At 39.3% G+C, this 121,896-nt stretch overlaps 2 protein-coding genes, 1 long non-coding RNA gene and 1 other non-coding gene across 9 annotated transcripts in view; 2 read left to right on the forward strand and 2 right to left on the reverse strand.

Annotated features, from left to right (window-relative positions):
- The window catches only part of CLCN3 (chloride voltage-gated channel 3), a 74,405-nt gene extending 52,087 nt beyond the window's left edge, over nucleotides 1-22,318 (forward strand). For 3 of the 6 annotated variants that reach the window (XM_037526429.2, XM_037526427.2, XM_037526426.2), the window contains 7 exons: nucleotides 111-191; nucleotides 1,976-2,521; nucleotides 5,416-5,602; nucleotides 8,538-8,936; nucleotides 14,877-15,093; nucleotides 19,471-19,546; nucleotides 21,244-22,318. In XM_037526429.2, coding sequence (XP_037382326.1) covers nucleotides 111-191; nucleotides 1,976-2,521; nucleotides 5,416-5,602; nucleotides 8,538-8,936; nucleotides 14,877-15,093; nucleotides 19,471-19,546; nucleotides 21,244-21,402 — 1,665 coding nt within the window. In that variant the 3' untranslated portion in view covers nucleotides 21,403-22,318. Of the gene's footprint in view, nucleotides 1-110; nucleotides 192-1,975; nucleotides 2,522-5,415; nucleotides 5,603-8,537; nucleotides 8,937-14,876; nucleotides 15,094-19,470; nucleotides 19,740-21,243 lie in introns of all 6 variants that reach the window. The other 3 variants (XR_008554026.1, XM_054701043.1, XM_037526428.2) reach the window with 3 other exon arrangements.
- A 6,524-nt stretch (nucleotides 22,319-28,842) lies between these two features.
- On the reverse strand, nucleotides 28,843-44,050 carry LOC119257969 (histone PARylation factor 1). Its single transcript, XM_037526431.2, has 8 exons — nucleotides 43,936-44,050; nucleotides 40,441-40,600; nucleotides 38,251-38,440; nucleotides 36,726-36,824; nucleotides 33,989-34,139; nucleotides 31,810-31,897; nucleotides 30,354-30,526; nucleotides 28,843-29,091 (listed from the first exon to the last, which is right to left on the reverse strand). The coding sequence occupies exons 1-8, from the start codon at nucleotides 43,981-43,983 to the stop codon at nucleotides 28,960-28,962; spliced, it is 1,041 nt and encodes a 346-aa protein (XP_037382328.1). The 5' UTR covers nucleotides 43,984-44,050; the 3' UTR covers nucleotides 28,843-28,959.
- An 8,907-nt stretch (nucleotides 44,051-52,957) lies between these two features.
- On the forward strand, nucleotides 52,958-105,804 carry LOC119257970 (uncharacterized). Its single transcript, XR_008554028.1, has 3 exons — nucleotides 52,958-53,010; nucleotides 64,483-64,572; nucleotides 105,467-105,804. It is a non-coding gene; the product is annotated as an uncharacterized LOC119257970 (long non-coding RNA).
- Nucleotides 105,805-107,028: 1,224 nt separating this feature from the next.
- Nucleotides 107,029-107,160, reverse strand: LOC119258346 (small nucleolar RNA SNORA72). The gene has a single exon (XR_005128210.1). It is a non-coding gene; the product is annotated as a small nucleolar RNA SNORA72 (small nucleolar RNA).
- Between the last annotated feature and the right edge of the window lie 14,736 nt (nucleotides 107,161-121,896).

The following is a 121,896-nucleotide window of genomic DNA, read 5'->3' on the forward strand; positions in this document are numbered from 1 at the left end:
GTGAATTAACTTTGGAAGAGATGTTTGGAAAATCTGAGTAACCTGAAGAATTTTTATTTGGTATAGTTGAGTTTTTAAGAAAATATAAATATGCCATATCCTCTTTTTAGGTGCTATCAGCTGCCTCGGCTGCAGGGGTTTCTGTAGCCTTTGGTGCACCAATTGGAGGAGTTCTTTTTAGCCTGGAGGAGGTACGTTAAAGAAAACACAGCAGTTAAAATTCTTTATAATTACCATTACAAATATATTTTGTCATACTTCTTAGTTTTATATCTAGTAAAATCGATGTAGAGTGTGTTTTTTAAGTTTTCAGTTTTATTTTCATACTTTTTACTCTTAATAAAAAAGTGACATAAACATATGAAATTATAGATGTCCCTTGTGTCTACACCTGGAGGGAAAACTTTTTTTTTTTAAAATAATAAATTTTATTTTTATATTCCCCATACAATTGCAACTCCCCCATTTTGACCCCAATCCCTCCCCTTCCCCCCCCCCAAAAAAAAGTGTCTCTGGTTCATAGTTTTTTGTTGATTTTGATGATTTTTTTGATTTTCACTTTCTTATAGTTATTCATTTTCCTGGTCCCTTATTTAAGTTTTCTAGATTCCTGCTATGAGTGAGACCATCTGGTATTTTTCTTTTTCTTTCTGGCTTATTTCGCTGAGCATGATCCCTTCCAGCGCCACTTTTTTAAGTCTATAGTGTACAGATATTAGTGATTATTTAAAATATAACTTTGTTCACATTTAAAAGTAAGCAGATATGAATTTGACTAAATAGAAAGTGTAACAATCTATTCTAGCTGGTTAAATTGCAGCCTGTATTAAAAAAAAAACAAACTTTTAACTGATCCCATTTTTGAATAATTTTTCTTGTGTGATTATTTCTGTTGCAGTTTTTGATGTTTAAGGAAATAATTTTAGTCACTTCAGTGGGGTTATTTTGTTTTTGTTTCTTTTTGGTGGTTAAACATTTTTTTCCTTTCTGAGCCTCCCCTGTGGCAGAGCAGGTCAAGCGCAGTGCTTTGAGGCTGTCTGCAGCCTCTGTAGTGCTGGTTCAATTCCCGGCTGGCCAGGGAGATACCCACATGGCGCAGCAGACCTCTCTTGTCTCACCTGCTGCACCCCTCAGCAGTGCTTTTGGTGCTCTGCCTGTTCTGCTCCCCGCTCTGTCTCTGGTTAATTCTTGCACCCTCCCGTGTTTCTGGCCTCTACCCCAGTTCTTGTATAAATAAAGAAATCTTAAAAAAAAAAAAATTGGGCCTCCCCTGATGGTGCAGGCAGTTGAGCGCAGCTCTGTGAAGCTGTCCGCAGCCTCTGCAGTGTGGGTTCCATCCCGGCTGGCCGGCGAGGGTCTCAGATGGCGAGCACACCTCTCCTGTCAATGCCCGTTGCTCCCCTCAGCAGTGTATTTCATCAGTCTGCCTGTTCTGTTCCCTGCTCTGTCTCTGGTGAATCCTCTCACCCTCCTGCACATCTGGCCTGTGCCCCAGTTCTTGTATAAATAAATACGTAAAAATCTTTTAAAAAAAATTAAAATTTTTTTTCCTTTTTTTTTACACATTTACACAAAAATGTGACTAGGAATATTTAATTTTTTTTCTTCCACTTGTTTGTGTTCTTTTTTCTTAACATACAACAGGCAAATTAAATACTTTATGAATTAACAGAAGTTAGTGATGGTATATTTATTCTTAACTACTGTGAATGAATTGGAGGTGGAATTCATTTTGAAAATAAAATAATGCTAGGCATTTAAAATAATTACTAAGCACTTACAGTCAGCTATTACTGTGAATTTGTAATGACATGATAACCAAAGTGGTTAAAACATTTTTTTGTCACAATAAAAGCTATGCATGTAAATTTTAGTTGCAGCAAAAAAATAGAGCTATGAAATTTACTACTCAAATTATATCAGCAACAACTTGTAAATTGTAACATTAATTTTTCCTTTTTTTCTTTTTTTTTAGGTTAGCTATTATTTTCCTCTTAAAACTTTATGGAGGTCATTTTTTGCTGCTTTAGTGGCTGCATTTGTTTTGAGATCCATCAATCCATTTGGTAATAGCCGTCTGGTTCTTTTTTATGTGGAGTATCATACTCCATGGTACCTTTTTGAACTGTTTCCTTTTATTCTCCTCGGGGTATTTGGAGGGCTTTGGGGAGCCTTTTTCATTAGGGCAAATATTGCCTGGTGTCGTCGACGCAAATCCACCAAATTTGGAAAGTATCCTGTTCTTGAAGTCATTATTGTTGCAGCCATTACTGCTGTGATAGCCTTCCCTAATCCATATACGAGGCTCAACACCAGTGAACTGATTAAAGAGCTTTTTACAGACTGTGGTCCCCTGGAGTCCTCTTCTCTTTGTGACTACAGAAATGACATGAACGCCAGTAAAATTGTTGATGATATTCCCGATCGTCCAGCAGGTCTTGGAGTATATTCAGCTATATGGCAGTTATGCTTAGCACTCATATTTAAAATCATAATGACAGTATTCACTTTTGGTATCAAGGTAAGTACTAAGTACCAAGATACTGAAGTCATCTTGGCATTTTCAAAACTTGTATGTGGAATAAGAAATGAAATTTTTATCTAAACTTGTTTGTCTCAAACATAGGACAAAAAAGTTACTATATTTTGTGTTTAGTTTTAAGTAATGACAAAAAGAATTCCTGACAATATATTGTTGAACATGATGTTACTATGTAACAAATTACCCCCAAATTTAGCCAGCTTATTTTGCTTTGGATATTAAGTCAGCAATTTGGGAAGACTCAGGTGAGACCACTTTGCTTGTGGTCTCTCACACAGTTGCCTTTAGACATGCCCATGGCTGGACATCACAGAGATACATTTTTGTCTAGCACCTGGGCTGAGAAGATGCAAACAACTGGAGATGGAACACCTGAGTTCCTAAAATCTTTTATTATGTGCAGTTTTTCTCAGCATGGTGGACCAAGAGTAGTTCTTTCTTAAGAGGTGACTCAGGCTTCCAAAAGCAAGTGTCCCATAAGAACTTTTCTAACCAGCTAGAGAAGTCATGCAGTATGATTTCTGTTACATTCTGTTGTCTCGGCAGTCATAAAACCCGCTCAGGTACAGGGGGAGGGACATACACTCTGCCTGTTGCTGGGAATGATGTTTTAAAACCACTTGTATTAGTTTCCTATTATTGCTGTAATAAATTACCACAAGCCTAGTGTTAAGGTTTAAAAAACACAAATATATTAGCATATTTTAATATTATATATTATATATTCTGATATGTATTTTATGTTTATATTTATATATTAAAATATATGTATAATATTATACTTCTGGAATCAGAAGTTTAAAATGAATCTCATTGGGTTAAATAAAGGTGTCAACAGGGATTTATGGAAGGTTTGAGGGAAGAGTTTTTGCCTTTTCCAGCCTTCTAGAGGCTGCCTGCATTCCTTTGCTTATGGCTGCATTGTTCTTTTTTTTTTTTTTTTTTAAATTTTGTTTATTTTTGTGCAGAAGAGCTGTGGTGTAGGCCAGAGTTGTGGGGGGTGAGAGGTTTCACCAGAGACTGAGTAGGGAGTAGAACAGGCAGATCCACTGAAATATACTGCTAAGATAGGCAGCAGGCAAAACAGGAGAGGTCTGCTGCACTATAAGTGGGTTAGCTCCCTGGGCAGGTATCGAACTCCGGCCTTGGCAGTGACAGCACTGAGCTTAACAAGTTGACCCCCAGCGAGTCCCCATTCTTCCTTTTTTAAAGTCAGTAATGAATGACTGGTCAAGTTTTTCTTTAATCTCATCATTTTTACTAATTCTTTTAAATTCTTTTTATGTTTATAAGACGGTTGTGATTACTTTGAGACCATCTAGATCAGGCTAATCTTCTATATTAAGGTCAGCTTATTAACAACCTTAATTCTGTCCATCACCATAACTCCTCCTTGCTGTGTAACATAACAAATTCACAGGTTCTAGGAATTAGGATATGAATATCTTTGGGGAGCCATTATTCTGCCTGTTCTCACTGTAAGTTTTAGTTTAAAAGGACACTGCAGATTCAGAGTTAAATTACTAGGCCTATGAATACTGCATTTTTACATCAAGGATTTTACTAGGTCTATGAACAGCATACCTTTTTTCATCAAGGATTAAAGGCAGCTATGTCTTATGCCCTAGGACATTACTTCTCTTGAATTTATAAAGGCAAGAATAACATTACTTAATGATCTTCCAGCAAATATTTTTTTATATGACTGTTAGTGATTTATATTATGAAGTGATATCAGCAAATCTTTGATCTTTAAATTATCACTCTAGTTCATATAATGTTGAATAGTAATTTATATTCGTGAATGATTGTGTGATTTTACAGATGTAAATTGGACTGATAGTTTTGTTTCTATGAAATTGAAGTGTTGGTAGTTTTTGAAATATGTTCCGTGTTCAGTCCACTAGATATCAGTAGTTAAAGTCTTGGAGTTTTACTGTTTTTTTTTCCTTACCAAATCGAGTTTAAGGAATTGTTAAAGCTCCTGTTTCTACAGTAAGTTGGTTTTCTGTAAATTCCCAACTTTTTTACCCTCAGTTGAGCTACAGGAAGCTGGAGGCAGTTGGCAGGCCTTTAATTCCCATGATACCCTCATCTCTGGCTGAAGGATCCTCACTGGCAGGAGAATGTAAAACATATTTTGATTTCTTCTATTTTAATATCCTTTTACTGATTCCCGTCCCACTCTACAACATGCTGTCATTTTGCTTTCTGCTTGTTTTAAATTCAAAGCAGTTTAGAGCTATTAGTTTTCAGCATTTTGTAAGTGATCTTGCTTACTTTGTTTATTATTACTATTATCCTCTTTACATTTAATTAATAATTTTCTTATTTTGGTCAACTCATGTCACTAAAAGTATACTGGACTTTTGCATTTTGCATTGTACCACTTAAAAGGAATGGAATCTCATATTTGTCATTTGATAAACAACAAATATGTAGAAAGTATATAATCTTGGTTTCAGTGATAGTACTGAATTTAGTTTTAGGAAAAAATATATTTTGCTTTCTTATTTTAAGGGACTGACGAGTATAATGGTGTTGTATACATTGTTTTGTTTAAAAAATATTTTATATTGTCCTTTTTTTCCTATTTCATCATGGACTAATGAAAATTTTGTTAGGGACTGGCATTAAGGAACCCCTAAAATAAAGAATTAATAATCCTTGAGTTTTCTCTTTGGTCTAGAGAATGTGTTTTGTTATTTTGTAACTGAATTCATGGAATGGTTAATAACAAGATGTTGCTGTAGTTTTATTTGTTCTCGAATTTTGCCATATAAATGCAAAAGTATTAGGAAGAAATTCATAGTATGTAAATTTCAAACAGGTAATGGAGCTTCTCCACCTCCTTAAGAATTCTTTTCTTATAGGTTCCTTCAGGCTTGTTCATCCCCAGCATGGCCATAGGAGCGATCGCCGGAAGGATTGTGGGGATTGCCGTGGAACAGCTTGCATATTATCACCACGACTGGTTTATCTTTAAGGAGTGGTGTGAGGTTGGGGCTGATTGCATTACACCAGGCCTTTATGCTATGGTTGGTGCTGCTGCATGCCTAGGTAATGTAACCACATGTCTGTCTGTTTATGTATGTTTGTGAATCTGAGGAAAGAACAAGTGAGAACCCGCCTGCTCACAAGGGGGTGAGGAGAAGGGTGGGTCATGTTTTAATGGAAATGAAGCAGTAGTGCTATTTATAATATATTTATGATATTGTAGTACTTGCTTTCATTTTACCTGTCTCTGAACATTTAATGCAGAAATTTAATAGTAGTATCTTTTTAATAGTAGTATCTATTTAATGCCTTAGAAAAGCATGTTAGAAAAGCTTTAGAAAACATGTTAGTATGACATAGGCTTAAAGTTTGAATCCTGTCTGTGGAGATTTTTAGTTTTTTCATTGTGATCTTGGTTTACCGTAGAGTGATTCCTAAGAGCAGCATTCTAGAGAAGCTTAAGAATAGCTTTACTTTGGTCTCTGCTGCCGTGATTAGCTAGTCCCAGTACGAGATCACAAGCCCTTCTCCATCTATAGGGCATTTATAATGGAATGAGAAAAAGTAACTACTTCAGAATAACAAAATATGTGCATTGGATACTTAAGATTCCATTTATTGTCTCACATAAAATTAGTTCTTTTTGTATTTAAATGTCAGCTAAACTTTGGTTAATAATTATTTGGTTTAATAATTATTTAGTTAATAATTATTTGGCTTAATAATTATTTGTATTTTGACAAAATGATTAAAAGTAATAACTGATCAACAAAAGTATAATATCAAATGAAAGTGAAGGACAGAATCATTTTCCTCAGTGTAGCAGGTATTTCTTAAGTATCACTTCCTATTTTAACACTGTGCTAGGAACAGTGAGTAATACAGAAGGAGGTATAAAACATGGACTCAGCCTCAACTATGATCAAGTTGGGGAGACAAAACCAACACTGCAAAAATAATAGTGAGCAATATATAATGATTATATACAGTACTGATTAAGTTTATAAAATCTAAAGGAAGAAAGAACTGAAGTAATTCAGGAAGGCTAGAACATGAACTTTATTTTAAAAGACTGGTAGAGGGCCTCCCTGGTGGCGCAGCGGTTGAGCGTTGGGTTGCGAAGCTGCCCGCGGCCTCTGCGGTGCCGGTTCGATCCCCGGCTGCTCCCCTACCACCGGAGGAGGGTCCCACATGGCGCGCAGACCTCTCCTGCCGCCCGCTGCTCCCCTCAGCAGTGTACTTCGGTCCTTCTGCCTGCTCTGCTTCCCGCTCTGGCTCTGGTGAATTCTCTCACCCTCCCGTGCTTCTGACTGTACCCAGTGCATGTATAAACAAAACAAACAAACAAATAAATAAAACATGCCTCTATAAAAAAAAAAAAAATCTTAAAAAAAAAAAATAAAAGACTGGTAGAAATTAACGAAGACTACTTTGTTGAAGATTATAATAATACAAAGACAAAAGAGTTAGGGTAGGAATAAGTTTAGTATTCATGAGGCTTTGAAGAAGCTATTGAAGTTAAGTGTGCATTTTGGATACTTTTGGGAAACAAAGTTGAGTTGCTGAGGAGGAGGCAGGTTAAGGAAAGGAATGATTTGTATCAGAATGAATTTGTATTTGGAATTGGTTGGATCTGTGGAGAGTTATGACTTTGCCATTCTAGCTTGATGACTTGATGTTTTGATTTTTCAATATCTTTTCTATAAAGTGGAAATACTAAGTACTTATCTACTATAGTTGTTTTGAGGATTATATGAGATAAAATGCACAGTGCTAGTAAAATAAGTGCTTAGCTTAAAAAACAAAGAAAAAGCCTTTGTTAACTGACTAGAACATGACTGGCATAGAGTAGATATGTAATATATAGTAGGTTCTTTCTCCCTTCTATTTTTAGGTTAAAAAACAAAAAGGAAGAGTTAAGCTTAACACAGTATGAACTGGCAAGCCCTGGTAGGTTTTTGAGCAAAGGATCAACATGGTGAAAGTAGTACTTAGGAAAGATTAACCTGGGAACATGACTTATAAAGTGGATTGAAGGTAATGGGGCCTGGAGTCAAGGAGGTAAGATAAAATAGTGTTAATTTAAGGAACAAAGTCTTAAGGACCTAGATTAGGTTGGTAACAGTGAGAATGTTAAGACAGGGAATCACAGACATACTTTGCAGAACAAATTAAATATACTAGGTGAGTCTAGATCCTGGAATAAAGTGATGAACCAAGGTGACTGTCTATCAAGAAGAATGATGTCCAGTGTTGTAGTTAGGGCTGTTGGACTGGGAGCTCATTGGGGGAGAAAAGAAGTTTGCTTTTAAGTGTGTGTTGTTTTCTGTGACACTGGGCCATCCAGCCTATTTACAGTTTGAAAACAAGACAAGATAGGGTGTGCATAGTTGGAGACATGGGACAAAAGCTACAGTTGAGGTGGACATATGTGGATAGGAAGGCATCAGGGCATAGAGATGGTGACTTGAGTAAGTGAATAGATGAGTGTTCTAAGGGAGGGTATATTCCTTACATGGTTAATGTAAGTTGCAAGGTATCAAAGTATTTTACTCCTTTTGAAAAGATTTAAAGGAGAGAAGTGAATTAAAATAATATTTTACCCGCGAGTTTAATTTGTAAATTGGTAGTAAACAAGATAGCTCTGAAGAATTAATAATAAGCTTTTATAAGGGTGAAATTATGTCTCTGCTATTGCAATAAACCAAAATGGAAAACTTGCTTTAATTGATTAATCATGATATTTTTATATGAGGCAAAGGGGTTTTAAAATATTTATTAAATTTTCATCTGTGTTATAAGCAAAGCAGATTGGTATTTTTTTTCTAGACCTTATTAAAATAGTGATACTTGTGCTAAGAGTAGTAGTTTTTGATGATAATGCTTTTCACTATGTTCTGTTTACATTTTTTGTATGATTACTTTGTACATAAATTATATTAACATTTATTAATGAAGATCCAGTCCTTCCTGACCTGTGGTGTTTACTTTTTTTCAGGTGGTGTGACAAGAATGACCGTATCACTGGTGGTTATTGTTTTTGAGCTTACTGGAGGCTTGGAATATATTGTCCCCCTTATGGCTGCAGTAATGACCAGTAAATGGGTTGGAGATGCCTTTGGTAGAGAAGGCATTTATGAAGCGCACATCCGCTTAAATGGATACCCTTTCTTGGATGCAAAAGAAGAATTCACTCATACAACCCTGGCTGCTGATGTCATGAGACCTCGAAGGAACGATCCTCCCTTAGCTGTCCTCACACAGGACAATATGACAGTTGATGATATAGAAAACATGATTAATGAAACCAGCTACAATGGCTTCCCTGTCATAATGTCAAAGGAATCTCAGAGATTAGTGGGATTTGCCCTCAGAAGAGACCTGACAATTGCAATAGGTACCCTTTCTAAAAAAATAAACACTTGTAAACATCTAAATTTATTGATAAATATTACCTAGGTAGCTAGATAATAAATACAGATTTCTAGAAGGAAAGGAATAAAACTTAATTGGTTGGATTTATGGGAGCATGATATGTATTTTAATGTCCTTTGGAGTCTTCTTTAGTAAAGGAAATTAATGCTGCTTTGGTTTGTTTTCTGCTGAATATAGTTTTATTTTCTGATTTGGCATTGTTACCAGAGATTGGAGTCAGATTCTTTCTTATCCCACTCATAAAAGCATTATTAACTTGATATTATTTATAATAGCATGTAATAGAAGGACTAAGCAAGGGCCTCCCCTGGTGGCTCAGCGGTTGAGCGCTGGGCTGCGAAGCTGCCTGCAGCCTCTGCAGCGCCGGTTTGATCCCCGGCCGCTGGCGAGGTTCCCACATGGCACACAGACTTCCCCTGCCGCCCGATGCTCCCCTCAGCAGTGTACTTCGTCAGTCTGGCTATTCTGCTCTCCACTGTGGCTCTGGTGAATTCTCTCAACCTCCTGCGCTTCTGACTGTACCCAGGGCTTGTATAAATAGAATAAATCTTAAAACAAACAAACAAACAAAAAAAAACAAGGACTAAGCCAGTGCCAGGGCATTCAGCTAAACACAACTTTTATTTAATAAAATAGTAGATTTGTATGCAAGTTTTGAAAATTTCATCTTCCTTAGTCTTTTTCTTGCCAGATTCTTTGGATTTAAATTTATAATATTAACTTGTACTGTCTAAAGTGAAAAAATCAGTGAGATTTTATTTTTGGTCAATGCCAGGTTGAAAAAGTCAGTCTTATTTTATGCCAATATTCGTGAAAATGTAGTTCAAAGGCATTAACCATACTATATTATTTCTTGGAGATAAACTTTTTCTGAGGAAAAAGCAACCAGGTGTTCCTCTGAAATCCATTTTCTCCCTATGTTATAGTCTTAGACTGTTCATGAGGCCCAAGAAGGCTCTAACTTTTTATATATAATCTGAATCCTTTCCTCCCAGCCCTCAGAGATGATAGTGATATCTTCATTGAGTCATTGCTTTGTTGTGCTTCAGTTTTTAGTAGTGTATCCTGAATTGAAAATGTCCAGCTTTTGACCTGCCTCGAATGTCATTCCTGTGACCCCATGGTCTCCCTTCCAGCTCATCTCTGTGGTCACTGCAAAAGGATTGAGAAATATTTCAATTCTTCTGCCATTTGATAGGGGAGGTTAGGCTGTATAAATGAGGATGGGGAATATTTCTCAAACTGGAAAATTTCCACTTAAAAGAGCTATTAAAGCAAAAGAAAAGAAAAAAAGTCTCGAGAATGACCTGTTCCATTTAGGGTGAGGGTCCAATTTTAGATTAGCTGTCTCATCATTCCACGTTTTGCTTTAGGGAATAGAATAATACTTGTCCAAGAAGGAAAAATGTGTAGTTAGACTTGGCTGTGCCCAAACTAATAAGCTATTACCGTTTGCTAAACCTACAGTCAGAGGAATTCCATTGTTTAGATTCACCGTCTTTTGGTTTTCATAGTAGCCCATCAGTAAAAAGAAAATGATCAGAATTTTTGGAATTTGCATAGAATTTTAAAGAAATAGGCCAATTTTTAAGAGATAAAGGAGAAAGTGGTAGAGAATTATATTCTCACTGATTCTATAGATTTATTTAAAAAATTTTTGTTACTGTCTTAAGAAATAGAATATTTGGGTAACAATAATTTTAGGTTAAGGGAATTGGGGTATTTCAGATATGTGAAATATGTCATAAGGAATGTTAGTTATATGATCACTTTTTTTTTTTTTTAGATTTTTTTTTTTTTTTTTAATACAAGTGCTGGGGTACAGGCCAGATGCGCGGGAGGGTGAGAGGATTCACCAGAGACAGAGCAGGGAACAGAATAGGCAGATTGACTGAAACACACTGCTGAGGGGAGTAGTGGGCAAGACAGGAGAGGTCTGCTTCACCATGTGGGATTCTCGCCAGCCAGACAGGATCGAACCCGCGCTGCAGAGGCTGTTCGCAGCCTCTGCAGCGCGGCCCTCAACCACCTGCGCCACCAGGGAGACCCCATATGATCACTCTTTGGACACACTTGGAATATTTATTAACATATTTGTAAAGTTTGTTTTTAAATGGAAAATATGGACCCTGTGCACTAGTATTGCCTGTGTCTATACTAAATACAATATATAATTTATATTTATATAAAATACTTTATTTAAGGACAAAAAATATATTAGATACTGTATCCTAGGATGGGAAAACTCAAGATTTTAAGAAAGTTTTCTACAATGTTATTTATAAACTGCATTTTTGTTACTTTTTAAAAATTGTTTTTTAATTTAAGTGTAGATTTATACAGTTGAAAGTCAAGGTTGTAAGAAATATGTTACAGTAAGAAACATATCTACCTCGTGACCTCATAGTCACAAGTTCAATTCTATTTAGGCAGCCAACTCCTTGGTTTCTTATGTAGTTTGTAGATATTATTTTATAGTTATGTAAGTACATCTGTAGATTATTTTTCCTCTTTTAAGCATTATGTTGTCAAGTTATGTTGTTTTTTTCACTAAACAATGTTTTCTTGAATGTCTTCCCATGTCAGTGTGTAGTTTCCTTCATTCTGTGTTCTTGCAGTTACACAGTATTCCATTTAGCAGATGTGCCATGGGATATGTCATGATTTTTTTTAAATAATTAAAAAAAATTTTAATGAAGTACTAATTTTTTACATCCTTCTTAATTTTTTTTGGCAGCATAGAATTTCTCCCCTCATGTGTGGTCAGATGAGCTCTGGCACTACAAAAGCATACCCATGGTTTCTTGTGCTTCCCTCCTTTATCACCCCCCCCATTTTCAGCCCTCCCTACATCATGAATCTTGAAATTACTTCTCCATCCTTGGACATTTAGTTCCAGTCTTTTGATGTTATTAAAGTTGTGGCCTCCTATATTTGATAATATAAATTACAGAAGTGAACTTATTTGATCAGAGAAAGCATTTATATTTTCAGATAGCACTATGTAGAGGTGTACTATTTACTCCCACTAGCAGTGAATTCTGTCCCATCAATGGTTTACTATGTTAAAGTGTAGTCTTACTTTAGAGACATTTCCTCCGCATTTTAGGTGGGGCAGAATGTTTTATAGATTTATTTAAAGTGAACCAACCATATTTAATAGTGAGTGTAATCATCTTTCCTATTTTGTACCTTAAAGTATAAAAATATACTTTTCCATTTCTGTTTATTTAATAAGAGCTGTAAGTTGCACAAGGGACTCTTAAGGTATGAAAACCTGAATATCATCAACATATTGAACACAATCAGAAAGATATGTGGTGCAGTGACAAGTTTCCCTCATTGTGTTTTTCTCCTGCTCCTTTAAGATCTTTTGTTCATAATAAAGCTTTAGCTTGTATACCTAAGAGAACTAAATTGCTGATGGTTTCCCCTCTCAAAGGAATATTATCAATCCTAGATCTTAAAATAGAGTTTACTTAATTATATGGCCAGCATGTAAATGAACCAATCTTTTGTTAATTTATTTGTAGTAAAACTTCATGCCTGCTCAGGTAGTTGATAACCATTTTATGAATTTAGATACATATTTGCTTTCTAAAATTACTACAGGTGAATAAGTTTTAGATCCCGGAGGAATGTTTTTGGAATGTATTACTACCAGATTTCATGGAATCAAAATGAAAGATGATAGATAGCCTTACTGCCTTTTCTTTCTTAGTTCCTGTGGGCACAGCCACATTTTGAAGCTTGTGTCTAGGGCCCTCAATTGAACTCCTCTGGCTCATCAGACCCAGGTTAATTTATCCAAAACAAAACTGAAAGTTCCTATTTGATGTTGTCTTGGAAAGCCTCATTTCACTTACAGTGTGTGCTAATTTTTCTAAGTATTTTGCATCTGCTATGTAAATGGCCAGTATTTGTCTTTGTTTTTCTCATCTGCTTTACTGCACATAATTCCCTCATATTTCTTTCATTTTGCTGTAAAAGACAACATTTTGTCTTCCATATGATTGAGTAATATTCCATTATGTGGAATACCTTTTTAAATGAATTTTGAGACGTTAAGCCCTTGAGAGTATATTAACAAGATTTTTCTTTAAAAATAATAACAATGCAAAAATCATACCAAAATAAAAAATATAGGGGAAAAATAAGACATAAATTTGTATAAAGAGAGGTAAAATTCATATTTACTTTGGAAATTTTGTGTTAGATGAGAGCCATTCCCTTTCTCCTGGAAATGTCTCCTGCATAGACACGCAAAATGTCTGAGTCATATTAGAAAATGAAAACTGTGACATTTTCTGCTTCAAAAACCTTTTTGAATGAATGGCATCAAAACAATTTTAAAAGACCAGAAAACCAAAACTTGCAGATGTCCTGGCACTTAGTAAGTGTTGCATAAATCATGCTTGTTAAAATAGTTACTGTATTCATGTAAATTAAGTGTTATTCTTCAAATGACAGAATGAAGCCAGGGAGGCTGGATGTTCATTAGCCTCGTGCCTAGGACCGCCATTCCAGTAAATCAACTTTTTAAAAACAATTGAAAATTTTTTGGTCATTGTTTTGTCATATTAAATATTTATTTAGATAATCTCAGTATATTTCCCTTGATGACATAATGGTTTTTATTTTATGGGCTATTTAAGATTGATTGCTATTAGTTTTAACTCAGAATGTCTGTCATGTATGCTATCAGTATGTACACTCCTCCATTCCATTGTCCAACATAAGTCATTAGCTAGATGCTTCTATGGACTTGAAGCAATTTACTGAGCATTTTTCAAGTCACTTATGTCATATGTTAATGGACTTTCTTCTTTTTCATGTGTTTATCATGCTTTTAAGGTGGTTAAGTAAGAACTAACCACTAGGATGTGGTTATTGAATGTGTTACAGCACAGTTAAATAAGGCTTTAGTGGTCAGGAGTAAAAAGCATTGCAATATCTGTTTATGAGCAGTAATATCTGCTTAATTTAACACTGGTATTTATTATTTTGACTTGAATTTTTGTTGCAAAGTAGATGTTCAGTATAAGAAATAACTATATTTGTGTATACAGTTTTGAATACACTCAACTCAAAATAGAAACTAAGCTGAATGACTTTTATTTTTATATTCTTTCCATTTCATGGTTTCCTTCTCCTTCTTGTGGTTGCTCTTCTTCCTCTTCATGAAGTTTTATGTGTCTTTGCCACTTCTTGTCGTAACAAAGTGGGTGTGAAGATAGGCAAGAGGACAGAAGCACTTGAAACACAGCACAACTGGAGAGAAGGAGAAATTAAAGGATTGTTTATAATTAAAACATAAAAAATCAGTCTGTGTCCATTATGTGCATTATTACAGTTTGAACTGTAATGCTCATGACTCTGTAGAAAATTAAACTGTAACATTAGAGAAGAGAAAGATGTAGCGCAGAAGCAGAGTTCACAACCTAGTCAAAGCTGGGATGAACTTTCTTTAGTCCCACTTCCAGGTTAGGATAAGTGACATTTAGCTCTATTCAGTGGCAAGCAGGCTCCATGCAGTGAAGGATTCCTATAATAAACTGTGCGCTCAACAATTTGTACAGGTTTTAAAATTCCTTATTCCACATATGCTTTCTTGTTCCCCTGACTTAGGAAACAACTTCCACCTCAATAAAGAAAATTGTACCATGTTTTAATTATATAAAAAATATTTTATTTAGATGAAAGTGATTTGTAACTGGTAGATTATAATTCTATCAAATAGAAGAAATTGCTATGGGACTTTTCAACTACTCCTTTTTGGTTAAAATGAGGGAAAATATGAAGGGATGAAAAATCATAAGTATTTTTTCAAATCTCTGAGTAAGCAGGTTCCCTTAAAACAAAATCTGTCTTTTAAAGCAAATTCTTCTTTATCTCTTTTCAGAAAGTGCCAGAAAAAAGCAGGAAGGTATCGTGGGCAGTTCTCGTGTATGTTTTGCACAACATACCCCGTCTCTTCCGGCAGAAAGTCCTCGGCCATTGAAACTTCGAAGCATTCTTGACATGAGCCCTTTTACAGTGACAGATCATACCCCAATGGAGATTGTAGTGGATATTTTCCGTAAACTGGGTCTGAGGCAGTGCCTTGTAACTCACAACGGGTAAGTTTGGTTAAAGAAATCAGTTCACTTATATCAGAATTGATGATCCTTTTTAGTGAAATCCATATGCAATGTTAGGGGAGAGTGTAAGTCAGCACTCCAGTGGGAAGTCTCTTTTAGTATGATTGTAAATTCGGGGTCTGTCACTCAGATTCACACTTAACAAAGTAAAAGAAAAATGTCAACAGTCAGCTCTTTGCCACAACATGAATTGACATTTGTCAAGAGCACTTCAGCATTGGCAGGGAGGTGCTAGAACCTCCCTCATGTGTATGCTCAGCATTTTCTTTCTTGGAGGGATAGTACTCATGCTTACTGCACAAACTTGTTTTGGTTTTTTGGTATTTCACTTGTAGAATATAATAATTCAATAATAGCTTTATATATTTTTGCTTTTTACTTACTGTTTCAACCATTATTTGGTTTATCATGTAATAAAGGAAATAATATATAGTTAAGTGAAATTTGTGAAATAGCTAAAAACCTCCTTTGCCAAATGCCTTGTTTCCTTTTTCTTTACCCACAAAACTCTTCTATAAACTTCTCATGACAAACACCCATGTGTTTAAAATGTATAAATTAATTTTTCTGTTTTTTTTATATAAGCTGTGTGTTTCTCCAGAATAGGAATATCGAAAAGTATTGTTTGGCAATGTCAAAGGGAATGTGGAGACAGTGCATAGTACGCCTAGCATCCTTGGTTGGATTCTATTTCCACTGCTCCCCTCTCTTCCTGTGCCAGGGGTCTGTTGCCCAATCCACTCTCTTTAGTGCTCTTTATTTCCTTATATTGCTGCTTCCAGTTGAAATGATTAAGAATGTCATTTTATCTGAAGGTGGATAACAAAGGCTAGAGACGAGAAGCGGGGATTTTGGATTATGCATGAATTGCATGGTAGCCCTGCAAAGTGTGAAGCAGGTTGAAATGCTAGACTCTTAGAGAATCACAACAGGTGTTCTGTTTTTTTTTTTTTTTAAGTCTGTGCAAAACATATGGGTGACAGAACACATGACCCTGTAGAGAAAGGAAGAAGAAGCAAAAGGAAGGAAATTTGTTTATAGCAATTCCTCTTCATGTTTCTCCTTTAACTTTGCCAACACTTCTGGGAAATATCTCTGCAAATGGACTATTGCAGCTGAAACAAGTGTAATAATTTACCCAGTCACATGTAGCAAGTCATAGAATCCACTGTCTTTGCAATTTGAAAACTTTGATGTCTTGCTTCTGTCTACACTGTTGCTGACTGATAGGATATAGTTTATTTCTTTGTGATTTCTTAAACCAATACTATTTTCTTGGACAATATATTAGGCTGTTTTGGGCTAGGAATAGAAATATAAAGCCTAGAGCATTGGATCCTTGTTTAGAGTTTTCACTGTGCTAGCCTATTAAAATAACTAGATGTTATGAAATAAATCATTAAAGGATAAAGCTCTTGAGGGCAGGGAAATTTTGAAATTGAGAAATATCAGTGATTGGCTAAGAGGTGTATATAGTAAAATAACTTCTGTTTAATTTTTTTAATTAAGTAAATAATACCAGACTTAACTATTTGAAAACTTAGTAAGTGCTTTAAGTGGAGTGACTTTTCCTAAAGCTTTACTGGTTCTGGGGCCCTTCTGTTATAAATAGGTGAATTGGAAACTAGCCTGAGTTGTTACCAACTTTTACTTGCTTTGAGTTGTTTTCTGTGTCTGGCAAGGTTTGACCTTCTGTGTACCAATAAATGTCATTCTCTAGTCATGAATAACTGATTACGAAGCTTTGTGGATTAATCGCCATATTTCACTTTGTTGATTAGCTCTCAGGTTTTTGGGACCAGAGATATTAGAAAGGGAAATATTTAAAAGAAAATGTAAAAGTGAGTAGCTGAAGTCTTACCTGATGCTGCCTGCTTGTAAAGACAGCTTGGGGAGGGAGTGACTTTTTTCTTAAGTAATCTGTTTAATTGCCTTGATTATATTTTTCTTGTTTCTCTCCTCCAAGGAAAATAGATCGATATTTTTATAAAGAAAAGAAATCATATGGGGTGGTGGCTCTTGATACTGTATTTTCATTGAAGTATGTAAGGAAATAAAGTGCCTTATTCTAACTTAAATTTAAATGAAGTCCTATCTTCAGGTTCTTAGTGGAAAGTATAAAGTACTAGATAAATATTAACATTTTTAGTTTATACTGAACCCTTTAGAGGTGGAATAGAACTCATTGGGGGAAGACACACAACAAATCCAGTAACCATAGATGCTTGAAGAAAAGAATAGCGAGATGAGGGGTGTTGCTGTAAATTTTAAAGATGTCAATTAGTTATAGCTTTCCTACATTTTTGTTAGCCAGGAGAATTTCCGAATCTTTTAGTCTTGGCGAAACTAACAGGATGTTAATTGGCATTGTTCAAAAAAAGTTTTGTGACCATGTAAGTTTTAAGTTTGCAAAATATTGAATTGAGTACAATTGAGGTTTCTTTGCTGTGGAACTTCTCAGAACTTAGAAAGTGTTGATGTTATTTGAATCTCAGAGGGGTAAAAGGAAGCATAACTTTCCAAACTTATTTGAACATATATTCCTTTTTCTGATGGAGCCCGAAAAGGGGCAGAAAAACTCTGATGGAGAAAAGGGACCGATGTTTCTTAGGACATACTTGGGGAAAATGCTGGGTTCTGCATTTTAACTCTTGCATCATTACTTTAGTTCAAATGGAAACAATACGTTATTCTAGATGTGGGTCACATTTTGCAGTGATTTTCCTTGCATTTCTTGAAATTAGTAAAAGCCGAGCTGAACGTTACCTTCATTTTTCTCAAATCACTCTTCATTAACTAATGAGTGCAAGTACCTATGTTTCCTCCTTTTTATTGCTATTGCATTGTGAATATAGAGATTACTTTGTAAATCTCTAAATTTGCTACTTGATCCTTAATAAATTTTCAACTTTTCTCATTGTCCTCCTGTAGCTTTACTAATAGAGATGTTAACCAGGATTAATCATCATATATAGTTAGCTAGAAAAATATGAGTAAGAAATAAAATGCAGTTATTTTATGTATTTAGTTGCCAAGGTTTTCACATATCCTGACACCAAGCATAAATTCAAGAATATTGATGATTTTTCACAAACCTTAAATGTTTTTGTCAGATAAGAACATCTATTAAATGACTACTTTATGGAGTACAATTTCTGAGCTATTTTTGAGGGGTAACTTACTTCCATGCTCTGAGAACTTTTCATCTTTATTCTTAAGGATTCCGTGTTTTTAAAATAAGAAAATATTAGCAGAGAGGCTGTTTCTGCTTCTCCACCCACCCATAGGCATCACTTATGTTTTTGCCACATCTGTATAACCAGATTACTTTGAGTAAGTGAAGTCCCCTGGTGACAGTGGCATTCTTCGAGCAGCCAGAATGTTCAAGTGAAGTTTAATAGTTATGTTGGCTTTAACCAAATCACCAGGGAAATGCCAGTTACCCTGACAAGCATTCTGGATTGATTTCTTTTTCTAGTTTATTTAAAACTTTTTATGGTTTTTTACACTCACTGTCTATATTGCCTATTGCCACAGATTGCAGTTGAGTTTATTGACTTTCATTATAAAAACCAGTAACTAGAATGTTATTTTAATAATTTCAAGCAGTCCAGTTATCTTCAGTGTCATGAGAATTTATGTCCATCATTTTGTTTGAAGTGATAATGATGATTTCACTGAGAAGTAATCATTATTTAGAGATAAAGCATAAAGTAAAAGTAACTTTGGTCCCCTATATAAATATACCTTATTATCTTCTTTTAAAAGTTGAAATGCATCACTTCCTGAAAGTTAGGAGGTGTTTCTATTGGTCAGCATTATTTTGTGCACGTTACCTTTAATTTTAATTCCAAAGAATGATAAAATCTAAGGGATTTCTTAAGTCTCCTGATAGATAATAAAGGGTATGCCATCTTCCACTTTTCTATCACTGAGATGTATCCAAATCATAGGTGCTGCATTGTGAGATTTTAGAAATTAGAAAAATATTTCTCTTTAAGAAAAGAACACTGGAAATGAAACTAAATTTCCAAAGGTCTATAGCTATGTATTAAGTTCCTTTTGTATTTTGTATTCATCTTCATTGTGAACTTTTGCAGTTTTCATTTTTAATTTGAAAAGGAAAACAACCCACCAATGTTTTAAAATAGTATGTCTCTTTTTAAAGTTGGTAGAATTTATTATGCAAATGGATGTGGGGTTTTAAATCATTTCTGTTTTTGTTGTTTTAAAGATCATTAAAAGCATTCTTATGTTCATGTTTTTATTTTTTTCTCTCATTCTTTATCATTATGATTGGAACCTCTTTTAATTTAATTTCTCACACAGTTATTAGCATAACATGATCTGTTTCAGGATTGTCTTGGGGATCATCACAAAGAAGAACATATTAGAACATCTCGAGCAACTAAAGCAGCACGTCGAACCTTTGGTGATTAGATATATCAGATCTCCTCATTAGACACCTTAGAAGTCAGGAAGCATGAAACTTGTGAACTGTTCAGTTCTCTCTTGCCCAGATATCTGCTGAACAACAAAAAAAATACTACATGCTGCCAATTACATTTGTATCATAAAATGTCTCTAAGATAAATTTAGATATGTATAAATTCTATTTATAGAAAGTAAGTAAAATTTAACATCTCTCAAAAAAAATCATTAGTTGCAATATAAGACCTGTAAACATTTTGGTAGTTGAATGAATAAATGTTGGCATTCACACAACAGTGTCTATCTTGGTGGATACACTAGTCTCAGGAGACACCAGCTTTACTGGTTATAAATGCCTGCTCCCACCCCAAGCCCTTTCTATTTCTTATGTTTCCTAATTTTGTGGTAGTCTTGTGGTAAATCTAAACTCAAAGATGATTTTAATCAAGCTTAGCAATGTTAGAATTGCTGACAGTTGGATGGATTTTTTTTATGGGCACACTAACTATAGCGTAATGTGTATATATATACTTGTGATCATATAGCATTTGTTCTTTTTCTGCTATACCCTGTGTACCTTCAAAGTCAAGAATATGTGTCCTGCCATTTCATTAGTGAATTGTACCTAGATTGTATGTGTAGCCCTTTCACATGATGTTTCTAGAATGCTATAAACAGCTTTTAGTGTCAAATGCATTTCTTTTTAACTGGCTTTATGTCCCAGTGGTTTCATGAATAAAGATAAATTTTGAATTATCTTACCGTATAACCTAAAATTGTCTGACTTTAGCAATTAATACCTGAAGTTAATTTGCCCTGCAATTGCCACACTAGATAAAACCTGTCCCAGTTTGCTTAAGTACACAACTAAGTATGTAATCCTGTTATTTGCTAATATTTCACAAGTGTTTCATGCATCCTTTTTTAAAAAAAACAAACTACTAACAGAATAATAAGTAACTACTCATTCATTCTGCTTCCTGCTTACCTATAATAATCTTTTAGGACTGCTTTTTTGATTTTTCACTTATCTTTCAATGTCAGCATTAACCACTAAGACTTTCATGAAAGCACCGTATCTTAACTTTTTTGGCCAAAATCAAAAAAGAAAACGATGTGTGTAGTAGAAACTTGGGTTGTCTTACAGATTTTTCCTTTGGGTTCTGAAGTTTGGGATTGAAGTTTTGTGTTGAGCATTTTAATATGCATCTTACCTCAATTGTATGTGCCTTGCTGAAGATTCTACATACAACTGGGCAATTCTTAAATTATTTTTTTAAAGCTTATTTTGGTTTAAAAAAGGGAACTATTCAGGGAATTTAGTCATCAGACATCTTACTGCTTTTTTGATGTGATGGGAATGAACTGCTCAGATGGAATTGGTATCATTTCTTATTCATACATTCATTTTTTGGTTACCTTTTTGTTGGCATACATTAATCAATATAGCTCTACTTCAATGAGGCATGCCCTCAGAATCGCAACAGAAAGGATATTGTACCATTAGTGACCATAGTACTTTTTATATCAAAGGATGGTTGCTGGATAATTTAATTATCTTTACCAATAAAATATTTTTGAAACTAAAAATGAGACTACTTGCTTTGCTCTACTCCTGTCAACAAAAAGAATTTAGTGATAGATCTAGCCTCTTTTTCTTTTCCTTTTTAATAGCAATCTTCTGTTTATCCCTTTCAGACGCCTCCTTGGCATTATAACAAAAAAAGATATCCTCCGTCATATGGCCCAGACGGCAAACCAAGACCCCGCTTCAATAATGTTCAACTGAATCTCATAGATGAGGAGAGAGAGGAAACAGAAGAGGAAGTTCATTTGTTGAATAGCACAACTCTTTAACCTGAGGGAGTGAGTCGTCTACATTTTTTTCTCCTTAAAAAAAAAAAGGAATTACAAAAGCCGGGCTTTTGCATCATGGTTTGCAAATAATGCTGGTGGAGTGGAGTTGTTTGGGAGGGAAAGGAGAGAGAAAAGGAAATGAGTGAGGGATTTTCCCCATCTAACTGAGAGCAGCAAATCAACTCCTGTTCTGCACTGGATGCATTCAGCTGAGGATGTGCCGTGATAGTGCAGGCTTGAGCCGCAAGAGGGGACAGCAGCGCCCACCCACCCGCCTGCCTGGGAGCACCTGGCCTGTTATTCCAACTTCGCATAGAGGCACTATCAGTCCCCATTTCTGGAGGGATTACTTTGAATTGAGCCATCTTTAAGACTGCAAGGTCTTGCCCTTTTTTTTAATCAAAACTGTTCTGTTTAATTCATAAATTGTAGAGTTAAGCATTACCTTTCTACATTCCAGAAGAGCTTTTATTTCTCTCTCTCTTTCTCTCTTGAGCTGTAACAAAGCCTCTTTAAATTGGTGTACCCTTTTGAAGCAGTCCTTTCTCATATTGAGATGTACTGTGATTTTACTGAGGTTCCATCACAAGAAGGGAGTGTTTCTTGTGCCATTAACCATGTAGTTTGTTCCATCACCAAATGCTTGGAGCAGTCACATGCAACGCAACAAAGGCTGAGCAAACAGGTAAAATCCTGAACGCAAGCGTCAGCGAAATCTCTCAGCGTGTGTGCTATGTGTTTCAGAATCAACAATGAAACTTGACTTGTAAGGATAAACAATTTTCTTTTTGTTGTTTTTTTTCCCTCTCAGACTTTATGGATAATGTGACCTTGTCTTATGCAAATTCTGTATTTCTAAAACTACTGATATATAAGTGCTGTTCAGCATAAGGAAACAAAAATGCTGCTTTGACAGGAAAGAGAAGGAAGTATTCTGTTTAGCTGTATCTGGTATTAATTGCATGTTTAAACACTGGAATTTTTTTTCTTGACGTTAGATCAGTCATTTTTTTCTTTCTTCAAGATACTTCACTGCTGACACTGAAGAAGAAATGTAATTCATAACTTGCACTAAATGTATATTTCTTTTCTTAAAAATTTACCATTCTTATTTATATTTTTATGGATTAAAATTTATAAAATACAGATCAGTTAATATCGCACAAATAATTTTACCTTTTTAATGTGATTTTTTATAGACTAATTCAAACTTACAAATATGGAGATATGAACAAAGTTTACAATGGGAACAAGGGTTTAAATGGAGGTCGTGGTTATTTCTCTATGATCCAATGTGTACATAGGCATTTTTCAAATCTTTCACTGCCATCCCTTGGATTATGTCTTCTGACCTGTCCATTTTGACTCATTTACTGGAAAGTTAAAAATACTGTTACTTTGCAGATTAAAACCAAAAGCTAGTGTTTTTAAAAAACACTTAAAAAAAAAAATCAAGCAATTGCAAAGGTAGCAATTATAATTTTAATCTAAACATAACCTTTAATCTTTGGGTAGTCACATCCATAACTGTTCAATGATGTTTTGAATATCCATGGTGTACATTTTGCAGGATGAATTGAAATAACTGAGGTATGTTTGGAAGTTTTGATTTTGGGAATGTCTGTCATAATTAATCATGGTCTTAATTCATAGTTGGCAAAGGCAATTTTCTTGAAGGACTGGCCTAATATTCTGTGATTCTGCATTTTTGGTAGGAACATGAATTTTTGCAGACAGACATATTCTGAAACATTACAGGCAATGAACCATTTTTACATTTTGGAAGTGACTTCTTAATTCTTAATGATAATATATCTGTAAAATCTTTAAGATCACGTAAGATCTGTAAGATCATGAAGCCATATTAGAATGACAATTGAAAGTTGATTAAAAGTTTAGGAGTTTTGTTGGATATTCTTAGTTGTTCTGCTTAAGATTAGTATTTTTTCCTAGTTACTTCCTCCCTTTGGCAGACTTCAAATTTTCTTAATGACTCATTCAAAGTTCATTTGGCCATTTAGAATGAAATTATTTCTAAGTGCTAGCTTTGCATAGCTTACTTCTGACATGTCCTGAGTGTATTTGCAGCATGAAAGGCAATGCTAGAGCATGAGCTTCTCGGCATTGGCAGTTGAATAACTTAATTGCTTGTCCTGAGTTACAAGCCTTCAAAGAAGAAATTGGTTTCTTTGCAGATAGTGTCATATTTTCAACTTCACATAGATTTTATTTTCCACGTTTCCTTTTGATTTCAGGTCCTCTGTTCATTGCCCATCCTGCTACAGATACTGACAATACAGGGTGGATATCAAGGTGGATATTAATTTTCTTGTATATTTCTTTCCCTGATTTGTTTTACTGCTGAAATACAGGAAAAGTGCCGTCTTTCTAATGTGTTCAGTAGTTTTCTTTGGTAATACTCTGGTAATACTTTTCTTTTTGATATGTTGAGGTGTGTCTGCTTTTCAACTGAATGAAATGGTAGAGACCATGAAATATACATGCCTGATTGGCAAATTAATTGAGCAGTATAAGTGGAGCACCTTATTGAAGTACCCTTTTTGAGAAAGTTTGATAAGAATGGGCAAGGGTGTCAGCATCTCTTCTTATTCATTATTGTTTTCAATTTTGGTTCATGAAGAATGCTTAGTTTGTTAATCTGTGATGTTGCCTAGAGCTGTATTTATCTGTTTTTATTTATACCAGTGTAGTAAAGCTGCATATCATTACAGTAAAGATGATTACTGTGATGAGTTAATCAGAAAATCTATTAAAATCTATATGACAATGTGTGGTTTGGCCTTTAATTATATCTGTAATAGTACTCCATTTTTACTGCTGCTCTATGCAGTGTGGGCCAATATGCCTGGCGTGCAACCTTGAAGGGGGTGATATATGTAATGGTTCTCTCATGTTAAAAAGCCGTATCTGTCCTTTGTGAGCAAGGATAGATGCTGGATTGAACAGCAGGGTAGATTTTTTTTAAAAAAGATTTATTTATTTATACAAGAGCTGGGGTACAGGCCAGAGGTGCAGGGGGCGAGAGGATTCACCAGAGAGAGAGCGGGGGCAGAACAGGCAGATGGCCCTAAAGCACTGCTGAGGGGAGAAGTGGGCAAGACAGGAGAGGTCTGCTCCGCCATGTGGGTATCTCCCTGGCTGGCCAGGAATCGAACCCGTGCTGCAGAGGCTGCGGACAGCTTCACAGCACTGTGCTCAACCCGCTGCACCACCGGAGAGGCCCTGAACAGCAGGGTAGATATAAAACTTGCAATATACGGTTTTGCAGGAAGTTTGCAGATTTGCAGGAAGATTTCATTTCAGTGTATGTTCAAAAACATAATTTCTTTAAAGAGAAAAATTATATTTGCATGAAGAGAAAACTTGTATTTAAAAATTACATATTTTTGGGCCTCCCTGGTGGTGCAAGGGGTTTAGCACTGCGCTATGAAGCAATCTGCAGCCTCTGCAGCATGAGTTTGATCCCTGGCCAGCCAGGGAGCTACTCATATGGCGCAGCAGACCTCTCCTGACTCGCCCGCTGCTCCCCTCAGCAGTGTATTTCAGTCAGTGTGCCTGTTCTGTTCCCCACTCTGTCACTGGTAAATCCTCTCACCCCCTGCATCTCTGGTCTGTACCCCAACTTTTGTATGCATAAATAAATAATTCTTAAAAAAATTATGTATTTTTTAAAAATTACCTTGGAAATTTGCTACTTTACATTGCCTAAAAGGAGGCGGTAACGTGGTCTTCTGATATCAAATTCTTGGTAAAGAGAAAAACACTTTACTAGAATGGCCAGGGTAGATCTTTTATCATTGGTTTCATTTGAATGAAATAGTCATTGAATATGTACTGTGTGTCAGACACTATTCCTTATGTCCTTGAAGCTTACATTCCAGTCGGGAAAAAGACAGATGTATAGTTAATGTCAGATGATGATAAATATCAAAAACTAATTAGTTCAGGAAAAAAGGTTTTGGGTGATTCCCTTGCCACATAAATCAGGCAAAAATTCCCAGGCCAATGGAGAAAAATAAATAACTTAATGGAGAGGATGCTGTTTTTTATAGAGGTTAATCAGAGAAAGCCTCCAGATGAGGTGACATTTGAGCAAACTTGTAAAGGAAATGAGGGCATGATAAGGTTATTTGTGAAAAAAATTTTCCAAAAAGAGAAAACACTATATGCTGGCATCCTGAGGTAAAATATGCCCAACTGGTTCCAGGAACAACAAGTGGGTCATTGTGGCGGGAGGGGGAAAAAGTATGAGGGAAGAGGTTGGGGGTGTGGGTTTGGCTTTGCTTCTGAATAAAAGGGGAAGCCAGTGGAGCCAAGTGACATGATCTGACTTAACACGCTCTCTGCTCCTACCACGACTACAGAAGGGGAGAAGCAGAAGGCTGCTGGGATGATCCAGTCTAGATATGATAGACCCTTGACATTGACTGAAGCTGGGGCAAGTGTTTAAAGTGGTTGGATTGTAGACATTTTGAAGGTAGATAGACAGGATTTGCTAATGGATTCAAAGGTTTTGGCCAGAATCACTACAGAATAAGAGAACAGCCAGTCAATTGGGAAAGACTTTAGGATGAATAGGAGTGTGAATACAGGAACTTTGATTTTAAATACGTTAAATGCCTGTTAGACTTCTAAGAGGGGAAGCCAAGCTGGCAGTTGTATATCTGAGACGAGTACAGGAGAAAGGTCCAGCCTGAGAGTTGTAAATATGGAAGGCATTCTGGGACAGGATGAGGCACCGGGGGACGAACTGACAGAAAAGAATGAAGCATATATAAGCTGTTATTTGGGGAGATGAAGTTCAGCAAAAGAGGAAGTATTGACATGGAGCGTCAACCCCTAAGTCAAATGAATAATTTCAAGAAGGCTCAATTGTCAAGTTTGCTGCTAGATAAGCAAAGTGAGGACTGAAAATTGGCCACGTGATAATTGTCCAAAGAGGGATCAGGCAAAAGCCTGGAGATGGGAAGGAGACGAAGGCAGCTATTGCAGTTTCTACCTAGAAGCTTTTAGAAAAGGGGTGTTGTAAGACCTAGGAGAGCATTTTGTTGTTGTTGATGGGAAATGTCCAACGGGAGAAACTGATGATGCGAGGGGCAAGGTCCCAGGGGAGGGGGGCTCTTGGGCACATACTGGGCCATTAAGCAACATGCCCAGGAGAAAATGCAGTACTGGGCGGTAGCGTGGTGGGATTTTGTGGAAGTTATTTTTCTAGTTTTTTTTTTTAAGATCGATTTATTTATACAAGAACTGGGGTACTGGCCAGATGTGCGGGAGGGTGAGAGAATTCACCAGAGACAGAGTGGGGAGCAGAACAGGCAGACTGATGAAATACACTGCTGAGGGGAGCAGCGGGTGAGGCAGGAAAGGTCCGCTGCGCCATGTGGGACCCTCACAGGCTGGCCAGGATCGGACCCGTGCTGCAGAGGCTGCGGGCAGCTTCACAATGCGGCGCTCACCGCCTGCACCACCAGGGGAGGCCCTATTTTTGTAGTTCCTTGGTGAACAAATGGGGTAGGGAGTGGAGGGGCAGTGGCTTGTCTGAGGAAAGATGTGGAAGTAGAACTGATGGAAAACAGCACAGCCAACTTGAGGTTTAAATGAAACCAGCTGTCATAGTTGTATTTTTTTCTCCAGCCCCCTGGGAGCAGTAGCAGGAGTAGGCAGCTTTGTATCAGGCTTAGGTTCTAACATAAGTACAGGTAACGGGTGAGCAATGGAATGGAGGCTGTGTAGTAATACCGGGGGTGTAGGGGGTGGGATGAATGGGCTAGGTGACGAGGGAAGCAAGACAAAGTGTTTAGAAGCGTGAAAAAAAGGTGGTTGTCAGAGTAGCGATTTATAGGGCATGATGGAATCGAAAAGTTGTTAAAAGCTAGGGTATTAGGGGGAGAGAAGTGAAAAGATGAGTGATGTTGGGTAACAGGATACTTGAGATTGGGAGGATTTCATTCTTGGTGCTGACAGTTTCTCGGGTATAACTTTGGAGTTTGTGGCTGAAATGTGGCACTGTTCAGATCAAGGGGCAACAAATTGTTTCTGATTAAGTGCCAGACAGTAAGTATTTTAGGTTTTGTGGGCCAATCTTTCCAGTTACTCACTTTTGCCTTTGTAGCCACATATAATACATAAACAAACAGGTGTGTTTTACAAAAACAAGGGGCGGGCCAGATTTGGCCCTAGTTTGTCACCCTCTAGTCTATGTCATTGAGTAAACCGCGAAGTTCAGGGTCTTGGAAAGCTCTGTAGGTACTGAAATTAAGAATTATGACAGGAGTATTTAGACAGAATGATGTTAAGCTGTAAGGTTGGAGCTAGTGCAAAGGTAGCTATCACTGCAGACATACAGTTTATAGCAATATCTTATTTTGTTGGGTATAGCATTCTGTGATTCAGAGGTTCTACAGACAGGCATTAAGGCCCTGAAAGTGAGCTTAGCTCAATATGAATTGGGTAATGGATTTCTGTTATGTCCCTGATTGGGTCAAAATGCCACATTCATGAAAGAGTCTCAGGGACTTAAACGGTGTTCTCAGAGAACAGAAGTAGACTGGAACTGCCTTTAGCCAGAGTGGCCAGGCCCTAGTTAGATGTACTTATAAACTAGGTTTCAATTGACTGCTTTTCATGAAGGAAACAGGAAAGAAAGGAAGGCTTGGCATCCTGTAAAAAGTTTGGTCTTTAGTGAAGTGTTCAGTTGTTGGAAGATCAGTACTTCCTGAAACAAATTACTGTTTGACACAACTGGTTGGGTTTGGGGCTAGAAATCCACGTTTGTTATCTCCTGATAGTATCAAATTATAACTGCCATATTCTTGGCAGCATTGGTATCCAAATTGTCTTGGTTCTGATATGCCCAGCATTTTAAAGATACACATTCATGTTATGTTTATGTAAGGAGTGGATGAAAAGCCAGTCCTTTTTTCGTTCCCTTTAATTTGTTCCTTGATAAGAAATCCTATTGGAATCCTTACTACTGATCATAGGAAAGCACTGAAAAAAATCTTACAAATGTACCATACATTTGAGACAGCTGGATCAAGTGAGCTGCTTGTAGGAGTACATGAGTCATCTAAAGACACTGTCAAAATGCAGTTCAGTAGATCTGGGGTCAGCCGCTGGGGAGAGTGCTAGGCACTATCATGTCTAAGTTTAATTCCCTCTGTCCTCCCACCCAGAAAGCCAATCCTTAAAGTTACAGTTTTTATCAATTGAAGTTTCAGAAGAATTCTTTGTTGCCTTATTGAACTAGGACTCCTGGGAGCTATCACAGGTGTTAGGCAGTGACTGCCTATAGCAAATTAAGAGGATGACTTTGGTTGTCTTCCAGAATGTGATTAGGATCACATCATTTGGATGTTTTGACTGTCATTTTACTGCATTTGGAAAAAAAGAAAACTAGGCCAGAAGAGCCTTATGGAAGTTTTTAGTAAATGTTTCCAATTTATTTTTTGTATTCTTTAAAAACAAAACAAAAATCACAAGTTCAACACTAATGCTTTAAGATATTGTATATCAAAGAAAGCCAGTTCTCACTCAGGCTGCAAGTTGGTCTATGTTCTCTTTACTTCTATTTGCCAGATGATCTTGAATAATTTCTGCAAAGAGATTCCTTTTCAACAGATTATATGCAAGAGGTAAAAGCTGGCCAGCAACTTTATGAAAGTACTGAAAAATAAAAACACAACATTAAGCAGAGAATATAAGGTACCTTAGTAAAGTATATTGAAAAAGCATTTGCTTAGCAAAATGTGTCTTCAAATCACTTTAATGACTATCTCAATTGATTTAGAAACAGTTAATTTTGAGAGAGGCACCTGGCATTCTAAGAGGCGGTCTTGTAGCTCTAAAAGACGAATGACATATCTTGAAGAAAATTCAGAAGAGATTAAAACTTAAGCTTCCCTATTTCTTTAGATAAGGTTTATCAACTTTTGCCCCAAATTATACACTCAAATGCTTCTTCCTACTTTTCAGTGTATCCACACCAGTTAAAGATTTTGATATTTTAAGAGTAAGTATGCTGAATGTGATGAAATTCCCCTTTATTTTCATTTTCAAATTCCTTCTCTTCCCCCCACCCACCATGTAACCCCTCCATCCATCAAGTTGCTACCTTGGGTATATCAAATGATTTCAAGACTATTGCCATTACATATACATGAGCAGAAAAACTGGCAGTGCTTTCGTTGCTGATAAATATTGAGTAGCACTTACTCGGTGGTAAGCACTGTGCTGAGTCTTTTCATTTATTCTTATATATTACTTGGTTCTCACAAACATCACATTTCCTATTAAGCTAGTTCACATTTTATGGCTCTATTTACAACTGGGTCCCTTCTGGCAGGCCAAGTGCTATTGTGGTTGGTCAGTGACTCATCTGGCTATTACACATCTTGATTATTTTTGCTGGTAACCGTATATGAGGTAGACAGAGAAAGGCAGTGATACAGTTTAGAGCAGAGTTCACAGAATATACTCCTTGGACCAGTGGCACCAGCCAGACCTGGCAACTTGTCGGAAATGCAAATTCCCATTTTGAAAATAGTATTTATTCTTCATCCAGAAATTTAAGCACAAGAACAAAGACCTCCAGCCACAACAGACAAATGGAGCCCTAGAAAAGGTATATGTTCCTTTCTACCCACATGCCAACTACAAGGCACATCCTTTATGTCTATTAAGTAAATTCATTTTCATATAAACCTGATAAATAATCTTGGCTTTTCACCTTTGCCAGAATACAAGGACAACTGATAAAAAAATCACTCCAAGAAGTTCATTTTGAAACACAAGCTGAATGTAAATCCTATCCATGCTAGAACTTGGGGGCATAAATGTGCAGACAAACCTGGGGGGGGGGGAGGGGGGAAGGGCTGCAAGGGGGTGAGGGAGGTTTGATGTCTGGGAGGTGGGGTTTTTTTACTCACGTGTGAGCCATAACAGAAGAGGTCCATTCCCAACTCCAGCCCCATGCCGTAATCACATTCATCGTTAGCAAACTGCACAAAAGTCATCATTTCCTGAATGGGAGCAAAAGCTTTCAGTCTCTCCTCATCACTTGGTGCCTCAGCAATAGTCTTGCAGATTCTCTTGAGGTCAGCTGAAAGAAAGCAATTACTTACAACCATCTTCAAGGATAAAAAGACTGTATGCCAGTTTTCCTCAGGTAACTTTTATACTCATAACTAATGCCACGTTGGTTGGCACTATAATTTATAATAATCTCAATTATATATTTTCCTCCTTAAAATCTAAACATAAAGATGGCTTACCAAAAATTTCCTATATTAGCAAAATATGACTGACATAGTGAGTAGATGTGATTTTTATATAAGCATTCAAATATTTTCAGGGATCTGTGACCTATGGTCAAAGTAGACCCACTCCCTGCTTTTAACTACCCTCACACAGTGTTTTTAAATGGTTGGAAAGAAAAAACAATGTGACAACAAAGACCTCTGTGGTCCATCCCTGGGCTAGTCATTGCACTGTATTTGGAGCTGGACTACATAAAAATAAATGAAAAATATAGGAATGTCAGGAGGCAAGAAATCATTGCAACATTAACCCCTTTATCGAAGTGGGGGAAAAGTATGGCCACGGCAAAAGTGTAATTTGAGGTAGGAATATACAGAAGATTTCTAACATTTACCTAAATTTAAAACACCACTGGTTGAAAACATTATAGCATTTCAACACTTCACTACTTTCAGGATGCCAATGGGCATCAGCTGTCAGGATGTATATGAGAAGGAAGGTAGTAAATCACAGCAAAGACCTTTTAAACTACTACCTTGAGGACAGACACGCCAGTAAGGGAAAGAATGAATATTACTCAAACCAACTGTCTTCACTATCTTGTTTCATTATCTTTTCTGGGCAAAGTGGCTGCTCTACTGGGGGAATAGAGGGTTGGTTAAAACACTAACCATCACACCTAAGAATGATAACGTGATTTTAAGTTCTATGCAATTCTGATACCAAAAATAGAAGGTATGATTAGCAAGGGTGGTGAAGATATACGAGGGCTTGTAACCTGCTCTGTGATATCACCCAAGAGATTCATCTGTGACTGCCACACAGAATGCATGCTTTATGTGAGGTCACCAGACGTATTCTCTTGCCCACCTTAGGTATATCACATTAGACAAATGATGACGTTTATCACTTATGGCCCTGAAAATAAAAGTAGTGACTGGTTTATCAGGTTTAAACCTTTTATATAAGCTTTGTGACCTTACTGTGTCTTCAGAAAAAAAAAAATCAGTGCTTATCATTTCAAGGCTGATGTATAAACCTACTTCTCAATAGAAGGGAAGCCTTGCTTCACATATATTAACATACATTCACATATGCACATGTTTACATTAAGCTACACCTTACCATCTGTTTCAGGGAGCTCTCTGTACCCAACATCATTTTTATCTACTGGGACAACCAAACCTGCACCATGAAAGGTCTTTGTCACGACCTAAATAAAAGAAAAAAGATAAAATTTAATCACGGTAAAAAGATAAAAACAAAAATCTCCCCGTCAAAGTATATACACAAACGATTTTGTGAAAATGTAATAACATTTCAGTAATTTGGACTCCAAGTCAAAAGTTTAACATTTCTTTCCTTTAAATTAGCTAAAAGTAGTAGTCAAAATAAGGAAGACAATGAAATCATTGACTTTTACTAATCCTATCAATCATGTAGAAATCTGCAGCCTGATTTAGGAAAGAACTCCTATTAATAGGAGGATCAGCTTCCAAGTATCTTCTAGGTAGAAGACAGGAGCTGAGCCTGGAAGGAAGATAGCAGGAAGATGTGGTAGGATGGAATTCATCTCAACCGTCTTGCTAAAATTCAAGCTCCGTATTTTCACTTGGAAAATTCAGAATTGTGTGTGTAACTTCCCCCAAAATAGGGCAGTTTCTAGTTTTGTGGTGGCCTTTATGGAGGCAAGTGACTTAACCCATGAGCTTTCAAGTGCTGAACTTCAAAGCTCCACTCTTCAAAGACAGGCTCAACCACAACGACCATCAGACACGTCCAGTCTGTTCTTTTTTAAATTTACACTAGTGGAATTATTCTTAAGTCTTAACACCCATTTCTTTTTGTGCTGCAATGGAAATTCCTGAAAGAAAAGGACACAGTCCCCAAATATCTCATCGGCCTCTGAAACATTTCACTCTAGAGTCCCCACTGTCTTGTTTCATTATCTTTACTAAGCTACCAGAAGGGACAGAATATTCAGAACAATTTCTCAACTGCTCACCATTTGGGAAGTCATAGTTATGCTTTCTTCTTTTTTAAGATTTATTTATGCATACAAGAACTGGGGTACAGGCCAGAGGTGTGTGTTGTGGGGGCAGACTGTGAAATACACTGCTGAGGGGAGCAGCGGGTGAGTCAGGAGAGGTCTGCTACGCCATGTGGGTTGCTCCCTGGCCGGGGATTGAACTCATGGTGCAGTGGCTGTGGACAGCTTCATAGGTTGTGTCTTAACCCCTTGCACCACCAGGGATGCCCCTATGCTTTACTCTTTCTACCAAAATAACTGTAGTTGAATTTCAGGATTTAATCTAATAATAAAACCATGTAGATTTGACACAAAAACCCAAGTGCAAAATTAAAACAAAACAACTGATGAAAAATATCTGTAGTATAGGCATAAAATTAATAGATTAGTGACTGTTGAGGGATCCAGTATTTTTACATGTCAACATCTAGAGAATTGGTAATGTAATTTTTCTTAGTTTGTCTAGTTTGGGCAGGGGACCAGGACAAACATTCCTACAAAATTAAAAACCCCACATCATTTCTAGTTATGGGGAAGAATTAAGCCAATCTACTCTGAAATTATAGTTGATGGTAGAAAAATAAAACAAGGCTTTGACTAAAGAGTCTGCAACAGCTATTTCATCCATAACCCTTGTTTCAGTCTTTAGCTTTCTTGTTAATGTGTACGTGAAAACCACAAGGATCCAATACAGAAGTATGTCCCACTTTACCAAATACTCCATGCTTGCTGCACACATTAGGAGAGACACAAAGAAAATGTTGATGGAATAAGGGAAGAGGCTGCTTATATACAGTTTCTGGAGAAATAATACATACTGTCTCTCAAAAGCAGCTTATGGCTAAAGCTCTCTAAGGCATACTTTAGAAAAACTGCCTCTCCAAAACACCTTGCACTAAATCAACAGACCTTAGCTATTAACAAAGGGAAAGAAACACAGCCTGCAAAGTAGCTTCCACTCAATTCTATGAAATCAGTTACTAATAAAATCAGATTAAAGGAATGGGGAACACTTTCATTAGTTATGCAACCACAGTAGCAGTGTGGCATCAAGTGACTTAGCTCACACTCCACTAGAGGCCGCTGAACTGCACCTGGGTGCTGCCCTCCCTCCTGGGGGGAGGTATCTGGCAGCCCCAGGGAGTCTGAATTGGGGGGCATCCAGTTCTCAATAGGAGACAGCTAGAAAAGAGAAGGATAAGGTGCAGGTGGGAAGGAAGCAACAGAAGAAAAACCCTATTGAAAATAGGAAGAGACTAGCAGATGAAATCATACTTTCTTATCTCTCTGCTTCATCTTCATGGTTCTCTGTTCCAGTGAGTACCCCAGTTCTCTCGCTGCTTCAGTAAGTTTTTCATCTATATTTTTCAAGAGATTAGTTTTCTTTTTATCTGTTACTTCTTTAAGTTTTTTCATCAAAAATAACCTGAAAAAGAAGTAAAAGCCCTCATTATGTTGCTGGCCACTGTGAGTACATGGACCTTTGAAAGTTAAGGGAGCTAAATTAAAAACATCAAATTCCATGCAAGACTGAGACTGCAGAGAAATTACCAACAGTTCTCTCAGAATCCCTAGGAGACTTCCTCAGGCAAGGGAAAAGCAGTATTAATAAAAAGCTGTCAGTCACAGAAACAGCAAACATGATTTGAGTTTGCATTACCGCTAATGTCTAAAATAAATACATAAGGGATATTTAAAAAGCTGAGATTCAGCCAGGTTGCATCACTTGATATCGAGATAAGGCACACTGCTCTGGCACAACACAAAAAAACCTGCATGTTGACACAAACATGCTTTTATTTGTAAAGAACCAGGGAATTGTTACAAGACTTAAGATCAGCAGATTTAAGTTTGGTAAATTTAGAAAATACAAAACAAAAGCAAAATTACTTTATAAGCTTATACAAAAGTACAATCCAAAGTGCTTTTTAAAGGTCATGTGAATGGTATAATACAGTAATGCCAGTTGCAGAAGCAGTATTATGTTTTATTATGAGAACGTTAAGATTTTTACTAGCAGAGCAGAAGGTCAAGAGTAAAATAAAGAGCCAAACCAGCACTCAGTCCAAAACACAAGATGATCCTCTTCCTCCAGAGCCATTACCAGATTCCCAGGAGGAAATTCACTTCTATTCACTGCTATCACTTGAGAGTTTGTCATAGGCTGGGGACTGTAAGGGGCTTAGAGTAGTTGTAGTGGTGCTATCCTTTCCGCCCTTCTACACATCAGGGTACTGAGGCCTACAGGATGATAATCAACTTGCCCAAGTTTATAAAGCTAGTAAGAGCAGACTGAGGTGCCATAGAAGCTGAAACCACTAAAATCATGGTCCTCCGATTACAGCACTCATGTACATATATTACCTTCAATCACAGCCAATTGTATCAAGACAATATGTTCACATTTAAAGGGCCAAGTGTTGATGTCAGGCCCATGTATGTTAATATTCATCTTCCTTAACATCTTGGGTGTGTGGGCCTTCAAGTAGTTGGTGCTAGTCGTTTTCATACCGCACACACTGTTCCCTCACCTATAAACCCTTCCTGCCCATTCTTTCTAGTAAGTTCTAGGCCTGGATAAAATATCCCCTCTGAGGATTCCCACCACTTATGTAAGGTACTTAGTGGCTGTTTTCCCCTATTTTCAAATGACCACCTCTTTCTTTTAAAAGAAGATTTTTAATTAGATGAATAAAACAAACGGATGGTTTTGCATGCCCAAATATCTGTAGAATGAATAAATTTATGGAGCACTATGGGCAGGTACTATTCACAAGAAAGCCACTGCCTGGGATTGACATCTGGTGTGAGAGGCACTATGCAAGTAAACTACGGTTTCAGATAAAGATGCCACAATTTAAGTTGAATGATGCATCTAAAGGGCTTAGAAGAACTATGTCAATCATAAATACCCAGCAACATTTTATATAAAACTCAGAGGCATCAGAAGAGAAAGAGCCCTTTTTCGACATCCACAATGTCGTCACTCTTTAGAATTACTGGTGTGTACACATTAGTCCAGTGGGTACACTAGGCAGACTTAAATTCTGTTGACTGAAATCCTGTACTTTAAGACATAGGGAATAACAGTCTTTTTAAAAGGAATTAAAATAGCTCACATAAAAACATCTATATACTTTAATATTAAACTATTTTCTTCACTTTATTACAATATAAACTGCACAGCTGCTGACTTAGGGCTTCTCATCATGCCTGTGCTAATAGAGCGTGGACTGGCTCACTCAGTCCCACACCAAGCCCCTTCCATCTGAGAGCACCTGCATCTCCCACACTACCTTCAGCTCGGACTCCACACAGGACCAAGTGTCTCCCAAGCAGATGCAATTCTTTGAAAAGGGAAAGGCAGAAGAGCTTGTGCTTCTGCCGTTTCCCCCAGTGAGCACAGACAGAAACACCTGATGTAGCACAGCAGCTGCAGCGGAATCCCAGTGGCTGGTCCTTGACTTCCGGGGGGTTGAGAGGCAGAGGGCAGGGCATCCAGTTCACTGGCACAGGTTCTATCAGAGACAATGTGAGCCAGGGGCTACTCGTTGTCACAGTTCTTGATTTCCAGCTTCCTGATGGTGGCAGAGACTGAAAATCCATTGGTGAGCTACTTCTGTCACACCCCGGTAATTCCTGGAGGCTCAGCTCTCCATTAGCCCTTCCAAGGACTCTGCTTTAGAGTATTAAGTCTTTCTGTTTGAACTACATACAATGGGTTCTTAAAATGAACTCTTAATGATGGTATTTAAAATAAGATGTCTAAAACATCTTTTGATTTTGCCATAGGACAACTGAGATTAAGATAACAATTTCATGAGACAAAACAGTAAGTTACATAGGAGATACATCTATTGGTGAAAAATAAAAGTGTGGATAATACTACCTGCAAAAGTCATAGACATGATCTCTAGAATTCTACCATTTGGAGTTACTGCAATTCCCTTTAGTGCATGAAAATTGTAAACAATTATAAATAGGAGAGGGAGTGAAATAAAAATTTTCTTACTTGACTGCAGCAAACACATTATCTCCATTTTGAAGAATTACACAATTTTTACTTGCTTCATTTGTACCAACAAATACAGGAAGCTCATCAGGAGAATCCCTGTTTAAGCAAAAGGTATTAAAAATTTAGCTGCCCATAATTTTTGAGTCTATAGAAAACAATTTATATCTGCATTTTTAAAAAATCAGGATGAGGGCCTCCCCGGTGGCGCAGCAGTTGAGCGCTGGGTTGTGAAGCTGCCCGCAGTCTCTGCAGCGCCGGTTCGATCCCCGGCTGCTCCCCGGCCACCGGAGGAGGGTCCCACATGGCGCGCAGACCTCTCTGCCGCCCGCTGCTCCCCTCAGCAGTGTACTTCGGTCCTTCTGCCTGTTCTGCTCCCTGCTCTGGCTCTGGTGAATTCTCTCACCCTCCCGTGCTTCTGACTGTACCCGGTGCATGTATAACCAACCAAACAAACAAACAAATAAATAAAGCATGCCTCTATAAAAAAAAAAAAAAAAAAAAAATTAGGATGAATTTAGGCCCTAAGATCCTTGGGACTATCTATGACAAATCTGGATTTATATAACAGAACCTAAAATTAAGATTCTTTAAGGCGTAGTTACTTTTATACCTAAACACAAAGCTGGGGGTGGGTGGGTGGATAAAGCCTCTTCAAAGAAGTAGGGAAAATTACACAGGATAATCTCTACCCTAGTTTTATAGTCTACTTAAAAAAACAAAAGGTGGGAGAAACACACAAAAAACCCCAGACAGAATTATAAAGCAGAGCTGAAAGAATCCAATTCACATATATAACATTCTTTTATTTTACAATAGGAAAAAAATAGAGGTGACTCAGACAAGGTCCTAGCAATTAACAGCAAAGCCAGAAGCAGTCATGTAGTCTGCTTCTCAGCCCTGCGTGTGCAAGCTGCTGCTAACAATTCTTCCCTCCTTCCTCCTTTACCTGACAGTTTACTTTACACAACAGCATCTCCACTGCTGCAAGTGGACAACATACTGTTTCCTTTAACCTACTGTTACTTCTTAGCATTCTAAGCATCCAGCTTGTGTTCATTTAATCTTTACAATATTCCTATCAGGTCTGCTCTGCATAATTATGACCCTCATTTTTGTAAGAGAAAATACAGACACAGGAAGTCAATCACTAGTGACTGCTACAGGTCATCCAGATAATAAGTGGCAGGACTTGTCTGTGACTCTGGAGTGCTTAACAATCTCTCTAGTCCTTGGAAGCATGTGGCTCATTTAAGTCACAGCAGCAGCAGCTTTTAAATTATTTTTCTTGGGCTAAAAAAGCTCTTGTGAATCCAAAAGGGAAAAAAAGCTTAACCACCAAGGAAAAAGCAGTGATGTTACCCTTAAAAAGTTCACCTGTCCTGGAGTAGGTTAGATTGGCAACAGAAGGCCCACCGTACACCTGCCACTATGAGGAAAATAAGCCCTTCAGCTTGGGAAGCCACTGAATGTCTATTTACACTGTTACAAGAGCGGTAGCTGTTGTAGAGAAAAGATCCCTTACCTGAAATACCCCATGTGGAACTGGGGCTTTTTGTTCCCAATAATAATGGTCTGGAATTCAGGAGGATCATAGTAAAATCGCCAGTGAAGGTTAAAATTCAGGTTTGCTGGTTTTTTCTTCATTTTATGTTTTCCAGCCAGGATATCATAAGGACCCACTAACTGAAGTCCAAGGCTTTCAGAAAGTGAATCTATAAGTAAAGTAAGTTTTAGACAATAACTTTCTCGCAGCAAAGAGAAAATAATGCCGTTCGCTAGTAAACATTTCTCAGTAATTGTCTCAAAGAGTTTCTAACATAAAAGAATCATCAGTTACATGTGAAGATGTTAGCTGTGAACATTCATGAAAGGAAATCAGAGCAGTGATAATATGGCACTGACACGTTTACGAATTCCTCTTAATTTTACCCCTGAAATAGGCTAAACATTCCTGGTTATTTGGGTGAAAGCAAGAGTGTTGTATTCCTTCAGGCACTGTCTTATCACTAGGATATCATGAGCGTCAAATACTTGTAACATACCCTGATTAAGAGAGAGACAAGACAGCAAATGAGTGTGCATTAAGGAAGGTAACATTTAATTAAAAATGTATTTAATGAAAACACTTCCATCCCTTCTCTTTTCCTCAGGTACCTAATTATTATTCTCCATTCCCTTGCTTCCTTGGCAATCTATATTACCAACCTGAATTGTTGATGATTCAATCTTCCTTTTCTATATGCGCATCACAGAGGGAGTATTAAATAAAACCAGAGTCAAACGTACACTTATAAAACATCAGATGAGGGCCTCCCTGGTGGCGCAGCGGTTGAGCGCTGGGTTGCGAAGCTGCCCGCAGCCTCTGCAGCGCCGGTTCGATCCCCGGCTGCTCCCTGGCCACTGGAGGAGGGTCCCACATGGCACGCAGACCTCTCCTGCCACCCGCTGCTCCCCTCAGCAGTGTACTTCGGTCCTTCTGCCTGCTCTGCTCCCCGCTCTGGCTCTGGTGAATTCTCTCACCCTCCTGCGCTTCTGACTGTACCCAGTGCTTGTATAAATGATAAATAAATAAATAAATCTTTAAAAAAAAGAAAACAGGAGTCCTGTAGGAATGTATGGGATGTGAGAGAAAGAAAATTCTTGAAAGTAGTAACAAAGTGAGCTAAAGGTATGGAGACATTAGCCAGAAATAACAAGGTCACTAGTCTGGTATATATTAAAAATACATTTTCCCCCTCTATAGACATGATATATAAATATATAGCTATTTTAAAGGGAGATCATATGGTATTGCAATCTTTCTTGGTCCTCCATCCTGTACTCAAGTTTCCTGGATAATTTTCCATGCTAGTATTTTTTTTTAACATTTTAATAGCATGACACTCCATTATATACGTGTATCTAGTCTACTACTGAGGACATTTACTGTTTCCAATTTTTTTTTTCACTATCCTAAACGATGCTTCAATGAACGTCATGGTTAATCCATGTTTGTTCAGTCATGAGTAGTTGGAAAGATGTTGCTATATGGGTGTTTTGATATCTTGCCAAAAATCACAAGATACCTCCCCAAATACCTTTCCATCAAGTGAAGGTGAGTCCTGCTCCTTACCCCTCACTTATGAGTTCCAACATCTAAACATTACAAAAGGGTGGGAAGTTACCATTCTGTTTCTTGTGTATTTTTTCTGAGCTAGTCTAAGCACACAGAAAGTACACAAAGATGTGTTTCCTTAACTTTTTTAAAAAAATATTAATGGTAGCACATACTCTTTTCTTTCCACTTAAAATCTTTCTGGTATGATTCTTTATCAGTGACTAAAAATTTGCCTCATTCTTTTAAAATAATGAATATCCACTGAATAAATGTATTATGATGGACATGTATATCATTCCCCATTTTTTGTTCCTAAAAATATAGCTAAACATTAACTCTTGGTTCATCTATAATCCATAAGGCCAGTTCTGAGAAGTAGAACTGCTGAGACATACTGAAACTCCTGTAACATATGAAAGTACTTACTTTCCTTCAAACCTCCATTAAAACATGTGATATTGTTTATCTTTCCCAATACATCACAGCATTGATTTATGTTTCTTGTATATGAAACATCTTTGGAAAATTTCCTTTTCTATTAACTATTTGGATTCTGAGTTCAGTTTCCTACTGTCTTTCCACTGGTAGAAGCACAATGATTCTGTAGCAACTTACCAGCTGGCTTTTCAGGGTCAAGTTCTTCACAGAACTTCCAGAAGTGGTAAAAATCTTCAGGCAGGGTAAGCTTATAATGATTTTCTACCTCTTTTCGAAGGTCCCTGGAGATATCAGCTTCACAGGATTTACTCTTCTTCACATCAACTGCCTTTTCAACCTGAAAATTGATACATAAAACTTTGGTTCTCCAAAAGTAATTCCAATTAAGTTTCCCTGCATAATATCGGTCATTTCCGTTCACTCACCACTAAACAATGTTTTCTTTAACACTCTGTCAGTGGTATTTCTAAATAAAACCTGGGGATTCTTTTGGACAAAAGAAAGACAGCTTTCAATATATAGTGGCCAAGAGGGACCCACAATGCAAGTCTTCAAATATATTTCTCTAAGATAACAGAAACACAAGAGACAAAAAAAAAAAAAAAAAAAAAAAAAAAAAAAAAAATTCAAAATAAAAGGTAAAGAGTTGAAAAAGAGGGATAATGAAAAGGCAAGCTTTGCCCTCTTCTGGTGAACAAGATGTCATCATGCCTTTTGTTTAAGTCAGTTCAGTGATCACACCAGAAGCAAGCTGTCAGAAATAACTGGATATAGTGGGATTACCAGTTTGCTGGTTAGTTTCTCCAGCAAAGCCCAACCAGAACTGTGCTTGGGCTACTCACAATTACTCAGACTTCAACTTAAAAATACCTACCTTTTGATATTCCGGATAAAAAGAGTTTACAAAGTTAAGCATCAACAGTCCCTAACAAAGCTAGCAAAATAGCACTAAACTCTGACTCAACAATCCAATTATTTAACATTTAGTCATGTTAGAATACCCTTTTGGTTGTCACAAACAGGGTTGGGGGTGTGTACTACTGGACTTTAGTGAGGTGGAAGCCAGGGATTCTGTTAAATATCCCACCATGCACAGGACAACTCCTTAATAAAGACTTACTTGGCCCAAAATATCAAAAGCACAAGACTGAGCCAGATATTTCTCATACTCATATTCTTATTTTCCAATAGGTTTAAGTTATTGATGTGACTATGCATCAAAGTCTACAAAATGTATTTAGAAATCAGATGATACAGAGTGTTCTTGATAGCAGTGTCTAGTCTATAAGCACAAGCTAGAACAAATGAAATGCCTACTGACAGGAGAATGGGTAGTTACTGGACTTTCAAACAATGATTATACTTCTGAAAAAGGAAAGATACTTATACACAATATGCATTTGTCTTAAGAAAATAATGAAGAGAAAAAAAGTTCTTGAAGATTATATGTAGCAAGATAGCCTTTTTATGAAGTTCCAAAACAAGTAAATACAGTTTACCCATACTCACAGGTGATAAGGGCCACAAAAAAGCCAGGGAAACAAAATTCAGTATGGTACCTACAGTGAATGTGAGTGACAAGAGGAAGTTAGAAAGGCCAGGGAGGAACACATAGGTTGATGTAAAACTGTGTTACCAGTGCCTCAGTGCTGGGGCTGGGTAATAGTTCTTGTTATATAGTATTAAACAAATAAGGTCAAAGAGGATCATGCACTGACTAATGGTAACAGTTTATTATGCCAAAGACTATATGCCAAGGATTATAATGTATCTGAGGTCCTAAAAATAAATTCAACAAGTCTATTGAAATATGGGTCCAAAAATGTATGTTAAAAACAGTAAAGAGTAATGGTAGGCAATATAGTAATACTGAGCACTTACTATCTGCAAAGTCACTGTATTAAGCACTTCCTATCATTAAAATAATTTAATTCTCACAACGACCTTATGAACTAGATACTATTATCCACATTTTACAGGTGAGAAAACTTAAGTTAACTTCTTGTAGGTCCTTAACTAGAAAGCAGAAGGAAAGGGATTTAAACTCAAGGGGACTGGGTCCTGAGCACAGATTCAACCACTTCATGCTGCTTCTCCAACTACAAATATGTACCAGTAGAAACCTTTCGGGTCCTAACCTATCAGTCCTCTCTTCTGTTTTTATAACCATCTTGGGTTAGTTGTTGAAAGCAGCTCAAACTCAAGATGTTTGCAAGAAAAGTCTTCTTGCTGAAAGGCAGTTTTGCATAATTATTAGGCTGCCTGGATTGGCTACTGACCGATTCCAGCGCTGACACCTGGGGCAAATTACTTAACCCTCTGAACCTGTTTTCTTATTTGCAAAACCTGGTATGTAGTACCTATAAGGATGTTATGAAGATTAAGTTATTTCTAAAAATAAACAGAAAGTCCTAGCACATCATACACACAGACGCCCTAATTGTTAGCTTTAGTCACTACAGGCTTATCTTCCTTTTTGTTATTGTAGTTCACTGCTCTACCTAAGGGTAAGTTTTTTAACCCTGCCTTACTTCACACCTGTTCAGCACCCCCAAAAACTAGAATTTAGAGCAGCTGTCTCCCTTAGAGGCTGTACATATCCTCTCTCCCTGTGTTCCTTGAAAGCATACCCAGTAGAAAAAATGCTCAGAACCAGGACCTTGTAAGTTAACTAAAACCTCCAACACCGTGTCACTCCATCCTTTAAAATGCAGCCAGAGTAATTTGTCTACAACTTCATTAATCACAATGCTAGTTTACGAGTTTCAGATCTTCTGAAAACCATATAAAAGCATTAAAAATGCATTTACTTTTTGCACTCCATTGTGGTGTCTTTATGATCAAGCTCCTCTTACTTTCCCATTTCCCAAGCTCCAGGCAGGTCGAACTCTCCCCTGCAATATGTGCTTCCTATGGCTCGGGATTCCTTACTCACGTTTCAGCCTTCAAGAACCATTGCAAACTGTTGCGTTCCCCTAAAATACTTCCTTAACATCTGCCTGGGTCTTATTAAACCCTCCACCAGTGTTTCCACGGCACTTACTACACATCAGCCACATAATGCCAAACAGAAGTTACATTAAAATGTTTACTCCGGGGCCTCCCTGGTGGCGCAAAGAGTTAAGCACTGAACTATGAAGCAGTCCGCAGCCTCTGCAACACGAGTTCGATCCCCCGGCAGGCCAGGGAGCAACCCACATGGCGCAGCAGACCTCTCCTGACTCCCCCACTGCTCCCCTCAGCAGGGTATTTCAGTCAGTCTGCCTGTTCTGGTGAATCCTCTCACCCCCACCTCTGGCCTGTACCCCAGCTCTTGCATGCATAAATAAATAAACCTTTTTAAAAAAATGTTTATTCCCGTAGACTCCGCCTCCCCAGGCTGGGGCTCTAGGCTGGGCAGGGGCGGCCGCGTTCCGTGCCCGCCCTCCAATCATTCTGGCTGGTGAGCCACGCCCGGAGGCGGGCAGGGCATGATGCAAAGGGCCGCTCCCCGGGAACAAACCCCCGCCGGGCGGGAAGCAGCGGCCCTGGCCGGGGTCCCCCGAGCAGCCCGCCGACCCGGGCACACCGCAGGCGCGCCGAGGCAACAGAACGAGCGCAGAAGGCTGGATTTTCGAGCCCGGGCTATCACCTAAACACTCCGTGGAGCCCGCACAGCCTCTGCGGCAGTACCTGCTGCCCCTCCCCGCCGGGCCTGCGCTTCCCGCCGCCGCCGACCATCCTGCAGCCGCAGCCCGCGAGGACTCCCGCGTCCCGCCGCCGCTTCCGGGCGCCGCCGACTGCTTCCGGGTCGAGGAGCCACCAATCGGAAAGCCCGCGAGGTCGGGCAGCGCGCGTTTAAGGGGAAGACCACGCCCACGTCCCGCCCCCTGACGCCGAGCGGGGCGTGGCATTGAGGCTCCGCCCCTGGGCGGGGCGGCGGGGCGGGGCGGGGCGGGGGCGGGGGCGGGGGGCCTAGTCCTCGCTCCCACGTTGTCTGCAACCTGTGCAGCTCCAGGCACGTGAGGAAGGTCGGGCCTTCCTCCTCAGGTGTTGTCCTGGCAAAACTGGATGTATGGTGCCTCTCTCAGCCCAGCCCCTGCCTTGTTTTTCCTTCATTTATATTTATTTGAATGATTACTCTTTTTCTTTCTGTCTTTTCTTATTACTTGACTCCAGTCCATCCTTAATTATCTCCCAGAAGTAAATCAATTTTTTTCTCGCTCCTTCTTTGTCTAGTCTTGTTATATAATTTGACTGTTTGGTCTTGTGGGCTTAAGTAGATGGAGGTAAGTAAGAAGTGAATTTATTAAAGAATTAAGACTGAGGGCTCGAGCCCAGGAACAGTCTCCAGATAGTGCGGGGCAAATTGTTTAAATTTGGAATATCATAATAAGGATTTTGTACAGTTTTTAAGGAGAACATTTTACATTTTAAAGGATTTTTACAGAAAAAGCCCGGGAGGTGTCTGGTTAACCCACCCATTTGATGTTATCTAGGCATTGGGGACAATAAGGAGGGTTGTTTAAATATACCCTATTTAGAGCCTTGTCTTCTAGGAATTGGAAGGTTTAGCAATGTCATGAGACTTAGAGTCTGTTTTTCTTTGAAGTTACTGATTTGCCGTGACACAGCTTTTTAGATGTTGTTCACTGGGCCAGTCCCCCTGGACCTTGGCTCATTGGCTTGCACCCATTGGTTGTGGTCATGGAGAGGAGTATCCTCTTAATTGTTAACATTGGTCAAAATTATTCTCACATTAACATTTGGATGTTTTATTGGATTCTGTTGATAATCCATAAAATGTAGTAGAACATTAGCACCCTAAGAACTTGCTAAAAATGCCGATTCTCAGACCCCACCCAGACTTACTGAATCAGAATCTGCATCCCTTCTGCAGCTCAAAGTTGAGAGGCACTGCATTCAACTGATGTCCTGGTTCTCCCTCACTGCCCATTTGGGAATAGGCTATGCCTCATTCCCAAGATGGAGTCTCTATTTCTTCAATTGCCTCCTTTTTTTCTTGATTTTACACTCTCCTTTTTGCTGCACCTCCCCCTGCAGTGACCTTTAGGGCTAACCGTCCCTAGGTCTGGCTGGGCAACCAGCAGGCAGGGGGAGAACAGCAAAACCCTCTGAAGACATACCTGCTGCACCTCCCCCTGCAGTGACCTTTAGGAGTGGCTTTCGCCACGGTCCCTAGGTCCGGCAGGGGAGAACAGCAAAACACCCTGAAGCAGGGGAAGTACAGCGAAGTTCCCTGAAAAGACAGAAGCTTATCAAAAAATAACGATCACCAGGAACCACTACAAGAATGCTAAAAAACCTTATCCCGTCTTTCTAGAACTTTAATCCCTTATTGTCTTTCTAAACTTCCTTCTTTCTTCTATAAAGGTCATTGCTTGTTAATTAAAAAATCATATGAAATCCTTAAAACAAGGCTGACTCAAATGAAACATTACTAAACCCTGTAATAATTAAAATATAGTATAGGTAAAAAGTAGTTAATAAAAAATACGATTATATAGTTTAAAAACAAAACTAATGGTCTATCTACTTAGGAATGAGGCTGAGTCCAGATGTAGATCACCGCCCTGTTGGTGATAGGCTGAGCCCATGAGCAAGCTGATTTCATTGATATTCATTGTTCCTGTGCTTTTGGAAAACATATATATACTGGTCACAAACTCAAAGAAAATTACACTCAGATTTGCCGCGGACCAGCACAGCAGTAGACGATGAGGCCGTCTCAGGGTTGAGAGACTGCGCAGGGTGGTCAGGGATTCGGTTAAAGAAATGACAAACAGACACACTTCAAGAGAGAGTGTAAATCTGAGTGTTCTTTATTTTTGTTAGTGGTCAGTATATATATGTTTTTTCTAAAGGCATAGGATTGGTAAACATCAAAGAAATCAGTTTGTTCATAGGTTTAGCTTATCATTGACAGGGCAGTGATTTATGTCCAAAATACATCTGGACCTAGCTGCATTCCTAAGTAGACAGGTTATTAACTCTTTCTATATTCTTGTACTAATTACTACTACTATTACCTACTTATGTTTACTCATAATTAATTGTCATAGGTAAATTTATATTATAATGTAGTTAATATCAAAGGTACTAAAGTTAAGCACATAATAGAAAGATTATTAAACTACAATTCTATTATAACACAGTGTTTAGTAATGTTTCATTTGCATTAGCCTAATTATTAAATTACGTATGCTTTTTAATTAGCAATCAATGACCAGAAAAAGGAAAGATTTTAGAGACAGTTGTAGCAGAATAAAGTTTATGGGCCTTGAGAAAGCGAGATAAGGTTCCAGGTGGTCAGCATTTCTTTTAATCATCTTTGTGGCAGCTTCTGGTGGTCGTTATCTCTTGGCAGGCATTCGGCTTCTCTGCATCTTAGGGAGTTTGCTGTTCTCCCCCTGCGCGCATGGTTCCTTGCCCATGCCGGACCTCAGGGACCATGGCAACAGCCATTAGCCCTGAGGGTCACTGCAGGGGGAGGTGCAGCACAGATTTTCACTCTTGAAATGTGTCTGTCATTTCTTTCACCGACGCCCTGACCACCCTGCACGCTTCTCTCAACCCTGAGGTGGCCTCATCGTCTACTGCTGTGCTGGTCCGCGGCACCTTTCGAGGAATTGTCCTCCAATGTTTTTTTAAGGAGCATTTTAGTTAGTCTTGAAACTTTTTATTTTGGCTGATCATGGAATCCTAGTTGGAAAATACTTTTCACTCACTATTTTAGAGGGCTCGCTGTACAGTATTTTAGCTCCTGCTATGGTTGTTGAAAATTCCTATGTCATGATAAGCCCTGTGCCTTTATAGGAGAGTCGTTAACACGCAATCTGCTTTTATTTCAGTTTTGTTTCATTTCATAAACTTTTAGATCTTCTCTTTCTTCCCAGTGGAACAATCGGGTTGTTTTCAGACCTCACTTCTGAAAATACAGAGGTTGCAATTTTCTCTGGGGTGTTCTAGCTATGCTAGTCAACCTGTTTACCAACATATGAGTTTCCTAGGGCTGCTGTAAGAATTGACCACTTGGCTTTTCCATGTATTTCTCCAAATCTCTGTTTGCATACACTTGATATATATACCTCCTGTGTGCCTGTGTCCTGATTTCCCTCGTAAGGATAACTGTCATTACAGTAAGGCCCACCCTAATCCAGTATGACCTTATTTCATTTGGACCACATTTGGACACATCCTGTTTCTAGAGAAGGTCACATTCAATGTGTCTTATGGGGGATAAAACTTAACACACATCTGTCAGCTTCTAAATTTCTATGGGTTGTTTCATCTCCAATTCTCTTTATTTTTTGTTGGTCTATTTTCCCTTCTCTCTCTTTCTTTTCTTTCTTTTGTTTTCAGTGAGGCATCATAAAGAATGAAAGAAAGTGGGTATTTTCAATATGCTGCGTTAACTGGACAAATTATTACTGCTATTTTTCAGTTGAATTGTACCAGATTGGTAATTGAAATTTGTTAAATCCACTTACTATGAATACTTTAAAGTTCACAACTAAAATTTTGCTCTGAAGAATAGTCCATATAATTTTGTAGCTATTTTTTATATAATATGAATGAAATTTCAATTTAAGTCAACATTGATATTTAATGCTTTATCATTCTCCCAAAGTACCTGTACTTGTTAGTAATTACTTTCCACTCTCTGCTGTCCCAGCCTTTACATTCCATTTCTATAGATTTGCTTACTTGGAGCATTTCATGTATGTGGAACCATAAATATGTGTATTTGTGTGGCTAGCTTTTTTCTCTTACTATGTTTTCAAGGCTTACCAGGTTGTAGCATATATCAGTGATTTATTCCTTTTATGTCTGAATAATAATCCATTGTATGGACATTAGAATTTCTATGTATTCTTTTAAAAAGCAAATGTTTCTAGTATTCATTTAGCTTTAAACTCCTGGTCAAAAGAAATTTTTTAAATTATCTAATTTTTAATTGAGATAAAGGCTATTTATGATCTGTATGATTTAAGATTATGGGTTCACAACTCTCCAAGTGTATGTTACCATCATCACACCCACCACCAAAGCACAAATAACCTGCCACCATACTGGAGGGTTTCCCCCTCCCCCTCAGTTCTGCAGTCAGATTTCTAGGGTTTGTTGTGGTTTATTTTGTCTATTCCTCTGCTTTGTTTCTATTTATTCCACATATGAGTGAAATCACAAGCAGAAATTTTTAAAAGGAGTAATTTTTTTTACAATTTTTGCAGGTTTTCAAGACCACAGATATCATTTCCAGCTTCCTGATAAACATTTCTTTTTGCATGGTTATGAGAGTTGCTGCAAATTAAAAATTAAGATGCCACTTAGGGTTCAGGCCTTGGGGTGTAACCAGACTCTTAGCACTGAAATAGTATTTAGGGCATGAGAAGCACATAAAGGGTCACATGTGTAAGGAATTATAGCCTTAGGCAGCCATCATAAAAGACAGAATGGTGTAAGCCTTTCATCCCTGCAATCAGGCAGTGAAGACCTCCTGTGACTAAGGCCATTGCCCACCTGGAAGGACAAATCAGTTTTGAGAAGGCCCAGAGCCCCTAGGGCATTCGGATTCCCTAGCCAACCCTATAAAAAGGACTCCTTTAAGGGACTATTGATTTTGAGAGACCTAATTAGGGAAATCCAAGTGGTTGTGTTAAACCTAGAGGCAGTGGAGTGGTGGGAAGGGTCAATTTTTATTTAAATTTCCTATTAAAAAGTTAGAAGATGTTTCAGACAGCTGAGCCTAGGTGGTAGCTATATAGTTGGGTAGCAGATGAACTGTGAATTTAATCTTTGACACCACAACTGATCCTATCTGTGACCATTTGACCCTGACAAACTACCCAGCTACATAGTGACCAGCTATGCTCTGTCTACCCAATTATGCTTAGTCTAGACCAGTAGCCTTGGGACCTATACATGTAGCCTTTAGTTAGCACTAGCTGAATGCTCAAAATGCATCTTAAAAAGACTTCAACGTTTCCCAAATCTTCACATTTACATTAGATGAAAAGTCCAGCATATTCACCAATTTACTTTTTTTTCCTATCACAATTTCTTGGAATATAGCTTCAAGCACAGACTGCCACATAATGGGTGCTTGAGAAATATTAATGGATTGACTAATTACCATTAGTGAATAGCAGTTACTGTCATTAAATAGTTACTCATCCTCCATCCATTCAATCACTTATTCATTTGAAACATTTATTAAGTGCCAGTAATGTATCAGAATTATGTTAGGCACTGGAGAGGCCAAGATGATGCAGTTGCTATGATGCAGGAGCTCAGAGCCTGCTGAGGAGTCTTGTAAGTCCAGTGCAGTCAGCATTCTCATTGTTTACCTACTGGAGGTGGGAGGATTCTGCAAGTATCACATTCTAATCTTTCAGACACATTGCTCTACAGCAGTCGCCTTTGTAAAAGAATCACTTACATTATTCTTTTACTATCACACAGTTGAAGAGACTTAAAATTGTGAGCAAGTACTGTTATTACCAGGAAATAACATAAGACAAAAGGTTGAGTGGAGCAAGCTCAGCTGATAAAAGGAGTTTATGAGGTTATTGTTATAGGGACCATCAAAAGCAACAGCCAAGGGCCTCCTTGGTGGTGCAGGCGGTTGCGTGCAGTGCTGTGAAGCTGTCTGCAGCCTCTGCAGCACAGGCTCAATTCCTGGCTGGCCAGGGAGATTCTCACATGGCTCAATTCCTGGCTGGCCAGGGAGATTCCCACATAGCGCGGCCTACCTCCCCTGTCTTGCCTGCTTCTACCCTCAGCAGTGTATTTCAGTAGATCTGCCTGTTCTGCTCCCCACTCTGTCTCTGGTGAATCCTCTCACCCTCATGCACATATGGCCTGTACCCCGGTTCTTGTATAAATAAATCTTTTTTTTAAAAAAAGCAACAACCAAGATCAAGAATGGGGAAAGCAGCCAATAATATGTGAGATAGGATCACGAGGAGCAGTTACTATAACAGGGTGGTCCCCAGGAAAGGGGGCTGTTCCAGGTTTCCTGCCCCACCCAAAGGAGGGTGGAGCTGAGCAGAGAGAGAAGAAGCTACAGAGGAGACTGAGGAAGGAAGGAAGCAGGATGGAGACCTGGAGGAGGCACACGGAGCAGAGAGACACATGAAGAGACTGCGCTTGCCTTTTGGTCATGGACTGGTTGACACAGATGTGGGTGAGACTCATGGGGAGGTGACAGTGGCAGTTTTTGTCTTGATTTTGGTTTTGCTCTTTTCCTCCCAGAATTGTCTGGCTGTTTCTGATCCTTTTCTGTGGGTCCCCACTGGAAGATGCTTGAGACTTGTGGCAGGCTTTGGGGCCTTGCTCCGGGCCAATCCTGCTTGGGTGGACTTTTACCCACGAGGGGAGGGGTAACTTTGGGTGCTTGATTTAGAAATTATATTCTTTGCCTTTCCTGTATTGTTTACTAATTGTATTAAAGTTCCTTCCCATTAAAGTCTCATATGTTTTGTGTTGATGCGGCGGATGGCAGAATCTATTTAGAGCAGGCAGGTTTGCAGGGTCTGGGCTGCCCCTCTCCCTGCCCTGTAACACTACCAGAGGGCTTCTACTGAATTTTGCTGAGTAGTATCTTGTCTAAAGTTATTCTCCTCACGCTTCAAGTTAATTTTTTGATTTATGAATAAAAAGTTATACTACACAATAATTTTAGAAAAATTGAATAGTATGGAAAAGAGTCACATTATGTACCAAAACAAAACAAACAAGAAATGGAAGATGAATTACCATATCACACCACCTAGAAGCAACTTCAACTAATATTTAGCATGTTAGTATTTTTCTACATTCCTTACATGTTTTTACACAATAGAGATAATGCTGCACATAAAGTTTTATAACTTGCTTCATAAAAAGCTTTTTACCAAACATAGTTAAATTGCTTCATAAACTTTTCAGTGGCTTACCATAATAAAAATGCCATTGGACTCATTGAATAATGTAATAAACTATTCTCCTAATTATTTCTCCTAGAAAATTTTCCTAATTTTTCATTGCTGTAAATAACTCTATGGTCAACATCTTTAAAAAAATATTTTAAGAAGGATAGGTTTATTACAAAAAGGAGAAAGAGGCATCAGCATAGTCACAGGCGGACAGGAGAGTTGCCTGGTCAACATCTTTATACTTTAAAAAATATTTTAAATTAGTTTGGAATGTCATTTTTGTATGGATCATGAGAAGAATCTCTGGATCCAAAGACAGGAAAAACTTAGTTTGGTAGCCTGTATTGCCATATTGTTTTCTAAATAAGGCAGTTAGAAATTGGAACAAAAAAAATGTTTCACCAATTAGAGATAGTATATTTTTATTTATTTTTTTTCAAGATTTATTTTTATTTATGCATACAAGAACTGGGGTGTAGGCCAGAGGCGCAGGGGTTGGGGGGGGGTTGAGAGGATTCACCAGAGACAGAGTGGGGAGCAGAACAGGTGGATCTGCTGAAATACACTGCTGAGGGGAGCAGCAGGCTAGACAGGAGAGGTCTGCTGCACCAGGGGACCTGGCCAGCGATGGAACTCAGGCCATAGTGGCTGGTGATAGCTTGATAGAGCTGAGACTTTAACCTGCACATCACCAGGGAGGCCCAGAAGCAGTATATTTTTAACTGCTTAGAGAATTTTTATTACAAATCATCTTTGCCAATTGTTTTGCCTATCTTCTGAAATTGAACAAAAGAGATGGCTCTTCACCGGGAGTTGTGCCCACTTCCGAAGCAGGAGGCACAAATTCATGTGAGATTGTCTACTTTCTCTTCCCCTGCTGGCTGGATAAAGAGGGCTCCACAACCCCAGGGGAATAACAGCCCACCATACACCACACGGAGGAAAGCCACCTGACAGGAACAGCTTGAATTGATTTGACAGGTTTATGGGCAAGGCATAAACTTGTATTATTTTAACCCATCGAAATGCCATAGATTTGTTCCAGTGGCTAGCATTGTCCTCTCTTATATAGTAGATACCACATACAAGCTATCCAGATGTAGATGGCATAAGTGCTCCTTTTTTTTTTTTTTAATCTGAAGAAGCCATACATATGTCACAAAGAACATTAATCATGTGTCATTTAAAAATTAAGGAAAAGGGCCTCCCTCGTGGTACAAGGGGTTAAGATGCAAACTATGAAGCTATCTGCAGCCTCTGCAGCACAAGTTCGATCCCCAGCTGGCCAGCGGGCAACCCACAGGGCACCGGCAGACCTCCTCTGTCTCTCCTGCTGCTCCCCTCAGCAGTGTATTTCAGTCAGGCTGCCTGTTCTGTTCTCCGCTCTGTCTCTGGTGAATCCTCTCACCCCCACACCTCGGCCTGTTCTTGTATGCATAAATAAATAAATCTTTAAAAAAAATAAGGGAAAAATTGATGTTCAGTATCTACCACATTTGCATCCATCCTTTCTAACAGAATCCAAAATACAGGTGAGTCCATTGAGGTGTGGGGGTGGCTGTAATGAAGAGAGGGCTGTCCAACCTGAATCCAAGCAGCAAGTTCAGGGGCTTGAGGTGGGGGAGAGATTCTTGGAGAATGTTCGCCGGGCGCGAGCTAAGTCTCCATCTTCGGAAAACCAGCGGATTTCGGAAAATGGGTCTCAGGGCCAAGGCCCTCGCTCCCGGGAGCGCATGCGCGAGGCTCTTGGTTTCGCGGCCTCCGCCGCCATTTTGCGTTCGCGTCCGTCGCGGTGAATGTGGGAGGCGCTCCCCATGCAACCCCCAAGGTAAGGGGTTCCAAGACTTTCCGGGTCGGGGAACACTTCCACACTGCCAGAGGGTGCTGAGCCCCACTCCGGGGGAGAAGCTCCAGCCCGTGGGGCCTCCCAGACGTGGCTCGACGTGTCTCTTCATCTGGACTTTGACAAGCTGGTGGAGGCGAGTGTTTCCCGGAGTTCTGTGAGCGGTTGTGGCAAAGAACCCTAACCCGGGGGCGGCTCTGGAGAACCTCAGCGTTATAGCCAGTCAGTCGCCGCGGACAGCCTGGCTTGCGATTGGCAGCCGTTTGAGACGGAGCCCGTCACCTGTGGAAAACCGTGCTGTGTCCAGGTGGCGCGTGTCAGGACTGAGCTGCTTTGCAGCACACCTGGAGAATTGCAGTTGGGGGGAAACCTTCATAATCTGCTGGAGAGAGAGGGAGAGACAGACAGAGAGACAGACAGACGAACAGGAGGGAAGGCTGGGCGTTTTCCCATCTAGCTAGACCATGGATTCATCTCCCCCTTTCTCTTTTTTTCTTTCTTTCCTTTTCTTCTTTCGTTTTATTTATGCATAAAAGAACTGGGGTACAGGCAAGAGGTGTGTGGGGTGAGAGGATTCACCAGAGACAGAGTGGGGAACAGAACAGGCAGACTGACTGAAATAGACTGCTGAGGGGAGCAGTGGGCGAGTCAGGAGAGGTCTGCTGCGCCATGTGGGTAGCTCCCTGGCTGGTTGGGGGATCGAACTCGTGCTGCATCGTAATCCCTTGTGCCACCAGGGGAGCCCCTCATCTCCCCTTTCTTGATGACAAGATTCTAGCAGCTGTGGAGTTGGTGGATCCACATTAACCTCCTATCAAATTTAACCACATCTTTCTCTTCCAAAAAGACATTTTCTTGTTTTTATTCAGTATGAATAGTCTGAGAATTTTCCATGTGTTTACATTCCGCTCTCTGTCGATGTGCTGTTCCTGTTAAAAGTGCTGTTTCTCATGTTTCACTCTATGCCTTCACAGGAATCAGGCCGGATCTTTCAACATTTTGATTAGATGGTTCCTTCGCCAAATACCCAGTTCCATCATTTGAAAATTCTACGTTGCACAAAGCACTAGATAGAACATGAGCATAATTTAGTCAAGTTCTTTGCCACTGTAGAACAAGGATGGCATTTCTTCCATTGGCCAGTAATACACGTTTCTTATTTCTATCTGTCACCGCATCAGAATGGCCTTTATTCATATGTCTATCAAAACCCCGTGCAGGATTGCTTACATATTCTCTCACAAGACCAGGCTTTCTCTCCTCAGCTTTGCTTTTTGCCTGGACTCTCACCAGAATCGCCCTCAGTGTTCTGTTTATGGCAGTGTGGACTTTTTCTAGCTTGCATCTCAAAATTCTTGCGATCTCTATCCTTTAGCCGGTTGCAAAGCTGTTTTCACGTTTTTTATGTATTTGATACAGCAGCACCCACTCTCGATTCCAGTTTCTGACTTAACCTATTAGGATGGCTATAACAGAGTACCACAGAACAGGTAGCAGGTGAACAACAGAATTTTATTTCTCACAGTTCTGCAGTCTGGAATATCCAAGACCAAGGTAGATTTGGTCTAGTGAGAAGCCCCTTCCTAGTTCACTGTCTGCTCTGTGTTTCAGAATCCCATTGGGGTTTCATTTTAAGGGCACTAACTCCATTCATGAAGGCTCTGCCCTCAAGACTTTATCACCTCTCAAAGACCCCCTTTTCTCATACCATCATATTGGGCATTATGAAAACATAGGAATTCAGAACTGTGCATAATCATTCAATCTATAGCAAATTATTTCTAGATAAATGGAAATTTTTTTTTTTTTTCATTGAGCATTTGGGAAATTTGAGCCATGGAAATGGCTGGTTTTCTTTTCTTTTTTTTAGGGAATAGTTGTTTTCTCACTGCTGACATGACTCCTAAATTCTAGGCCCTTCCCTTTGGTAAACTACCACCACAAAGTTGATGAAAACGGCTTTGAAGTTGTTTGCAAATTAAAGAGGTAAACCCTATTCCTTCTTTCTTTAGGCTTTATTTTCTCTTTCTAAGGAAATATGTATTTTCCTTGGGTTTATTCCTAGGGCTCTTAAACTCAAGGCATATTGTCATGACTACAGCTACAGCAAAACTGCTTCTTTATATGCTTTTGTGTTTAGATCAGGGAATATTTGTTGGATTAAATTAGCCACAGGAGGGCTCCATTGCAGTTTCTGGGGGAAAAAATCTGCCATTGTACTTTTCCGGGTACACAGTTCAGTGGGTTACACCTATTTAGAAGGTGAAATTAGAAGGCAGGGCACATAACTCAGGTACATTTAGAATGTTTACTTAAAAATTCCAGATAATTTTGTGGAAACCTAAAGTATATCTCTGTGGGAAACGGCATAAAAATGAGACTTGAAACGATAAGCTCTGATTTATTGATTTTATGTTTATCTTAAGCATTTTAAAATTCACAGCAACAATATGTATTTGGGATATACAATATGTAGGTATCTAATGCACAATATAAGCAGTTCTAGTTATGCATTATCCATTATTTTTCTGTCAACACCAAAGACTTTTATTATCCAGTGTGAGAAGCCAGATGCTGCATGTCTCCACCCCACCATCTATATCTGTTCTTCTGAACATGCATCTGCAGGATGATAAAGAACACAAGAAGAAAAGTAGGAGAACTTCTAGGTGAAACAAAAAGGAATGCAGTCTTTTCCACAGGACTTAGCAGCACCTCATATGAATCTCCTTGAGAGGCATTTCAGGCACATTTGCTGCTCTATTTTTTGGCACTAAAGCAAGGTTTTAAAAGTTACTATATCAAAGAGGGAAGGAGGGAGGATTAGAAAGAGAGATGCCTAAAAAAAGAATCCCAAATGTGAGACCACACTGAGAAATAATGAAAACTATATGGAAAATAGAAAATATACTCTCCCTGATGCTATTTGAATTTCCTCCTGTACCTTACTCCTAGGAAGAGTCATACCAGTCCCTATAGGAATTACGACAGGGTCAGATCCAGCGACAATCTGGACACTAGTGTTTTGAAGTTTTATCTCATTCTCCTGCAGCTCTCAGTGGTTATACTTAGTATTTTGTTTTTCTTGTTAATTTGGAAAGAAACACTAGTAGCTAAGGAATCTAATAAACACATTCTCATTGATGTATGTGAGGTCAGTGTTGAGGGAGAAATGGTCCTGGAGGAGAGATGAAGGACCAGCACTTTGAGTTTTGAAGATAAATCACTAACCCTTGTCATTTTATAAGGACATCACTCTATAAATCACCAAACAGCAATAGGTAATATGCATTTTTTTTTTTTAAATAAGAAGGCATCTTTGTGTCTAAATGGCAGTTTGTTATCACACTTGCTGAGAAGCCATACATGATCATAAATGGTTGTCTTTGTCTGAGGTGATAAATTGGATTTTCTCACTTTTGATACATCTAACCTCTAGGCAGTGTCTCTATTTTGTTCCTTCGAGTGATTCTATTGACTATTCTTTCTTTTGTCACATGTCTCCTCCGACATGCTCCCACCACTATACACACCAAGCTGCCCGCCCTACTGGGGACTTTTGACTGGCATTTTTATTTATCTGGGTTATGGAAGCAGAGCAGCAAGGGTGAGTTTCTCAGGTACCTGAATATAGGATGGTTGAAATAGTCTCTTTTTGTAGGAATTGTCAAATCAAATTCTGCTGTTATATTAAAGAGGTGAAATAAGCACAGGCTTGAACTCAAGAAAAACGTGTGGTTAGCATGAGGGAGGGAGGTGAACACAAATGGGAGAAGTAGCTACCAGAGATGCTCCTCCTTTCAAGGTTTTTTTTTTTTATAATTTTTAAAATAAATTTATTTATTTATGCATACAAAAGCTGTGCCACAGGCCAGAGATGCAGGGGGTGAGAGGATTCACCAGAGACAGAGTGGGGAGTAGAACAGGCAGACTGACTGAAATACACTGCTGAGGGGAGCAGCGGGCAAGTCAGGAGAGGTCTGCTGCGCCATGTGGGTTGCTCCCTGGCCGGCTGGGGATCAAACTCATGCTGCAGAGGCTGTGAACAGCTTCATAGGTTGTGTCTTAACCCATTGCGCCACCAGGGAGGCCCCTATTTTGCAAGATTATTGTAGGAATCAAGTAATGATTTGCAAAAGAAGCATCCTGTTAAACTATATTAGTTTTATTACAAGGTTTCATATTTCAAATTCGAACCCCACTTCTTAGTAAGGTCTTCTCCAATAATCCGTGTGAAAAAGCATAGTTTCTTTTGCTAGTTTCTTATACAATTACTGTTTTCAGAGCCCTACGGCCATAGTATGTACAGTATTCTAGTCATTTGTCTTCATGTACTCGCATCTGAATCAGAGGGAAAATTTCTGGATGGTAGGGAGTGTGTCTTTTGCTTTTTCTAGCATAGTGTCCTATATACAGCAGATATCCCATAAACTTATTAAATCAAAAGATCAAATGGATATTTTAATGAATTGACTTAGTGAATCAATGACTTAAGTGTTCAAAAGCCAGTTTTACAACTCTTAATTCATTATTCATATAGAAGGCATGAAAATGTCTGGTAGAGTGAAGAGAAATTTTGGAGAATTCAATTCTTGGGGATCCAGAGGCACCTCAGTGAGAGGGTGCCTGGGTGTGACAGTAGAAGAACAGAAGAGAAAAGCAAAAACCTTTACTTTGTCAATCCTTAGCTGAAAGAGACCACTCTGAATTTTCATGAAGTTTGAAATTTTTAACATCTGACACCAGACCGGACATATTCATCAATGAATCAAGACTACATTTTCATGTCTTGACATCGTGGAAGACTTTTTTTGTTATCTGAGAGTGACTAAGAGTTTTGATCTAAATGCAAGAGGAATCTCTTGTTGAATGGATATCAATGATCAAGTGAAAACTAAGGTGGTTTTCTGACTTCACCCCAGGAGTCCCACTGCTAAAGGCAAGGATTTTGCGAGTCTGACGCAGTGTCAATATTGAGTTATTGAACAGCAACTAGAAGTGTTGTCAGGGAGGACTGCAGGCCATTAGGCAGAAGGGGAGGTTATGGAAGGATGCCCTCTTCACTCCAAAAGAGGAAGAAATGCTGCTGCATTGCCATCACTCGGACCCCATCCAGCTACCCTGACTGCTTGCATTGCCCCTCTTCTCATACTGCTGTCTTCTCCCTAGCCAGTGATAGCCCCCTCTCACCTCCTGTGAGCTACTACCCTGACTTGCTGCCCCACTTTCGCTCCTTGGGCCCCACAGCAGAAGCCAGAAGTAAGCACTTCACTTCACTGGCCTCTTGGAAAGTTCTGAGTCTTCCAAGTCTCGATTAGATTGCTTTTTTCTTTTTAATGTTTCTATTGGGATATAATTGTCAGTTGCCATGGTATTCTGTGCAAACAGAAGCACTTTTATTCTGTGGGATGCTTTCAAGAGGAGCTCTCATGCAGTGTTGGTCACATAAGAATCACTGTTACAACCAGCTTGTTTACAAGTTTGGTAAACCCTTGAGATTTTGCCATTTATAGTAGCTGCCCCCGAGATCCATTTCAGACCAGGGTTCACATATTCTCACATGTGAAATTGTGAACACTCACCGAAATGTTTATTGGGATTGGATTGTGGAGGAAAAGATTCATTTTGAGGGTTGACAAAGATAGGAACTAGGTATACTCATTTTCTTTTAATACCTAGAGATTTGGATAATAACAACCAGCTTTGGCTGGTTGTTAACAAGCACTGGTTCAGTTGCCAGAGGAAGATACCAAGCTGAGGATGCTGGTTTTTTCATCTCTAACTTCCTTGTCATCTCTGCCTCATTGTGACTTCCCCAGTCCCCACCACTCTCATGATTCCTCACTTTTGAGCCCTGTCAGAGTTTGTAACTTCTGGGTTGTGGCCCTTATTCCAGACTTTTCTGTTCCTTTGTGATAATTTACCAAATACTAAGCAAACAGCTAAGAAATATGACATAAAAATTATTAGTGAGTGTTCATGGCCAAGTGCATGGCATTTGGGGTTGTTTTAAGTTGTAGTGGCAAAAGTAAACTTTGAAAAGTGCTAGTGTAGCAGGGGTCCTAGCTTGAGCCTGTACCCCAAGAACTTTCTTCTCATTAGGTATTTGGCTAGACTAGCATGGTTTCTGCAGTGCCTGGAGAAAGATAAGAATGCAAAGACTTGACATTTGTCCATGCCAAACATGAGGTTTGTCAAACAGTAGCATTTCAAAGAACAGATTCTATAGCCGGAGAATCTGGGGTCATGTCCTGGGTCTCTAGTACTCAGTGACTGGACAGGATGCTATCATATTGAATTTGTAAAATGGGGATATTAGTAGTAACACACATGTCAGGGCTGTTTTGACTTAATTTGTGCAAACTCCTTCGAGCTGGGCATGGTACATATGCTGTACTTTGTAAAGTGCCGGTTCTTGGTATTACTATGTGTTTCTCCAGCCTTCATGGGTAAACTCTTTTCCAAGTGGGGCAAGAAGATGGACTGCAGGTTGGGACTCTGTGAGACCAGGTACATGGGCAGCACTGCATTTATTCCCAGTGGGATAGGTGTGACCCAGACAGAGAAGAATAATTCTGTCTCTTACGAAGACCATGGCATGACTTCAGTGCAGTGATGACACAGTGCCTTAGAAGCTTCCAGAGTTTTTCTTTTGGAAACAACTTTTGAGAATATTTCATGGAGGGACCAGCACAGAGGCTGTTGGACAGGTCACCAGTGCTGGTGAGAGCAGTGAAATGGAAGAATTTGAGAGACCTGTTTGGTACATGGAAACTATCCCCTGTGCTTTCAGAAATACCAGACGGGATTTTTCAGGGGACCAAAGCCCTGTACTGTGAGGGGAGGGATTTGAGCTGTAACTTGATATGCCCTGTCAGTATGCAAATATTGGCAAGGTCTTGGGAGATGCCATTTACACCCATAAAGGAGCTCTCATGAAATCAATTGACTGGGAACAAGAGTCTTTTGGAGACTCTTACTTCTACTTCTTTCCTTGTTACCTTTACCTCCTTCTTAGGCCAATGTGGCTGTTCCTTGAATATATGATTTTTTAACATAGTATTGGTCTCTTCTATGGGAACTGTTTACTTATTGCAGTTATTGGGTGTGCGGTTCTGTGTGCCCATATGGGTGCTGTCCCAACTGTATTGCTTTTGCCCTCAGTTGTCAGTTTAATTCATTAATGAAATAAGGTCATTGGAAATGCTGACACAGATCTCTGTAGCGAAGGTGGACCATGCTTGTGGCCTCCTCTTGCGGGGTAAGCTTGAAGAGACCTGGTATGCTGTCATTTGTGCTCCTTGTTGAATGAATGAGCTGGCTCTGGTGTTTGCGGATGGATCTTGCCTTGCATCCCTTGGTCTGGTTAGACCCAGGGAGTGGCATCTTAGAGTTTAGCACTTAATTGCTCTTTAAACAATGCTTCATGTATGCCAGTGTTGTCTTTCCAGATAGACACACAATCTTTCCTTGGGATCAAGGGTCCTTTGACACTTCTCTGGTATTTCTGTGGTATGCTGCAGAGACCAGACCATAATACAGTTTTGATGAATATTTCATTGCTTCTTTAAAAAAACAAAAACAATAGAGCAACAGAACAAATCTCTCCTTTCAGTTCATGTAGCATTCACGTTCTTCTTGCTGAAATGCTGTTTTTACAAAGGGATTTGTTCCATTTACAGCCCTCACTTCTCCACATATTGCATTGGAATGTGCCTGGTATGGGCTTTTTAATCAGTTGGAAAGACATTGCCTCCATGGCAGTAATACCAAAACAAGGGGTGAGGATTTTTACATGGTTGATTGTAAGAAAGAAATCTTTTAGGTATTTGTAGGGTAAGGTAAAAAAGCATCAGGAGTTTCTGCCCTCCCGCCATTAGGATAGATGACGGATCCCTGTGGTCCTGAATGCATGCCTGATGGTGGGCACCTGGAGTAGGGTGTGGGCATATGTAAGTAGATACACCTGGGCTGAGAGACTTGGGCTTCTAAGGGCGGCATCACGGGGATGCCAGAGGAAGAGCAGAAACCAGAGAGAATGGAAGAACAGAGCAAAGAGAGAAGCAGAGGCCACAGAAAACGCTGGAAAGCCCAGAAAGAGTGAAGACTTGTACCCCTGCCTGCCATGTACCTGGTAAATCCAAATAAAAGCCTGCAAAAGCCACCAAGGACTCCAGGATTCCTCCTTTACCCCGTCTACTCGGGTCATGGAGATCCTGCTTCGTGTCCTCCTGCCATTACAGTATTAGTCTCAGATCCACTGTGAAATCAGCAGTGGTGGTAGAAATCCACAGAATTCAGTGGCAATCTGATAGTTCTGAGTAACATCAGACTAATGCATCAAAATGAACATGTGGTAGAACAGAATGCTGACGTGGGAAGTTTTTACGGATGGATCCATATAACTTATATAATAAGTGTAGCTCATTTTGTCCCCATTTTTTGGGAAAAAAGTTTTGCTAATCACGCAAATATTAGACATTTACTTGCATAACTTCTCTCGTCTATTTTTACATACACTACATTTTGAGAAGGCAATTAGAATTGGATTTTTGCTCACAAATACTCTCTTTTATTGCTCTGACACAGATATTATTGTTAACAAAGTTCTCTATGAGGACTGTGCCTTTCTCTTTCCAAATGCTGAGCACAAGGCCAAATTGAATGAGCAGGCAGTGCTGTTCCCACACACAGAAGCTATCCTGCTCTTCTCCTTCCACTCCGTCCTCTTCCTGCTTTTTCATTCTTTCTCTTACCGGTCCTGGGCAAGGGATCTAGGGCTGCCTTAACGGATACCACCGAGGGAGTGACTTAAGACATTTATTTCCTCACAACCTACCTACAGCTTGATCTCGGACCTCTAGAAGTTAGGGGTTTCTTCCGAGGCTTCCGTCCTTGACTGGCAGGTGGTGACCTTCTCACTGTGCCTCAGCGTCTTCCTTCTGCCTGTTTTTTTGTGTCCTTCTGATCCCTTCTCCTAAGGATACCAGTTCCAGTGGGTTACGGCCTTCCTTGACTTGGAATCGCATGAAGCTGATTCTGAATATTTTCCTAAGTGAGAACCTCTCCGAATCCTTCCCCTTCAGATGTCCCAAAGAAAAGAAAGATGAAAGATAATTCAGAGTCCGTCCTAAGACCATCCCATTCTGCATTCCTGTATTTAGGGAAGCAAAGAAGCATGTAAAACACCAGTTTGGTAATTCCAGTTCACACACCGTGGTCCCCGGGAAGTGGGCTGCAGGGTGGAGGCCAGCAGACAGGAAGCTGACCAGGGAGTACTCGCAGGCTTCACACCTGCAGACAGTGAGGACAGGAAGGAGGATTGTGCAGAGGAAGTTTTTTTTTTTTTTTTTTTTTGTGGGGCCCTCGCCGGCGACCGGTGAACGAACTGGCACTGCAGAGGCTGCGGGCAGCCTCGCAACCCCGGTGCGCCACCAGGGGAGGCCCTGAAATGAAGTTTTTTTTTTTTTTTAAAGATTTGTTTATTTATTTATACAAGCGCTGGGCACAGTCAGAAGCGCGGGAGGGTGAGAGAATTCACCAGAGCCAGAGCGGGGAGCAGAGCAGGCAGAAGGACCGAAGTACACTGCTGAGGGGAGCAGCGGGCGGCAGGAGAGGTCTGCGCGCCATGTGGGACCCTCCTCTGGTGGCCGGGGAGCAGCCGGGGATCGAGCCGGCGCTGCAGAGGCTGCAGGCAGCTTCGCAATCCAGCGCTCAACCGCTGCGCCACCGGGGAGGCCCCTGAAATGAAGTTTTAACAAAGGCCTGAGATGACCTCATGGGGATGGTTGATAGTGATCCCTTTTTGAAATTTTCCAGATATCAGGGTAAGGGACTGGACTTTCACATCCCCATTGACCAGTCACTGGATGTAGCTGCCCCCCAGAAGGAGCATGAGCTGGACATGACCTTCAGCAAGTTGGTTCTTTTTTGCTGAGAATGACTCCCAGAGAGGAACTCAACTAAGAGCTGTGAATTGCCAGAATTCCTAGCAGTTGGGGGAGTGGGGTGAGGGGTGAAGGGTGGCTCATTCGTGTCTGCTGCCTCAAATCTGCCTTTGGGGGTTCTGCTTTTAAAACCAGCCAGGGTCCTCCCTTGGTGGCGCAGGCGGTTGAGCCCAATGCTGTGAAGCTTTCTGCAGCCTCTGCAGTGCAGGTTCAATCCCGGCCGGCAGGCAAGAATCCTACATGGCACAGCCGACCTCCCCCGACTTGTCAGCTGCTCCCCTCAGCAGTGTACTTCAGTCAGTCTGCCTGTTCTGTTCCCCACTCTGTCTCTGTGAATTCTCTCACCCTCCTGTGCATCTGGCCTGTTCCCTGGTTCTTGTATGCATGAATAAATAAATCTTTAAAAAAAAAAAAAAACTTGCCAGTGCGGGCCTCCCTGGTGGCATAAGGGGTTAAGCACCACACTGTGAAGTAATCCACAACCTCTGCAGCATGAGTTCGATCCCCGCTGGCCAGGGAGCAACCCACATGGCAAGCAGACCTCTCCTGACTCACCTGCTACTCCCCTCAGCGGTGTATTTCAGTTAATCCTCCTGTTCTCTACCCCACTCTGTCTCTGGTGAGTCCTCTGGCCTATAACCCAGGTCTTGTATGCATAAATAAATAAATCTTTAAAAAAAAAAAAAACAAAAACCACCCAGCCAGTGCACAACAGATTTGGCTTGTGATGTTAAATGATCTAAGTAAAACAGTCAATAGAGTAATAGGTCAATCTCTTACTCTGACTTGTCAAATCTTTCTGTCTTCTCTTTGAGGATTTATTGTCTTTCTTTTCTTATTTTTCCTTAAGTCCAGAATGAAGTATGAGGCAACTGTGCCCAAACCTGAACATGGTCTACTTAATACCCTTTGTAAAGCAGACGGAAGAACAGTTTTTTCCCCTGACCAAATAAAGATCATTTTCTCCCTCTATGGGATTGAAGTGATAAAGATGTCTGATTCAATGTGGGAACTGTCAGAACAAATAAAGCAATTTTGCTTAAACGCTTTCCTTCCATCTATCCTTGAAATGGATTACCAAATTAAGTCACCGCTGTATAACCTTGACTCCTTGTGCCCTTCATCGTATTTTGTTTCCTGTTTCAAATGGAAATTTTGCTTTCTTCTGCCTCATTTTTGTCAGATACATTTATGGGAAGTTCTCAAATAATGTCCTCAGATGATCTCCCACATGCAAATTCGTTTTCCTTAGCTGAAAGACTCTGGCTCCTTATTCAAACTAATTCTAGCTCTCAGACAATTTAAAAGGCTGTCTTTTGTTTTCCTGACTAGAAGCTTTCTGTTTTGGGGCCAGAAAATCTATTTTGATTTCATACCAGCAGCTGAAAAATTTGCGATACAAGGGGCATAAGCTAAACAGGAAATGCAAAGAATTTGTATTTCTCATGGATTTATGTGGCATAGAATGTCTTTTATCATTTATTCACACTGAGCATTTCCATCTTTACAGAAAAAGACATGAATTATCTGTTTTTCACCTCCCCGAATCTGTTGACCAGAATGTTTGGATGATGTCACATTGAATAGGATGCTTAAACAGGTATGTCTCATTTGTGTCCTCTCAGAGAGTGAACATTTCTCAGAACACCCAAGAGTTAAGCATAAAAGTCTTCTTTGGTTGACTTTCTCTTACCAGTCAAATGTTGGGCTTTGATTTTTCCATGTTGGTTTGCTTTGAACTGACTTTGGAAGGAGATGACCGGAGTTGTAAGATGTTATAAAACAGGCTGTGGCCTGGCTCCCAGTCACTTCAGGAAGGGGAGGTTGTGGCCCTAATTGCCTGTGTTTTATTTTATTTTATTTTTGGTCTGAATTTTCAGTTAAGCATCATTTATGAAGTTCATCAATATGTTTATAGGTGTGGATTATTCATTTTCTGCTGTGTTGGGCTCATCTTTAGGCCTTCTTTTTCCTTGGTCCTTCTATTTCATCATCAAATCCTATGTCTTTAAATATATCTAAAATCTTGCTCCTTCCGGCCATCTCCTCAGACACCCCTCTGGTTCCAGTCAGTAGTACTTCTGTTTTGAATAATGCAATGAGTCATCGTGTATGTCTTTACTTACTTTCCTGCTTCCCTGCAATCCTTTCTACATGTGCAGCCAGCATGACCTTTAAAAAAAGCATGTTATTCACATACTTGAAACATTTCACCGCTGCCCAGTGCATTTAGGATCATACCCAAAGCTCACGCGAGGGCTGTAGGGCCCTGCACAAACACTGTCCCAACCATCACCTGCAACCCTCTCCAGCTTCATTGTGTGCTTCCAGATCCTCAAAAGAGAAAAACTACCCTGTTTTTAACTTTAGTAGATGTTATTTTTCCTATTTCATTTTTTTCCCCACCCTCTCCTAAGCTGGCAAATTCCCACTCAGTCATTTCCAGAAAGGCTGGCTTCCTTGATGCAGCCATCCACATGAAATCTCTGTTTCATTTGCAGTGAGCAACACCCAACATGTTATAGTGTGTGTGATTGCTAAAATGGCTTCTCTCTGTGCTGTGGCCACTCTGGGACCATGTCTCTCTTGTTTGCTGTTGTAACTGCTGTGTCTAGCACAGTGCCTGGACATCATGGCAGCGCCCATGTACTCCTGGAATGAGTAACTGGCTCCAGTGGAGTTTCAGGTACTATGAGAAAGTTTACCCTAAAATGTATTAAGGGGACCCTTCATTTACGTTTTTGATTTGAAGCTTTTTAGCCTACAACAGGTAAATTGGGTATTATGATTCTGAGCACCTTGCAGCAACCATTCACTTAATGAGCTGTTCTGGCCAAGGCTTAATCTTTTACTTTAGAGAAGTACAGGCCCAGAATTAGAAGCCGCATAAGATCTATGCCAGAGTTCTAGTTTGAAACTGTAAATCTGAATGCATCCCTATGAAACCCAGAGGCCAAATGACATTCATTCCAGTTCCCTGTTTCTGTTGTCTTCCCTGCCACTGTAACTAAGAGACCATATATTTTATTAAGTAAATGTGCAGTACATGAAAGGACAGGTGAGAAGTTGACCAAATTGTGCATTGCCAATGGCTTTTTTGGCCACAAGAGGGAGCTGTTTAAGTTGCTGTTAAACATAACGAAACAATTAAAGGAAGAAATTTGGCAATCATAAGGTTGGCCAGATGGACACCTATTTATATGATATTGACTCTGGAATTCCATTTATTTTTAAGCTAGAAAAATTGCAATTCTTTTTTTCATCTGCAATGTAATTTGCATTTTAAATAATGTTATTAAAGGCAGAGAATTGTTTTTGCCTTAAAATCTAATTTTAAGTCTCATTTAACTAGTGGGAAAAAAGTATAAGTATTCCATTATGTGACAAAGAGATGAAAATTCCTCTCAAAATTAATCTCCTTCCCAGGAAGGAAAGAAATTTTTCTTTTAAAAATTACTTTTTTCTTTCAATTATTAGTCTTTAAGATTTAAAATATTCAAATATGCATGCAAATTATCAGTTTTCTAAAAGAAATGTGCAAATTGTGGCTTGAGAACTCACTAAGAATACTGATGTCTATTTACAGACATACTTACATACCATGAATTCAGGTCCACGGATATACTAACAACCTCCTTGTTGAACTGAGAATGCATTTGAACTGTTGGAGGGAGCTGACGTAATAGAAGTGTGAGGGAGCATATGGGGTACACTCCAGTCAAATGACCTAGTTGACCCCCAGTAACACTACTAACATTCCTTGGGTGTTTATGTGGGCCTGGCACAGGGAATTGATCATAAATATCTCACAACCCTGTGAGGTTACCATTGCTACTGGTTTCATTTTGGAGATATGGAAATTGAGGTTTAGTGATAAGTGTTTAGCATATTGTATAAGATCATAATGCTATTAAGTGCGGAAGCCTGAATTTGAATCATCCTGCCTAAATCTGTGGCTCATCGGGCCTTGGGGTAAATTGCTTCTTTCCCAACAATAGGCCAGACTGTACATGGTTACCTTGATTTTGAACACCAGGATTCAGCCAAGTTTTTCTTCTCCTGAAATGTTTTGTTCCAAGAGGAAAGAGGAAAGTTTTAGAGTTGAATGAAGAACAGCTGTATCTGGGATGATGGTCAGAAAATAGTGCAATGTGGTAAGGTTCTGGTCTTCTGATGACTCATCCATGTGATTTCAAGCCCTGTATGAACACAAACTTACCTGAATCATGAAGAACACACACCATTTAATAGTAAAGGTCAAGTCACCAAAAATGTTCTGAGCAGATGACTTTTAAAAGATCCGGCATTTTACTGTAGTCATCCAGAGTCTGAGCATGTTTTGAGTATTCACACATGCCCTAGGATCAGAAATCTAAGCATCACGTTCCTGGCTCCGGTGGGGCAGTGGCGCATACGGGGAAATAGGAGAGACAATCTTGCTAACGATGTGTTTGCTCCTTGCCCCATGATCAACCCTGTTCCTGACTTTTCTCTTTAAATAATCGGGAAACATGACTGCTTTCTCTGAGAGTATTTATGAGACAATGGCATTCCTGAATATAAAAACAAATGATCCATTCTCATTCTTTAATTTCTTTTAATGTCTCATCAGCTCTTTACTCAAGTCTTTCTTATGCACCAGATACAGAACTTGAATGAGTTTTTCAGGATTGAAAATCAGACTGCCTTAGGATTCATGTGTTTTCTGTTAATTCATGCAGAGTCAAGCTTGCGTGCCCTTTTCATTTGAGCGGTTGTCCAAAGTCCAGCCTCAGGACGGGGACTGGGACATGATTTTGACCTTAGAAACATGTGTTCAAATATGGCAACAGTTCCAAGAAGTTTCTCTGGAAATAAACAGACTTAGGTTCCGATCTCAGGCATTCTTCCAGAGTGGGGCTGCCAACTTAGATCCAGGCTGTTCAGTTAAATTTTGTATTTTGAATAGAGAAAGAATAATAATTTGTGCTTAAGAAACTCCTTAATATTACATGGGAGACATTTTATTGAAAATTATTCACTGTTATCTGAAACTTGATATTTACTGTCTGTTAAGTTGATAGCCCAGCTTCTCTCTCCATCTCTGACGAGTGGGACTTCATGGGGGTGATAAGAGAAGCCCCCATCTTTGAGTTCTGTTGTCAAGATTAAATAAATTAATGCATTAAAACAGTAATTGAGTACTCAACAAATATCAGCCATTATTATTATTATTGTTACCATTATTATCATTATTACTTCCTCATTTCTAAGATTGATGATAATATTAACTCCTCGCAATATCGTGGAGGTTATTATGAGAATGAAATAAGAGAGTATATTGACTGCACTTGGCAGGCAGTACACTTTCCTTTACCAGAGTAGTTAAACTTTATTTTTTGAAGGGTTCTATGTTATTTGAACTCTTTCTTTCATCTATTTTAAAGGATTGCCGAGAACTGAATATATCACCCCTCGTCTTATAACTACTGAGGGTGGATCTTTGAAAGGTACTCAGAGAGAGAAAGAGACAGCTTTTTTCTCAGCACAGTGATTGATTATGTGCACTTTTGGTTGAGATAAACTTATCCAAAGATTCTTTGTCCATGGAGAGTAAGTGCTTTGACCAAGTTCAAGGCTCTAAGTGGTATATCACAAAGTGGGACCTTCTCCTTGAGTGGGTAGAGAGATTGTGTGGTGTGGAGGGAAAGGGTCTCTTGACCTCATTGGCCTTTAACTGGTGCACACACTTGTGCCACCACCAATCTCTCGAATGTGGGGTGCTCTCACCCACAGGGGATAGTAGGAAAGGGATGTGGAGCTCCCTCGCCGGAGCATGAGCATGGCAACCGGCTGAACGGCTCCCCAGAGGAAACTTCAGGAACTAATGACTCTTCCCAAAAGACACATCCACCTCTAGGGCGAGCCTGGAGTACAAGGAGAATAGTTATTCATGTAGAGCCCAAGATATGTCAGAGGGACTGTTCAATGTATATTCAAGTTCTAATAATTTTTATTCCCTATTAACAGCGGAGATGTTGAAGGTCTGTGAGCACTAAAATCTGCAACTATGGAGAGCTATATGCCTGCAATATTGATGAGGCTTTCATTCCATTATCAGTTTTCTAACTTGGAAATCATTAAAAACAGGCAAAAACAAGTAAAACTTTTCTTCCCATGCTAATATACTCTAAATATGTTTTCTTCCCATGCTAATATACGCTAAATATTATTCTGTGGCACGGTTAGAATTGAAAGCTGCCATTTTCCTATTCCAAGTAAAGATTAGAGAAGGGAGAAAAAAGCTCAGACCCTCACCCTTAACTCAGGCTTAACTTTGTCTGGGGAGGAGACTCAATGGGGATGAAGAACAAGACCAAATATGAAAGTTTGCTCCTTAGACATGTAAGAGTGCTCCAAGTTTAGAACCAGGAGTCACTGAAACTAGAAGGAGGCATAGTTCTAACTCATCTGATACTTATCAATTTATAGCAAAAGAACCAAAGCCCAGGATGGTGTGGAGACTTCCACAGGGACATCCATCCCATTAGTGGTGGGAACGGAATGAGTCCTGTTATCTTGTCTCTCTGGCTGTCAATGACTCTGTGCGAAGACTCTCAACATCCTCCACAAATGTGAAGGTGATAATCACTGAGAATTTAAACCTGTGAGAGAGGATGGGTTGAGGGAAGGGTACAGGCCCTTGCAGGACTGAGTGTGACTTTAGGAAGTCGAGAGATGATTGGTTTTGGACTTCAAATGCACAAATGTTTTAAGAGCTGGGTGGGTTTTACTTTATCTAATTAGTTTTTCCCTTCTATGAAGTGTGTCAGTGTGGGTGATGGGCATGGTAGAGGAGGTTGGTACAGGGAAGGTTTTAATGGACACTATACAACATAAAAAAGAAGCCTAAGATGTGGTTTGTGCCTAGCAGTGTTTAATAGACCAGTTCGGGAAGGGGGTGGAAACACGTGGCACCAGGAGAGGGTGATGACTCACGGTGCTAAGGCAACAGTTCTAAAGTGATGCTTTAGAAGCAAAAATGGAGTCTGTTTTTCTGATCCTCAGATGAACCAACTTTCGTGAGCCACTACAGCGAGGAACACTTTTGTCTCACGGTGGCACCTGTGGCTCCTAGGAGTGTTCAGCACATAGAGCGCCTAATTAATAGAAGACAAAACACCAGTCATCCTCAGATAAAAGGAGGAGGGGGGCATTAGCCAGGTACACAGCGTCCTTTGCCTAAAGGCCATGGGAGAAGTGCCCAGATACATTGTGCACTGGAGAGTGAATCCACTGTGGAGGCCTCTTTGAGGAGAGAAAGGGAGGAATTGGGAGAGACTACTGTATTTGAACTGTCCTTGAAGATTGAGTAGGTGCAGTATCACAGAGTTAAGCGTGTCAGGGACAAATGAACAGCCCAGCTGACTGGGAAGTAGGTCATTGGAGGGAGTTGGTGGAGATAAAACTGAAAAATGCCCTGGGAGAACTTTGTTTAAGGAGGAGTTTTGACTGAAATGGATAGGCAGTAGGGCAGCCCTGAAAATTGCGGAGCAGAGAAGTGGGAGGCAGTCAAACAACTACCTTGTTTTCCTTTGTGGTGCTTTTATTAGAAGTAAATGGCAACTGAGTTAGCTGATATTTACATAAAGACTAGTGTGACAGACCTAACTGCTCCTATCTCCACATTTGCTACATGTTTCACACTCTATAGTAGCACAGTTGCTTCAGTGGCCTGAGGGCAGTCAAAGGCTACTTAAGGAATCAGCAGAAGAAAATAAACACACCAAGGTGGATGAAATCTGGAAGGAATTGTGCAAAGGAGCCAGATCCAAATGTCACATATATTTACCCAATGTATAACACTGGTAAAAGGGAAGCGTGTGAAGGCACAGATCAGTGGTCACCAGGGGTGGGGAGGAGAGGGTCTGCTTACAAAAGAGCCACATGAAGGAATTCTTTGGGCTGTTGCAGTCTGTCTGTACCCTCTGTGTGATGATGGTTACAAGAAACTATGCCTCTGTTACAGCTCCTCGCATTGAACATCAGCCATTTTATTGTATATTAATTTAAAGCATAAACAACAAAAGAAGCTGCCATTATGTTTAGATAGTTTTCTGTAAATATTTCTTCAATTTTTTGAAAACGGGTCACTTCTTTGTAGTAGAGATGCAAGTATATGAATTTAATTGCTGTATAATAAATTACATATTTAATTGATACATGTTTAATTAACCAGACCGATTGATTTTCTAGCTATGGCTATAAGAAAAAACTTGCTGTCTTTTCCCAAATATTCGGGAACTTTATTAGAGATCACACTAGTCGTGTTTTATTAGATAGATGACACTTGTGAATAATATATTGTTTGTATAGTTACTGCTCTTGAACTAGTTTATATTTTAAGATTTTCTTTTTATATATTCTCCTCCAACCTTTCCAACCACAGAAATGTGCTTTATCAACCTTTTTATTATAATCAAACTAAATATAAACCTCAGATCAGATTGGATCTCGCAGATTTTGAGAGTTAATGGGCTCAAATACATGTTTTTTTAAAGTCTGGTTGCTATACTTTTCTATCAATAGGGAAACTCAATAATAGCTAACCATGTTTTCAAAGTATAACTGCTGCAGCATGTCATCCAAATCAAAGTTTCAAACCACATTATCAATGTGCTGAGGATGGGAAGGAAAGAAAAGGACTTTATTGTTTATTATAGGCCAGGATAAAAAGAGGGACTGACCTTAGCATAGATTAGAAACTGCAAAATGATTTTACTCTATTTCCTTTGAAGCTTCTTTGTAGTTACTTTAACTCACTGTGTGTTTTTGACTAAAATCGTGGTTGGTTTATGTCTTTTTTAAAATAACACATTACCTTTTTAACTTAAACCTGTATTTAACTTTGCAGAATAATCAGTTCCAGAGCTGGAGTGCTGTGCTCCGCAAACTGATTAGAGTTTGCATGTTAATAAGGGCTGGTGCTCCCAGCCTGGGAAGGGCCCCAACCAAATCTACCTGCTCTTCAGGAGGCAAAGCCCTGCAGCCATAAACCACATGAAGTCCAGTGGCATGGGCTAGAATGAGTAATTTGGATATCTGATGGGGTTTTTAGTTTTATTCTCATGAATAACCGTCAACGATTGTCAAGGAAATTATATGTTGTTAGGGCTGTTTTAAAATTAATAAAATTAGAATATTGAGTTTTTAAGGTCCTTAAGCTGTTTAAGGACACAGCTTCATCAAACATAATTTGAACACCTTTGCTTGTAAGCTTTATTTCTACTGTGTTGTTCCTGTTTCTGCTCCATTTGTCACTGCGCAAAACCCTGCCTGAACCTTTACTGGATCTGACTGCTCCTGTTCTTGTTCCTCCATTTGCACAGCTGCAGAAATGACTGACAAACCAGGTGTATTTACAACTCTCTAATAGAGTTCTTACTGTTCTCAGGATAATATCCAACCAGGATAAAATCCCCCAAATCTCAGGATAAAATCAACAGGCTTCAGAAGGCTGGACTGCTCCTGCCGTACCTACCTAGCAACTGTACCCCTACTGCTCTAGCTCTTCCCCTCAGTGCTCCTTTCTGCAGAGCCTTGGCTTAGGTTTCTCCACCTGGAAGGCTCTTTTTAGTCTACTCTTCCTACCCGGCCTTCAGATCTCTTTGAGCGCCCAAACAGCTCCCCATGGTATTAATATCTCTTACTTCACCTTCGTAGCACCTGTCATGGTTGTGATTGAGCAGTTACTTATGCAACTCTTTGTTGCCCATCTTCCCTGATAGAATGAGCCCCGTGGTTATAAGGGAACATTTTGTTTTATGTTTCTCCAGAACTCAGCCCAGTGCCTTGTTCATTATGCAGTGAATATTTGTTGAGCAAATAAATGAAAAACCAAGACAACTATAACTTTAAGGATAATTGAAATAGTTATTTTAATTAGGGTGAAGTGAGAAGGAACATGAATGGATTCTAACCTGTTTACCTGTGGGTCTCAACATTACCATGTACACACATCACCTGGAGGTGCTTTCTGAACATGTAGCACCTCAGGCTCTATGCTCAGAAACACTGATTTCATACATTTAGGGCAGCGGCTAGGAGTCAGCATGTGTATGAACACCCTGGGTGATTTTGATAATGGTATTTGAAGGCCATGCTTTGAGTGGCCCTGCTGTGAGGTGATGGCTTTCCCATAAAGTTAACTCAAGGTTAGATTAACATCTGCATTCATGGAAACAGTTTGGATATGGAGATCAAGTTCACTTTAGCTATCTATAAGGTAACTTCTGATTTGCATTTTTTTTAAAGATTTATTTACGCAAGAGCTGGGGTGCAGGCCAGAGGTGCAGATGGTGAGAGGATTCACCGGAGATAGAGTGGGGAATAGAACAGGCAGACTGACCAAAATACATTACTGAGGGGAGCAGTGGGTGAGACAGGAGAGGTCTGCTGCGCCATGTGGGTTGCTCCTTGGCCAGCGGGGGATTGAACTCATGCTGCAGAGGCTGCAGATTGCTTCATAGTGCAGTGCTTAACCCTTCGTGCTGCCAGGGAGGCCCCTGATTGCGTTCTTCAAGAAATTTAAAAAATAAGGCCTCCTTGGTGGCGCAAGGGGTTAAGCACCACACTATGAAGCAATCTACAGCTTCTGCAGCATGAGTTCGATCCCTGGCTGGCCAGGGAGAAACCTACAAGGCAAGGCAGACCTCTCTTGTCTCGCCCGCTGCTCCCCTCAGCAGTGTATTTCAGTCAGTGTGCCTGGTCTGTTCCCCACTCTGTCTCTGGTGGATCAAGTAGTAATTAAAGTAATTAAAGTGTGGTAACAATTGAAAAATTCATTCATTATGAAATTGTATTAAAATTTTGTATCTCAGTGGGAAATGAATCATCAGACCTAGTGCTATTCGAGTTACAAATCAGTGAATGCTGATATATGTATATGAACATATATAATATAAATCAATTATGATGACAAAATACTAATTTTTTCAAATTAATCCTCTGAAGAAAACCCAAGCCCGTCCCTTTCCCACCACCCAGTAGCAGAGATGTACATGGTTCTCCTTGGCAATTCCCAGTTCGGTATCTTTACTGTCATTTCTGGCACATACACTGTAGTGTGTTTTAAGCAGGGTGGGGCTGGTTCTATACATCTTCCAGTATGTTCACCCAGTTTCACCTACTTTCACACCAAGTGATGATGATTTAGAATCCATGTAAACAGAAAAATAATCCATGGGTAAAAGATAATGGTTTTCATCCTTTAAGTTTTTTCCGTGTGGGTCAAAAACCCATGGTTGATTGAATCTTCTGGGCTTTTGTTTTACTGGAATAATGGAAGGGGACAAATATGGAGAGTATGACTAAAGGGATGCACTGGTTCTGTCTGGTCTGTTTATTCATTACCTGTTTTGATAGAGGTATATTATACATGCATTTTCTCTACATCTCTTTTAGAATTATTTTACATTGTGCCTATATGATCAAATTACCACTCTGTTTAAATTAAGCATTCTTAAGGAGATCAATTCACTGTTTCCAAGCTAAATTCCATGTAGAAATTATTGCTTGAGAGATTTCTGAGAGTTCCCATATTTGTCAGTGCTTAGCACTAACAATCTTATTGTCGGCTTAGCATCCAATTTGTACCACGTAGCCTGCTGGTTGCAGCTTATGTTAAAATCTGTTTCAGGGCCTACCCTGGTGGCATAGCGGTTGAGCGCTGGACTGCGAGGCTGCCCACAGCCTCTGCAGCACCGGTTCGTTCCCTGGCCGCCGGCGAGGGTCCCACAAAAAAAAAATCTGTTTCAAAAACCAAAATGACATAAAAGGTCACATTTGAATTGCCACTGTGAGTAAAACTGCTCTAGGATACATTTGCATTTAAGGCTTTGGATTTTCAGATAACACATTTGTTTAGAAAATTATTGCTGCCTTTGAACTGAAGGTGTCATTGGACATGATCAGTTATTATCTCCAGTTAAAATGTTGAGGTATCAATTTATCCATATTGATCCTTCAGTTAGCAGCTGCTCTCAATATTACTAATAGTATTAAAAGTCATTGGAGGGACAAAATGGCAGGACCTGGTGTTCAAATAGGAAAGATACAGCCCTGGGATGACAAATTTCCTCTGTATTCTGTAACCTAAACCAAACCTGCTCAATTCCCAGAGACTTGGCCATCCCACTGGAATCCTGTGAGCCCTTCCCATTTGATAGAGATGAAAAGCTTGGGCAGTGACAGTGGTGATGGGAGAAGCACAATTCTTTTTGTGCTACAGGTAATATATGTGGCATATGCGTGAGACTCCCCAGCCAAACAGACCTAAAGCAGGGGGAGAATAAAAGATGTTAGGCTTGTTTGAAGCCAATGGGAGCTATCCAGGGTGCTGGACACTTCCAGAGCAATTGCAGACCATGTAGGTCTTAGCCTCTACTGCAGTGTTACTGCTCTGCTTGCCCTGACACTTGCTATTTTGTCATAAAGGAGCCAAGGCCTAGTGCCTAAACCAAGATATGTCCTGCTTGACCTGTTCTGATGTTGCCTAACAACTGCCACATCCAACCTGTGCCTGTGACACTGTCCCCAGTTAGATCCCAGACCAGTGTTTCCGAATCCTGTCTCTGCATCACTCATGAATCTCATGACAATAAGGAGATTAGGGTGGAGGGTTACAGTGTTAAATATTTAGCATAAAATGAATATTAAACAGCAAAAAATGAGTTCCAATGTACGTAGTTGTATAGACTATAATATAAATTTTTTTGATCAGTCATATTTATTTTAAAATCCCCAAAGAATGCACATTCTAAATTTTATCTTGTTTACAGCAGGATTCTCAAGAAAATGCTACATTATTATATTAACATATTACTATGGTAATATATTCAAAATAACATCAAGGTTTTTCATGATCACATCTGAATATGGAGCAAGAGGTGAGAAGTGCTAGCATTTGGCAGGAGACTTGGTCACCAAGGGTATGTACAGCATATGTTAAAAAACAAAGTGTGCTGAGTGACTTGAAAGAAAAAACTAAGAGAAACAAACTTTTATTTGAGTCTTTCTTTTCCTCACCTAATGTGACATTGTAGAATTATTTAAAGAATGTGAAATGCTGAAACACTGATGGATCACAATTATGATTGAATTACATGTTGTATCTTATTGAATCAAGGTGTAGAAGAAATGTCTCTCATGTCAAATGATAAATGACATGTGCTGTGGCTTTCAGATATGAAGTGCATTTTATAAAATATAACTAAATAGAATATTCCTTGAGGAAGTTAGTAAACTTAATAAAACATGGGAGCCTTGGGGCTGATTCTCTCCTCTCTTCTCTGTGTACACAATCTTAGAAAGCTTTTTTTTTTGAAAATCCATTGCTAATGTCAGTGACTCCCAAACTAATGCCTCTTGACCTGTCGCCTCATTGTGCTTCAGACACAAATGCCCAGCTGTCTACTTAACATGTCCACTGGGGTAGCCAATAGGCATTTCAAATTTAATGTCTTATACAGAATCTCTAATTCATCCCTCACCCTGCACCCTACACCATTTCAGTTACTTCACCATCCATCCAGTTACTTCAACCCCACACCAATGACAGGATCCTTGGTTTCTCTCTTTCCCTCCACAATCTGAAATGTCCTATTAGCTCTACCTTCAAACTGTATCTCATACCGTAAACCATCAGTTCCTTTTTAGATTGTTATTAACAACTTATTAACTTATTAACTGCTCACATTACTTTCAATGTCCCAACTTTTCATTTTCTACACAGCAGAGTCATCTTTTAAAAATGTAAAACAGATAATGGCCCTACTTAAAACTCCTACTGACTTCCCATGCCAGACTTCTGACCATGGCCAGCAAGGTGCCTGCTTACCTCTCCTGCTTCTCTCATCCTGTGGGTCCCCATACACCTGCCACGTGGTCACATCAGCCATGTCCAGTCTTAGGGCTCTTGCACTTGCAATTTTTCTCCCCCTCATCATCAAGTGTTTGACTCATTATATAGGTCTTAGCACAAATGCCACCCTCTCAAAGAGGCATTTCCTTTTTGACCAACCTAAGAAATTTCAATCACATCACCTCTTTCTGTTTTCTTCAAAGTACTTAATCACTAATCAAAAATGATGGTATTACATTTATTTGCTTCCTAGCTCAGAGCCTAACAATGCCCACTGAATAGTAAATTCTAGAGCATAAATTCTTTGTTATTCAACCTTTAATACCTGCTGCCTGGCTTATGTATGGTAGGCTCCCATTAAAACTATTTCTTCAGTGATTGAATGGATGAATGGAAGAATTGTCTTCTCATTCTATGCATGATATTTGTCCCAGGGTCTATTTTTTGATGCAGATGGATGGAATGGCATATGCCATCTGTACCTCCGTGATGGAGAGGTTTGATAGAGTGAAAAAGGCAGGAATTCTGGAGCCAGACAGATCTGAGTCCTGAGACTTGGTTCAATTCCTAGCCTTTCCTCCTTCAGTTTCCTAATCTATAAAACGATAATAATTACATCAGTTAGACTTTTTAAGTAACAAGAATGGAATTTAAGCCCAATTGATATTGGTAGAAGTTGTATCTGTAACATGTGAATAGCATATTATCACAGCAAAAAGTGTGCCCATATCTGGCTATATATAAAAGACTTACTATACATATTATTACATTCATACATTTTTGTTTTCAGAAGAGGATTAATTCCTTAATTCCTTAAGGGCCAACTTTTTTTTTTTTTTTAGCATAAACCCGAGTCCTTAACAGTATATTTAATTCATGTTAGTTAGTGAGTAAATATCCAGAATCTACATTAAAAAAAAATTATCTCCTCCTAGAGTTTTAATCCTGGGGAATAAGAACCCTCAAGCTTGCCACTCAGGAAGTACTTGAAGTTTGTGATTAACAAATAGGTCAAGGAGAAAGGCATGAGGGACCCCTTCAAAATACCCTGAAATCCCTCAAATGTCAATCAGCAAATGGAATCCTTCAAATGGAGGCTGCTACCACTTAGAAACCTGTTGTACATTTACAGTATCTTTTTCTCCCTGGGAAGCTAACAAAATGTATTTTCCCAGCCATAGCTTCCAGGAAAAACAATCAGTGACTTTTAAGACCAGTTTATTGTACTCCAGATTTGTGGTTATTTTATTTTGTTTTTTTTGGTATTTGAGAGGTAAACTGAATTACAAAATTGAAATTTACAGTTGGAAGGGATCTTGATATCATTTAGTTTAAACACCCTTGTGCATTTTTCTCATAGATATAAAAATTATACTGTCAATTTTTAATACCATTTAAAGCCTTTGAAAGAAAGAATTATGCTTTTCATAATTATAGGTCATCCCACCACTTTTCTAGGCTGTGGGCTCTTTGAATGTGGGGTGGTTTCATTTGTTTCAGTTGCCCATTATCTGGCATGGCACCCACAATAAATGCTCGAAGAAGGAATCACTCCTAATATAATCACTTTGTTAATTAGATAACCTAGGCAACATGTGATGGTTTACGAGAAAATAAAGGCATGGGCAATTTAAAAGAGCAGATAATTCAAAGATGATCTTATCAGGTATGGGGGAATTAATGAGAGGCACCCAAAATTAGTATATAAATTTTCACAGCATTTCACATTTCCCACATTGGTACTAATTTAATATTTCTCTTGGTTTCTCATACTTTATTGTGTGGTAGGACTATAAAGTCTTGAATTTCCCCAGATAATCCCCAGAGGAGAAAATTGATTTTATGACAAATAAGGTTTTACTGTAAAGGGAAGTAAGAGTGTAAATTATTATTACCATAAAACTCATTTCATTTTCTAAAGAATTTGATTTGGAAGGTTCTTTGTCTCCCTATTCTGCACCTACAGACCTCCTTTATATATTGCTGCATTATCCATTTTATGTTTATATTCCATCCTATTATTGGTGATAAAACTAATAATGGTACACAGAGGTTTAATAACTTGCAAAGAATCAACAGGTAGTTAATTAGCAAAGCCAGGGTTCAACTAATTCTGACTCTCTCTACGGATTCCGCCAAGTCAGAGGGACTTGAAGATAACTTAATCATGTGTCTCTGTGTTACTGATGAGGACCCTGGGATCAGAGAGGTGTCCTACTCTCAGTCACACATAAACTTGGTTAGGGGCAGAGTTAGAGCCAGTGTGGGCATGATGCCTCACGGAACTGAATGGGGCCAGAACTGTGGAAATGGGAATACTGTGCTTGAAGCAATGTGAGAAGAGGCTCCACGGTCTATACACTGACTATTTGAGGTCGGATTTGCATTTAGAAGTTACTTCCTCGCATGGCATGCAGGATGGATATGAGAGACACAAATAAGAGAGAAATAAAAGGATATGCCCCAAGTTGGTGACAAGGGGGCAAAAGTAAAAGGGTTGGACGAGTGAGATATTTCAATATGGTTTTTTAATAAATGGAGAAGAGAGTTGGTGGCTGAAGACAGACCTAGGATTCAAAATTGGATCTTCCTACTCTGTGCATAGTGGCACTTTCAGCAATATTTCTCTCATTATACCATGTGGCTGATTTTGAATTTCCAGATGGACTGGGAACACCATCTGTTTTGCTCATCATCTTACCTATAGCTTTGGTGGTCCTCACAGTGCTCAACACATGGTAGTAAGCTCTTACATGTTAGTTATTGAGTTAAATGAGTGTTTTAACTCTTCAAAATGGTCGGGGACTGACATGGTCTGTTAGTGGATATTTTACTCCTTAATGTTAAATCTTTATCCACCATTTTTTTCTTATGGTATGATAGCTAAATCTGTATTATTCAAATTGAGGGTCTTATAAACAATACACTGAACTAAATTTCTTTTCCTAGATGCTTCTTATCTACCCAATTACTTGGGTAATTTCATTTTCTTGGGTTATTAGATCTTTGAGAGTAGCAAAATGCACTATTTGTCAGATAGCCAAGACTGTTGCCGACCTGCCAGTTAAGAATGGAAATCATGTAATTCCATCAGTCTTGGGAAGAAAAGATGTAAAGAAATGTTTTTGCAGCCTGCAGACTGTTAATTAGACAACCTAGGCAACATGTGATGGTTTACGAGAAAATAAAGGCACGGGCAATTTAAAGGCATGTTTTAGAATAATCCTAAGGAGCAATGAGTTCAAACCTTTAGGCTGATAGAAAGTATTCTGCAATCTTGGTAATTCAAAAGAAAAATGATTCTTATTCTCAGATACAATATTAATAGATTCTTATCTGAAATATATTTTTGTTATAAAATCTGTGATCTGAAAACAGATTGAATGATGTTGGCAAGAACAATTTATAAGATGAAAATATGTGAAAAAATTTCTTCAAAGAGAAATTTTTACAAATGGAAAGCTTTTCTTCAGTTAAAGAAAGTGTGACATTTGAACTGAATGTCTCACCAATAACTTGGACTACTAGCAAGTCTCTTTATTTCCACTACATCAGATACTTAAATAGATCCTGGGAAAACTTTATTATTATTTTCATAACCATTTATTATAGTTTAATTGTTCCTTATTGCATGCTCAAAGTACTTTGGAAATTGCAGCTATTACAGAAAATTCATTATATCTCTTTAACTAAAGCCAAGAACAGCTTTATTTTATTTTTTGAAACATTAAAGAGAAAGAGTAATAAGCATAATATAAATGTATTATAGTAAATGGTGGAATGGTTAATACCAGAACAGTGGTATCAAGCCCATAGTAACTGCCTGCAATTATTCCCATAAAAGCCATTCATACAGCCTAACCCAGGCAGTTTTTAGATACCATAGGATCTATTCTGTGTCCCTGACTTTGAGGACTGACTGCATCTGTACCACCTCAGATGGAAGGGACCAACATTATGTTTAAAGACTCTGAAGGAGATTTCCCCTTTTCTGCAGTATTTTTAGTTTAATGAAACTGAGCTGATATTTCGAGCTATTAGAGAGAACATGGTAAGAGTGTAGGAGATCCTCAGAATTCTCTCAGTAGCACCCTGTTTTAATTCATTCTGGCTACAGTAACAGAACTTCACAGACTGGGTGGGTGGCAAACAACAGAAACTTTATTTCTCACAATTCTGGAGGCGGGGGAGTCCAAGATCAAGGAGCCAGCTGATTCGTGTCTGGTGAGGTCTCCTGCTACATTTTCATGTGGTGGGAGGGGAGAGGGAGGTCTAAAGTTATAGGGACCCATTTTTTATGAGTACCTACCTTATATGTGAGGGCCTCACTCTCCTTATCTGGCTACCTCCCTAAAGCTGTATTTCCAAATGCCGTCATGTTGTGGATCAGGTTTCATCATATGAATTTGTAAGGGATACTAATATTCAGTCAGTGGCACTCCAATAATGAAGGACAGGTGTGAGTCTGTGTGTGTGAAAGAGAGAGAGAGAGAGAGAGGCTGAGAATATGTGCATGTGCTTAACACAGTACAGTACTCCTGTCTAGTAACTGGGTATTAAGAGCTGGTTGTATTCTGATTAATAGCACTAATCTACAGAGTTACCATTAACAAAGGCTGAAATAATAACAAGGACTTGGGATTCTTTAAAGAGAGTAAATTAAAAACTGCCCACTTGGGTTGGGGGTATGAATGGCTTTTATGGGAATAATTGCAGGCAGTTACTATGGGCTTGATACCATCCTGTGCAATTAGTGTGTATTACCCATTTAATTCTTGAAAGAGACTCAATGAAGATTTTAAAAAAAGTTAAATGACTTTCCTGAGACGCACTATTTGTGAGAGTATAGCCAGGTTTGAACAGGATGAACTGGTCTTAGAACTTTTAGGTTCTGAAATATTGTAGAGGAACATTTTTTTTTTGACTTATAAATTGTTTTTATTTTATTTATTTTTTTAATATTAAATTTTAAATTTTTTACATCATTGTTCATTTTTAAACAATATTTACTCCCTCCCACCCCCTCAGGTGGAGTCCCCATAGAGGTTCCTTCTCCAGTGCGCCCGTGCACCATCACCTCAGTCCCCTGTGCTCCTCCCTCCCTCCCTCTGATCCCTCTCCCTCCTCCTCCTGCAGGATGTCTCTGATTTATAATTGTCCATTTTTGCTTTGTTGTGTTTTGTACTGTTATTATTTTTTTATACTGATGTCTTGTTGGATTCCCCTCTATTCCTGCTATAAGTGAAACCATCCGCTATTTTTCTTTTTCCTTCTGGCTTATTTCACTGAGTGTGATTCCTTCTAGCTCCATCCACGTTGCTGTGAATGGCATGAGCTTATCTTTTTTGATTGCTGAATAATAATTCCATTGTGTATATATGCCACATCTTCTTGATCTAGTCATCTATTTTGGGGCATTTGGGTTGTTTCCAGGTTTTACCTATTGTAAATAGTGCTGCAATAAACATAGGGGTACAGCTGTTCTTTTGGATCAATGTTTTTGTGTCCTTTGGGTAGATCCCTAGGAGTGGAATTGCCGGGTCATATGGTAGCTCCGTTTTTAGCAGGTCCAGCAATCTCTACACAGCTTCCCATAGTGGTTGGACCAGTTTGCACTCCCGCCAGCAGTGTAGGAGAGTTCCTTTTTCACCACATCCTCGCCAACATTTGTTGTTGCTTATTTTTTTGATATGTGCCATTCTTACTGGTGTAAGTTATCTCAGTGTTGTTTTAATTTGCATTTCCCTGATGATAAGGGATGTTGAACATTTTTTCATATGCCTGTTGGCCATTTGCATTTCCTGCAGAGGAACTTTTTGATGAATTAAACCCATTAGCATTTGTGAGACCACAATGGATAGAATACTAGAAATGTATTATGATAATTTGATAAGTATCCTGAGACCAAGCTATAAATTTCAAAGCTAGCTGCAAAGACACCTCCATAAAATTGAGTGTGTTCACAGAACTGACAGCAGGTGAGAAAGTCAGCAGCCGTGAGAAAGTCTATACAGTTTATTTAAGAGTTGTAGAATTAATTCCGATCCTTTCATTGGTAATGAGCTATAATGTTTTTTAAGATTCTATGAACATGTGAGGAGACCAAAACTTCCCCAACACAACTCCTTATATTTTTGTTCTTAGTTTAGAAAATGTATTTTATAATGTGCAAGATTTAGTTAACTTTGCTAACTTGAGGGTGAAATTTAAAATATGATCATTATATCATCTTTTATGTTTGATCTCACTTATTTTTTTTAAAAGATGTATTTATTTATTTATTTATTTATTTATTTATTTAAAAAGCCAGCTATGGCTTTTTTTTTTTTTTAAAGATTTATTTATTTATTTTTATACAAGCACTGGGTACAGTCAGAAGCATGGGAGGGTGAGAAGATTCACCAGAGCCAGAGCAGGGAGCAGAACAGGCAGGAGGACCAAAGTACACTGCTGAGGGGAGCAGCGGGCTCAGCAGGAGAGGTCTGCGCGCCATGTGGGACCCTCGCCGGTGGCCGGGGATCGAACCGGCGCTGCAGAGGCTGTGGGCAGCCTCGCAGCCCAGCGATCAACCACTGCACCACCAGGGGAGGCCCTGTATTTATTTATTTATTTATTTATTTATTTATTTATTTATTTATTTATTTTTATTTATTTTTTAAATAGAGGCATGCTTTATTTATTTGTTTGCTGGTTTGTTTGTTCTGTTCATACATGCACTGGGTACAGTCAGAAGCGCGGGAGGGTGAGAGAATTCACCAGAGCCAGAGCGGGGAGCAGAGCAGGCAGAAGGACCGAAGTACACTGCTGAGGGGAGCAGCGGGCGGCAGGAGAGGTCTGCACGCCATGTGGGACCCTCCTCCGGTGGCCGGGGAGCAGCCGGGGATCGAACCGGCGCCGCAGAGGCCGCGTGCAGCTTCGCAACCCAGCGCTCAACCGCTGCGCCACCGGGGAGGCCCTGTATTTATTTATTTTTAAGATTTATTTATTTATTCATAAAAGCACTGGGTACAGTCAGAAGTGCGGGAGGGTGAGAGAATTCACCAGAGCCAGAGCAGGGAGCAGAACAGGCAGACTGATGAAGTACACTGCTGAGGGGAGCAGCGGGCAGCAGGAGAGGTCTGCGCACCATGTGGGACCCTTGCGGGGATCGAACCGGTGCTGCAGAGGCTGCGGGCAGCTTCGCAGCCCAGCACTCAACTGCTGCGCCACCGGGGAGGCCCTGATCTCAAGTATTTTCTCTACTATTTAGCTTTAAGAAAAATGTTAATTTCATCTGTCACTTTAGATATTTTGGTATTTTTCCTCTTCTTAAAACCCATTTTTTAAGATTGCTCTTGAACAAAGGTAATTCATGTCATATATATCATTTGAATTATCACTATCCCAGATGTAAAGTAATATTGTAGGGACTATAGAGTCACAGACTCCCGCCCCACTTCTCCTTCTCTCTCTACCATTAAACATTTTATTATTTGTTATTTTTATTGAGGTTATATCAATTTACAATGTGTTTTGTGATTTAGAGGTAAAGGATCTCTCCTTCAGGTGTTGTTACTGTACCACACTGACACCAACATGCCCACAGTCCTCCTATTCTGGTAGCCTTAGTTCTACAGTTGTATTTCTAGGGTTTGTTACTGCTTTGACTTTATCTGACCCCTTTTTTGAGTTTTTTTTAAGATTTATTTTTTATACAAGTGCTGGGGTACAAGCCAGATGTGCGGGAGGGTAAGAGGATTCACCAGAGCCAGAGCAGGGAGCAGAACAGGCAGAGGGACTGAAGTACACTGCTGAGGGGAGCAGCGGGCGGCAGGAGAGGTCTGGCTTGTCATTAGCATTAGTGAGTCTGTACTAGGCGATAAATACTCTTGACTCACTGCAGCCTTGAGAGCTGTATCCACAGGCAAGAAAGGGATGGCTTTCCTAAAGATGATCATGTTTCTCTAGAGGTAGAGGTGCAGGCGCCAGGGTTTAAGCTGAGGCATGGTCTTTGGTGAATCTGCAGGGATCTCAGAGGGCAGACTGCTGAGGATGCGGTTTTTATTCTAGCAGGCAGAGCTGAGGCAAGCATTTGATTAGAGGGGAGAATCTTTCCCAATGCCCTTTAGCTACCAGAGAACAGAGTAGCATACACTGTTTGACAACTGCGAGGCAGGTGGGTTTTGCGTGGGTTTAAGATCACTGACGAGATTCTGTTTTTAACTAGCGCTCGGATAGAGACAGGCAGTGTAGATTGGCTGGCCAGTTTCTGTTTGTTTTCATTTGTTGTGCTGACTGCTTTCACAGCCAAGAGAGGGAACGACCGACCCATCTTGAGTTCTTACAGCTTGTCCACAGCAAAAGACACTAGGCAGGGCCTCCCTGGTGGCACAGGGGTTAAAGTCTCAGCACTATCAAGGTATCTCCAGCCAGGGAGCTAATCCACATGGTGAAGTAGATTTTTCCTGTCTTGCCCACTGCTCCCCTCAGCAGTGTATTTCAGTAGATCCACCTGTTCTGCTCCCCACTCTGTCTCTGGTGGATTGTCTTACTCCCTGCATCTCTGGCCTGCACCCCAGTTCTTGCATGAATAAATAAATAAAAAGAAATCTTTTAAAAAAAGAAACTAGGCACCAGAGAGTATATACTGTCTGATTTTTTTGATACGCTATTAAAAAAAGATACTGATTTATAGATATCAAAATATTTGGTATCTTTAGGAGGTTATCAACTGGTTGGGAACTAAGAGTGCCTTCTGGGGTATTGGAAATGTTTTATACTTTGATCTCTGTTTTGGTTGCTCAGAAATATCCATATATAAAAATTCATTGAGGTGCATATTTAAAAGTCATGCATGTACTTTATTATAGCTCAGCTTTAAAAGAAAGCATTTATGTGGACATAAATGTACACAGAGGACTTCTCAGTGTCAGCAATTTTGCAACATTTTCCCAATCTGATGTATTTGCTCCTTTGGGACATTAAATCCTATAGGATCCACAGTCTAATTGGGAAATGTTGCATCAGACTCTACAATATCTTACTGTTTCTCCATTTACTTTTAAAAATTTATTTATATATATCTGATGTCTTTCTGATTACTCCAGGCTGTACTGGACACTCACCAGTTGTAAATGGTGTAATGGGCTTACCAGGTATAGCATGTTGATCCCAGCATGTCCTTGAGTGTTTACCGTGCAGCTGGTGCATTCAAGGTAAATGCTCTAGGTGCCCCCTGCTCTTTTAGGGCAGTTCCTCTGCCAAGCTTGAGGTCTATTCCAGTACCAGATGTAAAATATATTTGCTATGTTACAAATTTCTACACGTATATAACAATCATCTAAACCAGAGATTGATAAACCTTTTCCATGTAGGACAGATAGTCAACATTTTATTCTTATTGGGCATATGATCTTAGCTGTGTATGAAAACAGCCATAGGGAATACATAAACAAATAACTGTGAGTGTCTTTCAGTAAAACTTTATTTATAAAATCAAGTGGTGAGCCAGATTAGGCAGCACTACCGCTAGTCTAAACCATGTAATCATCCTAATAATTTGACAATGAAGACTTTGTTCCTTTTTCTTGGTCTTGGTTTTTGTAAATAAGTAGACTGAGGTTTGGTGAGCTACATAGCTTTCTAGGTTACTTACCCATGGCATAATGATTTCTAACTAGAGTTCAGATGAAGAATTATATTCACGCCATGTTATAGTTGTGTTTTAGGGTCTGTGAGAATGAGGACCCTATCTGATGGTGCTTGACATTCAATGAAGCACCCAATATGTATTTTCTCATTTGAGCAATTTTAAGTTTGAGCCTTGAAACATCTTCTTATTTAGACTTCTAGAGATTATAAGCAGGTAATAGGAAGTGTGTGGATGAATAGCAAGTTGACATCAGGCTTAGATTCTGGTCTTTTCCAAGCTAGTATTGTGACTGCAAGCCACTTAACCTCTCTGAATAAGGTTTCATGTAGGACTCATTACAAGATATCTAAATTTCACAAGAGGATACCTAAAGAGGCAACAATCTAACCCAATTTCAGGGAAGTCAAATGGCACACAGAGAAAATTGAGAGGAGTAACTCATGTCTAGCCATACCGGTATCCTCATTCTCATTTATTAAGAGTCTACATGACTGTATCTACACTAAGTGATGTAAAAGATCACATCCATTACATTCACATTCTGGGATGACAGACACATCCTGTCGATCACATTCCTTTCTTTTGAAGTTAATAATAGGTTAGAGAGAGTTTTCAGTACAAGGTCTAAGATCTGTTATCCTTAAATACTGTCTTATCTGAGGATGCATATATACGTTTCCTTCCCCTTGTTGTTTCTGAACTCTGCCCAAGAATGAGCACATACTCTGCTCCATGACCAGTAGTTTGAATCATTGTCTTATTGCCCTTACTTAGATTTTATTAATTCAACCAAAATTCACAAAAGATGTCTGCCACATCTTGCTGACCCCAGAGCTACAGGTGAACAACCCATAGTTACCACTTTCTACTTTGGGTGTCCTAACCTTTTAGAGTATATGAAATGTAGCACAGTTACTTAGGAAAAAAGGAAGGAGAAAGTGATGTTTTAGTTGTGTAATTTACCTACTCTTTCCTGCCGCACACAAAAAAATTGTTTTAAGAGGAAATGATTTACTACTATGTTATCCTTCAATTTAAAATAAATGCAATACCATTTTTTCTCAAAGCAGCTTAGCCAGTTTGGGCCTCATAGTGTCCCCTAGCACCTCCTTGGGGAGATGGAATGGTGAGGAGATGGTAAAAATCCACTTTGTCTGCCTCACGGTGTCACTTAGGACATCGTAGTTTTCACTTAGAGTCAGCTCTGAGGCACAAATAAGCCATACTTGCATATGCTAAGAGAATTTTGTTGGGGACAGGGATGGGGTAAGGGGTAGCAGTAGGGGTGGGGGTAAAACAAAACTTTGGTATTTCTTTTGTTCTCCACACTATTCCCTATTCAAGGTATCTGCCTTCTGTATAAATCTGGTGATGTCAATCACCTGCATTCAAAATCTTTCAGGTATTCCTCATCGCCTAGAGGAAAAAGTATATATCCCTTAGTGGGGAACATAGCCCTTTCATGATCTCTGTCTCCTCTGCTTAAAAAACTGATCTGTTTCCATTACTGCAGAATGGAGGCTGCAAAGGAAGAAGGGATCCCATAGTCTAGGGTAGAGGACTAGGTGTGCTCTGGTGGTGGGTGTGGTGTAGTGATGCACATAGACAGAGGTGTGAACCTGTTCCCTTAAATCACAGTGCTGTAAACACATGTTACCTCAATAATAAAAGGAAAAAAAAGTTCTGTTTCCACATGCATGTTCCCCCTGTCCAGTTATATTGAGATATAATTGACTTACAGCACTATGTAAGTTTAAGATGTACCACATAGTGATTGGACTTACATATATTGCTCAGTGATCACTGCAGTAAATTTCGTTAACATCCTTTGTCTCATATAGACACTAAAACCAGAAACCTGAAAGAGAAAATATTTTTTCCCTTTATGATGAGAACTTTTAGGATTTACTGTTTTAAAATCCATTCTGGTCAAATCAGGTCTTGTTGTCAGTTATGTCATGAAAATCTTTCTGTTTGCAGAGCTTTGGGGGGATTGTAGATAAGGGATTATGGAATATTTCTCTGAAAGAAATTTCCTCCACTGTGGGGACCTTGGTAATGGGTGTGCTATGGTGACATACATCTGAGGACATGTGGACCTATTCCCCTAAGTTATACACAGTGTGGTAAGCCAGTGTTACCTTAATAATACTAATACTAATACTAACACTAATAAAATCTGAAATTTTCTCCAGAAAAAAGAAATTTAGAAACTGTGATATCTGTTATGGTTTTGCTGAGCAAGTCATTCCAATCTGAAGAAAAATATTTAATGTAGGGCCTCCCCTGTTGGCGCAGCAGTTGAGCGCTGGGCTGTGAAGCTGTCCGCAGCCTCTGCAGTGCCGGTTTGATCCCCGGCTGCCGGCGAGGGTCCCACATGGCGCGCAGACCTCTCCTGCTGCGCCTGCTGCTCCCCTCAGCAGTGTATTTCGCCGGTCTGCCTGTTCTGTTCCCCGTTCTGGCTCTGGTGGGTCCTTTCACCCTCCCATGCATCTGGCCTATACCCCGGTTCTTGTATAAATAAATAAATAAATCGGAAAAAAATTTAATGTATATATATATTTTTCACATTTTATTTAAATTTCATTTTTTATATTCCCCGTACAATTACAACCCCCTTATTTTGACCCCAAGCGCTCCATTCCCTGCCCCCCACCCACCATTGAGTGTCTCTGGTTCATAGTTGTTTGTTGATTTTGATATTTTCTTTCTTATAGTTACTCTTTTTCCTGGCCCCTTATTTAAGTTTTCTAGATTCCTGCTATGAGTGAGACCATCCGGTATTTTTCCTTTTCTTTCTGGCTTTTTTCGCTAAGCATGATCCCTTCCAGTGCCATCCATGTTGCTGCAAATTGCATGTGTTTATCTTTTTTGAATGCTGAGTAATAGTCCATGGTGTATATGGACCACATCTTCTTGATCCAGTCATCTATTTTTGGGCATTTGGGTTGTTTCCAAAGCTTAGCTATTGTAAATAGTGCTGCTATAAACATAGGGGTGCAGGTGCTCTTTGGAATGGATGTTTCTGAGTCCTTTGGGTAAACACCTAGGAGTGGAATTGCTGGATCATATGGAAGCTCTATGTTTAGTAGGTCCAGAAATCTCCACACAGCTCTCCATAGTGGTTAATGTATATTTTTAAAGTAAAAGATAAACCTTGATCTCAGAGTTTTATTCTTAACCAGTGGCAAGGTGGAGCAACTAAGTAGGCTATGGCGTTTTTAATTTCAAAACAACTGCCACTTGCAATCTTTACTATGAGGAAAAATTGGCAAAGGACAGGGCATGCAGGCAGAACTAACGTAACGAAAGGAATAGCTAAAATTAGAGGGTGTTCTGTTCCAGAGGCTGGTAATTAAATTTGTACTGTACCTGCAAATCTTTTAGAATGGTTGTTTTTTCCTGTTATTTGACATGGAATGTTCCTTTATCTGTGCAGGATGCATTTCTTTACAGCCCACAAAACAACACAACACAAAACAAAAAGTAGCTGCAAGGAACAGCTGCACTGTGTGAAGGGTGGAGAACAGTATTCTCTCAAAACTTAAGGCTCATTACTCCCAGCCAGCTGGCACCTAGAGTTGTACCACCAGGTGAAACCCTCTTATGAAAGATACATAATATTTCCCTCTGTTGCTCTGGTTCCTAGGCATCTTTAAACCTGTTTCATCTCTGGTTTCCTATTCTCCTGACTTTTGCAGGGAAATTAAGATTCTGTAACTGAGCTGTTCTTTTGAAGAGCTTTATCAGACCCTACCAAGACTTCCTGGCCAGTTTCACACTGAGGAGATTGAAATACATGTGAATTTTGTATGCTCAGGTGTGTAGGGATTATGAGGAATTTGTTGCAGAGTTAGAAATTCCTCCCTCCTGATTCCTTCTTGTTCTGTCCTTGGTTGCCCCACCTGCTAGGCCTGCCCTGCCTGCCCGCTCCATGCTCTGCCTCAGGCTCTTTCTGCTGTTAGTCTCTATTTTGATCAAGAATGGCTCCCTAGCACACAGATCTTCAGGGCTGGCATGTGGAATACTTTGAATTTTGCTGAGACAATATTTCTCTCCTTGTACCAGCCTCATAGAATCCCCATGTCTCTCCTGAGCTTTCTCATAAGACCAGGGATGGCTGATTCCTCCCTATTGTATCCATAAGGAATTAACCATGATAAAGAGAAGAATGGCTATTTCCCAGCATATACTTAGGAGGAGCAAGAGAGAAGAGAGACACGGCCAGTGTGGTCTAAATTTTCAGACAGATAAGAATGTGCAGGATACACTTCCTTCTCTTCTCCATCTACTCTGAGGGTACTAAGATTACTTTCTGAAGAAGGACAAGATCATCTGAATTCATAGCGCTAGGGCAGAGGACATATACAGAAAGTGAATTTTAATAATTTAAGGATTATCTGCAATTAAGGAAGGAATTGCTCTCATATAAAGGAATTTCAGGGTGACAGTGGTGAAGGTCAACTCTCACAGGCCTGGACGAGCTTGGTGGAAGTTCTTGGTGGAACTAAGAATGGTCATCTGTGTGTGAGGCTGGCCCCCAAGGAGTGTCTGTCCCAGCAAGTCAACAATGGAAAGCATCATTCATTGGGAACTAGCCCATACACAATTTTTTTTTATAGAGGTGCAGTTATTATCGAACATCTAATAAAATCTGTATACCAGGACTCTCAGTCCTCTCACCAGCAGAGACTTCAGCAAAAGGCAGACTGGGAAGAATGACATCAGTAGACATTGACTGAGCACCCACAGATGCCAGGAACTGAGCTAAACAGCTCATGTGGATTCTTTAATGTCAACCTGAGGATACTTCTGTGAGATGGGACTATTAATATAGTCCATTTGTTGGATGAGAAGAGTTCTTGGCTCATACAAGGTGGGTGTTGAGTGGGGGCAGGCAGTCTGGCTCCAGGGTCACATCCTCAACCCTGTTGGTGTGTGGTGGAGGGGAGACTTTCATGCTATCATGTACAAGCTGAAGATAGACGTAGAGGCCAGGAGGTGGCGGCAGCTGTAAGAGAAGATGATTTCCGCCTTTCACACATTGAGTTGGGAAGACAATCTCAGTGTTCTGAGGCTGTGCAAACAACTGGATGATAATAAAAATATGCACGTGGGTGATAATCCTATTTAAAAATAACTCAGCACAGTGAAAGGGGATGAAAAGGAAATAGATGACCATTCTTTAGGTTCAGTTATTAAGTAGGCTAATTTTGAAAAAAACACAGAAAGCTAGGGCTAGGGTGGGGCCTGGAGGCTGCCATGTAAACCCTGACCTCATTTTCTTTGACAGCTAACAAGTCTGGGAATGTAAATAGTTGAACAAGAAAAACAGGATCCAGGTATAGGTGGAGGCAAGGACTCCTCAAGTGAGGGGACTGGAGCAGAGGTGATAGCAGAGGCCCTTCCAGGAAGGAGATCTGGTGGCTCTAACCCCCTTTTTGATGGAGGCAATAATGCTTTTCCCACTTATGGAACACGTTGTCATGTTGGGGGCTCAATATCTCTTTTAGATGAGGTTGCTACCTCTAAGCTCTTTAGGCATAGGAATTCTGCCTTGATGTGGATTGAGGGAATTCTGGGGAAACTGAGGATTAGTAGAAATGCAGTTGGACAGGTCCTTTGAAGGCAGCAGGTTGACCTGAGGGGGAGATTCTTCTGTGGCCAAAGGGTGAAGGTCTAGATCTGGGGTGAGAAAGTGGTGGAAGACATCAGGGAAGATGGTCACGTTCACATCCTGATTCTGCTAAAGAGAGAGAGGCACAAACAGACCAGTCCTTGCTTTCCATTCTTTCCAAGTTTTATGCATTTGACAAATGCTGTCCCATGAGGCATTTCTCACACAGTTTTCACTAAGACCAAAGTGCTCTTTTGAGTAGGAGTCAATGTGTAACTCATAGGCACTTATCTTTTGCCTGTTTCCTGTCACGAAGTCAGTCTCACTCTGACAGACAGTAAAGCAACAATGAGCAAACATTTCAGTGGCTGGTGACGGAGCTGAAAGTGGCATCAGTGGCCCTGGGCTTGAATCCTGGCTCTGTCAGTTACCACTTCTGTGCTTCAGTCACTTTCCAAATCTCTCAGAGGCTCTGTTCCTTTCTACACGTTTAAAATGGATGTACAATCTCCCTTGAGCCATTGCGATAACAATGAAATGAGGTGAATGCAAGTACCAAGGTATTTAATCAACAGCAGATGTGGGGATCCGAGGGCAGGTCTCCCACAGAAGCAATATTTATATATGGATTGGAGCTCTCAACCTGGAGCAAGAGTAAATGACAGGGAGATGTCCCTACAATCATCCATATTTGATGTGCAGTGCATTGTACATCTTTCTCACGCTGATTTACCTTGCTAATTACCTGTCACTCTGGCTAATCCTGGAATTAGCTTGTCTTTTTCAGCAGCCTTGGAGGGTTTGTTTGGTAGGGAGGGTGGCCCAGAAGCCTTCTGTGTGGTTCTGGAATGAACGTGTTCAGGGAATTCAACTACTATGAAAGTGATTCCCCTCCACCCCACCTTGACTATCTGTAGAGAAGAAATTCCTGTGCAAGGCTTTCCCCCTTAGGCTTTCATCCCTACCTTTCTCCTTTCCCTCACTTTTCAGATGCTCTGTAATCTTAGCAGGGCCAAAGTACGTTTTCTGCTCCTGACTGCTCATGAAGCACAACCTGACTGTGGCCCTTTGATCTTACCCAGCATATTGTATCCTCCCACAGGCACCAGGACGTTCCCTTTTCTCAGATTTCACTTGATGTCTTCTAAAACATCCAGGAGAAAAATAAAACCATGGCAGAGTGTTCTCATCAATCAAGCCTCCTTTTACTGTCTTCCCTTTTGTATCTCAGTGGTGTGACTTCTGACCTGGGCTGTGTGACCCTCGGGGTTTAGATCATCATGTCCTAACCAAACACATTTGCTTTAAATATTGAAAGGCACCTTGTTTGTTTTCCTCTTAATAGGGAGAAATACTAGCTACAGAATATGTTTTAATCTTAATAATCAACAAGCAAACAAATAAAGCCCAGGGCATTGCCCCACCACTCATTGTGTGCTCCCTACCTGTAGACAGGGCTTGTAAACTCTGAACAGTACACTTGAGACACAGTAAATCCATAGAACAAATTCCCCATCCCTTCCCCACTGCTGGGTGGTTAAGCAGGTGCACTCTTAATAGATTGGTTTTAACTTTGTATTAACTCTTCAAGTTGAGTAAGTCATTTATACAAAATGACAAGAGCTACCTCTTACATCATCTTAGAAAGGAAACACATGCTTTGTGTGGTCCTGAGTGGAAATAGTTATTATCACTTTAGGTGGTAACTTATCTTTAGCAGAAGGGAGCCCAGGGAACATTTCTGTTGTTGAGTGATCACATGCAGGTGTGTGTCGCTGAACTGGCAAAATACACTGCTGAGGGGAGCAGCAGGCAAGTCAGGAGAGGTCTGCTGCACCATGTGGGTAGCTCCCTGGCCGGGGATCGAACTCGTGCTGCAATGGCTGCCCATAGCTTCATAGGTTATGTCTTAACCCATTGAGCCACTAGGGAAGTCCTGAGAAATGTGTCTTTAGGTGATTTTGTTGACATCTGAATGTCACTGATTGTACTTAATCTAGATGGTATTGCCTTCTACATATATATGTAAAAAATATATAATATATACATATATTATATATATATGTATATATACATAGATATGAACCACACTGACATGTGGTCTGTCATTGCCTGAATCCTTACTGAGGTGTGTGACTCTGCTGGTGTCCTTTCTCAAGCATCATCCTTAGAAGAGCCTTGTGGAGAAATATGGGAGGCAGCCAAGGGTTGAGTCACTGGTTCAGTGATTTTTGATACTGTGAAATTTTATAAAAATGCTTGGTCGCAAAAATGAACAATGATGTAAATATATATATATATATATATATATATATATATAAAAAGAAAAAATGCTTGCTCTCAAACAATCCAGTCAAAAAATGGGCAGAAAAGGCTAAAAAGACACTTCTCCAGAGAGAAAATGCTAATGGGCAACAGGTGTATGAAAAAATGCTCAACATCACTTATCAGGGAAATGAAAATCAAAACCACAATGAGATACCACCTCACACCAGTGAGAATGGCCCATATTAAAAAAAAAAAAAAAAAAAAACAACAAAACTGGCAATAACCAATGCTGTTGAGGATGTGGGGGAAAGGAACTCTTCTACACTGCTGGTGGGAACACAGACTGATCCAACCAATGTGGAAAGCTGTGTGGAGGACCTTCCAACCACTAAAAATGGAGTTACCATATGACCCAGCAATTCCACTCCTAGGAATCTGCCCAAAGGACACAAAAACATTAATTCAAAAGGAAAGCTGCACGCCTATGTTTATTGCAGCACTGTTTACAATCACTAAGATATGGAATCAACCTAAACGCCCCAAAACAGATGACTGATCAAGAAGTGGTATATATATACACAATGGAATACTATTCAGCAATCAAAAATATAAACTTATGCCATTTGCAGCAACATAGGTGGAGCTAGACGGGATTATGCTCAGTGAAATAAGTCAGAAGGAAAAAGAAAAATATCAGATGGTTTCACTTATAGGAGGAATATAGGGAAACCAAACAGAAGGAAAAAAAGACAACACTAGCAGGCAAACCACAATTCAGAGACAAACAGCAGGGGAAGGGAGAAGGAAAGGGATCAAAACAGGGGAGGGAAGAGCATAAGAGACTATGATGATGATTCATGAATGACTTGGTGGGAATTTTATGGGGATTATATACCTGAGAGGAGAAATCAAGCGTACAAAAATGACCAACAATGTAAAAAATGTGTATATAAATATTTGCAAAATAAATAAAATGTAGTAGAACCAATTTAAAAGATGCTTGATCTGTTTTATATTATTTACTTGAAATGTTACTTAAAATAAAGATCTTATTTGAAAATGACAAATACTGTTTGAAATACATTCAGCAGAATTAACAAAAGTTATAAAAAATATTATTTAAAAGAATTGTTTAAAATGGTGATTGTTGGGGTATGAGGGCATCTCAAGAGAGTAAGTGCATCCCCCTTCTCTGATCAAATTCTGGAACAACAGAGAAATATGACAAAAGGAAAAGACAGATGGGAATTCCAAATATCAACTGCTGGCAGAGAATGTGGCATGTGCTTGTGAAGAGTGGGTTGCATTTTACCAAATACCCCAGGATCAGACCTGACTACCTGGCCTCAGATCTAACTCTGTCAAACTTCGTGCATGAGAAGCAGGGCCAAGCCCATGATCTCTGGAGACAGGTGGTCTGGGCAGGGCCTGGGCTACCGCACCAGCTGGGAGAGATACTCCTCCCACACCACTGACACAGGGAACCCTCTAATGTCCACCTAGAGGGCAGTTTAAGTACTGGAGAAAAATCCCCCCCACCCCTTCCTGGCTCCCAGTGGTTAAATTCTAAATTAAGATTTAGATTGATGGCAGTTAGTATCTGTCACAAATGAAATTTATTCCTTATCTGTCTGTCTATATATGTATGTATGTGTAGAGTAAGTGATTTAATCAGGCTTTTTATACCACTAGCCTCTGTAGCTGTCACTTTGGTGGTGTGAATGCAAGGTGTGTTTGGGAGAGTGTGTGTTGGCACACGTGCCTGATACCTGGAGCATGGGTGTGCATGCATAAGTGTGCACATAAACCAGAGCCTAGAGGTCAGGGCTATAAGGGCAGTGTCACTCAGAGACCTCAGGTGACTACAAGAGAAGGCAACACCACAAGAGAACACCAGAGAGAGCCTAAAGAAAGAGCCCTAAGATTTGCTGGGGCCTGGGGGGCTTGCCAGCTTCCTGGCCCTTGGCCTCCTTCCCATCCTGGGCCTGCTTGCTGCCACCACAGTATGTATCCCTTTAAGAGATGAACTATCATGTAATCTTCATCACTTTTCAGACTGCATGGGTTTAAATCCCGGCTCTACCACTTACTAGCGGTGATGTCACTCAGATAACCTCTGTTTTCTCGACAGACTGTAAAGTGTATGCCTGCTTTATACTTTTGTGTATTATATGAAAAGTACTCAGCCCAGTTCTTTTGTTTTTCTTTCAAATTATGTTTATGGAGGTAAAGTTGGTTTACATTGTTATACCTGTTATACCTGCTTGTATAAAGACTTTTATACAAGCCTTTCTTTTCACACTATGCCCACCAACAGAGTGTGGGTAGTCCCACACCGTGTTCCAGCCAGTGCAGTTCTTGAAGCACCATGTTTAATAAATGTTTCTCATATTATTATTTAAGTTGTTTTTAGTCTTTCTGGGTATCTGTATGAATATATAGATCAGTGTTGTTCAAACTTCAGAGCTCATACAAATCACCTGTGATCTTGTTAAAAGGTAGATTCTGATCTGGGACATTCTGTTTTAGGCTGGGTATTCTGCATTTCTCCCACAGCCCCTAGATAGAGCTGGGGTCCAGGCACTGTACTTGGAGTGGCAAGGTGCTCGAGGTCAGAGGCTAGTGTTACTTTTATCTTATTTAGTTAAGATAAAATTTTGTAATAGAGCCAATTGTCTCTTTCTAATGCTGTTCTCCTTAATACTTTTTGTGATCAATCAATACTAACAAGGTAGTAAAAGGCTTCAGGATGGGTTGGGATCAGGCCTGCCTGTCACATTTGCAGGACCTATCACAAGATTTCAAATGGAGGCACAATGCTGTATGTATACATATTTAAAAGTTATCAACCAAAAGAACAAATAAGATCTGTACTGTTACCAACAAGCACATGGAAAGATGCTCAATTTCAATAATTGTTAGGAAAATGTAAATCAAAACACATTGAGATCCATATCACACACGTTATGATGGTACTGTCAAAAAACAAGCAGAAAATAATAAATATTAGTGAGGCTGTGGGGAAATTGGAACCCTTGCACACCACTGGTGTGTGTGGGGGTGTATATAATGGTGCAGTTGCTATGGAAAACAGTGTGGTGTTTCCTCAAGAGAGAAGTAAAAACAGAATTACTATGTAAGCCAGAAATTGCCCTTCTGGCTATATTCCCCAAAGAATTGAAAACAGAGTCTTGAAGAGCTATTTTTTTTAAAGATTTATTTATTTATGCATACAAGAGCTGAGGTACAGGCCAGAGGTGCGGTGGGTGAGAGGATTCACCAAGGACAGAGTAAGGAACAGAACAGGCAGATTGACCAAAGTATACTGCTGAGGGGAGCAGTGAGTGAGTCAGGAGAGGTCTGCTGTGCTATGTGGGTTGCTCCCTGGCTGGCCGGGAATTGAACTCGTGCTGCAGTGGCTGTGGATAGTTTCATAAGTTGCGTCTTAACCCTTGTACCACCAGGGAGGCCCTTGAAGAGCTGTTTGTATTCCTATGTTCATTTATAATTGCCAAAAGGTGAAAGCAATCCAACTGTCCATGGATGGATAAATGGATAAACAAAAGGCAGTGTGTGTATTTACAACATATGTATGACTCGTAATTCATGCATCTCTCTGAAACCACAAATTAGGACATAAAGAGAGAAAGTGGACACTAGATGTTCCTGGGTGTGAAGATTTGTATTTTTTTTTTAAATATTTTACATCAATTTTCCTTTTTTTTTTTTTTTAAGATTTATTTATTAATTTATAAAAGCACTGGGTCCAGGGCCTCCCCAGTGGCGCAGCGGTTGAGCGCTGGGTTGCGATGCGAAGCTGCCCACAGCCTCTGCAGCACTGGTTTGATTCTCTGCCGCCGGCGAGGGTCCCACATGGTGTGCAGACCTCTCCTGCCCCACCCGCTGCTCCCCTCAGCAGGGTACTTCGTCAGTCTGACTGTTCTGCTCTCCATTCCGACTCTGGTGAATTCTCTCACCCTCCCACGCTTCTGACTGTACCCAGTGCTTGTATAAATAAATAAATCTTAAAAAAAAAAAGCACTGGGTACAGTCAGAAGCGCTGGAGGGTGAGAGAATTCACCAGAGCCAGAGTGGAGCAGAACAGTCAGACTGACGAAGTACACTGCTGAGGGGAGCAGCGGGCGGGGCAGGAGAGGTCTACGCGCCATGTGGGACCCTCACCGGTGGTGGGGGATCAAACCTGCGCTGCAGAGGCTGCGGGCAGCTTGGCAGCCCAGCGCTCAACCGCTGCGCCACCAGGGAGGCCCCACTTTTCCTTTTTGTACAATGTTTGCTTTCTCCTCTCAGGTGTATTCCCTGTAAAATTCCCGCCACCGATTGACCCGTGCACCATTACCATAGTTTCTTGTGCTCTTCCTTATCCTGTTTTGATTCCTCTTCCTCCCCCTCCCTTGTAGAATGTCTCTGATTTATAGTTGCCTGTTAATTTTGTTTTGTTATTATAATTATTTTTTCCCTCATCCCTTATTTTGTTTCCCTACATTCCTCCTATAAGTGAAACCATCTGATATTTTTCTTCTTCTTTCTGGCTTATTTCACTGAGCATAATCCCTTCTGGCTCCATCTGTGTTGCTGTGAATGGCATGAGTTTATCTTTTTTGATTGCTGAGTAATATTCCATTGTGTATATATGCCACATTGAAGACCTGTGTTTATGGAAGAATGAGAGTAAAAGTTCGGGATCCCAGGTTGCACTGTGCCAACCCTAAACCCTAGTATTGAGTGACCCAAGTGCTGAGCCTTAAATGTATTTTTAATTCATGCTGCAGGAAGAACTGTTATAGCTCCCACTTTTTTTTTTTTTTGTATGTTTGCGCCATGTGGGACCTTTTTTCCTGAGTCTAAGTATAGTGAGAGTGTTGGGAATTAATTTTTTTTGATACTGCTGAGCTGCCAGGTGTTGCGATGGTCTATCATGACAAAGAGTCAAACTGAGAGTCACAGTCAAGTCTTTTTTCACTCACTGTGACTGTGCAAGCAAGAACCAAAAGAAGGAGCTGGCTCCTCATAGTTCCACTTTCCCCACAGAACAGCTCAGGGTGAGGGTCAGGTTATCTTCCTCATGCTGCACAGATGGAGGGGTGGGGCTGGCTGGGGGTGAGAGCAGAGGTGGTGGTGGTGGGGTTTATCTTACTGCTGATGAGCTGTAAAAAAAGGCTTTTTGTGAACCCAGAAGGGTCAGAAGAAGGAGAGGGGCAAGAATTAAGAGTGGAAATATGCCTCAGTCAAGCTCTTTCTTGGTGGAAGCACCCAAGAAGTAATAAAGGGGCCCTCAAATGGAAACACCTAAAATGCAATTATGCACATGGGGGTGGGGTGGGGCATGTTGGAGGATATCCTTAGTCCTTGATTTTAACTCCTTCCAGAACACTGCAGTGGCCGAGTACCAGGTCTGGCAGACAGCTTCCTCCCACGCCTGAAGCAAAGCCTTGTAATGACCCACAGTGGGGTTGAAAGATGAAACATAGGATTTGGCCTGCAGTGGGACTCCTCAGTGACAATTTGCTTTGCTTGTGTTATTTTATTTAATCCTTATGATGAAATAGTTTTCTCCATTTTCACTGATAAAGAAATGGAGATTCAGAGTAAATAGCCTATCCAATATCATACATTTAATCAGTGGCAAGACTAGGATTTGAAATCTGATCTTATTGACCATAAAGCCCATGCTGTGGGACATGTTGTGTGGTATGAAATTTGGGGGGAATCGGTTATAATTCCATCATCAAATCACTTATTGTTTCCTTGGTGACACAAATAAACTATTCAGAGAAGAAATGAAATTTAATTGCCTATAAGAATGCCAGTCAACTCATTTAGACTGTGTCCTTCCCTTGGCAAACTCTCCTGTCCTGGTCCTGCCACACAATATGGTTTGTTCTGCAAAGCAGAGAACTGGCAAACCACAGTCTAGGGCCAAATCTAGCTAGCCTCATTTGCTTACCTACCTCCCAGGCTGCTTTCTCCTGAGAGTGGCAGAGGTGAGGAATTGCAACAGAGATTATGTGATTCATAGAACTGATCAAACCTGACCCTCTCTAGAAAAAATTTGCCAATCTGTACCATAGAGCAGAAAAATGAACAAATAGCAGAAATGAATATGTAACAAATGAATATATAACAGAACAGGCCATCTGCTATAAGGGAGTATGTCCTTAATTTACCCTTTATAGGAAGAATTAAATCCTTAGTTTTTATAAAAGGTATCTTATTTCCATAGAATATTATTGAGATTATACATAAGTAGATATTTTAAGACTAGCAAAAATATATAAGTTCTGGATTGGTTTATTGATTGAATGATTCATTACCTGCCATCTCAAATAGCAAGCCTTGTTGAAAAGTTAAAGCCATAAAACAAACCAAAAAAACTTCAGTATGTTTCACTCAAAACATGCTTAGTTTTGATGACATTATTGGTTAAATGCAAAGTGAAATAGGATCTTAATCCTAATGGCTGGAGTTCACATCATCTATTTCACTTAGGGGGAAATGTTTTAGGTATAGATTGCATTCTCTTGGCTCTTTATAAACAATGTCCTTAATTACCTGAAGCTTTTATATTCTTCAGCCTGGTGACTGGCTTTCAAATTTCATGTAATGATGGGCTTGAGTGGAAAAACAGGAAATAAGGCAGTGGGATGACACAGAGGAAGTGGCTAAGGGAGCCTGGAGTTCTAATCTTGGTTGTGCAGCTCCCTGGCTAAACCAGACTTCTAATCTTGTTCTGCCCTCATTTCCTGTAACCTGAGTTTGGAGAAACACAGCTTGTGTGTGTGGGAGTAGGGCCTCCAAACTTTGTTTCTACCTGCCTTCCATCTGAAAACCTATTTACTTTCTTCACATCTTGGGATCCTTAACAACAAAACTAACCCAGCTGAGTTATGATGTCAACATCTGTTTAGAGACTGCCCTAAACAGTCAGCCTCCTCCTGGCTGTAAAGGCAGGTATTCTGGAAGGTTGCTTGGGGTGAACTAGGAAAGAGGGAGGCCTTGGTGTGTTAAGAATGAAGATCTCTACCTGAGAGAGTCTGCTGTTCCCTGTAAGCTTGGTTAGGGAAAGGAAATGGGAAAGGAACGGCGAGTCCATCTGCAGAAGTTCCAGACTCCTCTTCCCAGAAGTATTTGTTCCACCAGATGACCAACAAGCACCTGGCTTGACTGTCCAAATCCCCCAAGATGGCTTTTCTAACTAAACTGCCAGAGGTGACTGGCCAATCTGACGCCCACTGCCTTCACCTGCAGCTGTTTGCTCCGTGGGGAGCCTGGAAACTTAGCTCCCTGAGGCCTGTGGGTATCCCACTGGAGGACCCTGTTCTGAAGTGCTGTGGTTTCATCAAGCTAGGCTCTTGGCTGTCCCTTTTTGTTTGTTTCTTAAACCCCCAATGGGTTTCTAGTCCTGATTTTTTTTCAGCCGCAACAGAAACTGGCCTCATTTGGCTGGTCCCTGTGGAATCAGTCGTTCAGTGATCTCTCAGGAAGCTGCTTTGTAAGGCAGAGAGAAAACAGTTTTTCTTCACAAGGAATTATTTGGGAGTTTCTCCTTTTGTTCTAATATATCATATACTTTATTGACTGCTTATTTTATCTGTTGCTGAGAGGGGTGTATAAAATTTCCCAGATTGTAGATATGTTAATTTCTCTTTGTTTTTCTGTCAGTTTTTGCATTGGAAGCTTGAAGCCATGTCTTAGATGTACACAGATTCAGGACTGTTATATTTGTTTGGTGAACTTTTCCTTTATATCACTATTAAGCATTCCTACTTATTTCTTTTTTGTCTAAACATGTATACTGTTTGGTACTTTCAGGGATATATAGCTCCCTCCCAATCCCCCCGCCCCTAGGTGTAATTTATTTTATTTTGCAGGTATGAACAATACTGTGGTGGCCACAACAGAGCCCTGAGTTTTCTGCAGTGACACTGAGTATGCATCTTTTAGATGGTCAGGGAGTTCCTGCTGTCTGATCCCAGAGGTTAGAATGAGAAGTCTGTGCCTCAGAGATGGCAATAAATGCTCCTTTAGCCAAGTTACCCAGGGTGGCAAAATACCATTGGTCAGCAAAAGCCTGTAAAGCAGGAGATAGAAGTTGCCACATGGCGGAAGAGGTCAGATATATAAGCACAGAGTCATAGCACCCAGTTGTTTTTTAAAAATTTATTTCGTTTTCTTTTTAGTGAGGTAACGCCAGTTTATAATGCTGTATAGGGTCTAATATTACACTGTCTTACCACATCTGTCACCAAATGTCCATTTACCATCTACCACCAATCAATAGACCCTTTTGTCCTTTCTCTCCCCCATTTGACACCTGTACTGCCATTCTGTTGTCAGAGTTTAAAGGTTTGTTTTTGTTTTCTTTATATTCCAAAAATGAGTAAAATCATGCGGTATTTGTCTTTCTCCTTCTGGCCTATTTCACCGAGCATATTCTCTTTGAGGTTCATTCATGTTGTTGAAAGATGGCAAAATTTCATCTTTTTTAATGGATGAGTAGTATTCCATTGCATATACATACCACATATTTTTTTATCCATTTCTTTGTGGTTGGCACTTAGTACCCAGTTATATTGCAAGGGGAGAGGTGGGTTTGCTGATTTGTTTTCCCAGTAGTCTTGACTCAGAGATAATGGATGCCTTATCCAGATGATGACACCAGAATTGGTGCTTGCTACTTCCTTGTAGCATTTGAATCTAGGTCAATGAATCATTATTGTTCCTAACAGCCAAGGGTACCTTGTAACTGGTTTGTTGGCCATCCCTTTTATGTCTCTGAAAAAGCATCATCTTCAGTCTTTTATCTTCAAGAAATGGCCCCAGGAAGAAGTTAAGGAAGGAAACGAGAGAATTCCTTTAGGAACTTGATCATCATGTCCTTGATCAGATGGCCCAGCTTGGTGTCCAAGACCAATTCCTGTCCCAGCGCTCATTCTCTGCCTGTCCTGGGCACCAGTGTCATCCACAATCTTTAGCCTTTGGAGTTTTCTTGGGGAAAGTCATAGTGCACTTTTTCCATCAATTTATTTTCTATGATTCTATATTCATGTATTTTCAGTGTGTCTCCTTTAGCATAGAGCTGATTAAAATAAATCTAATATAAAAATTTCTGATTTGAACTGTGGAAGGTATCCATTTGTAGGTATTATCATCACTGATATATGTGGTTTTATTTATACTACCTACTGTGTGTTTTCATTGTACTGTTCCTTTTTGGGGGTTGTTACTTATTTCTCCTTACCTCACTTTTCCTTATTTCTTCTTTTTCCTGTTAAAGTTTTGAAATTATACATTATGTATTTTTATTCTTATGGTAACCTTTAACATTTTTTATAAATTTATTTATTTTTATATAAGAGCTGGGGTACAGGCCAGAGGTGTGGGGGGTGAGAGGATTCACCGGAGACAGAGCGGGGAACAGAACAGGTAGATTGATGAAATACACTGCTGAGGGGAGCAGTGGGTGCGACAGGAGAGGTCTGCTGTGCCATGTGGGAATCTCCCTGGCCAGCCAGGAATGGAACCGGTGCTGCAGAGGCTGCAGACAGCTTCACAGCACTGCATTCAACCCGCTGCACCACAGGGGAGACCCTAACATATTAACAAGTATAATTGACTTAACAAAGTCCAAAGTGATCTCCCTACCTTTTTGGATAACTTACAGTTTTAATGTTTCTTTCCCTATCACATTTTCAATGTTACTGATTCAATGTTTTAGGCCTACTTTATTTTTAACTCTCCCTTCAATTTTTTTTCTAAAGAAAATACCTACATTTACCTTATACTTGCCAACTACTTTGCTCGAGTTTCCTTCAGTTGATATTTTTTTCCTTCTTGGTTCAATTTCCTGCCTCTATTAATTTTTTTTCTATAAGGATCTATAATTGGCAATTTTTTTTTTAATGTAGGGTTTCAGAGGGGGCTTCCAATCAGTGGTACCCAATCTTTTAGTATTTTGTTACACTTTTAAAAATGTGTAAAAGCTAAAAATATCCTCATTGTTATCAACAGAGTTCAGGTTGGAGACATGGATAATAGGAAGCCAAATGGTTCTCCTAACTGAACTTCAGGATGAGTCTGCTGTACCCACCTGGACCCTGGCATTCTGACCAGGTCTCTGCCTGAGTAAACACTGAGTACCAAGTAATTAGAGGAAGTATTGAGACAGGGTAGAACTAGTAAATGAAAAGGCAAGGAAGATCAGAAGTATAGACTGCCTCTGAGAGGATGTCGGAAATAGACTTTCCAAATTTCCAAACAACAGTGGAAGGAAGTGGTGGAGAGAAGCTTGGGGCAAAATATTTACCCTCAGCTGCATTGACTGTAGATGTCAGTGTTTATGTGAAAATAGGAGGGACTGGACAGCTTAAAAATTTTCTGCGAAAAATCTTCAACCCAAGGAATCTATGCGCAGATGGCCTCCCTCGAATTGCTGCGCTGGCCCTGCAGCTCCTCCTGGCAGGAGGCGTTTGCGGGGGCTGGCGCTGAGGGGTCTTCCCGGTACCACTTTGTCTCCCTGGCAACATAGTGCCGCCTCCACAGCACAGAAACGAATTTCCCAAGTCCATTGTGCTAGTGAGGAGAAATGATGTGCAATTTACTGAAGCTCTCAAAGTGATACTCTCCTTTATTCCCACTGGGTTACAATTTTAAGGAATTTAGGTAAGATTCAAGAGGCTCATAAAATCCCAAGAAGGTCAAGTCTGTCCATCTTAAGACATTATGCTTTTAAATTGACATTAAATGAGGTGAATCTATTGAACTGAAAATTTGACACTTAAAAAAATCGATTTGCTTTCCTAAAATCTTTTTTTTCTCATGATTTTTGACTTGCACTTCTTTAAGACACAAGCCCCTGACCCCTTTGCACTACTTTTTATTGTCCCTATGCTTTAAGTCATTTATAAACCACAGCTCCTTTTTTCTCTTAGAGTCTTTCTCACACTAAATTTAGTGACTTATCTCGCTATGATCATAAAAGCCCATGAACGATATTACCTGTTTAGTAAGAATGCTTTAAGACACGTGTTCTCTCACCTGTACCCCTATGTTTATTGCAGCACTATTTGCAATCGGTAAAACCTGGAAACAACCCAAATGCCCGAAAACAGATGACTGGATCAAGAAGATGTGGCACATATACACAATGGAATATTATTCAGCAATCAAAAAAGATAAACTCATACCATTCACAGCCACATGGATGGAGCTAGAAGGAATTATGCTCAGTGAAATAAGCCAGAAGGAAAAAGAAAAATATCGGATGGTTTCACTTATAACAGGAATATAGGGAAACCCAATAAGACATCAGTGTAAAAAAAATAACAGTACAAAACACAACAAAGCAAAAATGGACAATTAAAAACCAGAGACATCCTGCAGGGGAGGAGGCGGGAGAGGGGACAGAGGGAGGGAGGGAGAAGAACAGGGGATTGTGGTGATGGTGCACGGGTACCTTGAGGAAGGAAATTGTATGGGGACTCAACCTGAGGGGGTGGGGGAAGCAAATATTGTTTAAAAAAAAAAAGACATGTGTTCTCATAAACACAACTGTGTGTAACTGCTTTGCGCCTAAACTCTTTGACTCTAATTTCCCTTGAGGTGGGATTTGCTTTTCTGGGGCCAAAGCTCTGTTGCCTTTGTAAGAATCCAACTGGTTGTCCTTAGGACCACATTGCACAGGGGTGAGTCCCTCCTCTGTCAGCCCCTCTTCCACTCAAGGCTCGGTAGTTGTTGTATTAATACTTGAATAGAAGGAAATGGAAAAAGGCTTTTCTTGAGCTCCAGTCCATCTCTGGGTTTCACTTCCAACAGAACTCTAATTTTCCTCAGACTTCTAGTCTGTTCCCAAAAGCAATACAAGAAGTTGTAAGGGGAAAATGTTAAATGTAAAGTTTTGAGCCAGATGTTTTGCTCTATGTTTTTTAGTCATCTTCACTTTTTAGTCTTCCTCATGAGGAACTTTCCAGATGAGGAAACTGAGACCTAAAAAGAAAGTGACGGAACTCAAATTTGAGCCCAGAATTCTCTAACACCAAAGTTGGGTCTTTGTACTGCTCCACAATGCTTTCTTATGTTAGTCTTTAAGTTTTTCTTTTTTGAGGTTTGGTCTGTATTTTAATGTCATGTCAATCAGTAACCTCAATCAAGTCAGGTTGTAGGAATTAAGCAACATAGAACATGTATTTTTATCTAGTTAAACTGTGTGGAAGATATTTTTCACCAAATGTTTAAAATCTGTTTGACTTGTCTCATAAAACCTTATTTATTGACTTTCAGAATCTGGGAAGGAAGCACAATTTTTGGTTTTCATTTTTTTAGGAAAGATAGATTTATATTTATTTGGTCACTATGATTCTATTTGGTTACTATATAAAATTGTAATTATATGTAACCACTGAATAAAATATTGGCTCATTTCACTCTATAATCCTATGTAATTTCATTTTTTATTTTTTTCTAGCATATAAAACAGTAATTTGGTAATTTGTTTAATGTGAAGTGGCGATCATCAAATTAGCAAGTTATTCGACTAGCTATGCTGTCATTTCTTGAGGTTAATTAAAGATACCTAGAGTCACAGACATTGTCTGCACAAAAGGTATCATATAAATCAATCTTGGTTTATTACCAGCATCTGTAAAACCAGACCTAGAGTAAGAACTAGGCCTGGGGACACATGCATGGTCTTAATGTAGCAAATGTTTAGCCTGCTCTGATTATCACAAAATCAGAATAATGAGACTGTTTGCCATGCTATCCTATATAATTAAAAAAATTGCTTATTAAATGATTTTTTATACATTCTCATTATAAAGAATTCATACAATAATACAACAGATAGAGTAAATATGAAAGTCTATTTCATCACCATTTCATTAGATTTTATACATATTTCTAGATGTAACCATTGAAAGGAGTAAGGCATTTGTCATCCCAGGTCTTTCTGTATACTTGCTTAGGTCTTTATGCCATATGCATACATACATTCTTTATTTGTTTTTCATTCATTTAGAATGCAATTAGACTATGTTTACCATTTTGGACTTGCTCTTTTTCACTTAGTAATATATGCCATATGTCAGTTAAAATAGGTTTACCTGGTTCTTTTTAATGGCAACATAATACCCCATTGTCTATTATTACCAAAATTGGGAAGAACAGGTTAAACACAGTTAACAAGATTCATTTACTGTAGACTCTCAGAGCCTTCAGTAGGGTAATACGTATCATAATCTCCAAAAAGGCTCTCCAGAATGGAATGTTTATCACATTTAGTTTACTCATTTAATCTATTTGGTTTCAAAGTTTCTCCAGGGAAAATGGTGCCTCTCCTGGATGATGCAAACCTGAAAGTGTAGGTTAAAACTTAAGATGTCAGATCTCAGCTCACTGAACCCCAAAGGTATGCAATTTAATGGAAACAAAAATGTTGCACATTGGTTTTAAATATCAGTAGCACAAGTATAGAACTAGTATCAGTGATTTTTAGAAAAAGGAGTCTTTACAATTTTATATGGATGTAAGTTCAATAAGTTGTCAGGCTAATTGGGCTGTTTAAAAAGTTAATGAAACTTTAAGATGTGTAACCAGAATTATGTCAGATCAATGGAGGTAATTACTTCATTGTACTTTGTTAATCCAGCCTTGGTCTTCTTGGTCTCCTAGAGAAAGCTCCACCTCTTAGCACCAAGAGCCAAAAGATGCCCTTGCCCACAACCCTGACCTTTCTTTGGAAGAGAAAAGAAGGGGACAGAAGAATCAAATAGGAACCTTTCAGGTTACAAACCCAAAACAATACTGCGTATCATATAGACATTTAGAGTTTATAAAGACTTTCCCAAGATCCCATTTACTTCTCTCAATTCATTGCTGCAGATACTATTTCCTTTGTTTCACAGAAGAAGAAATAATCCTCAGAGTACTTATCAAAACTGATAACCAAGACCTTGACCTGAGCTTGGTCTTGGACCTACTTCTTTGGATGCCCAGTCTAGGTTATTTCAACAAACCCCCCATTGTGTTTGTACTTGTGTTTTTAAACATTCCTTCTTGATTACCAAATATTTCCCAACTCCATTGTCTGAATTTTTGCCACTCCCCCAAATGGAGAGTTACTCCCCCATGTAACAATTGTGCTCATCCCAGTGGAGCTATTCTCATTTCTTACTACTTAACTGCTCTGCACACTCTTCCTTTTAAAATGATGAATAAGCCACAGGGTTTGAATCACTTTACTACTTTTGCAATTTATTCTTCACTCCAATTTCTTCTCTACTCTTCATCTGCCCAAAGGGATTTGCCATTGTCCATTGACCCATGTCTTGCTTCTGAAATCATTCTCATCACTTATGAAAAAGTCAATTTTTTTGCCTTTTTTGGTATGGCTAGATGTTTATTCTTCTATATCCTGTTAGCTAAGGATTAATCAACATGAATAGTTCTGGAGCAGTCTTTGGTGGTATCCACTTTTAGTCATTCATGGCATGAATAGAAAATGTGAAATTGAAAATTAAATATCTAGGTAATTAAGATTAACTTTAATTTCATTACTATTCATTGTCTATTGCCAGAGATGAAACAGATACAGCTGTTATATAGTGATGATTAAAATGTTAGTACAATGCCTAGATTGCTCTTCTTGACATTTTCATCAGGTTAATGGAAAACATAAAGCTTTCTGGTTAATACAATTTGCAGAGTATATAATTTCTGAAAATAGCTCTTACAAAATCCATTGTCCTAGATCAACCATTTATTTTTAAGACAAAGTTTACAATATATATTCAAAATCAGATATATTGTTTTCTTCAAGTATACAAAATAAAAACACCCCAAAACCACAAAACCTATTAATCTAACACTTCACCTGAAAGAAGAATTACTGTAGCTGTTGTATAGCCTTTATGGAACTGGAGTTCATAGCTCAGAAGCACATAGGAGATTTTATGAGAAACATTTAATTACATTGGGCAAAAAAGACCGCATTTGAAGATTATGATGTGGATTTCATTTTATGAGCATAGATTGAAAACTAGCTACTTCCTTCTTTCATAAAATATATATGTAGCTTTGCTTCCTGGGACTAACCTTGGCATTATTGATGTACCAGTTCACCTTTAAAATATTTACCCCCTGAATTTTGGATGCCTTGCATAATATATATCAGCAATCAAGCAATGCAAACCCACAATTAATTATTAAATGTTATTATATGTAGGCATCATTTTGGTGCTGTGGGGGAAGCAAAGAAGTTTAAGATAAAACTCCAGAACACAAGGAACTTCTAATCTTGTTTTAGAGATAAGACCATGCCTGTAACAGTAGAATTTCATTACATAATTGTTAAGTGAACCAAAAGATTTCTCTCCATCTGTCAAGCATGGACATTAAATGAGAAGGAAAAGTAACCATTCAGGAGGTGAGTTTTGAGCATGACTTTGAAGGTTGGGCAAGGTGGGAATGGTTAGAGAAGACCCAGGAAGTCATAAAAGGAAGTGAGAATAACCACAGAAAGGGAAAGGAAAGAAAAACAGGCACTAGATATTTCTAACTTCAACTCTATCTATAATACATAATGTCCATTTAATCCTTATACCATTCTAGGAAATGAATGACATTTTGTCCATTTTCCAGAACAGGATCTTGGGGTGCAGGCTCATATTCCAAAACCTGTGCTTTTTCCATAACACATTTCCTCTGTGAAAGCCTTAAAGGCGAGACAGCACTCCTCAATGAGCAATGCCCTTACATGAACAAAGATAAAATAGAAGTTCAGGGAACTCAAACGAATCCTTGTGATGAAATAGCCATGCGGGTGGCTGTCAGTTCATTCTGTTTGCCAAGCAGCACACCTTTGTCTATAAATCTTTTTTCATATTTAATAAATGTCACTGGTTTGGCCCTTTGTCAACTTGACTTATGAGGTCATTATTTCTTCATGGCAATTATTTCCAAATTTATGAATTAACAATCTGGTCAATGTGGACCGGTGCCTAAGCAATTAGAAAAATGTGGTTTTTGGCCTCTGCTGAAAACCTTCACCTTCCTGTGACTTGGCACATGCTCTCTTCCTGAAGAGAAGATATACTGCACAAGTATTCAAATCAGCACTGACATTAATGGAAGTCCAGACTGGTTTTAAGTAATTAGTTGGTACCATAAATTTTTGTTTAGCTCACAGATATAGCTCTTAATTGCTTATATTACATAGAAATGGGTGGGAATTTGAGGCTCAAAAATGCCATAGTGATTTACTGAATATAGACTTCACTGAGAGATTGAATTCCAAAAGTCCCCTTATTACTCTCTTAATCTTCACCACCTTCATTTCACTTCAGGCTCTGGTAATCAAAGTTCTCTCACAGGATTTCAGCTTATACTCTGCTTTAAATTTCTTTTCTTTTCATGACCTCTCTTATTTGAGACCTTTGAAAGTTCATCTTCTCCACCAGTAACAGTGTTTTGCTTTAGCTTATGATTGTGTGTTCTATCTTCACAGTTCACAAACTTTTAATTTCAGTGTTTACTGTCACCAGAATGTTGTGGCATAAAAACATTTGTTGTCAAAGAACTGCCTGAGGTTATTTTTTTAAGCATAATAATATTAATTTCAAAATAGTTTTTTGAATGCCAAAACTTTTTCTTGATATCTTACTACTATTAAAAATTATGAACAGAATCAAGAAAGTGAAAAAACCCCCTGCAATTTGGTAGATATTCTTTCAATTTTTTATGCAAATGATAAAACATTTACTTGTAAATCATCTTTATGGATAACTTTCTATAGAAATACTTAATGATTTATTTTATGCATTCAGGTGCTGCATTGTACTTCATTAAATGTATACATCATTATTAAATCCTATTGATGAATAGGTTGTTTCTAATTTTTTCTTTTAAAAAGTAGGGTGGCCATAGTATTATATTTTATACATATATTTCATCTACTTCTTCCACATTTCTCCTTTGGATAAACTCCCAGAAATTGAATCAATGGATTGAAAGATATGTAAATAAGTATTTTTGATGATAATGCTAATTTGCCTGCCAGAAATTTTATATCAATTTATATTCTAACCAGCATTTTGTGAGGTTTTCTATTCCCACATACTCTTTAGCACTTGGCATTAGTCAAGTAGCTGTTGCATAGACAAATAATTTTGTCAAAATAATTGGCAAAAGTTGATACCTTGTTTTTTTTTCTTTTATAGTTGTTTGTTTATCATTGATATCACACATATTTTGTTTAATGTCCATTTGTATTTCTTCTCTTTGCATTTTTTACCAGAATTAATATTTTTTCTTATTTATTTCTAAGATCTTCTTGTATATTATGAGTCATTGCATTATCATGTATAGTGCAGTATTTTGTCCACATTGTTAACTTTGTTACTAAAATCTGACTATTTCTGTACTTATTTTCCTGCTTTCCCCAAGTAGTTTAATGTCCCTAGCCATTTATTGAGTAATTCACTATGGTGGACTGATTGCACTAATCACCCCTATTTTCTCACTCCTGCCCTTGGCCAAGCCCAATGGCAGTGGTTCTGGGCTTGGACATGTGTCTTCCTTTGGCAGTGTGGCAGTCAAAATATGATGCAAGCAGAGACTTGGAAAGGATCTGTATATTGAGGTTTACCTATTTGCTGCTTTTAGAACTTGGCTGCTGTGTAAATAACAGTAGCTATTGGCATGTTTTACTATTAGGTAGGTTAACTTAAAATTATTGCTGCTTTTGGCATATTTTCCTGTATTGGGTTAATTTCTCACCCACTACCATGGTTATTCTCTGTATTTAGAAGAAACATCAAAATTTCCAAAAGATACTTGTTAGGGTTTTATTTTTCTTGCATTAATTTTGGGAAATATTTTAATAGTTAGTGCAGAACTTTGTGAATTCTCCTCTAATTTTATGCATCTCAGAAACATTTAACATTTTTCTTAAGGTTAAGAAGGACCCCCTTTTTTATTTAAAAAATTTTTTTCAGAAGGGCCCTTGTCATTTATTTCATTAATTTTTTTTTATTGAGGTAACATTGGTCTATAATGCTGTATATGGCTCCTGTAATAATGCCTAACAAATAGGATAGCTTAAATGAATGAAGGAGGAAAATAATAAATAGCAGTTGTTGCTTTTCCTCCTTCTAGAATTTTCTAAAGACTTTACATGTGATCAGTCCTCTTTTTTCTATTTAATTTTTCAACCTCCTAAAAACTGCTCTCCATTCTCTTGGTCTACCTTAAAACTTTGGTGATGAATAAAATAACCATATACACATATGCTCGCCCACACATACACATACACACACACACACACTCATTTGCAAGTGGGCAAATACATGCACACAGATTGAAGTTAAAGGGACTCTATCATAATAGAGAACTGGATTATTCAATTGATTTAATAAAGTTCACAAAATCTTTGGGGTATTTGGTCAAATTCCTGTCCTATGTTTTACATTACTTAAATTATCTGAAATGTGATCTAGTTCTTACTTGTTTACTACCTAGTCACTAGTCACAGCCAAAAAGTATTGAATGTTGCTTTTATTATGTCTTACAAATATGATTTAACAGATATCCAGCTTATATTTGTAAACTGATCTGTTTTTGTTAAAGGTTAATATGATTTGGTTTTACCAACACAACCAGGCTCTGGTGATGAAAGCTGCCCTCATATATCTAATATTAATATCTTCATTATCTGGAACATTGTGGTTCAGATTAGAAACTTGGAATCCCAACACAGGTATTTTTTCTCTACCACACCATTATTTTGTTTCAAGAACCAGATTTGAAATTACAGACTGTTAATGACTGATATTTTGCAATGAGGAAGTTTTATTCTATTGGTATGGAAAAGATATGCTATAAATTTGTTGACTGTATGCATGGATGAGTATAAATAAATACTAGAAAGATTTCAAGCAAATAATTAGTTATAATTTTCTTTTTATTTATTTATTTATTTATTTTTATAGAGGCATGTTTTATTTGTTTTTTTGTTTGTTTGTTTCTTTGTTTGTTTATACATGCACTGGGTACAGTCAGAAGCGCGGGAGGGTGAGAGAATTCACCAGAGCCAGAGCGGGGAGCAGAGCAGGCAGAAGGACCAAAGTACACTGCTGAGGGGAGCAGCGGGCGGCAGGAGAGGTCTAGCGCGCCATGTGGGACCCTCCTCCGGTGGCCGGGGAGCAGCCGGGGATCGAACTGGCGCTGCAGAGGCTGCGGGCAGCTTCACAACCCAGCGCTCTACCGCTGCGCCACTGGGGAGGCCCCTAATTTTCTTTTTTATTATTAAATTTTAGTGGGGTGATTAGGGGTCTCGCTGAAGAAACAGAAGGAAGAGCAGTGACACGGATGGGCAGAGTGGAAAACGCTTTGCTTTGATAAATATAAGCAATGCATTCATGTTGAAATTCTGTTCAATTTCCAATGTTGTGGTTAGCCCACTCTATAAAACCCAATTGATTGTAGTGATTGCTGAGAAGAAAATATGATAGCAGTATCAAAGCTAGTAATCATAAGTGCCATTCACCAACGTTACCAATTCTGTCTCCTGTGCATGTGGTGGAATCATATTTTCTGGGCATTTTCTTATTCTGTGGCCTGTGTAACTGTTTTTGCACAATGAGTATTTCATTAGGGAGGTGATAGGGCCCCCGCCTCCTCACTCCAATGTTCCTTTTTCTCTTGGCAAGGTTACTGGTAGGGTTCCTGGCAGTGGCTTCCCCTTTAGCCAGGGTCCTGGAGTGAAGGAGATGTTGAATTTTCAGCTGAGGATCAAAGAACGTTTATTGATCATGTACTGTGAACTAAAAACAATTCTTTCTTAGTTAAGACACTTAGAATCAGGGTAGTTTGTTAGTGCAGCCTAGTATAGCCTGTTCTCATTATAAATGGAATTTAAGTAAGTTACTCCAAGGAAAATTTTGCTTAATCTCTTACTTTGAATGCTATTTCTGAACCCAGCTCTCTACCCTGTTTTTATGGTTCTGCAATGATGTCTGGATTTTATTTCAGCACACCCTCTTGAGGCTTTCTGCCTTTCCCAGATGATGACTACAAATAAAACATAACTTTTTTTTTTTTAAAAGATTTATTTATTTATTTATTTACACAAGCACTGGGTACAGTCAGAAGTGCGGGAGGGTGAGAGAATTCACCAGAGCCAGAGCAGGGAGCAGAACAGGCAGAGTGATGAAATACACTGCTGAGGGGAACAGCGGGTGGCAGGAGAGGTCTGCGCGCCATGAGGGACCCTCCTCTGGAGGCCGGGGAGCAGCCGGGGATCGAACCGGCTCTGCAGAGGCTGTGGGCAGCTTCGCGACCCAGCGCTCAACCGCTGCGCCACTGGGGAGGCCCAAAACATAACTTTTTTTAAAAGTAACATTAAGATTTGAGGCATGTGCTCTTTCTTCACCTCTCATCCTTTCATTTCTTCATTCATGAAACAAAATATTGAGCATTTACTATAACTCAGTTTTAACCAGTATAGTAAAATGGCAAGCAAAAAGCTATGGATATTACATTGTAGTTGGGAAGACCAAAAAAAAAATCAAATAAATGTAAAATGACAATGGAGAAAATAAAATGGATAGAAGAAGCATTATTACCTAACCTCTATTGATAATGAAAAAGCTGGTTTGCCAAAGTGTTCATAATTAGAAAATGTGGGCATATAGGAATGGTGCTATACAGAAATCTTTGTACTGTTCTGTGACTTTTTTGTAAGGATGAAATTCTGTCAAAATTTAGAAGACTTTTCATAGCACTGACAGGCATGGTAGCTCTTACAATTACTGGCCAGAATAATTTGGGTTGGTAATTGGTTTAGTACTTGATTTAAACTCTTGACCCAATTACATTGTCTGACATTGTATCTGTGCTAATCATTGCTCCTGCAAAATCCTGTGACTCACACATGGTAATAAAATGGAAGAAAATCCATTTAAAATTGCTGTTTGTACTAAAACAAAAAAGAGGCAAATAAAAAACCTTTCCCTTTTTGGCTGTTTCTATTAAAGTAAGTGGTATATAATTAATATAGACAATCATGAAAAGACACAGGACGTCTAATAAAAATTTTTCATAATGAATCAGTCAGTGATAATTGCTATTACCATTTTGGCAGGTTTCCTGTCATGCATTTTTGGTTTTCATATTAGTCCTCTTGTTGTGTGTAACAAATTACTCTGAGGCTTAGGTGCTTACAACAATAAACACTATCTTACACAGTTCTGGGTGTTAAGATTCTGGGAGTGGCCTAGCTGAGTGTCTCTGGATCAGACTTTCTTCTGAAATTGTAGGTGTCATGTAGTTCGCAGGGATAGCGGCTATCTGACAGGGCTGGAGAATTGGCTCCAACGTCACTCACATAGTGATTGGCAAAGAATTTTTAGTTCCTCACCAGGTAACCTTCTCTACAGAGCTGCTCATGTGTTAGGCAGTTGGCCTCCCCAGGGAATGGTGGGGAAGAAAAAAGGGTGAAGATAGAACCAAGACACAGTGTCAGTCTTTTATGACATGATCTTGAAATTGACATTTCATTTCTGCTTTATTCTATTGGTCATAGAGTGTAACCTGGGTACAGTGTAGGTGATGACTATGTAAGGGTGTAAACATAGGAGGTGGGAAATGCTGGGGGCCATCTTGGAAACTCACTAACAGAATACATTATTATGTATTTCCTATGATGTTATTTTAATGGCATAATAATTTTTAATTTTTTATCAAATGAGAATTAATGTATTTATAATAATTTATATGTGTAATTATTTTATGTTGTATAATTATAATAACAATTATATTGTTGTAGGCTTTCATTTTTTAAAAAATAATTTATTCATTTAATTGTGGTAACATTACGATTGTCCCTATCAGGTGTTGCCACCCTAGGGCACCCACCCCCAAATTACCCATCATCCACCACCATAGTCCATTTGTGCTTCCTTCCCTCTTTGTTCATATGTCTCCTCCACCCTTGCCCCCCATGGCTGCTACAGTTCAATAGTCAGTTTTCAAGTGTTGGCTTTTAAGGTTGTCTTTCTCTGGTTCTTAATTTGGTTTCTCCATGTTGCACATATATTAGTGGCACCATCCGGTATTTATCTTTCTCCTTCTGACTTATTTCACTTTACGGTATCTCTTCCAAATCCATCTGTGTTGCTTCAAATGGCATGCTCAAATAAAAAAAAAAAAAACACAACTCATGTGCAGTGAGTGCAATGACATTATCACGTGCCCTTTGAAGTGCTCATGTTGAGCATCTATGAACTTACCCCACTGACGTTGGGGTTGTTGTCACTAACATGCATGGATTCTTCTTTTGAAATTACAGTTGGAGTCTTCCAGCATATTTTCAATAACCTCAAAGGTGATATGAGGCAGTTAGGTTAATAAGTAGAACATACATTGAATTTATTCTTGTTCTGCTCTTCAGGTTGCAACACAAGATGCATTAGTCAAAAGTGTATTTTTGACACATTCACCTGCAGCTTAAAAAAATGATATTTCTTTGGAAAATAAGCCACCACATGAATAAAATATGGGATGAACATTGCTGATTCAGAGATTTCAAGTTCATGGTTTCTGAATGCACTACCTCCTCCTACCTCTACCCTTATCAGCCCAGTTAGTGTCTGAAGTAGTTTTTCCTTAAGCATAGTTCTTGGAATAAGTACTGCATTTATAGAAATTTACATCTGCAGAAGTATCAATAAAATATTTATATTAGCCATCAATTTTGTTGGGAGAAGGAAATAATAAACTATGAAAGCAACATTAAGGCGGAATGAAATTCTTATTTGACTTTGTTTCTCCATGGTGCCCGGAACACAGTAGAACACAGTAGCCTAATATATGCTTGTTGCATTAATGACACATTGAAATTCTGGTGTCATAAGAAAATTACACTTAGGTTAATGATAGTTGCCTGATAGACTAAATTTTTTTTATGAATTATTTTATAGAATTCTTACATCATTTTTCATTTTTGCATAATGTATTCATTTTCATTTTGGTAATATTCCCCGTACAATTCCCACCTCCTTTTTCTGACCCTAATCCCTCTTCTCCTCCCCCACCTCCCACTGTAGTGTGTCTCTGGTTTATAGTTGCTTGGTGATTTTGATTTTTACTTTATTGCAATTAGTCTTTTTCCTGGTCCCTTATTTAGGTTTTCTATATTCCTGCTATGAGTGAGACCATCCGGTATTTTTCTTTTTCTTTCTGGCTTATTTCACTGAGCATGATCCCTTCTAACTCCATCCATGTTGCTGCAAATTTCATGAGTTTATCTTTTTCGATTGCTGAGTAATATTCCATTGTGTGTATGTACCACATCTTCTTGATCCAGTCATCTATTTTTGGGCATTTGGGTTGTTTCCATAGCTTAGCTATTGTAAACAGTGCTGCTATAAACATAGGGGTGCAGGTGCCCTTTGGAATTAATGTTTCTGTGTCCTTTGGGTAAATACCTAGGAGTGGAGTTGCTGGATCATATGGAAGCTCTGATAGACTAAAATTTAAAAGCAGTCAAGTTGATGCTTGGTACCATGGTTTCCTTTTTTTCAATTTTACATTGTCACTTCATAGCATTTCTTTTTTTTTTCTTAGAGCTCTGAAATAACGTAGGTCGGACTAAAATAGCATGCTGAAAAACATGGACATTTTCCCCGCCGCATGCTCCCCAAATGAAAAATCACTTCTAAGACAAACTTCAAGTAATATCAGAAATTCTTAAAAGCTGGAATTACATTCTCACTTTCCTTAAGGTTGTGAAATGTTTATTTGTGCCTTCCTTACATGAAAAACCATTGCAGTTATTGGTTTTCTCTTTGACATCCAGAAAGACGCCTATGTGCGGTATGTGCAGTCATAGACTTTTCAAACAACTGCTCAGGGGACAAGATGAGGCCGTGGGGAAACAGGCAAATTGCTGCCATTCCTCCAGAAAGCCACTGTTATATCAGCAGTTCTGTTTTGGAGGGGGAAAATAATCAGCCTCGAGGTTGGCAAGCATTAGGCTCATCACTCACTCACTTCCTTACATAGGTGGCAGAAAAGTCTGTGATTTCATGCCAAACCCTCCAACAAAGACAGGACATGGCTTTTTGCTTTACTTGGCTTCTTCCTATTTTAAAGTGGTAACTGACACTTCCAAAAAGAATTAGAGGCAGCTTTGAGTGTTGAAACATTGAGACCAGATCATTAAAAAATAAAAACAGAACAAATCCTAATGAAAGGAATAGAAATTCCCTGTAGGAATTCTATAATGAGGGAAGAAGTCACTGGGTGCTCGGGAACAGCCTGAGCGACAGGTATTTAATGAGGCTCCAGAAACTGTGGGAAACAGCATTCCCTCAATGTAAATGAGCAGTTCTCATCAGCATCTTCCTCTCCAATCATTGGTTAAGTCTCTTTCTCTCTCTCTCTCTCTTTTTCTCTCTCTCTCTTGTTCCATACACACACACATTTTTCTGAACCATTGGAGAGAAATTTGGAGGCATCAGACTTGTTATCATGAACTACTTGAGCATTATATTTCCTTTAATCTAGATCAGGACACTCCTTTACATAACCATAGTACAATTATCAAAGTCAGGAAAATGGACAGTGATACTGTTTTTACCTAATCTGTGACTCTTACTTGAATTTTATCAATGGTCTAATGTCCTTTAGAATGAAAGAAAAAAACGTGACCCAGTATCTACTCCAGGATGAGATGCTATATTTTTTTTTTTTTCAAGTTTCCTTAGTCTCCTTTACTTTGGAATGGTTCCCTTGTCATTCATTCTGCATCTCTCATAGCCTTGACAGTTCTGGAGAATACTCTGTAGATTACTCCACAATTCACATTCATGGGGTCAGACTTTGATTATGATTTCTGGTAGGGACATCGTAGAAGCGATGCTGTGTCTCTTTCCTGCAACCCCCCCGGAAGGCACACCATGTTGATTTGTTGCAATAGCAGACAGCAACCTTGACTAGCTTTCTGAAATCCTTATCTCCTATTCTGTAATGTGAGGCAAAATCATAAACTCTGAGACCCTTAGACTCACAACTGAAAGTGACCCAGTACTGGCCATTCTCCATTTGTCTCCATTCTAGAACCATTCTTTTCCTCCTTTCCTCTGCACCACTCCTGGAAGCTCTTTTCTGGGGGTGATATATGCAGGGCTCCTCTGCTTCTGGTTTCTGAACAGATTCAGCTGGTGGGAACTAGAGGGAGGAGATCAAAGTGTGGGCAGAAAGGGAGGGGCCAAGCAACTTATTCCTGGAACCCTCCTAGCTTTGCTTTAAGCCCCATCTCTGGGAGTGGCCACGTCTTCCACCACCACAGTCCCATCTCCCCCAGCTCTTGCATCCTCAGCCCCTGAGTGGAAGTGGCTCTAGTTGCTTCAGTTCACCTTGTTGGTTCCCTTAACTGCCCACACCTCTCAAAAAGGTTAATGATTCTTACTTTTTAGATCTGAAATGAATTCTGTTTCCTGCTCTGCTTCTTACTGGCCCACTCTTAATATTTGTGGTATTTCTGGGGAACATTCGTGGAGAAAGAGACAACCTTAAGAAAAGTGTAGACAGAAAGGTCAGTGATCTGACCTCACTGAGAAGGAGAACAGCAGTCGGTGATCGTTTCCTACATGGAAGGCACCTTACATGTGGTCCTGAAGGACTGCCAGACATATTTCTACTTCTCAGTGTGCTTGGAATGGAATTGAGGAAGCAGCTGGTACATGTCAGAGGAGTTCAGAAGAGATATCCCTGAAGGCTGGAGGGATGAGGGGGTGTTGTTGGCTACAGCAGAGGAAACAAGGAATTAAAAGTATCTCGTGTCTCCTGTTGGTCAGGCCTGTTACCCAGTGCTTTGCGTTCTCTCTTATCTCATAGTAACCCCATTTTACAGGCTGGACACAAAGGCTCAGAGGAGTCCAGTTGCCTGGAATCAGATCTAACTTGTGGAAATGCTGGAATTTAAATCTAGTTTTGACAGAAACTGGTGTTCTTTTAGTTATATAAGCAATGAGGACAGAAGAAGAGAGTACCATAAAGGTAAGATGGGAGAAATGTCAGAGAGGCAGAAATAGTAATGATGTTTGGAATCAGTCATTGTGGAAAATTGTCAGTAACTGTGGAAAAATAAAAACACACCAGAGCCAGACCCTAGTAGAGGCGCTGGGGTTTGCACAGGTCAGCCTCTGGTTGTAAAAATCAGGGCGAGTGCTGTTGCCTTTGGTCAGGAGCCAGTGATCAAATGATGTGGTGTAGATGGAAATCAGCCATCCCCTGCAGTGGAACTGCCCAGACACCTGAGTAATGGGTGGTGAAAATGTCCCGGTATAACAATCTGTCGCTTTTATAACCACCTAATTAGAAAAAGATAATATTCAGACAAGGTATTGTTAAATGTTTTATCATCACATATCCTGAGTTAATAGCAGTTAGATTAAAATTGAGTCTAAGCCCCCACCACCCCCGCCCATGTTCATTGCATTGTTATTCACAATAGTCTAGATATGGATATAGTCCAAATTGCTCACGGCTGAATAGATAAGGAAGATATGATATATCACACACACATATGTACACACATAGATACATATATACCTACCTATACACACAATAGAAACTCAGATTTTTTTTTCAAAAAAACAAATCTTGCCACTTGTGACAAGTATGGACCTTCCTTGAGGGAACTATTCAAGTGAAATAAGTTGAGAGAAAGACAAATACCATAGATTTTACTCCTACACAGAAGATAAAGAATCAAAACAAATGAACAAATGAGATGAAACAAAAATAAACCCTTAGATTGTGACAACAGATGGTGGTTATTGTAGGAGAGGTGCATGAGGGTGGGCAGGAAGGGTAGAGGTGTGGATAGGTTGGTGGTGAACGGGAACTAGAGCTTTGGTGGCAGGTGTGGTTGCCATGTACAGATGTCAAAGTAAAGCTGCACTCCTAGAACTTATACAGTGTTATCAACTAACATTAACTCAAGAAAAAAAAGCCATCTAAGGGATTGTGTGCTACATATGTTGGAATATATATAGTAAGTACTTAGATTTACGCAGAACTCTTCCTCCAAAGAGTTAAAGGCTGGCAACCAAAAACTTGCAAGAGAATTCTATGTGGCAGAGCAAGGGCTAGTCTTCAAATTAGACATAATTAAAGCAATACAGATAGAACATTTTACAGTTCAAAAAATGCTTAAAATATAAATTATCCACTCAATTCTCAATGATTTAGTATGACAGATGCTGTTAGTACTATCACTAGTTTAGACTGGTCCACTTTTGAATGATTATTCTTCGTCCATTGGCAGGATAAGTCTTTCATGCCCTGTTTTGGATCAGTGTCTTCTTTCAAGTTTCTTCAATTTCCAAGTCATTTTCCTCACTTTCTGTTTTGTCCTGGTCTCTTACTTTCAGCTGATTCTCTGCTGAGGTATTAACTAATACCCTAAGTAATAGCTGATAATCATTTA

Source organism: Talpa occidentalis, unplaced genomic scaffold (assembly GCF_014898055.3).
Source record: "Talpa occidentalis isolate TD23 unplaced genomic scaffold, MPIMG_talOcc4v2.1 talOcc4.4, whole genome shotgun sequence".
Lineage (NCBI taxonomy): Eukaryota > Metazoa > Chordata > Mammalia > Eulipotyphla > Talpidae > Talpa > Talpa occidentalis.

Bases quoted from the DNA above. Each gene is read 5' to 3' on its own strand.
- LOC119257969 (XM_037526431.2), bottom strand. From the start codon at position 43,983: ATGGTCGGCGGCGGCGGGAAGCGCAGGCCCGGCGGGGAGGGGCAGCAG. The intron at 34,140-36,725 runs GTAAGAAAATTT...CTTCTTTTTCAG, and splicing joins AATGTGTTTGCTGCAGTCAA to GTTATTTTTGATGAAAAAAC. The intron at 30,527-31,809 runs GTAAGGTGTAGC...GCTTTCTTTCAG, and splicing joins AGAGCTCCCTGAAACAGATG to CTGACCTCAAGAGAATCTGC.